Source organism: Trachurus japonicus, chromosome 6 (genome assembly GCF_045865225.1).
Source record: "Trachurus japonicus isolate A0001 chromosome 6, Traja_1.0".
Taxonomy (NCBI): domain Eukaryota; kingdom Metazoa; phylum Chordata; class Actinopteri; order Carangiformes; family Carangidae; genus Trachurus; species Trachurus japonicus.
Window position 1 is genome coordinate 5531373 of NC_140912.1, and position 126965 is coordinate 5658337.

General features: G+C 40.9%; 4 protein-coding genes across 8 annotated transcripts; 2 read left to right on the forward strand and 2 right to left on the reverse strand.

Annotated features, from left to right (window-relative positions):
* Positions 1 to 25638: 25638 nt before the first annotated feature.
* Positions 25639 to 28193, forward strand: admb (adrenomedullin b). The gene is given in 5 exon segments (XM_085780559.1): positions 25639 to 25797; positions 26172 to 26287; positions 26428 to 26562; positions 26822 to 27068; positions 27070 to 28193. Coding segments are annotated over 4 exon segments (525 nt in total). The 5' UTR covers positions 25639 to 25797; positions 26172 to 26183; the 3' UTR covers positions 27109 to 28193.
* Positions 28194 to 39502: 11309 nt separating this feature from the next.
* ampd3b (adenosine monophosphate deaminase 3b) lies at positions 39503 to 56258 on the forward strand. Of its 3 annotated transcripts, none has more exons than XM_085778434.1 (15): positions 39503 to 39637; positions 44670 to 44892; positions 45063 to 45240; positions 45735 to 45900; positions 46988 to 47207; positions 47393 to 47522; positions 48613 to 48807; positions 49072 to 49203; positions 50619 to 50782; positions 51476 to 51602; positions 51788 to 51951; positions 52988 to 53108; positions 53955 to 54128; positions 54276 to 54386; positions 55941 to 56258. In XM_085778434.1, the coding sequence occupies exons 1-15, from the start codon at positions 39580 to 39582 to the stop codon at positions 56115 to 56117; spliced, it is 2340 nt and encodes a 779-aa protein (XP_085634560.1). In that variant the 5' UTR covers positions 39503 to 39579; the 3' UTR covers positions 56118 to 56258. The 3 variants fall into 3 exon arrangements, with proteins under 3 accessions (XP_085634560.1, XP_085634561.1, XP_085634562.1); XM_085778435.1 differs by lacking the exon at positions 39503 to 39637 and adding an exon at positions 41013 to 41299; XM_085778436.1 differs by lacking the exon at positions 39503 to 39637 and adding an exon at positions 41013 to 41141.
* Positions 56259 to 61395: 5137 nt separating this feature from the next.
* rnf141 (ring finger protein 141) lies at positions 61396 to 69576 on the reverse strand. The gene is made up of 6 exons (XM_085778437.1): positions 69391 to 69576; positions 67580 to 67780; positions 65253 to 65361; positions 64521 to 64702; positions 61727 to 61834; positions 61396 to 61604 (listed from the first exon to the last, which is right to left on the reverse strand). The coding sequence occupies exons 2-6, from the start codon at positions 67714 to 67716 to the stop codon at positions 61454 to 61456; spliced, it is 687 nt and encodes a 228-aa protein (XP_085634563.1). The 5' UTR covers positions 67717 to 67780; positions 69391 to 69576; the 3' UTR covers positions 61396 to 61453.
* A 1992-nt stretch (positions 69577 to 71568) lies between these two features.
* On the reverse strand, positions 71569 to 114511 carry LOC146985455 (alpha-1,3-mannosyl-glycoprotein 4-beta-N-acetylglucosaminyltransferase C-like). Of its 3 annotated transcripts, XM_085778449.1 has the most exons (6): positions 114377 to 114511; positions 103707 to 103817; positions 74168 to 74310; positions 73910 to 74057; positions 72935 to 72976; positions 71569 to 72844 (listed from the first exon to the last, which is right to left on the reverse strand). In XM_085778449.1, the coding sequence occupies exons 3-6, from the start codon at positions 74294 to 74296 to the stop codon at positions 71811 to 71813; spliced, it is 1353 nt and encodes a 450-aa protein (XP_085634575.1). In that variant the 5' UTR covers positions 74297 to 74310; positions 103707 to 103817; positions 114377 to 114511; the 3' UTR covers positions 71569 to 71810. The 3 variants fall into 3 exon arrangements, with proteins under 3 accessions (XP_085634575.1, XP_085634573.1, XP_085634574.1); XM_085778447.1 differs by having other exon boundaries at positions 71569 to 72976; positions 114377 to 114506; XM_085778448.1 differs by lacking the exons at positions 103707 to 103817; positions 114377 to 114511 and having other exon boundaries at positions 71569 to 72976; positions 74168 to 74332.
* Positions 114512 to 126965: the final 12454 nt, after the last annotated feature.

Consider the following 126965-nt stretch of genomic DNA (forward strand, 5'->3'; position numbering starts at 1 on the left):
GATTAAACATACAGCTTGCTAACTTAGCTCACGTTGACTAATTTGTGTGATGGTGTTAGATATCTGACGCCTCATATTGTCAGGCAGTTAAGTAAAGTTGGAAAGATATTCACAGATTCGGACTTCCGGGATCAATAACTTTGAGACGAAACGTTGTTCAAACACAAATGATGCCTCTTTCACATCATAATCCTACAGACTACTACCTACAAGAATCAAAAACCGATTTTTTTTTACGAAAACGAGCCGTTCTCCGAGCTGGATGGAAAACATTGATCTCTATGCGCAGCCGGTAGCCGGGCGAGTGCGCAGGGACCGTCTGCAAATTGCAATACAAGAGCAAGACGCTCCGAACAAAAATCAATAGCTCCACTGTTATACAGTACAGCGACTCCAAAATCACCACACACACCAAGGGACTCCTCGTGGTCATACTACAACAGCTGTTTTGGAGAAATGTGCCTTTTAATAATTTTGGTGATTTTTTTATTGGAATTAATCATTAAAAACCTCCAGTATTACAGGGTTCCTACAAGTTTCTTAAAGTTAAATTTAAGACTATTTAATACCTTTTTAAGACCATTTATACATGAAATTAAGACTTTAGTCGGCCTGTTTTACAGCCATATCGGCAAAGAAGAAAAATGAAATTCTTGAATTTCACAGTGTGCGTTTATTTGAAAAACAGTTCACAGTAACCGTGCAAATGAACAGTCTTCATAAATGAAGTCAACGCCTGAGTTCTGCACTCTTTGCAGAGATCTCATTGTCAATGTTGGCCAGTTCTTAAAAATAGAGAGAAGTTACAAACAGCACAATTTTTAAGACCCAAATATAAAAATTCAAGACTTTTTCAAGACTTTTTAAGGTATTATTTTCAAATTTGAAATTCAATGCTTTTAAGACTTTTTAAGACCCCGCGGGAACCCTGTATTAATCAATAGCTCCACTGTTATACAGTAGGCTACAGCGACTCCAAAATCACCACACACACCAAGGGACTCCTCGTGGTCATACTACAACAGCTGTTTTGGAGAAATGTGCCTTGTAATAATTTTGGTGATTTTTTTTATTGGAATTAATCATTAAAAACCTCCAATATTAATCAATAGCTCCACTGTTATACAGTACAGAGACTCCAAAATCACCACACACACCAAGGGACTCCTCATGGTCATACTACAACAGCTATTTTGGAGAAATGTGCCTTTTAATAATTTTGGTGATTTTTTTTATTGGAATTGATCATTAATAGCCTATCTTTCAATATTAATCAATAGCTCCACTGTTATACAGTACAGAGACTCCAAAATCACCACACACACCAAGGGACTCCTCGTGGTCATACTACAACAGCTGTTTTGGAGAATTGTGCCTTTTAATAATTTTGGTTTTTTTTTTTATTGGAATTGATCATTAATATCTTTCAATATTAATCAATAGCTCCACTGTTATACAGTACAGAGACTCCAAAATCACCACACACACCAAGGGACTCCTCATGGTCATACTACAACAGCTGTTTTGGAGAATTGTGCCTTTTAATAATTTTGGTTTTTTTTTTTATTGGAATTGATCATTAATATCTTTCAATATTAATCAATAGCTCCACTGTTATACAGTACAGAGACTCCAAAATCACCACACACACCAAGGGACTCCTCGTGGTCATACTACAACAGCTGTTTTGGAGAATTGTGCCTTTTAATAATTTTGGTGATTTTTTTTAATTGGAATTAATCATTAAAAACCTCCAATATTTATCAATAGCTCCACTGTTATACAGTACAGAGACTCCAAAATCACCACACAAACCAAGGGACTCCTCGTGGTCATACTACAACAGCTGTTTTGGAGAAATGTGCCTTTTAATAATTTTGGTGATTTTTTTATTGGAATTAATCATTAAAAACCTCCAATATTTATCAATAGCTCCACTGTTATACAGTACAGAGACTCCAAAATCACCACACAAACCAAGGGACTCCTCGTGGTCATACTACAACAGCTGTTTTGGAGAAATGTGCCTTTTAATAATTTTGGTGATTTTTTTATTGGAATTAATCATTAAAAACCTCCAATATTAATCAATAGCTCCACTGTTATACAGTACAGAGACTCCAAAATCACCACACACACCAAGGGACTCCTCATGGTCATACTACAACAGCTGTTTTGGAAAAATGTGCCTTTTTGTAATTTTGGTGATTTTTTTATTGGAATTAATCATTAAAAACCTCCAATATTTATCAATAGCTCCACTGTTTTTGGCACATTTTTCCAAAACAGCTGTTGTAGTATGACCATGAGGAGTCCCTTGGTGTGTGTGGTGATTTTGGAGTCTCTGTACTGTATAACAGTGCAGCTATTGATTAATATTGCAAGATATTAATGATCAATTCCTATAAAAAAATCACCAAAATTATTAAAAGGCACATTTCTCCAAAACAGCTGTTGTAGTATGACCATGAGGAGTCCCTTGGTGTGTGTGGTGATTTTGGAGTCTCTGTACTGTATAACAATGGAGCTATTGATAAATATTGGAGGTTTTTAATGATTAATTCCAATTAAAAAAATCACCAAAATTATTAAAAGGCACATTTCTCCAAAATAGCTGTTGTAGTATGACCATGAGGAGTCCCTTGGTGTGTGTGGTGATTTTGGAGTCGCTGTAGCCTACTGTATAACAGTGGAGCTATTGATTAATACTGGAGGTTTTTAATGATTAATTCCAATAAAAAAATCACCAAAATTATTAAAAGGCACATTTCTCCAAAACAGCTGTTGTAGTATGACCACGAGGAGTCCCTTGGTGTGTGTGGTGATTTTGGAGTCGCTGTACTGTATAACAGTGGAGCTATTGATTTTTGTTCGGAGCGTCTTGCTCTTGTATTGCAATTTGCAGACGGTCCCTGCGCACTCGCCCGGCTACCGGCTGCGCATAGAGATCAATGTTTTCCATCCAGCTCGGAGAACGGCTCGTTTTCGTAAAAAAAAATCGGTTTTTGATTCTTGTAGGTAGTAGTCTGTAGGATTATGATGTGAAAGAGGCATCATTTGTGTTTGAACAACGTTTCGTCTCAAAGTTATTGATCCCGGAAGTCCGAATCTGTGAATATCTTTCCAACTTTACTTAACTGCCTGACAATATGAGGCGTCAGATATCTAACACCATCACACAAATTAGTCAACGTGAGCTAAGTTAGCAAGCTGTATGTTTAATCGAAATATCAAACAGAGTAGGCTAATAACGTGACACCAATCATTTTAATACGGTTTTATCTACTTACCAACAACTCCACCACTGCTTCCTGGCTCGCTGGCGAGTGGCGACCATGACTTGCTTGTCAGAAAGACGTCGTTGGTGTAGACACTTGTCACTCAAACATGTCTGACCAATGGGGAAGCACCCGCCCACTGCGGTACGTTTGTGTCAAAATGATTCAAAAAAAAAACGACTTCAAAACTTTTTTCACTTCATTCAAAAAAAAAGAAAGTTCAATCAAAAAAAAAACACTTCAAATGATTTTTTTTTTTTTGCATTTAAACAGTTTTTTCTTTGATTGAAAATATTTTTTTTTTGATTGAAAATGTTTTTTTTTTGATTGAAGCAACTTTTTTGGGATTGAATAATTAAGACACAAATGTCCTACCCATAACATGGTCCAAACACAAAAAAGATTACTTCAATCAAAGAAAACATTTTCAATCAAAAAAAAAGTGTTCAAGTGCAATTTTTTGAGTCTCAAATATTTTTTTGCATTCAAAAACATTTTTTCTATGATTGAAAAGGTTTATTTTTTGATTGAAGTGATTTTTTTATTGAAAATATTTTTTGTTTGTTTGAAGCAACTTCTTTTTTGATTGAATTATAAAGACACAAATGTCCTACCCATAATATGGCCCAAACACAAAACAACAATACTTCAATCAAAAAAGTTGCTTCAAACAAAAAAACCTTCACTTCTATCAAAAAAAACATTTTCAAGCAAAAAAAAATAGTGTTCAAATGCATTTTTTTGAGTCTCAAATATATTTTTGCATTCAAACACTTTTTTTCTTTGATTGAAACGGGTTTTTTTGATTGAAAATATATTTTTTGATTGAAGCAACCTTTTTTTTGATTGAATAATAAAGACACAAATCTACCTCCATAAATGACATGCAGGAAAGGTCTGCCCGACGCGGGACTCGAACCGGGGACGCCTGCGTTGAGGACTGTAGCCTCTACATGGTTTAACCACTGCGCCATGCACCGCCCCACAGAAACTCAGCGGAGCTGTGGGCTCGGCCTGTTAAAACTGTCACCACTGTGTAGTGTGAGGAAGGACGGAGGCACTGGTGTTGCATTCAGGTGCAGTCAGGCAGACGGCCGTCGGCAAACCGACCAGATGTAATTTTACTCCACGAGAGAAAGACGGTAAAACGTGGGTCAGGTAAACAATACGACATCACCATGACAACATATTGTCACTCCTGTATTGTTTTGCCTCGTGCTGGTGGACCACTTGTTTACATAGACGCTTGTTTATCCTGTTACATGCAGCGTCTGTTGTCTGTCTGACGTCTGCCCGATTTCACGTGAATGCAACATCAAGAATACATTCAGATATGCAACCGCAACTACATATTAATTTCCTACAGGAAATTTGACATAGTTTTAAAATAAGCTTTTAGAGGCAAAATGATTTATCATGAAAATAACTGGCTGTTTAAAGTCCATCACTTCTGCCGCTAAGGCTGTTAAAAGTGTGTTGTTTTTGTTTTCCCCAGGATTCTCAGGATTCCTTTTTCATCAGTTCATCTCCAGAACAAATCAATCAGGTGGTTGTAACCAGGAAAACACTGTATAAAGTGTGTTATTGATGCTGTATTGATGCAGAAACGAGCCGTCAGGGATGGGCTGAGAGCTGAAAAAACAGCTTGTTCTGATTGTTCAAGAGTTTTTATTTTTTTATTTTTTTTTAACCAGCAGTGGAATTATCCTCAGAGGCGTCCTCCTCTCCATAACCAACACACCAGAAGATTAAAGCTGTCAGAAGCAACAAATAAAGCTGTGATTAACTGTCACTGTTCAGTGGTCATGTGACGTTTACTTGGCTTATTTTCCCTTATAACGTAAAATGCAAATTAATTACCAAATTTCATTGTACAGTGTGTATAATGACAGTAAAAGTTCATTCAAGTTCACACTGGTCATTAATTGTGCTTTCAATGGAAAATGTGTGAGTTTTCAAATGCAATACTAGTGCAGAGGACAGACGCCACTGACATCACTTCAGAAATCACCAACACCACTTGTTGTTGATATCTTTTGAGGCTGTTTACATAAAATGTCCCAATATGTCTGCACAAAGATGCAAGAGCATTTACATAATGAACAAAGATGTCAAAACAGCAACACTGTAACACAGATAAAGACAGCAAATACCGTGAACTAATGGGCAAAGTATGAAAAGGTCAAATCAACAAGAGAGGTGAGGTACTATCAGAGTCAGCATGGAAAAAAACTAGATTCCTCAAGTTACACAATCCATCTCTCCACTTCATTAGAAAGTGAGGCAACACGCCTTTAACTATAAAGTCCTAATGAGGACAATCTGACAGTAATCCTTGACTCCAAAACTGGAGATAAAATCCACAACTCTAATGGAGTGTTGTACACTCAGAGGAGTGTCTGGGTCGAACACACTCAGTGTAGAAACAGGGGTGATTGATGGTCAGAGATACTTTCTAAATGTTTTGTTCCTCCATCAATGCAGCAATGGGAAAAGAACATGGTTTTTGTGACAACAGATGACTCATGGCAGCAGAATGTGATGGAACAGGAAACATCATTTGCAATTACACTGTTAACTTCACAGGGATAACTATATTAAACATGCTATTTTCGAAACACATTTATGGGCCACTTGTGGGACATCCATCTGCTGGAATTGGAGGAGACAATGTGAAATAAAGCTCCAAAACATCTTGGAAATGTGATCTATGTTAACCCTGCTTGTTGCCTTCGTACAAAAATAGAAAGGATAAACAACCGTAGACAGTGACCACCAAATCCTCGCAGTTACACTACTTGGGTATGTGTGTATGTGAAGACACTTGGTTGTAATGGAATGTATTCCTCTAAGAAGCACATAGTATTCCTTGAATTGACAGTAGGAAATACTGCAAATTATATTTTTCTGAATTGCTAAAATACAGTGGTCTGAACCCATTTATTGAAACAATTACTCCTTCTACATATGAACATTGTCACCAGTTCTCACTCACTGTGCAGTGAGATGCCTAATGAGAAACACAGGTTGTACAGACGCAACAGCTCAAAACTGTTCACACTTACTGCTAATGAAATGGTGAAACCAAGGTGAAGCAGGTCAGAGGTCACAGGTTGACGAAGGTTGGAGTGTGACAGTGATCTGGAGGAAGAGCAAGACCAAGAAGAGTCGTTTTTGAAGATATGAAAACAGCTGAATGTACTGGGCAATTAACAAGTGTGTGTAAGTGGAGGTGAAGCAGTGTGAGGCTGGACACGGCTAATGCTCTTGACTCTTCATCTTGAAGCAAAAGTCAGGCAAATCTGAAGCCAAAATTGTTACGTAAGCATCCTTTGCATGTCACAGTTTGTTAGCGTGACTCCCAGGGAGGTGTTTCTAACCACGTACACTCCACACTGAGAACAGATTGGAGTGGGTGGTTTCCATAAATATTTAAAGGACAAACAGTATGATAATTATTGGCCAACCGACAATATATTTGAGGGTGGTTAAGAGACTAATCTGCCAGGTGCAGATATATCTGGCTTTCAAAACTTTTTTCCATCCTGCACCACACCCACTGGAATTTCAAGACTCTCCAAATCGATCCCTGACGTATTTTCTTTCAACGCAACAATGAAAGGGTAGTGAGAAACCAATATGACCAGAAATGTTTGCTCTCACACAGGGATGTGTGTCAGCTGCAGGTCACAGAGTTAACATGACACCCTGATCCATCTGATTCTGACATCGTAACTTCTCTCTATCATGAAAATGTGATTTCATGTGTCACATTGTTTTGTGTCATTAATTAAACACTTTAGTTAAGGGTTAATGTTTAACTGAAAGGGACATCCTGACTAGTTCCACCTTTTCAAATGAAAATTCTGGTCAGTAATATTTTTAGGTTTTATATAGTCGGGGGAAAAAACAATACTCAGAAATCTGGCAGAAATCTAGAAAAGGCAATAAATAAAATATACAAATGATGCCTCTGGGTTTATTTTTTTAGCCCTCCCAGTGACAACTCTAAATCTGTCAGTCAGTCCATTACTTTGGTTAACAATGAAATATCTTACAAACTATTCAAACTATTGCATGGCCAGTCACAGTTCTATAAAAGTTAAAGGGACATTGTGTAACTTCTGTTATCTATTCATGAAAATCGATTATTTAATTAAGTATGTTCAGTGTCAGCGTGACGGTAGGAAACCATGGAAACTCAGCGGAGACACCGGAGCTGTCGTTACACTGATGCTGCATTCATGTGCAGTCTGGCAGACGGCCGTCGGTAACAAACCAGATGTCATTTTAGTCACAGAAGTCCAGAGAAAGACGGTAAAACGTGGGTCAGGTAAACAACACGACATCGCCATGACAACATATTGTCACGTGTATTGTTTTGCCTCGTGCTGACGGACCACTTGTTTACATAGAGGCTTGTTAGTGCCGTTACGTGCAGCGGCTGTCGTCCGTCTGCCGTCTGCCCAATTTCATGTGAATGCAGCATGAAAAATACGATTGAGTTGCTTGCGATATGCAACCACAACGCTAGATGGAAGTAATTCCTACACAATATATCTTTAAGGATATTGGGCTTTCACATGAAATTTCAGAATGCACCGAAAATACACGTTAACCTTTACAGGTGAACTTACTTTGACCTTCTCTAAACTTTTGAATGCACATGTCCAACTGTTCAATGTCTCAGTCCTTATAACACAACGTGCTGCTCTCTAACAGGCTGATTAACCACAATCACAACAAGTGTGTGTCTGATCCATGACTCCTCCACTAAATGTTCTGCTGCAATGACAGTTTGGATTGAATCAGTCCTCTTCATCCTGCTGTTCACATTCTGACATCATGAGCCCAAGACCACACCTGTATAACAGTCCATCAACAGCACCTGGACATGTGGAGGCAGTGTCTTCACACAGCAGGTTGAACAGAGACAGACTGGGAGACAAGCAGAGTGGACCTCCTGTAGCCACATGGCAATTTATTGAGACATTGACATGTGTTGTTAGTTTTGGTTTCATTACATTACCATCCCATACTTCTGCTTAAATGCCCTACTTTCATGATATCATATCACTGTAGCATTAATATTAATCAGCAATTTCACCCCAAAGTCGAATATCCCTAACTTATACTGACTACGCTTCGCGTCGGGCCAAACAATGCCCCTTAGCCGTGATATATTGCTTTCATAAAATGGTTAACAATAATGACAATATGAAAGAGGGAAACGCAATCAATTTCATGTAGTTTTATCCAATAAAATAGCCTCACTGTGAAAAAAATAGTCCCACCCCTCCCGCTCCAAGTTAGCTCTGCATCTCGTCTTTTTCTCCGCTTTTTTTCAGGTTAAAGTCACTGCTCAATCCCCTCTACCATTGTTAACCCTCCCCGGAGGTGAAAGTTAACCTTAAAGCAGAAGTAAGTGATATATTTGTGTTAATATAAGTCTTAAATAGTTATATCTTCCGACAGCAATCACTTACATAGAGTGTTTGGACTGAAACACGGGTCTGTCAGTCCCTCTGCTCTGCTCTGAGCCGAGGAGAAAACATTTATCGTATCCTACAGTTTTTATCCAATGAGGAGAGAGAACGGCATGCAGGGCTGTGTGTGCAGCCAAGGAACGCCGTGAATGTGGTGACGTAGCGACGAGGACTGTTATGGTGCGTTCAAGGAAACTCGTATTTTTCCGACCGTGAAGTGGTACCAGTTCGATCTGGTACGAGTTCACCGGTCGGAAGTTACGAGTGGCCGTTATAGTGACTTTCACCGGTAAAACAGGTCGGAAAAACACGAGTGGGTTGCCTGAAACGCTACAAAGGCGTAAGTTGTGACTTGAAGCTGTAATTTACGATTTCAAAAGCCTGCCTGGAACGCAGCATTAGCGAAAACGACCGGACCACTTACTTCTGCTTTAAACATGTGAATTCAACTACTTTAGCCCTTTTTTTTTTTTTAAACATCTTTTGCTACGGACTGCAACAGTCCGTTGTCATAGACAGACAGACAGACAGACAGACAGACAGACACTTTATTGTCCCCCTGGGGGGAAATTTGACTTGGGCACAATGCCGCCAGACCCATCAACCACATACAGAAATACACATAAAAACATAAAAAACGCCATAGAGAGCGCATAATAAGATTTACAAAGAACACAATGATCCTAAAAAATCCTTAAAAAATGTAGCTATTTTAAGCTCCTGTTCAGAACACCTACTGACAAAGGCACAAAGGAGTTCTTGTAATGGTTTAGTCTGGACCGCTGGGCTCGGTATCGCCTGCCTGATGGTAAGAGCTCGTACTGTGAGTGTAAGATATGGGATGTGTCCTCCAGGATTCTCTTCACCTGTTTCAGTACACACCTTTCAAATAGAGACCGCAGAGTGTAATGATCTTTGAGACCAATAATAACAATACATGACAACAACTTCCATTCATACCAGTCATAAGTGCCTGACGCGGAGTGACAGCCTACGCTGTGATAAGGCTTTAGAATACCACGGTTAACAACCAATCAGATCGCCGGATTTCACCTTTCCATTTTATAAATATACATATACGTGTATATAGTTACACACATTTGTTTGGATGAATTAAACTCAGGTTTCTGTCTTGATCTGTTCTGCTCATTCTTACTGCTCCTGCACTAAATGTCTGTCCTTCTCTTCTCTCTGAGCTCAGAATAAAATTGTTTTTCTCTCATGTATTCCGTGTGTGGATATGCTTCTGGATCAGACACTGTGAATGCACCCACTGGAACCAAGAGGAATGTGCATGTGTTGTGGCTCGAGATAAGAAATAAATAAACTACTAACTTGAAAATATTGGCGTAGTAGCAAAGTAGTGAAGTGTATATTCCCAGCTTGATGAATCATCTCCGTATGAATCTGTGAATTTAGTGAAGGCACTCTGAACATCTGGTGTATGATTAAGTCAAAAGACATGACATTGTGGGTAAAATATAAACTACTAAAATCACAGTGTTGAAAAGCTCCTTCATGTTTCATGAATCACACAAAAATGCTACTATTTTAGGAAATATTGACTTCATTTTACAGTAAAACATATCAAAGCCTGTCAGACATGGTCAGAGTATCAGATGACCACACATCTGCGTTGCTATTTCTGGCCTTCAGAAGTCACTTTCAGGTTGGTTTGGAACAATATTCTGACACGCTACCCTCATGTATCATCACACTCAGTATCAGAACAATATAAGTCATCTTCTCACATGACAAGCTGTAGGAAAATCTGACCACCGATACCAGGTGGACATGACACGCATACATGTATTTCTCTTCCATTACCCCTTGAAATGCGCAAAACCTAAATATCGAAATTAAAAACTGGTAATGGAAACACCTACATTTCGAAAAAACTCTCAAATATCGCAAAAAAGTTTTTGCGCTCTCATGAGGTGGTTTTTGAGACGTATCGATACAAACTTGTATCGCAAAAGTGTAATGGAAACACTTTTTTCGCTTTTCTACACGTCACCGGCGTCACCGGAGTTGTGTGTGTCCACGCTGTGTAGGTTTATGTAACTTGAGGGGACAAATGAACCACATGTTTATTGTCATGCATTGCTGACCTGGGCATCGTTTCTCATTAAATTAGAAAAACCTTTCCTATCATTCCCCTTTTCCGTGCATGGTTGAAGGGGACTGGCTCGCATCCACGTTCCCACTCCCTCCTGCGCCGACATGTCACCTTAAGTCACATAAACCAGTACGGGTGTGTGGACACACACACAACCATCAGCGCCTCATCACCGCTGGTGTTTAAAAAGCCGTTCTTTCTGCAGTAAAGCGCACATCCGCCGTGTTGGTAAACAAATAGTCCCTCTACATCAACGGAGGCGACCGTGCTTGAGCAGCTTGGGTTGGAGGTGGTGTGAGTGCGGGCCAGCGGGGGACAGGGGGGGGGGGCATTAGAGCTTCAGCACGGTACAACTGGCCCGTGTGAGTGCGTCCTTATTTGTGGCCGCTGCAGCGCCACACGGGCTTTGCCTTTCAGTAATCAAGCGCTGTTTTTGTCTTTGTTAAAAACAATAACAGCAACAGCTGTCGGCAGCTGAGATCGCTGTGCCGTCACCATAGAAACGCAAGACGCATCACGGCTCATTCGCAAAATACCTTTCAATGGAAACACCCGCAAATAGCAATTGCACTTTTTCGAAGTTTCAGAAATATCGCTTTTATTTTGCGAAAATCTGTAATGGAAACGCAGCTACTAACACACTACAGCTGTCCATGTGATCAGTTTGTATTCATGTCATAAATACTTATAGTCCAGTAATTTTAGGCCAAAAAAGGGGTCAACGTTAAACAAATTGCAACAGAAGCAAACTCAACTGATTTTGTATCCTCAGCATGTCCTGAGTGAGGGAAAAAAAGCCCAGAAGAATCCCATTAGGGGAAAGTTTCGAAAAACACCCAAACATATCCCATTTATACGCATAAAAAAATGTTTCCACGTGTATAGGGTAAAATTTTTAACCTTTAGATATCTCCATGAAAATTACTGAGTTGATTACTTACATTAAGACAAACAAAAAATGTATTACAAGTTTTTTGAAATTCTTTGTTAACATGAACAAATTTGCATCAACCCCTTTTAGCTCATTGTCTGCATTTGTTGCGTCACACAACCCTTTACCTCCAGAATGCAGTGCCACTGTCTGCATCCCTCCTTTCCCACACGCTCCACGCATCCCCACCCCGAGTCTAACCAGCCCACCTCCCTAAAACACAGACACTCAGCACTGATCCATCTGCCCAAGAAGACCAGGTTTTGTGAAAAGGCAAAGCTGTGATTCAGGGACAGTGAAAGCGCCGGTACTGATTATCTTTCTGGGTCAAATTAATCATTATGGGCTTGATTATTATAACTACTTTTCCTTCTCTCTATTTTTCATGCAGATTACCATCTGATTGCCATTTAGACATAATAGTCCAGTCATTTTATGAGAAAAGGTTAAACAAATTGCAACAGAAGCAAACTCATCTGATTTTGTATCCTCAACATGTCCTGAGTGAGGGAAAAAAAGCCCAGAGGAATCCCATTAGAGGAAAGTTTCGAAAAAGACCCTAAAATATCCCATTTATATGCATATAAAACCTTTAGATATCTCCCTGAAAATTACTGAGTTGATTACTTACATTAAGACAAACAAAAAATGTATTACAAGTTTTTTGAAATTCTTTGTTAACATGAGCAAATTTGCTTAAATTTGCATAAATTCCACCGTTTTGACGGCACATGTATATATATGAAGTTGCTGTGGTGGTACCAGCATGAAAATTGGAATGAGTTGACTCCATCGGTCAACCGACAAGTTGACCACTTTAAATTTCAAGATGACTGCAATTTTCCAAGACAGCCACATCCTTAGTAGAGCAGGTATGACATGAGCAAACAGTGCATAATCCAATTACGTATGGCTAATTTGCATACATACAACACCTGATCTAAACATTGAGTAGAGCAGGTGAAAATGTCTTGTTCAATCTTGTTAACATATAATATGTTAACAAGATTGAACAAGACATTTTTTAACTGTAATATGATATTACAGTTAAAAAACTTAAGGAATGGAACCAAAGGCTACCCATGAGCATTAATAGAGACGGAGCATGTCATACCTGCTCTACTAAGGATGTGGCTGTCTTGAAAAATTGCAGTCATCTTGAAATTTAAAGTGGTCAACTTGTCGGTTGACCGATGGAGTCAACTCATTCCAATTTTCATGCCGGTACCACCACAACAACTTCATATATGTGCCATCAAAACGGTGGAATTTATGCAAATTTAAGCAAATTTGCTCATGTTAACAAAGAATTTCAAAAAACTTGTAATACATATTTTGTTTGTCTTAATGTAAGTAATCAACTCAGTAATTTTCAGGGAGATATCTAAAGGTTTTATATGCGTATAAATGGCATATTTTAGGGTCTTTTTCGAAACTTTCCCCTAATGGGATTCTTCTGGGCTTTTTTTCCCTCACTCAGGACATGTTGAGGATACAAAATCAGATGAGTTTGCTTCTGTTGCAATTTGTTTAACCTTTTCTCATAAAATGACTGGACTATTATGTCTAAATGGCAATCAGATGGTAATCTGCATGAAAAATAGAGAGAAGGAAAAGTAGTTATAATAATCAAGCCCATAATGATTAATTTGACCCAGAAAGATAATCAGTACCGGCGCTTTCACTGTCCCTGAATCACAGCTTTGCTTTTTCACAAAACCTGGTCTTCTTGGGCAGATGGATCAGTGCTGAGTGTCTGTGTTTTAGGGAGGTGAGCTGGTTAGACTCGGGGTGGGGATGCGTGGAGCGTGTGGGAAAGGAGGGATGCAGACAGTGGCACTGCATTCTGGAGGTAAAGGGTTGTGTGATGCAACAAATGCAGACAATGAGCTAAAAGGGGTTGAGACCAAAAAAATAAAATGTACCAGGCTGTAAATAAGTTTTTTTAAGCTGTAAAGTCGGCTATTTTAACATGGGGCTCAATTGGAGTTGCTCCCTTCTGGAGCCAGGCCCCAGCGACAGCCGAGGGGATTGCAGTTTTTTGAACGCGGAAGTGAGCTTCACTTCTCAGACCGACAACTGCCCCCTTGATCGGAACGTATTCTTGATGTTGCATTCACGTGAAATGGGGCAGACGTCAGACAGACAACAGACGCTGCATGTAACAGGATAAACAAGCGTCTATGTAAACAAGTGGTCCGCCAGCACGAGGCAAAACAATACAGGCGTGACAATATGTTGTCATGGTGATGTGGTATTGTTTACCTGACCCACGTTTTACCGTCTTTCTCTCGTGGAGTAAAATGACATCCGGTTGGTTTGCCGACGGCCGTCTGCCAGACTGCACCTGAATGCAACACCAGTGCCTCCGTCCTTCCTCACACTACACAGTGGTGACAGTTTTAACAGGCGCTACCTGGGTTTCTATGGTTACCTACGGTCACGCTGCCACTCAAAAAATGGCGATGCAACATGGCCGCCTCGGTTCGGTGCGCCCCCCCTTATGTATTTGTAACGACTTGTAACAACTCATTCTAAGGTACCAGAAAGCTTTCATTTGTATGCGTGTGTGATTCGACTTCAGTGAAATACGTATTTATGAAAGCAATATTTGATTTTTGCTAATTAAAAGCCAAATAAGTTACATAGTGGGGCTTTAAACAAAATAAAATTCTATGAAACAAAAATGCTAATAAATAATCTAATAATATATAGTATGTAGCCACCAACTAAGGAACTCAACCCAGAACTAATCTGGCTAAATCACATGCAACATTCAGATTTCATCATGACAGTCCTCACTAGAGGTTGTGATTCACTTGAATATGTTTAGCTTTAGGTTTATTTGTTTAGCACACAAAAAATGCGTATAACGCTGTGCAAGGAGGGAACGGAGTCCTAGCGAACTTGTACAAGGTTCCACCCCTGTCAATAATACAGAACAAGAGACAAGCAGACAACATACATGAGCTAAACAAAAACAAAAGACAAAAGATCAATAGCAGGCAGCAGGAATTAAAGCATTAAATGTCTTTCCAGGATGTTTCAGAGTTTGACTATCTGAGGTGAGTGACTACATGCAGAAACACAAAGTTTATACTGTTTATACTGTACATGAGTTCAGTGGTGTGTCGTAAGGGTTCCAGTCATGAACCATAGCCATGGTGTAACTCTGGTTTGCCTGCATCAATTTTAGTCGCGTTTTTTGCTCCCCCCAACACTGGGTGACCATCAGGACAACGATTTAGAGGTAAAAAATGACCAGAATTCTCCTTTATGGTACTTGAAGCAACTAACAGCAAAAAGTATGGGACAAAAGCAGAACAACGACAAAGAAAATATAGTTAAAGAGCAAGTAGGGAAAGATAATTAGGTTCCTGTGGAAAGTAAAAATTCCTTCAGATTCTTTTTAAAAATGCAATGGGAGGAGATGGACCTCAATGATAAGTTTAATTCAGTCCAGAGCTTGGGGCCGAGTGATTACACTAATGTTAAGACCCATAGTGGGCTCAAATTCAATTTTCTTTTCTGAATGCCTTTAACAAACTAACCATTAATAAACCAATTAACCTACTGTGCACGTTTTTGGACTGTGGGAGGACGCTGGAGTATCTGGGGACTCGCAAACTCCATCCAGGAGGACCCTGGACCCAGGAATCAAACCCAGGACCTTTTTGCTGAGAGGGGAGACTGCTAACCACCACATCACCACGCTGCAGACAAGAAGGTGACCAGGCTACTGTACAACCAACGTCAGTTTTAGCTTATTTCATATCCAGCTAATTTTGTATTCATTTGGATAGGTCTGTTATCAAGGTGCTGCATGAAGGTAATTTAATTTTCATCAAATGATCTCAAATATACACCACATGCCAAGGTGGTCTACTATATAAGACTGTTAGATCTCACACCCTTATGGGTAACCCAAATGTTTTTTCCAGACCAGATGGTCTACTGTCTGGACGTGAAGGAACTAGGTTCTTCCTGATATTGTCACCACTCTTAGAAACTAAAGGACTCATCTTTAAGATCAAGGTCACTTGTAAATAGCAAAACAAAGAGCCACATGGAGATGGCCACAATGTTCACATCACTGACAACAGCACTCAGCCCTTTAAATATGAACATCCGTCTGACTCCAGAATAACCTGAGAGCTCATTCACTTTTGGAAAGTTTCAGAAAGTCCCAAATCCTTCACAGCAATGTTTCCATTTCCTTTCCTTAGGGCTTCATTTGTATTCAAGGCAACTACTTATAAACAACACACTGTGACCATACTGTACTGTGATCAGACACACAGGAGTGTTTTTATCACTTTGGTCAGCCTGCTGTGTGCCATCCCTGTATCCAGGCTTCTAGGTTAGAGTTGTAGGTATTTCCCATCATCTGCCACTTTACAAACAACAAAAATACACAAGATGGTGTATGGAATGATCAAGACCTTGATCTTCATGCCAAAGTGGAATTTTTCTCTGACCTCAGTCACGACATTACAGGCACAATGCTCGACTCTTCAGATATCAATCACTTGACACAAGATTTAGTTCATATTCTGACTCATGGCTCTGCCCTGTCTCATCCAACTCTGATGAACTAGCCTCTCGGGGCTGTTGAGACATTTCTTTGTGAGTTTATGTGCTGGAATTCCCATGGCAAACTTCTCAGGACTCCCAGGTCCCACATGGTGTAAATCTGAAACTTGCAGTCAAAAGCCAGGCTCACACTGGCTTTGAGCAGCACTATTTTGTTGAGATTTTCAGAAAATTTATGGATTAACTGTGAACTCTGAACCTGAAGTAGAGGAAAAGACCTCTTATTAAGTCAATATGTAACTATTCTTACCGCATGACGTGACAGTGAGCTGATTCAAACTGCTTGGGGGGGCGAAGAAAAAATAGATTGCATGCAAATCAAGAAAGCTATAATTAGATGCAAACCAACACAAAAACACATCTGCACGAAAGAGTGAATGAGTATGAGATGACAGACACCCACTCCAACAGACATGGTTGGTAGCTTCCTTAAAGCTTATGTTTGTACGACTGGTATTGGCTATTAAGGGTTGAACACACTCACAGTCCAGCAGTCAAATCTGAATGAGTGATGCAAAGCAAAAATGATCTCAATGGGTCAACAGTTAAAGCAGAAGTAAGCGATCCGGTGGTTTTGGCTAACTTCCTGTCAGCCGATGGAGTTAGCAGTCCCCGCCCTCGTCCCTACGTCACCACATTCACGTGCATCCCTTGGCTGCGCACACAGAGAGGACCGCCCCTTTATGCCGTTCTCTCTCCTCATTGGATAAAGGTTGTAGGATACAAGGAAAGTTTTCTCCTGGGCTTACAGCAGAGCAGAGTGACTGACAGACCCGTGTTTCGGACCAAACAATCTATAGAAGTGATTGCTGTCGGAAGATATAACTATTTAAGACTTAGATTAACACAAACGTTCCGCTTACTTCTGCTTTAACTAGTTTGAGTAAATAGTAACTAGTTTGAGCTAATCAAACACTTATATATTTGTGAGCATTAAATGCTAAGTAAGGAAATGGGAATATCATCAGTTTGAGTAAAATTAGTATTCATTGATTAACTCACTGAAATGACAGAACAACAGATAGCAAAGAGAGACAACAGTCAAATTATAAAATTTTAAGTGGTGATATTTTATGAGTGCTGTAAAAAAAAAAAATAGTATGCAGCAATAATAAGAGATTGGTTGAGTGCTGCAGTGGGCTCTGGAGCTGAAGTGGAATGTAACGTGCAATGGCGGTGCAAAATTATCTCTAACGAGAACTAAGAGAAACTAACTAAGAGAAATTTGAGATTTTGAAGAGTGGTAGCAGACGCACAGAATACAGTTTTTTCATTTTAAAGGGATAGTTCACCCAAAATTCAAATTTCGACTAAGGGCTGGGAGAGGTTTCAGAGTCCTCCGTGCCTTCCCTGAGTTACAGCGGGGCTCGGCACAGCACTGCATGTCCATATGATGGTTGCAAACGGGGCTCACTTTTCTTCGTCCAAAAAGACACACCAAAAAACATCCAAATACCTCCACACAGCTCGTCTGTAATGTCCATCTTGTATTGAAGCCCCAACATGAGAAATTGTTCCAAAAAAAATTAAATAAGTCTGTGATATTTTAAGCTTGTTTGTAGCAGAAGCTCCCAGCGTCTCAGTTCACTGCTCTGCCTGTGTCTGTGCGACACAGGCAGAGCTGTGAACTGGGTGTCAGTGCAAATCCCGCAAGATTTGCACAGACACAGGCAGAGCAGTGAATAGATAATAGTAGATAATGAGTGAAATTTGAATTTTGGGTGAACTATCCCTTTAATAAATGTGTTTAAAATGTGAGAATTTTGTGTTGTGTTGTTGAATTGTGTTTACACTTCACTATTGTGGGGTATTGGGTGTAGATTTCATGTCTGAATCTTTCTGGCTGGGCTGACAGCTGAGACCAAAATATGTAGAATTGTTTAAGACAGGCACACACTCAGTTACATTTTCTTATTTCTCTCAAACCATATCAGTCAGAACAGCTATTTCCACCTGTAGATAGTAAATATCCAATCATGTATTTTTCCACACAAAACAACACACACTGTAATTTTCCATTGTTTGGAAATGAACTAGAAGGAATGCTTGGGCCTCACATTTAGACAAGTGCATATTTCGCAGTGCATTTCCAGGGAATATTCTCTTTCAGACCCATGAGGAAAGCACCATGCTTTTAGATATCAGTGCAACAGAGTTAATAGGATCCACATAATTCCTCTCTTTTTATCCAAGTAGTAATAAAAACAGGGAACAAAATCTAGTCTATAAATAGACACTTAATGTCTAATAATATCACATGATGGGTTCCTGCCAACGCTGAGCTCACATTGTGCTCTACTGACCCCTGACTGTGGAAATCAATCACAGCTTTAGCCATACTCTAACCAAACACCATGCTGTCTTGATTTCTTTTATATGTGATGTAAAAACTGCTTCTGCAGCAAAAAGTCAAGAAACACATGCAGGGAAGCTCTTGTCTTAGTGATATGGAGACAGCAGCCATCCAAAGCCATAGGTGGTCAGATAGATGTAGATCATGACTACACTCTGTTTTCAAATGATGAAATTCTCTAGCTTGAGTCATGCAAAACAGATACAGGGCAAGAAACGGGGCAAGTAATTTAAGAACTGGAGGGATTGTGTTCAAACACAGATCATTGAATCATCTTCTGGATTGTGAAAGGTGCAGTGTTGTTGCCAAGAAAGCCAAGTGTTTATCTATTTGAGGCAACCAAATGCAAGATCATGTGCCTCTTTAGACCCATCAAACCTTCATATGTGACTGTGTTTTATAAAGTCATATCAAAACAGTCCTGTCTTTAGAATCACTTCCTTTATGGATAAGCTTAGGGTGAAAACTATTAATGGTAGTTGCATCTGTAACGCTGGCCGGGATGACATCATCTGCATGCAGGTCAACACAAGTTGAGAGCAAAATTTCAAAAAAGACCAGGCATTAATTATCCCAAGTCATGAAGGTTAGGCTTCTAATGCACTTTGCAGGGGCACGTTCTCACCTGTAGCTCAGTTCATTTGGAAAAGGGAGAATGATTAGACATCACTGCCCTTTATCTGGCACCAGTTACTGTTTTTACAATAACCACAGGCTGATCTCCTTTATTGACTCTGCTGCTTCATCAGTGCAAAATGGACCCATGTGGGTCAGTCAAATTCTGACTCACAGTAGGTCAAACAGCACAATGCTTCCTATGACTATATTTATACCCTAAAGCTCAAAAAATAATAAGCATTTTTTAAAATTAGTTTTACTGTATTGCACAGCAGATGCATGTTATAATGATATAGAATCAAGATGAAAGAGAGGTATACTACTGTATACCCCTGTGCTGTGTTGTCAGGAGTAAGTAAAGTAATTAGAAACTGCTGAAACAATTTACGTAGCAGATAGCTGGTTGATTTTTTGACTTTGTGCCTAACCTGTGGTAGGTCAGATTGTTGTTTGGGCTGAATCAGAGTCTGATTAAAAAGTAGAACAGCACTCATTCTACATGGTGTAAAGTGACTGATAAAAAAAATGTAGATCAGCTGTTGATGATGGTATAAAAAGTGGAAATGGCACTGAAACAGTCAGAACAACAGAACTGGTTGGATTCAGGGTTAGGCAGAATTACTGAGGTGGGAGTGTATGTATGTTATTCTTTCTTCTTCTATTTACATCAGCATAGGTTATAGACAGCGATATATAGACCTAGGTATTAGGGCTGGGCCAAAAAAAATCGATTTTTATATTTTATATTTATATTTCTCGGTGAGAGCTCTCCTCAGGAAGTTTAAACCCCATACACACCTGGAGACATGTGACTCCTAGTCACATGACCACCCCTCCAGTTTCGGGGGTGTGGTCATGTGACTCGAGTCTCGGGGGTGTGGTCATGTGACTTTGGTTTCACTAGAAACCAATCACAGGACCACCCACTCTGGGTTTAAATACCTGGGTTTCTGGCATTAGTGTATTGTTTTTTGTAAATATGACTTATGATGTATTATCAAGTGTTTGGTTCAACCTGCTCTTGTTTAAGGAAAGAAAATCACAATAATTGAAATATAAAATCGCAATACTTGGTAAAATCGAATCACAATACTTGGTAAAATTGAATCGCAATACTTGTTTAATCAGAATCGCAATTTAAATCGAATCGGGACCCAAAAAGTTAGAGAATCGAATCGGCACAAAAGCATATCGGCCCAGCCCTACTAGATATGTGGCCCTAATAATCCACCATTTAGAGATGTGGACATCAGGTAATCACAAAAACTGTCTATCCCCCAACAAGTCGTTCTATAGTGATTGTATGTGATTCCAAGTAAAGATAGTAATGCTTGATGCTAATAGAGTACATGTGTTAATACCTGCAGGGAGTGAGATCGAGCAGGTTGTGGATGACATCCTGACTTTTTTGGTCACACAGAGTAACTTTTTGAGCGTAGTTCATGTCACCTTGGGAAATCTTCCCCTTATTGTTTCTATTCACTCTGACACAACTGTGTCTGTGTGTATGTGTGTGTGCAGCGCTGACACACACACATACACATCCTGCAACTTTGAAGCTGTCTTTCCTCTGTCTCCTACTCTCACCTTTACTCCACCTGACCTGCTGCTACCCTCCACTCTGAACCCATCCACCTCTTTGCCAATTGAGAAAAATACATATGTGGGTGAAAAGCTTTTTTTGTAGCCCAGTGGTATCGAACAATATACACATTAACCGATCAATTGTATCACCACTTAATAAATTAATAAATAAATAACATGACAACAGAAAAGAATAATAAATAAATAACATGACAACCGAAAAGAAAATAGTGTAACCTTGTGGACTTCCCAGCATCTCCAAAACACGGGTCAGGACATGCCTTGTAAATTCATCCTCATCTTTGCCAGAAATAACATAAGGCTGTGCTGAGGGAGTGAACAGGATGACTCAGTGGCACTAACAGCTCTAGCAAAGCCTTTCCTTTTATAAAACCCTTACAACTTGCTCATTAAAACTGTTTGGTAAATTAAACTCCAAACCAACACCAACAACTTGTTGCCATGAAGCACAGAAATCATCTGGAGTAAGACGTTTTTTTTGGGTTCAGTCCAGCGGTTGCAAATCCAAACAACACAATGTAAAGATGGAAGTCTAATGTAAAATAGGGCATCATTGCCATATTGGAAAATAATTATTTTTACTTGCAGAATGACTGACACATTAAGCGTGTGTGGGGCTTTAAATCAGAACAGTTCACTTCAATGGGTTAAATAAGCTCCATTTGGGGATTAAAAAAATACAACACATACGGTACATAATTACAATTAAAGCTGCAACCAGCGATGAATGCTTCACCATGCTCTGCAGTGCAACAAGGAACACTACCACAGGTCCTCCATCCCATCATCCATCAGAACGTTTAGGAAAGTCTATCATAACACTGATCTGTGACAGTCACTTTCATCACTTGTGAGCCCCTTTTTTTTTTCTTTTTTTTTTAAAATCATCACGAAATAATTTATAATAATAATAATAAGTTATACCCATACTTATCTATGTTCTTACCTGATAGCGGCTGATACATAGACATTTCCTTACTGAGGGATGTTTTATCTCATCAGACCAGATGTGCATTTTCATAAGCATCCCAAAGAAATTTAAATCAAACGAAACCGGACTTGGTTATTTGTCTAGGAAGACGCTTCACCTCTCATCCAAGAGGCTTCATCAGTTCATGTTCGCATCTGACCAGGCTGGGACTGGTCCAACTATCTGGTGTGGAGATCCAGGTATTTAACCTCTTGTGGGGGCGTTCACAAGGCCGATGATGTCACTAACCCTTTGTGCTCCATGTGTCAACGACAGTCGTTGGAGTGACAGTCGTTGGTGGGAAGTTGGTTTCGACAACGAAGTCGAAACCAACTTCCCACCAACAACTGTTGTCACATGTCCTGACTGATGAGAGGTGAAACGTCTTCCTAGACAAATAACCAAGTCCAGTTGCGTTTGATTTACATTTCTTTGGGATAACGATGACCTGGACAAATGAGAATATTCACAGGTTGATTTTCATAAGCAATTTCAACTGTGTCCAGAGCCACAGACCAGACAGACATTGTCCAAAATGTCTAAGAAATTAAATGATCTTCTGTCAAGTGGCACTAAGAGTAGACTTCATGTGAATATGCAGATCAGCATGTTCATTAGTGTCAAACATGAGGCTGGGGGAAGATTTGACAATTTATGATGAAATCAAAGCCATTTTCTCTTTAATTTGAAAGCTGCACTGCAACCAGCGTGCAAGTGCAATGACTCTCAAAGATGGCAGATCAAAATAAATACATAATCATATACAGCTCTGGAAAAAAAATAAGAGAGCACTCCAAATGTTTCTTAATAAATCAGCTTCTATACATGTGGCAGCCATCCCATTCCGGTGTCTATTGAATTCTAACATTCCCAATTAATGAGGCACTAATTAGGTGATTCCCTGAACCAATTCATATTAAATTAAGAAGAGTATAAAAAGTGCTGCTGTGATAAAAAAATTTGGGTTATCCCACCTATGTTGATTTCTGAACTCTCCCTTAAAAAAATTAGAGTTGTGTTATTTAAAAATGAATATGAACTTCATTCTGCATCTTTTTTTGTTATTTTAACCAGTTGTCATTTTCTGTAAATAAATGCTCTAAATGACAATATGTTGGAAGAAATGTTGTTAGTAGTTTATAGGAAATGTGTCTGCGGAAGAAGAGAGGCAGCTGAACAAGGTGGTACGCACTGCATCTAGAATCACTGGTTGTGAGGCTCCATCCACATCTGAGATCTACAAGGCCAGACTGCAGAAGAAAGGTGTTAAGGTTTTAAAAGACCCCTCTCACCCAGCTAACTGCCTTTTTAACTGCCCTCACAAAAAAGACTGAGGAGCATAAAACCCAGGACAACCCGACTCCAGAACAGCACATACCCACAAGCTGGCAGACTCCTCAACACCTTAGAAATATTATTTTAATACCTTGGTTCATTAGGGGGGCCGGGGATTGTTTTAATGTGCCATATTTATTGATTATCCATTTAATACTGTGCACTTTACTCCGATTTTATCATATATGGTATTGGGTGTATGTTTATGTTTTTATGTCAGTGTGTGAAGCCCATCCCAATTAACAATGTTGTTGACATGGCAATAAAGTATTGAAACTTGAAACTAGAATAAAACAAAAGTGTTCATTTTACACACACACAGGTCCTACAGTATGAAGACTGAATGTTTGCATATGATACTGTATATCTTCCTTTTTTTTAAATCAAACACAGAAAGTATCCAGGCGTTTTGACAATGTGTGTTGCAGTAAGAGTGATCTGAATTTATATGGTGAATATGATAGTGCCACCACTGCCTTAGCCTCAGATGAAAAGCTTTTAGCAAATTTGAATCACAAAGATTTTATAGTGAGGCTGACCAAATATGAAGTTGATGGGATGAAATCCCTTAGAGAAAATATATGAGGAAAATGGAACCAAAAATGCACATTCAACTCAAACTGGCAACTTCCTGCTGCGTCTAATCTCTCTAACCCTAACCCCTAACTCTAGCCCTATTCTGTCATCCCACTAATTGTAATGCTGTCAGTGAAATACAGAGCAGGGGCTGAATGTTTGAAATGCGCTAGGTGGCGCTATTGACTATTAACTGTGTATTGTTATTGTTTTTGTTTTAACTGTGAAGCGCTTTGTGACCCTGGTCTGTGAAAGGCACTGTACAAATAAAGCTTACTTACTTACTTACTTCTGTGCAACAACCTGAAAACACTTGTCCAAAGCATCGTGAGTTTTCCAGCATAGTAAAGTCCTCAGCAATCATGATGTTAGCACACACAGGAGAGGGAATGTCCTGCCTTGTGTGAATATCTGACCATTTCTCCTTTTCAATGATCCATCATCAATTGTACTGTTTGTCAGACAAGCTGATGTTTAGAAATAATTAAGTGATAATAACTAACTACATGTCTTCCAGATAATAACAGAACTTGAGAGGTCCTGATCATATATTTTAATAGATTCACACACTGACATTTACCCAATCATTCAAGATGGCCGCCCACCATCAGGGTCTGTCGGAGGGTTTCTGCTTCCTAAAAGTATTTTTCCTCTCCACTGAAACATTACCACCAGTATTTAGATTAATTGGCTTATGAAAAGTATGGAGCACAAACCTTAGAGGGCTGCAGCTGTTGGCAATGTAACTGACAATTTTGATAATTGTCATTTAGTCAATTATACAAAACATTCTCTGGTTCCAGTGTATGACAGAGCATTTCTGTCTTTCTTTATACAGTCATGTGATATTGGAAATTCAATATCTTTGGGTTTCAGGCTGTTATATTTAATACTGTGGCAGCATTTGCCTCCATGTTCTGCATGTAGCCCTTTCTGCAGTCAAAGACATCTTGACTTTATAGGTGAACCTGCAGGTGTTGAGCCGAGTTAGATTCTGATGTGGCCAGAGGTCATTTTCTAATGTATTTTTTTGGATTCTACAAAAGTTTATTAGTTCCTTTGGGCACAATGTCCAGACAGTTTTTCAGTTGATACATTTACTTTCAGTAAAGTGAATGCCTTTCTGAAACATGGAACCATCTCCTATTTTCAGTGCTTCTTAGTTTATAAACTGTCATGGAAAAAATATGAGCTATTCTGGAGGACAATGGAAGACTGTGTGGTTAATCGTTACACATGCAGCCCTTGTTTAGAATGCCTAGGAGTGACTAGCAGTGAATGTAAGCGATTAAACACATCATCTGAAGGAAAGTTCAGCGTAAAGCACCTATTAGTGTCTCTAATTGTCAAAGCGCATGGTTGCCATAAGAACAGAGTGCTAATTAAAATGCACCCGTTTGTCTTTCTTTCTTTTTTTTTAACAATTTACCATCTCAGATAGATAACATGGACTAAAACAAACCATCCAAAAACAAACAATCTGTTAATAAAGGAATATTGAAAGAACAGTAAATAACTTGGTGCACAGCTTTAACAGAGAGACTAGTTGATATACAAAGCTCTAAATGTTAAAAAAAACTATTCTTTCGCTGTCTACTTGAAGACAAGCGTAAGAAATCACAAGTCACTATTTTTGGGATTGCTGACTCAATTATATTCTCTATGTGCATGTTTTTGGTTTTACTGTCTACATGTGGGGTGGAATGGGTTGACATGCACTGTCCCATAGGCCCTCCCACTGGGTCTGGCATTCAGGTACAGCTCCCTCCCTCCCTCTATAAAGCCTCTGATGTTAGCAGTGTAAACTTCAGACTTCAACTCATGGTAAACTCTTTGCAGCCTTGGAAAAACACCTATCTCTGATAAACAACACTCAGCACACTTGGATGTGTACCATTTATTTTCTGTATCACATTAGAAGCTAGAGCCTAAGGTAAGTGACCATCATTTTTAACCTGTTTAAGATGATTAAAAAACATATTATTATTGTTGAAGACCTCTTCAGGTATTCAGTAAGGTAAATTGATGCCCTGTGAAATTAGGAGATTAGAGAAACTTGTTGACTAGGAGTTCAGAACAGATATTTATGTTTATTTATTGATGTTGGCAACACTGATATATGGGTATCTCATTAATTACAGCCCATGTACACCCCATTACCATTAACAATCCAACACACTGTTTCTTAACCACTATTGATTAGATACTATGGCTGGCTAATTCCCCAAGTACAAGTTGCTTTCAACTAATCAAACACTACCTGTGACAAATCCTTAAAAATAATATCTTTCTCTCTGCTATTGACAGCTCACAGCCGAAATGAGATTATCTCTGCACACTGTCATCTGCTGCTGTGTTTTCATCATGGTCCTGCCACTGGGAAAAGGCTCCACAGGGGAGCTCAACTCCAGCTTGAAAAAAAGGTGAACAGCCTGATCAACGGGCACTGTGTGAACCAGCCGAACCAAGTTACTTTGATATCGTCACTTTACGACTGTACCCAACAATTAGTCTTTAAATTGGTATTCCTGCTGTCACAGCCTCTTCTGTCTCTGTGTTCCAGGTTTAAAGTATGGCTGCAGACTCGTATGAAGAGAGACCCGGGCAACAGCTTAATGACAGCTGATGAGAAACACTCTGATATCCATGTTGGACCACCTCAGGGCGACAGTGCAAAAATGGTCTCACCTCCATTAAGGTAACAAGAAAAGCTGCATTTCACCCACACTAGACAGTTAAATGTAATGGTAAACATGGTGAGATGTAAAACTTTAACATGACCTAATATCATAAATCACTTCATCACTCCATAACACCAAATTAAATGTAAGTCTTGTGAGAAATAATACTGTGGCTGACATATCCTATACTCTTGAATGTGAATGAATCCTATCAGTTTCCAAGTCTAATTTTCAAGGTCTGAAAACAGAGCGTAAATGTTACTTTTTCTTTTCCAGCATTGGGTTAAAAATCAGACCAAGGAGGTCAACAACCAAAGGATCTGGTTGCGCCCTAGGAACATGTGTATATCACGACTTGATCCACAAACTGCACAAAATTCAGACCCACGACCAAAAAGAGCCCATAGCCCCCCCAGAAAAGATTGGATGCAAAGGCTATGGGCGACGGCGGCGCTCACTCCGGCATGTCGCTCTGCTTTCCATTCAGACAGGAAGACAAAAACGGAGCACTGAAGCTGGTCAGAAAAATCCACACACACAAAAGCCAATGCAAAGCTGCCTAAGACAGGCACGGTAGGGCAAAGGAGAACCCTTGTTGGGGGGTTTTTGCTCAAAACAGATAAGTCCCCTCAGAGGTTTTATTCCACAGATTTACAACTAGATATGCAGAAAGAACAGCTGCTACATCTGTACAGCCCATCAGAGGAAACTCAGTTCACTCTGGATGGAAGTGAGATTCCAATAATAGATAGAGAGAAGTTTGTGTGCGCATGCTTACTTGCAGATTTCTGTGTCTGAGCAAGTGTATGATTTATGAATGTCAAGTCAGACCTGTGGGACCGTCTCTTCTTCAGCTTCCAAAGCGAGCTAAGCAGCTGAAATAGAAGATAATTCCTCCGAAAAGCTCCAATGAGTGCATTACCAAAGCTGCAACGGGGGAGAATTCCTTTCAACAAACTGACATTACTGGACCCCATACTACCACATTCAGGTTCCTCTCACTAGAGAACTATAATGTGGTTAATGGCAATTTATGCAATAGCTTATAAGCTTATATATATTTGAACAATGTAATTATCAGCTTGTAAGGATATATAAAGCTGCCTTATATTTCAGCATTCAATACTGTATATTTTTATACATCCAAAATATATGCTAAACTTGACTTTTTTTATTTTTAACTTCAATGAAGTATCTGCTGCATCTTACCCATGTAAATAATTATCTCGTCCTATATGTGACGTAAACATCTTACAGTTATATGTATGCCAACTATCTTAACATTATTTTGATGAATATACCGTACTGAATGTTAATTATGATGTTTTTCTTAATCACATGTTTTCTAGACATTTGCTTCAATGGCTGACAATCATACATGTTACTTCAAAAACAATGATGACGTTTAGTTTTTCAGCAGCCATTAGAGGCCATGACGGATGGCTGCTACGATGTAGAAGGAGTAATGATCTTACACAAGTGTTATGCTGCCATCTAGCTTTACAGTAGGCTAGATGTACCCAATACAGGGCCAATTGTTGCAGTTTCATCAGACAACTTACCATTGTGGTGTTAAATGTTTATCTGTAATAGTCTTAGTTTTGACATTCATCTGCTTATTTGAATGTAATAAATCATAATTTACTCACACCAGAGTTGAAATGACTTGAAATGATATCTGGTAACATTTCAGTAGGCTGCAATGGTCTTTTATGGAAATAAATCAATGACTGCAACAGTGGAAAAAGAGTTCTGATTTTGTTACCTATAATATTCAATATTCTTCTTGTACCTACATGCCTTACTGTTGGAGGACTCATAGGCAGCACAGGAAATGCACATACACTTGTCTATGGTATAACTGATGTAGTAGTTAATGTGTCTCCACAGTACTCCAAGAACAGAGAGAGTCACTGTTGATCCTGATCTTTACTTTTAGAAAATATCCAAAATTAGAGCTTTCTGAAAAAACTGGCCAATGCAATCTAACCCCAGGGCCCTGAGTTGGCACATTGCACATGAAGTGGTTTGCCTTTACGTGTCAGCCGTGTGACAGGCTGGTGAGGGTGTACCCCACCTGAATGGATTATGGATATAATATATAACTGATTTGCTCACTCAGTACAGCCCAGCAACCACCACACATCATCAACTCATCAAATAATTGTGTTGAGCTGCCATTGCGTATGAGCATGCTATACAAATAAGCTAACTGCAGAAAATATGATTAAATCCTGAGTGTTACACAGTCCAAAACATGTGAAACAGCAGTGCACATTCCATTCTAAAAGTAGCACGGTTTATCAGCTGCGATCTGTAACAGAAACACATGTACTAAAATCTAATTTGTCCTGGGTTGACATGTTCATAAATTGTGCAATCATGGCATTTCAACAAAATGAATTATAGTTTGATGAATGCAGTATTTTGCTGTATATCAGTAACCCTTAAATGAAGACTATAGGGAGGCATTACTAACCATGGAAGCTGACCTCCACTGATGCAGAGTATGCCACTCAGAGTGCCGTCACACTGTCCTGAAACAGTTAACGACTCTGTTTTGAGGGCTGCACTAATGTGCAAGGAAGTGATGTGAGAGGATGTCACTCTCTAAGATGGCAGATCAGATGACAATTATAAACAGGAGGTAGAAACGAGGCAGGAAACTGTAAACATGACACTAAATCTCTCCTGATTTCTAAAATACTTTCAGTAATTTAAAACACTGACACACGGATGTATTTGGTCCCTATGAAAAGTGCCACATTTTTAGTTTACACAGACAAAAACAGCACATCTTTAGCTCATACATTTACAAAAACATTCATGCACAATAAGTTACTTAAAGGGATAGTTCAACATTTTGGCAAATTCCCCTATTGCCATAATCCCTATAGTCTAGGCTACCGTCTATAGTCTAGGCTAGGCTATCCGAACAGAAAACTCAAAAGTGGCGTCGCGTCTACACTATTTATTCTGCATTTAGACGGGCGTTTTGGGGTGGAAATCTGCGTGCATACGGTGACGCAAAAGTCTGTGGAATTCATGCACGCCAGGCGCCTAGGTGGCAGCGTGCCGCACAACACACAACACCACCAAGTCCGCACGCCTGTGTGTTTTCCTCTTCTTCTTCTTCTCGGTTTCCGGCAGGCTGTACGCCGGCGATCGTAATGCTGCCCTCCGTGCCCTCCACAGGCCATAGCAGTCAGAGAAGACTTTTTGTGTTTTCACCCTTTACACGGGGACGCAACGGCGGAGCGTTTTTAAGATTTCCACTCTGGAGGGCGGTTTCACTTTTTTTGCGTTTTCAAGTCCCCAAAATACCGTCGCCGTCTAAACGAAAGGCACATCCGATTAAATATTTTGCCATTTTCATCTGCGAGTGTTGTCGTGTAAACAGGTCGGTGGGGCAGAGATGCCAGCTGCTCAGCTAATGCAACGGAGGCGAACGGTACTTTCACGTTTCCCTCATCAAACTAAATACACAATCCAACAACTCCTGGACAAGTTGTGACCTGCTCATTCACCACTGTCTGAAATAATAACATATTATTATGTAACATTACGACACACTGAGCAAATACACTACTTGTGTTGTATATTTTATTTTTGTAAAATTCATTTTTGATAAAGGACTTGATTGAACTAAAATACTCTGTTGCATGTGAATTTAAATAAATATTCACATAGGCTACCATCACCATAGTGCATTTGTAAGTTTTCAGTGGCATTAATATGGTGATGGTTTGTGTGTGTAGGCCATAGACTGTAAAAAATATGGACGCAGCATCCGGACAGTGACGTCACCCATTGGTTTTGGGGAGTCGTTTTTGTGACTCAAACATGGCGGCCTGAACACCGCCATGTTGGATTTACCGGCTGAGAACCCGCCCACTGGCCTCGAAGCAGCTGTCTCCGGACCGCTCCGGACCTGTCACTCAACGTTTCCGCGCCCTAATTGGCCAGAATTTTAACCTAATAACAGTAAAACGGTAGAGTTAAAAAAAAATTCACCCCCTCAGAGTGTGTGCGGGGGTAGAAACTATCGGTTGAGACCAAAAAACGTGATGACACCAGGCTTTGATCATGGATGTAAAGTCGGCGATTTTAACATGGGGGTTTATGGGGAATGCTCCCTTCTGACACCAGCCCCCAGAGGAAGCCGAGGGGATTGCAGTTTTTTGAACGCGGAAGTGAGCTTCACTTCTCAGACCGACAACTGCCCCCTTGGTGTAGGCGTGCGTGGGTGGGTGCACGCAGGGGGCGAGGGGGCTGGTTGGGGGCCTGTGCCCCTGTAAAACTGCAGGCCTAGCAACGGCCGGCCCCTCCAACACAGCTGCCACGGTCTCTCTGAAAACCTTTGGAGATTAGCCGCCGCTGCTCACCGGTCCCTTTTACTATTTTGATCAGATTCCTGTTCCTCTGAATTCTGCCCCACTACCAACTTTTACAGTGTTGCAGTCTGCCCTGACCACTTAACACTGTCAAAGGATCAGATTGTCCGGTGTGTGTGTTTGGACTTTCTTCAGCCTACCTGGTGTGTGAGGGCGCAGCTCCTCAGGCGGTTCCTCTTGTTCAACCCACCACCGGCCAGTATCTTATGGGGTGCCGTTGGTAAAGCTGCTTATGCTGAAAATAACAGCAATATTTTGTCACATTTAGCATCAAACCATGTTTAAAAAAGTGGTGTGAATTTCTGAAAGTCACTTTTTAGCACATTTAACACAATATTTGTTAAATTTTAAATGTATCAAATAGTTAAATCTAAATATTAAATGTTAAATCTAAATACTAAATATGAATCTAAATGTTAAATCTAAATCTGAATGTTAAAGCAACATTGCGGAGTTTATCGGCCTTAAAATAATGTTTCCAGACTCACTGCAAAAATGGTTATTAGGATGAATGGTGCTGCCTCTGCAGCCTGACACCCCGTCCTGACATGCAGCGATGCGACAGCGACGAATCTAAATGTTAAATGTTCGGCTAAATATTTAGGTAATATGCAAATCTCCTCCCGCCTGCAGCTTTGGACACGCCCCTGGAAGTACCCCCAGCTCATACGGCCCGCCCACACCACTGACCCAGGATCAGTGGACAACGACAACAACAGGAAAATGGCATGTGAGGCAACTGCACTTCGTGACCCGTTTAGGCAGGGCTCCAGCGTGCGACCTATTAGGTCGCATATGCGACTTAATTTCTTAAGGTGCGAGTTAAAATTTAATGTGGTCGCTCCGGTGCTACTACTTGCAGGAGGACGAGTGAAAAAAAAATGTTAGTTTTTATTTTATTTTATTTTAAATAGCTTCCGTTACAAGGTAAAAAAAGAAATAGATGAACTTGCACTGCGTCTGCATGGGTTGTCAGTCAAAAATACGCCGCCGCCGCCTCTCTCTCTCTCTCTCTCTCTCTCCCTCTCTCCCCCTCTCCCTTCACACACGCACAGCAGCAGGCAGGTACACCCCTCTCCCCCTCACCGCTACATGTGCACAGGGCTAGTCGCTGTAATGTTGTAGTCTTATTATTATTAACCATTATCCGCAGCTAGCTGACGTTAACTTTATCAGGCATGTCCATCTATTAGGCTACGTTTACGGTGACCAAACGTCCTGTTTGCCCAGACATGTCCACATTTCACGTCCTGTCCGAGGCGTCTGGGTTTGTTTGTTTTGTTTTGTTTTTTCTTCCTAAATGAAATCATCGGCGGTGTTCATTGTTTTTAACGGGACCGCGGACCGGCACGGCCCGACTTCATTCTCGGTACCGGCCCGTTGAGTTAAATGTAGGAGCCCATTGTTGATCCATGTCATTGGTCATCTAGGAGCTCAGAGGAACAGACAAGAAGCGCACTGCTTCAGAGCAGTTACAGTAAAGACGTGTGTGTGTGTGTGTGTGTGTGTGTGTGTGTGTGTGTGTGTGTGTGAGAGAGAGAGAGAGAGAGAGAGGGAGAGAGGGAGAGAGACTACAGTAAAATACCCCCCCCCCCCTGAGAGCAGACAGGAAAGACAGTAAAGAAGCAGGTGTGTGTGAGTGAGGGAGGGAGAGAGATTTTTATTATTATTATATTTTTTTTATCCATGTGGTATCGAAAATGGTATCGAGTATTGAATATTTTCCCGAATATCGATATTGAGTTGAAAATGTTCGTATCCTGACCATGATCGTGACAACCTTAGTGCCAGTAACTGTCCATCTGATTACCTGGACAACTGCAGTGTCAGAAGGTCAGAATAGAGAAGTTGGTGCCACGAGCTAAAAGATGATGGAGACCAGTGTATCGATGGAGAAGGGACGGATTTGGAACACAGAGACATGCACGCAGAATGTGAGGCCAATCCCTTGCCACTATACCCCCTCACCCAAAAGAAGTAACTAAGTAACTTTTGAGTACATTTTAAATGAGTTTACTTTTACTTGAGTAGATTTTTATACCAGTAGGCCTACTTTTACTTTTACTTGAGTACAATTTCATCAAGGTAACAGTACTTTTACTTGAGTAGATTTTTTTGGTACTCTTTCATCACTGTGGTCTATAGTTGATTATTTTAGCATTCTTACCTCATCAACAGCCCACTCTACCGCAGCCTCTTTAAACATGCCACTCTGTGTATTAGGTCACGTATTAATAACACGCTATACAAAGAAAAATATGGTGCTACCTAATTTGTTTTGGTGCTACTAAATGAAAAGCTAGGTGGCACCGGTGCTACCTGTGAAAAAGTTAGTCTGGAGCCCTGCGTTTAGGTGTTTCCAGGTGTTTTGTTCCTGTGTGGAGTTTAAAGGGATAGTTCAACATTTTGGCAAATTGGCCCATTGCCATAATCGCTATAATCATAACAGTAGGTTCAGCTCCGTCTCGTAACGTTCCATTATTATCTCATAGCGTGGTGATTGTGCAGCTCACAACTTGTCCACGACAGCCTTTTGGAGTTGTTGAGTTGTGTATTTGATGAGTTTGATGAGGGAAACCAAGAAATTCCCTTAGCCTCCATAGCATAGCCCTGAGCAGCCTGCCGCTCCGCTCCTCCGTTCTAAAAATAGCTTACACCAACAATTAAAGGTAACGAACCTACTGCTATGACTATAGCGATTATGGCAATGGGCCAATTTGCCAAAATTTTGAACTATCCCTTTAACATACCGCACCCCCGATACTCGACATAGGAACTAAACACCTGGCCTCAATCCCCCAGTATCTTGTTATAGCTAATGTTATGTAATGGTAACGGTATGGATATTTTAGGTAATATTAGCCTAACTTGCTTTCAATACATTATTTCATGTTTAGCTAGCTATCTAACTCAACTGACTAGCTAACTTACAATACATTATTTTTCACTAGCTAGTGTAGCATTGTGTTGCGCAGATAGAAACTCCATTTATATCCACCATTTGTAACTTTACTTCACCAGAGAAACTCCACACAGGAACGAAACACCTAACCTCAGTCCCTGTATCTCGTTATAGCTAAACGGTAAGGGTATACCTAACTTGCTTTCAATACATTATTTCATGTTTAGCTAGTAGCTATCTAACTCAACTGACTAGCTACAATACATTATTTCATACATTATTTTTCACAAGCTAGCGTAGCATTGTGTTGCAGAAACTCCATTTATATTCACCATTTGTAACGAAACACCTGGCGTCAGTCCCGGTATCTCGTGTTCTCACGTTAAACTCCACACAGGAACGACACACCTGCGCAGTTGCCTCACAGGCCATTTTCCTGTAACATTTAATATTTAGATTTAACTATTTGATATATTTCAAATTTAACAAATATTGTGTTAAATGTGCTAAAAAAAAAAAAAAAGAGAGAGAGAGAGAGAGAGAGAGAAAAAAGTGACTTTCAGAAATTCACACCACTTTTTTAAACATGGTTTGACGCTAAATGTGACAAAATATTGCTGTTATAGTATCTCTACCTGACATCACCTGTTGTAAATTCCTCCACATGGATCCACGGAGCTTTAACATCACCGACTCCAACAATCCTCCTGGTCTTCACCTCTCAGAGCTCCGGACGGAAAGTTGACCACCGTGTGTTAGCCAGCCTAGCTAGGTCGGCTAACGGACCACCACCACCACAACAACCGCCATGTTGTTTTCTTCCTCATCTCTCCCTGACCAGCAGGCTCCTCTCCTCTCCTCTCCTCCCTCCTCCTCCAGACCTCCTGACACACGGTGAGCTGCTTTTCTGTGTTGGACAGAAACGTGATAAAAACCTAATGACCGTTGACAGCTGAATGAATCCACTCCTGGGTTTGTTTACACCTCCAAATCTCTGGCAGAGGGGGAGTTCTCGCGATAATTCACCGCACCGCAGGTAAAATGTGATAAGATCACTGCGGTATATTTGGTTGAAGATGTTTCTGTAAATAGATGAATAAACTCTACATGTTTGTTTCACCTGCCATGAGGAAGCATAATGTCTTTGTTTGCTGCTTCATGGGCTCAAGTTGCTGGTTGTTATCTGTGCTGGCTCATTGGGAGTCATTTTAGGTTGGCACATGAGTCAGTATGAATATATTCTCAAGTTATCTCTCTGGGCAACAAATTGAATCGAAGGCAACTGGACTTGTATTTGTCTAGGAAGACGTTTCATCTTTTATCCAAGGGGTTTCATCAGTTCTACCAGTATGAAATGGATAAATTATTTAATATGTTGAACTTCCCTAGGGCTCTGGGTATTGTTTTGATAGCTTTGTTTGATTGTTTATGTGGTCCTGGTCCCATGGTCCTATTGAAGGCCCACATGGTTCACCACATGTTGTGTGTTTACAGAGGGCAGGGAATATTGTGACTTGCTGTTTTTCGAAAACTACAACCAGTACTCAACTAATAAAATTACTGAAATTTATATTTATTCATATTATAAAAACATTGTAGAAACACCATAGAAAATGATATGATATTGATCAAAGAAATGGCAAAGTTGAATATTAATGCTATAGAATCAGAATCCTACTCCAGCTATGTGGTGAAAGGGACTTCACTGATGAAAAGGGATTCTCCTTCTCTGTCCAGATGGTGGTGCTGCAAGACAAACCACACCACCGGGAAACCACCTCAGCTCCAGCTTGTACAGGATACTGTAGTACAGGTACAGTAGTACACAGAAATAGTTCTTTGATTGAGGTTAATCGGCATCCATCGATAAGACAGATTTACCACAACACATTGCTTAAAAGGCTATTTCCAATTCAATTCAGAGCCCCTTCCACATGCAACCCCTCAAGAGACAACCAGGACCTGACTTGGGTCATAACAGCACAAAAGGAAAGGTAAACATCCACAAATCTCTGTCCGAGGGCTTTTGACAACACACACAATTAATGGTACATCTTAAATTTGGATAAAAACAATACCATTTATCTGAGAATACAACCAGACATGTCTTTATAGACTTTTTTTTGCTCCATCACACACAAAAGTGACAGCAAGATTTTACAAGAACATTGTACTGCACATAAACATAGAGGGGCGTGGTGGACAAATGCCATAGTTTGTACAGTATGCTCTTGAAAATGTGAAGCTTCCTTCAGCACTTCCTCTACTAATCTGAGCGGCACTGATGCAAATCACTTCCTGAAACTCCCTGTGAGCTCTCGGACTTCATGCATTCAAAGTCTGTAGTGTTTGGACTTGTTCAGGCTGGCAGTGCAAGAGTAAAGTGTCTGCACTGACTCTACAAGTGTCTGCTCTGACACAACTCGTCTTCTGTCCCGTGACACCTTATAAGGGAAGCAACAGTCCCAAGAGTGTTACATTGTGCACCATCCTGCAAACAGTAAGTACACTCCTGTCACATAGCTTTGTGTGTTTTTTACTCCTATCTTCTTGCGCACCTCTATTTATAGTCAGGCTGGCATTATCCTTTCCACCACTCTTGCTGGTTTTTGTTCTTTTATTACTTGTTGACAGAAATGTTTCTCTTCAGATCGTCTACATATTTCACCCATTTCTACTTGTTCATGGCATAGAACTGCTGGATTAAGATCATGTAATACCTGTGGCAGTAAATAAAAATGGTACAAAATTAATTTGATTTAAAGTATCTATCCTACCATAATTTGGGAGAAAATGCTTATTCTTATCTGTTCTGTTAACATAAAAATAACCGTCTTTGAGCTATGAGAATATTTTTGTTGTAGGAAAATCTAGATGTGTTTTTGTTTGTCCCAGGGGTCGTTTTCTGACACAGAGTGTGACCCTCTTGGCTCCTTTCAAGTAAATACATGAGAACTTAATCTGTATTGGACCATATTACTTATGTGTATGCTGCATTCTTTGCATTCATGTGTTGTTGTAACCTTAGCTCTGCCACAGCTGATTGCACAACCTGTTGCACAGCCAAGTTCAGCGAAGGTTAGGGTGACATCTTCTTGCATTAATTGCCTTTCCAGAGGATCGTTTGTGCTTTTGTTTGCTTTAAACAGAACAGTACAGGCCTTTTGAAAACCTTTCCTCATCATCCTAGAAAGCCTGGGTCACACGTTTGTTTTGTCATATCCTGCAAAACCCCTTGAAGGCATTTCAGCCTTCGATAAAGTTGTTTGCATTGACACACCCTAATGGTGTTGGACATTATTTTTTTGGCTAGTACGGTGCACATAGAACAAAAGGCACTCGACTACACCCTCATGAAAAACCTGTTGACAGTGGAGCAGCAACTCCCATAGAGTACTTTAGAAGGTGCTGAAGTGTCTCCAGTCTCTCTCATATGGCCATGATCACACACAAGAGAAGACACATGCAGCCACCGTCACATTTCTAATGGAGTACATCAGTTACATTTATAAAATACCATCATTTCCTACCAGCTGTTTTTACTTTTAGACTATGGTTTCTGCTCATGGCTGTTTTATTGTAAAAGTTTTGTTTTGGAAAAACCAATTTGCCTTTTATTTTGCCTAAGGAGTCACTTAAAATACTTGCAAAAGAAGAAGAACAGCCTCTTTGGCTCTCATCAGACTGGAGGCATGTTCCATTTGTTTCTAAAATCAGATATCAGAGTGGATTTGGACTATTTGCATGGGTCAACGTGCATATATCTGCATGGGTTAGCCATAGGGCCATAGGCATAGCTACATCAGTGGCATGGCTTTCAAATAGATTCCTTCCAGCTCTGACAGTAGCATAAAGAGGCAGCAGACAAAAACTAGATTCTCTGATAGAAACATATTGTTGTGCAGACTTTACACCTATAAACCAGTTCAAATGTACTAAAACATAAGTACAGCTGCAGTAGAAATTAAAATTAAATGCATTATAATGCATGTTTACATGTTGAATACAAGATAACCTCTAATAACAAATGTAAATACTGACAACAAACACTCAACTCAGATTATAACACATTTTATATCGTATATGTCCCTGCCACACTACATTCCATTGCAGTGCAGTGTTTCACCAAAAATGCAACAAGCCTCAACATGCCTTTTAAAGAAAAGTTCACTTGTTCACATCAAAACTGACCAGAGACTGTGTTTTATATACTGTAAGCCATTAAAGGACTGCTCAAAGTATTCAAGACTACTTGTGTTGTCTGTGTTCTCATCAACTACATTCATGTTTACATTACATGTCTGTGGCTTGGTATGGCTACAACATCCTCATCTCATAAGGGACTTTTAGCCCAGTATTAAACCCTCACACAGTACCACACCTACAGCTGCCACTTGAAAAACTTTTACATCAGGAACATTTGAATATCTAAATATACACAACAATTCACATTGTGGCTGACAATGCACTGACACTCAACACTGTTAAGTGGAGCAAAGAGGTACTAGTCTGTGACTCACTGTTGCAATGTTTGCGTGTGATAATCTGTAACAGAAGAAAACAGGAAATTCCAAAACCAACATAGTGTCTACTGTGAAACTCTCTTTATCAGCTGCCAGCCTGTGCTATGTGACTCTCACAAGTGTTGTATACGTCCTCACACAAATGACATTTGTATCCACAACACAACAGCAAGGTTTGTATATCAAATGCATCAGGTGCATTCTCATTACTCACATTATAAATAGAGCAGGTCTAACAATCAATAACCATGGCCTTAAAGAATAAATGGCCAGTGCTCTGTGCTACTGTGTCTTCTTATAATCTTGTTCTTTCTAGTTTACCTCTCAGAATTATTGACCATGAAATGAACTTCTGTTTTCTATGGGTTCAGACAGTAGCCTACCTCTGTGCTCCTCTTGCTCTCCTCTGCAGTGCAGATGTTTATACCATAGATAGAGCATTGTGTGCTCCTAGACCAACTTTAAAACAAATTTGGCGTCTCTGGCCTGACCCCTAAATGACCCCTGCATTGGGATCACTTTGTAGTCGGTGGATGTAGTGGGTGAATGTCCATAGAACCTGTTGATCATTTGTTTGGTTTGAATGTGTCATTTTGGCCCTGTTGCAATTTAGACCTCACAGTTAGAGACCTCACAGTTAAACCAACACCTCTAGGGACTTATCCGATCGACTTCATATTACTGTAGGTCAGTCAAAAAAAAGTTTTCGTCTAGCATTTTCTATAAAAATTCTAGTATCAATCAGAATCAGAGAATATATGTGCTTGCATGTGTACATGTGCAAGTTTTGCATACTAGCATTGTGGTAACTTTACTCTGCAGCATAGCATCACAAAATAATCTCACTTACACTTCCTACCTGCATGAAATAAATCTGTTATTTGAAAATCACGTGGTTGTGTTCTGCCCCACTAGTTTGCATGTTCTCCCAATGTGTGTGTGGGTTCTCCCACAGTCCAAACACATGACCAGTGGGTTGATTGGAGACTCTAAATCACCCTTAGGTGTAGATGTGAGTGTGTGTGTGTGAGTGTGTGTGTGTTGTCAGCTCTATGCCCAGGCAAGGCCCAGGCAACCTGTCCATACTAGCAAAGATGCTGGCTATCAGGTATCACTCTGCACATGGTTGACATCTGTTGGTGCAATCCAACTCTAAATACTGTACTCCTCCATCACTGACTGAAGCTGTGTGTCTTCTAGGTGAACAAGGACAAAATGAGGAGAAGGGACACCCCCCTCTGTAAGCAGCAGTCTACACCATGCCTTGGGAAAGGTGAGTGACACCTGAGCTACTAACAATGATGTCAATAAAATAATACAAGCACAACTCCAACTTCCACTTATTCAAATTTAAATGTATGCCACAGCCCCTTTCATATCTGCTGACAGAATTGGTAAATCAAAGAGACACAATTCCAGCACTATGAATAGTACGGGGCAAGTATTAAACTATATAACATTCTTGTTACACTGGCTTGTAATGGTGCTAAATGCTGAGAGAGTCATCTACTGGTATCATATCACAAGGAGCTACAATGACTGCACAGTGCCATGTTCCAGTCCAGATCAAAGTGGTGTACTATAGTCTGCACTCTGCAGCCATTTGCATGTAAGAGTCACACAAGTTTTAGCTTCTAAATGAGTAGGCCTGTAATGAAACCAAAGGTATCTTTGTTTTGGGCTTTTATGCCTTTAATTGATAGGACAGAGAGACAGGAAATGGGAAGACAGAGAGAGGGGGAATGACACGCAGCAAAGGGCCACCGGTGGAATTGAACTGGGGCCGCTGCAGCGAGGTCTATAGCCTCTGTATATGGGGTGCCTGTTCTATCCACTGAGCTATACAACACTCCAAACCCAAGGTTTCTGCATTAATCCACTAGACGTACTCCAGACAGTAGTGCTCAAAAAAGGGCAGCGATTCAAAGCAGAAGCTGTGACAGAGCTGCGATAAAAGCCTGGACCAGTCTTCTTGACAATGATTTTGCACCATTCATACTGATTTAACCAAGCCAAACTCTGTAGCTAAAGGATCGGCACTACTGTGGGAGGGTAAGAGTTGTGGTTAGCACTTCCCTCAGAGCTTTACAAATACCATTCTGTGGAAGACGGTCTGGTTTCAGTTCCAGTCATGATGGAGGAACTTAATCATGGAGGATACAAGAAGAGTTCAGAATAATACACTCCCTATCCCTGCGTTATGCCATGCACATGTGAACATGAAATAACACCATTACAAAACAACTTTAAATGGATTTCATATTGTTGTGCAGGAAACACAGCAGCTGTAACTGAATAAACCTCTATTAGGAACTATGAAAATGTGTTTTCATCTGACAACTATTTAGCTTTTGGTAAATATTTTTAATTCTTGCAAACTAGACACCCAAATAACAGTCTTATAAAAAAAACTGTCAACATTTAGTAAATGTGTTTTTTTTTAGGTCAGTAGTTAAAGCCATTCCACGTGTACAGTACCTTGCCATAGCATTTCATGTTAGCGGCCAGTTGTGACATACCAGCTTGGATTAGCAGCCCCTGTTGCCATGACACTCTCAACACCCTAAAATAGAGATAGAGAGGGACACTCAAGACAGCAACAACTAGCAGCTGCATTATACATACAGGCAGCAGACCACATAAACAGCAGAGCGAGCTGGACTGTGGCAGTCAGAGTGAAAACACAGCAGAGGCGCATCGCATATACAAGACAGATAAAGACACCAGAGCAACGGACATTCCTGACCGCATCAAGAGCTTTCAGCAACACTTACCAAGTAAGACTCAACATCGAGTGGCAGACATATGAAAAAAAGTGGAGCCAAAGCTATAAACTAGAGAGTCTAGAAGAGACAGAAGCAAACACATGAAAGCTGAAACACTTGATTCAACAGGCAGAGACTGAGAGAGACAATCATGGCTCACATCACAGAAGGTAAGAGACAGATGGAGCTTGCTCCGTGATTATAAAACTGTGTAGTTACACTGGGATTCAGTGTAGAGACAATTAACATTCAAGCACTAAGGTGGAAGGATCCGATGGAAAATACACTTTCTGAATCAACGTTTAGTACACCGAAATGGCACAAGGAAAACATGTGTGGAATTATTATTAAAAGTGAGGATTGTGAATTCCTGAGGTAAATGTGTGAAATGTAAAGCTACAGAAGGTCTTTTTCTTTCATCAGCACATTAACTGGATTTATTAGATATGTTGAAATACTTTCCCAGCATTCCCAGACTGCTTAATGTAGGTCAGGTTTTCTATAGATGGGACATGTAGGTCAAGGTCATCCTCCAGGACGCTCAGCTGTTCCAGTTGAGGGTGTACATGTACTGACAGGCTTGTTTGGATTGACAGCTTCCGAAACGTAGCAGCCAAGGGACAGACAGCATGCTGTGCCCATGTGAGGTCAAGTGTTAATGGTGTCATCTGTGAAGGTGCCGCTATCACTTTTCACTTTTCAGATAGATAGAGTTGGATGTAAACCACTCTGCTATGTGATACTGGATGATACTGCACAATCTGTCTTCTGCCTGTTGACTCAAATAACCACCACAGGGACTGATGCTGGAACTGGCCTATACTGACTGCAACATTGATATTATTAGTAGCAGCGATGACATGCTGGTCAGAAGGGAAAGACTTCACCACTATTGATAGGATGTTGGATAGCAACAGTAGTTTTCACAGAAAGGAGATTCAGCAAGCGGGAAGAGCTATTTAAAAACCAACGCTAGTGTCCTTCATCTGGTCTGATCGACGTACGTATGAATTCACAGGGTTTAAAAATAGGTTTCCTCTCATTGGTATGTGAGGGAATCAGGTCAATACAAATAAATATGACGATGTTCCCACCAAACGGTCTTGAGAACTCATACCAGCCTTCTAACAACAAAGATAACAACTTTCCATTTAGAGTACAATATAAACAAATCGGATCCTGTGAACTATCAGGCTACATATCTGCAGGAATGTTATGTTATTGCCAATTTACTGTGTATACATTTGTACTTAAAGTGATAGTTCACCCAAAATTCAAATTTCACTCATTATCTACTCACCCTCATGTCAACTAAGAGCTGTGAGAATTTTCAGAGTCCTCCATTCCTTCTCTGAGTTACGGGGGGGTCCGCGCAGCAGTATTTGTCCATATAATGGTTGTCAATGGATACCAACTTTCTTCGTCCAAAAAGACAAACCAAAAAACATCCAAATACCTCCATACTGCTCGTCTGTAATATCCCTCTTGTATTGAAGCCCTGACATGAGAAATTGTTCCGAAAAAAATTAAATAAGTCTATGTTTAAGCTTGTTTGTAGCGGAAGCTCCCAGTGTCTCAGTTCACTGCTCTTCCTGTGTCAGTGCAAATCTCGCGTGATTTGCACTGACCGGCGGAACAATTTCTCATGTCGGGGCTTCAATACAAGAGGGACATTACAGACGAGCAGTGTGGAGGTATTTGGATGTTTTTTGGTGTGTCTTTTTGGACGAAGAAAGTTGGTATCCATTGACAACCATTATATGGACAAATACTGCTGCGCGGACCCCCCCGTAACTCAGAGAAGGCACGGAGGACTCACAGCTCTTAGTCGACATGAGGGTGAGTAGATAATGAGTGAAATTTGAATTTTGGGTGAACTATTCCTTCCACAAATTGTAGAGAGAAGTAGTTTTGAACAACTTAAAACATTATGGAAAAACACAGCAAGAGTGATACCCAACAATATCAACTGTCAACTTAGCCCCTAAAAATAAAGCCTCCCTATATGTCAGTCCTTAATGCAGATACATTGAATCATCTGTTACATACAGTAGGATTGGATTTCCATGATGTTATACTGCAACCAAACTATAACCTGACTATAATTAGCCATGTAGCAACAGCCAAATAACAGACTGTGGAAAAAGATCCCGTCATGTTTTTGGTTTTCTCTGTGTTGATACCGTTCCTAAAGCTGTGTGAGGGCAACCCGGTGTCCCCCTGGGGGGTGGAGAGGTCACACTGCCCAGGATTACTGGGAACTCAGTTGACTGTGTTTACTCTAACGTGCCCGACACACTGGCAGAAAACATGGCCAGCAGTGAAACACAAGTCAGCCACTCAAGACATGTTTACTGATGTGAGTTCAGATGACACGTTGGAAAAAGTGCCAAGTTCATCCCCCACACACACACACACCCACTCACCCCAAACCCAACACCTCATACACACACACACGACCGCAAACTCAAATTTGCAGGCCTCATATTCTCATATTTATCTTTCTGTTATTTATATTCGTGGCCACCCTAAGATAATATTATTTCTTCTTCGAGTGCTGCCATATATATCACGTTTATAAGATGAAATATAACGTGTTAGCAAGTTGCTCAGATTCCAAAACCACATAAAAACTGTTGTCACTGTAAACTGAAGTCCAGCCCACAATCACAACATCAAACCACATCAGTTCAGTCGGATAGCGACTGGTTATCTAGTTACCACAACTTCACAGTATCACAAAGCAACAACATGTATGTACATTTGCAGTCCCAAGGTGGCCTCCAACCAACTGCAATTAGCTTTTAAGCTTCCTCTTGTCAGCTTTCTGCTTCCATCTCTTGTGTTAGAGTCGGTTTTGACCGAGTCTTACACACTAGAAATGTATCATCCCGTTTGTTTCTTATCTCTTGGTTATGTTGTTAGTCTTCCTTGTCCATGAAAAGACTGGTTTTGCACATGATTTCAGTTTTAACTCTCATTATTGTTCTTATCGTTATGACCAGAGCATTTAAGAATTTTGTGATTTTTTAAATTTTGTTTAAATATAGGTAAAGTCAAAAAGCCTTGATGCAATAAACAAATTTATTTGGTACTTTTATGCATTAAAAACCTAAAAACGGGTCGCTGCTGACCATAACACAAGAGGAAGGTTAAAGTTCACTGACTATAATTAGGTGACTCCATCTTTTCTCACAGAACAGACCAATGAAGGAGATATCATGTTTATAAAAGAAAAAAATAAGAATAAAAGGCACAAACAAACAAATCACAAGCACCTGACGAATTAATATAATGCTGATGAGTGGGAACACTCGTTTGTGCACAAAACCTTGCACAAATAAATTAAAAGAAAGCCAAAGGCTGTAAGAGTTTTCTATTTTCCCCAAAGTTATGAATGGAAAGACCCTCAGTGGTTCTGAAAAATGAAACTTGAAATTTGTTTGGGTATTATTCTGTGTGTCTGTGCGTTCCATGGGCATAAGCAATCACGATAAAGTAACAACTCACAAAAAGTCAAATCTTTCCTAACTCTCACAGACATGCCGCGGCTTTTCCCAAGAATCTCTATGAGCGAAGTGGACGAGAGGGTACGGCTCATAGCAGAGAAGGTTTATGCCTCAGCACTGAGGGAGGAGGACACCAAGGACGCCATGGCACTGTTCACCGTGCCGGAGGACTGTCCCATCGGTCTGCACGAGGACAGGGAGAGAGCTCTGCAGAAGGAGCTGGCTGAACAGCACTCTCAGGAGACTGCTAAGAAGTAAGAAATAGAAATGTTTTTGTATTGTATTGTATTGTATTGTATTGTTTTCTTCTCCAAACAACAGATTCGACTCTGCACTGGATCTTGGATCTGGATCTATGCGCTATTTTGTTTGAGAGAAGAGAGAGTAAAGAGAATAACATTCAACCTGTCTTGTGTCTCATCAGGAAGAAGAGTTTCAAGCTGAAGCGTTCACAGTCAGTATCTTTACAGATACCCATGGGTGTTGACTGGGCCATGTGTGGGGTTTCCCCAGTGCTCTCCCCTACCACACCTGAGCCTCATCTCCCAGAGGGCTTCCCCGATTTTCAGAGAGTTACCATCAGCGGGGACTACTGTGCAGGGGTAAACACTGCAAAAACTATTATATTTGTCTTATTTCTTGTCAAAATGTCTAATTTCTAGTCAAAACAAATCTCTTTCCACTTAGACTAACTTGTTTTTAGATCATTTTCACTTGTTTCAAACTAATTTTTATTTGAAATAAGTAGAAAAAAATCTGCCAGTGAAAGCAAGTTTTTTGTGCTTGTAATAAGAAAGAAAAACTTGCTCCACTATCAGATTTTTCTACTTAATTCAAGTGAAAAATATGCTTGAAATAAGTTAAAAGTGTCTAAAAACAAGCTACTTTTTATGTGATGATTCTTATCTTAAGTATAATGACATTGTTTTGACTAGAAATAAGACAAATATTCTTGGTAAGATTTTGAGTTTTTGCCATGAACAGGCTAGAGGAGAGGCATCACGCTCTCTGACTATTCTAAAAAAGATGATTACTTGGAGAAGAAAACTACAAAGACTTGATTAAGAGAATGAAAATGTTTCTATGACATTTCCAGATCACAGTAGAAGATTATGAGCAGGCAGCCAAGAGTCTCTTCACAGCGCTGTTCATCAGAGAGAAGTATTCCAGGCTGGCTTACCACCGCTTCCCAAGGACCATAGCCCAATTCCTCCGCAGCGCTGAAAATGAAAAGTGGCGGGAGGAGGACGAGATCTTGCCAGGTAGGAGAAAATACTCATGTAAATAGTACACTGCAGATTCTCTTTATACTCTTTACTTATAGATGCCTAATCAGAGGGCATGTACTGGCATGCTGGTCTGTAGCCGTTTCTCCAGCTCCACATTCCACCTTTATTTAAGGAGCTAAAACCTGGAGGAGGTTTATTTGGCACATCCATGTTTAAACAAACTATTCAGACCGAGAGCAGACACAAGCATCTACAATAAAAGAGAGGTTAAATACCTATAACTCCCGTAGTTACAGGCGGTTCAAAAGTGTCCAGAGCAGGATGGCAGGAAGAAAACTACACTACAGCACTACAACAAACAACACTAGAACATTTCCTTGTGTTGATATATAATTTGCTGGGTAGCGAACCAAAGTTTGGCACGGTAGATCGATAAAAATAAGAGGAAATATGCAGGATAACAAGTACTGCAACATTTATTTGATCTGCATGACTTCTCCTTTAGTTTGTAGTTGGTAATGATGACGCTGAATGTCTATCAACTGTTCCCTATGACTATTTTTGATACCTCTCTTCATGTATCAGAGGCCAAGGTCAGTCACACTATTTCTGACTGCAGATAGAGACGAGCTTCCAGAGGCTTCTGTTGAGTACAAACCAGCAAACAGCCACAAAGAACAGAGAATGACTCTTAGAAGAGTGAATCCATATGCTAACATCTAACCAACATACTTACTGTGTTTAGATAATTTAGTTTAGTTAATAATTCTTGCAACAGTTAATAACAAAGAGATAATTTGTATTTGATTCATAAAGTTGTATGCTAAATTGTAAGTTCTAATTCTATTACGACAAATCGGTCAGTATAGAAAAAAATGACCATTTATCATTTCACAGTTAAATTAACACAGCCTACATATACACAACGTTTACCCACTAACACTTTCAGACAGCAGACAGACTGGCAGGAGAAGTGCAGTGTAAGAACTGTGTCGTCTTTCTCCAGGAGCAAATATGTCAACAAAAGATTAGGAGTCCTTTCAAGAACAACATCAGGTCTTGTGTGGCATGTTAAGCATTCTCTGTGATTATTCTGATTATTTACTCTCATTGCCTGTAGACATCTGGCCTTACCCCCATGAAGGGGAGGACCCCTACACCTTGGAGGGTATTCCTGAGAACCTGAACTACGAGCTGCAGATGATGGACGGCATAGTTCATGTCTATGACAGTGCAGAAGCCCTGAAAGAGAACAAACCCCACGGCCTCCCTTACCCCGACCTGGAGACCTTCGCCATAGACCTGAGTCATGTCCTTGCTATGATCGCCGACGGCCCAACGTGAGTGCACAAATGTCTTGAATGATTTATTTACAGCAGAGCAAATGTACATTTTACACAGTTTTTTTATTTTATATTTATAGTATGCATAGAGGATAGTGAAAGTCACCATTGTGGGCCCAGAAAGTAGTTCCTAAGTATGATGCATCTGCTATTTTTTGCCGATCTGTCGTGTTCCCTCACAGGAAGACCTACTGCCACAGACGGCTGAACTTCTTGGCCTCTAAGTTCTACCTGCATGAGATGATGAATGAAATGGCCGAGCTGAAAGAGCTGAAAGGTGTTCCACACAGAGACTTCTACAACGTCAGAAAGGTCCGTTTTTAGCATCTAGCTCCGTATATATATATCAACTAACTTACAGTGATCACTATACAGAGGGATTCTCCCTTCTCTTCTATTTTCATGCAAATAACTTTCATGTAATGAATATGTAAATGTCAATTAGATTAGAAACAGACAGTAATAAAAAAAAAATGCTCTATTGTCCTTTCCTGCTCCAAGCCTAGTCTGAATGGTTGGGGTCAAAACATTACACTCCACTCATGTAACACACATGCTTCTAGGAGAGAGTGAAGAGGGTTATTCTGCCCTACAAAGGCAATGTGCAGTATCAGCATTTAAAAAAAAATGTTTTTGGACCAATCAAAAGTGTGGCATATTCTCTTCAATCTGGTAGAATTTGATATTGGTACTGCTAAAATTTAGTTATTGGGCTTTTTATTTTGCTGTTCATCCAGAAAAGCACTGTGAAACCAAGGCAAAGTGCAGTATCTGCAAAGAGTAACTGTACTCCCTACATTCTATACTTTACTCTATAATTATAATTCCATTGGAGTAAAACCAAGGCAAAGTGCAGTATCTGCTATCAAAATTGGTCATAAAATATGCCATAAAACGGTCAAAATTGGTCAGAAAGACAAACTACAAAATACATTTAATTCAGTCCACCTTTATCTAATCAATTATAGACTTGGTAGTTATTCATAATTTGATGCTTAAACCTGACAATGAAAAACACAAAAAGCTTGTTTTTCTCATTTTGGCATTTTTACAGATACTGCACTTTGCCTTTTGTAGGGCAGAATTATTGTTCTGTAAATGTCTTAAAACATGATTTGGAGGGAAAATTCACTGAAAACACAGAGGTGAAGATACATACATAGCGTATGAGTGTACAGAGCAGGCACATAGCACCTTGCACTATAAGCAGATGATTGTAGCTAGAAAGTTTGTCTTAGTTAAGTCTTCTGTTCCAATCCTTCCTCAGTCTGAACACTTGGACCGAGTGGCTGTTTCACTACAGATGTTTTTCCTAATTTCTTGGCTTCACTCAAAATGAACTAAGTTTATGTACTTACTTTAACTCCTCCAATAAAACCTGTTTCTTTTCTGTCAAACACAGGTGGACACACATATACACGCTGCTGCCTGCATGAACCAGAAGCATCTGCTGAAATTTATAAAGACCTCGTACCAGACAGAGGCAGACCGGGTGGTTTTGGAGAAAGGCGGTCAGAAGATCACTCTCAAAGAAGTCTTCGACAACCTTCACATGGACCCCTACGATCTGACCGTCGACTCGCTGGATGTGCACGCTGTAAGAAACTTACTTATTATAAAGACAAGATCCTTCAGGCAAATACATCAGACATAATCACTATGACTTTTACAGCATGTTTCCCTTACAGGGATTCAAGTACGGATGCTCATGCATTTCATTTGGTGTTGCATAATCATTGTCTATGTTTCATGCCACATCTTGTAAACATGTAATATGAAAACAAGCAATTGACATTTCCTGGAATGAGAATGTGATCATCTGTGCGTAAGATTCACCCTCTCTCATGAATCTGTCTCCTAGGGAAGACAAACATTTCACCGGTTTGACAAGTTCAACTCCAAATACAACCCAGTGGGAGCCAGCGAGCTGCGAGAGATTTACTTGAAAACAGACAACTACATCAAAGGAGAATACTTTGCACGGCTCGTCAAGGTGTAGTATGGAACAATATCATATCTGCTTGTGCTGAAATTAGACAGAGCAAGATAAAGCAGTAAATCAGTGGTTCCCAACCTTTTTTGGCTCATGACCCCATTTTGACGTCACAAATTTCTAGCAACCGCGTCAATCAAGATGCGTCAGCTCAGATATTTTTATATGCTGCATTTTATTTGAACTCGAATACAGTTGTCTAAGATTGTGTGGTGTTTTTAATCATAATTTCAAAAAGAGTAATAATGAGTTTAAAAAATATTTATATATTTAATTATATTAATATTTAGACATTTCAGGTGACCCCATTTGAATTCCAAGTGACCCCTCGTAGGGTCCCGACCCCAAGGTTGAAAAACAGTGCAGTGCAACATTGACTGTCAATACAAAACCAAAGGTTTTGATTCAGTAAACAGAAAAGGGGGCACCAAGTCTCTGTCTCTCAATTTGATTTGTATAGCCCATTTTTATAAACAGTTTGTCTCAAAGCCTCTGCCCTTAGACCCTCACATCCACTAAGGAAAAATTCCCAGAAACTTTTTTAACAGGGAAAAATTGAGAAACCTCAGGGTGAGCAACAGAGGAGGGATCCCTCACCCAGGACAGGCAGACGTGTTGTTATAGACAAGAAAACAGTTTATAACACAGAATATGGAAAACATAGAAATGTTAACAAGAGCTGATGGAGGCAGCTTCTGGTGGGAGGAAAGGCAGATAGAGCAGGCCAGCTTCAAGGGAGTACCTGATGACAGACTGGATCATAGGAAGGGAGGGCAGGCCGGTTTAACAGCGTTAGGAAGGGAGGAAGGGGGCGATGCAGGTGGTGGTTGGTGCAGAGAGATGGAGCTCCGGTGGATCTGTGGAAACAGAGAGAGTGGGAGACACCAAGGCCAAAGTGCAACAGATAAAGATAATGACAGTTCAATAAAGATAATGACAGTTCTTACTAACTAAAAACAGGGGTTGATTTATGTGTGGGGCCAAGTAATAAAAAAGCGGAGAGCTTTACTGACATTATGTCTGGAGCGGCAAAGATCTGTGTCCGGTGCAAGCTGTGTAACAATCCACTATTGTCTTGCAAAGCTTAGTCATCCCATCCAACAACAACACTTGCAGTCTTTTGAGAGGGCCCTGCAGGTGTGTTGTGTACACTGTGTACACTGTTGTGTTGCAAAAGAAGCAGAACAGGCTTTTTTGCTTGTTGTCTTTCATGTATTCTATTTCAAATAGAATCTCTTCCTCCTCCCTTCGTGTCTATACTGTGATGTTTCTGTGCAGATGACAGTGCACTTGTTTGTTGGTATTTAAAGCGGTACAAACTTGACACATGTTATCTGTCCAGTGAGTGATTGCAAACATTTACTTCTGCTCTATCAGGAAACTCTCTAGACTTCCTGTGGTCTGTTGTTTTTCAGGAGGTCGCTAAGGAACTGGAGGACAGTAAATACCAGCACGCTGAGCCCCGACTGTCCATTTACGGCCGCTCGACCAGCGAGTGGGAGAATCTAGCAACCTGGTTCATCCAGCACAAGGTCCACTCACCCAACATGAGATGGATGATCCAAGTCCCCAGGATCTAGTAAGTGCAGTGCCTTCAGATGGCAACTATGAGACCACAAAGAGGCATTTCTAACAATCAGACAAACACGCTCCTAGTAACACAAAAGAGACTGGGTCTGTTTGTTCCATTTCTACAAACAGTTTGTCTCAAAGGTCTTTACACAGCATCATAACAACATCCTCTGACCTTAGACCCTCACATCCACTGAGGAAAAACTCCCAAGAGACAGAGGCCGGCAGACATGCAATAGATGTTGTATACAAACAAGAAAACAGTTTATAACACAGAATTATGCAAAAACATAGAAATGTTAACAAGAGTTGATGAAGGCAGCTTCTGGTGGAAGGAAAGGCAGGGAGAGAAGGCCAGCTTAATTGGGGTAGTGGATGGCAGACTGGTTCATGAGAAGCAGTGGCAAAAAGGCATTTGAAAAAGGAACATGGTCCCAACTGTACAACTATGATATGGCCATGAACATAAACAGTGTTATGTTGTTTCCTCTTTTAAACATGAAGTGATAAAAACCCAGTTGTTCCATTTTCCTGTCACTAAATCTTGAGTAGATTAACTCTAATGTCAGTGTTGCCAAAACTCTTGATCTGAGAAGAAAGAAAGGGTTTCATTCAACATGCACTCACATAACATTACTCACTAAACCAATACTAAACTATTGTGGGTAGATGAATTGATTTGATTCCTCTTTTCTTGCAGTGACATTTTCAGGTCAAAGAAATTAGTGCCACATTTTGCCAAGATGCTGGAGAACATTTTCCTCCCCCTCTTCGAGGCGACAGTCAACCCACAGAAGCACAAAGCTTTGCATGTTTTCTTAAAATATGTAAGTATCTATATGATAAGTTGAATTTGTAACAAAGGGGAAACATGGTAGAGTGCATTAACAGTAGAAGACAAACTGAAGCTGCATCTTGCAAACTGCATGGTGCAATGATGTTGAAACATATAGATAGTTGTGTAACATTTGTTTTGCAAATATGCTGATATTCTCTCTGTGTTGTTCTGAAGGTGACAGGGTTTGACAGTGTGGATGATGAATCCAAACACAGTGACCACATGTTCTCTTACAAAAGCCCAAAGCCTGAGGCGTGGATCACAGACGACAACCCCCCCTACACCTACTACCTCTTCTACATGTATGCCAACATCATGGTGCTAAACAACCTGCGCAAGTAAGTCCTACATGTCCGTGCATGAAACATCTGTGTGGGGGAATGCATGATGGGTTCACACCTGCACATCTATTGCACTTTTAATAAAACTTCAAATAAATAGCAGAAAAGTTTTTTGCTGAGGTGCAAAAAAAAAATCAATGATCAATGTATCAGTAAAAAGTGTGGGCCATAAAGGCCGATGGAGAGATATCTGTCAAACAATACATTTGGCAACAGTGTAATAAAATAGAATAGACTTTTATTGTCCCCATAAGGAACAATAGAAGTCTTGGAGTCAAGTGCCCTCACATATTTGAATAAATAAATAGCAGCCAGCCAAACGAGTTACAAGGTTTAAAAACAAGTTTAAAAGCACAGTCACTTTTGCTGACTCTTTGTAAACAGGAATAGCTTAAAGGGACATTGTGTAACTTCTCCTGTTGTCTATTCACAAAAATCGATTATTTTGTTCAAAAGTCTGTTTTTCATTAATCAGTAATCCCCCCATCAACAAACTGAAGTGTTCCTTTCAGCTCTGAATGAGCCGTTCATATCATTCATATCTACATGGAGCGGGTAAGGAAGGTAGGAAAGGTAGGAAACCACGGAAACTCAGCGGAGACACCGGAGCTGTCGGCTCAGGTGGAGGTGGCGTCTGTGAAAAGTCACCGCGGTAACGCAGTGAGGAGGAATGGAGCGTTACACTGATGCTGCATTCACCTGCAGTCGGGCAGACGGCCGTCGCTAACAAACCAGATGTCATTTTAGTCACAGAAGTCCAGAGAAAGCCGGTAAAACGTGGGTCAGGTAAACAATACGACATCGCCATGACAACATATTGTCACGTGTATTGTTTTGCCTCGTGCTGATGGACCACTTGTTTACATAGAGGCTTGTTTATGCTGTTACGTGCAGCGGCTGTCGTCCATCTGCCGTCTGCCCAATTTCACGTGAATGCAGCATGAAAAATACGATTGATGGGAGTAATTCCTACACAATGTACCTTTAAAAGAAATGAGTCTCATGAAATCCTACATTTCTGTCCGACCCGCAGGGAACGAGGACTGAACACTTTCCAGTTTCGTCCCCACTGTGGTGAGGCTGGCTCCATCACCCACCTGGTCACTGCCTTCCTCACAGCCGACAACATCTCCCACGGACTCAACCTCAAAAAGGTGCAGTTCACCTCATTACCAGGGTTTGATTATACACACTTAAATAGGTAGGTATTCATAAGATTGACATAACACTGTCATAACCATGACATAACAGCTGTCATAAACATCAATGAATACTTATGACAGCTGTCGTTAAGTGTCATTATGTCACTTTTAATGCAAAATTGACATTGTTTGAGATGTTTTTTTTCTGACAACTTGACATAAAGACAATTTAAACTGTCATAGCAGACCTAATTGCCAAACTTTAAAAATGATGTCAAGTTGTCATAACAAGGACATCTCAAACAATGTCAACTTTGCATCAAAAGTGACATAACTTACCGATGACACTTAACGACAGCTGTCATAAGTATTCACTGGTGTTTATGACAGCTGTTATGTCATGGTTATGACAGTTTTATGTCAATCTTATGAATACCTATTCAAGTAAAGTGTTACCGATTATACACAGGTCAACAGAAGCTGATAGCTTGAATAGCTTTGTTTTTACAATGCGCTCAAGCTGAGAAGCCAGCAGTGCTCTGTCATGTCACAACTAATGCAGTTTCTGGTTGAAGATACATATGACAAAAGGCACAAACAACTCTAAAGCCTACCTCCACACAGAACGAGAATTTCAGGTTCAAGCCTTCATCCTCACTCAGGCACTTCAGCCAAGACAAACTTAGGACATAGGACTCTGCTCTATGAGTTCCTGCAGCTGTGCCTTATTTCCATGATCTGATGTATCTACTGCACTGTTCTGCTGAATGTGTTCTGTTGCCTAAGGTAGGTAATATATACAATATACTATACAGCAATACTCATATTTCTGCCGTGTTATCCCCTCCACCTCCCCAGAGTCCAGTGCTACAGTACCTGTACTACCTGGCCCAGGTCCCCATCGCCATGTCCCCACTGAGCAACAACAGCCTGTTCCTGCAGTACTCCAAGAACCCGCTACGAGAGTTCCTACAGAAAGGCCTGTGTGTGTCGCTGTCGACTGACGACCCCATGCAGTTCCACTACACCAAGGTAACAGAAACTCACTCGTGGTGAAATAACTTTAGCTAAAAAACGTCTTTTCTCTCAGTGAAACTCATTTGATACCAGATTCCAAAATCACAGCCCATAATGTGTTGGTTCCATCTCATCATGAATGTTTCTCTGAACCCTTTCCAGGAGGCTCTGATGGAGGAGTACGCCATCGCAGGTCAGCTGTGGAAGCTGAGCACCTGTGATCTGTGTGAGATAGCCAGGAACAGTGTGCTGCAGAGTGGACTGTCCCACCAGGTACAGTGGAATACTTTGCTCCATCAGTTACATAACTGTAGATTTCAGGGGAGTGACGATAAACAATTCTGCCCACACATTTTACTCTTACACCTCTCTCCATGCCCTGTAGAGTTTGGTGAGACTAGCTTTTTAAAACTTGCACTAGAAAAATCCAATGTTTCAACTGAACTTGTTGGTTAAGCTACAGACTACTTACTGTATATGCTGTAAATCCATCACCTTAAAGGGACATTGTGTAACTTCTCCTGTTATCTATTCACGAAAATCGATTATTTGGTTCAAAAGTCTGTTTTTCATTAATCAGTAATCCCCCCCATCAACAAACTGAAGTGTTCCTTTCAGCTCTGAATGAGCCGTTCATATCATTCATATCTCCATGGAGACGGTAAGCTCGGTGCTGCTGCCATGTGGTGTCGCCATGTTTTTACGTTCAGTGGCAGCGTGACGGTAGGAAACCACGGAAACTCAGCGGAGACACTGGAGCTGTCGGCTCAGGTGGAGGTGCCGTCTGTGAAAAGTCACCGTGGTAACGCAGTGAGGAGGAATGGAGCGTTACACTGATGCTGCATTCACCTGCAGTCAGGCAGACGGCCGTCGGTAACAAACCAGATGTCATTTTAGTCACAGAAGTGGAGAGAAAGCCGGTAAAACGTGGGTCAGGTAAACAATACGACATCGCCATGACAACATATTGTCACGTGTATTGTTTTGCCTCGTGCTGACGGACCACTTGTTTACATAGAGGCTTGTTTATGCCGTTACATGCAGCGGCTGTCGTCCGTCTGCCGTCTGCCCAATTTCACATGAATGCAGCATGAAAAATACGATTGAGTTGCTTGCGATATACAACCGCAACGCTAGATGGGAGGAATTCCTACACAATGTTAGCCTGGCTCTCGCCAGACCCTTGTAGTTCCGCAAAGCTACGCCAGAGGCGCTACGCTCAGCTTCGCACAAGGGTCTGGACTCGAGGCCAATGCAAACTTCTTCCCCGGAGCAAAAAATAATGAACCAATCAGGATCGCCGGGCGGGACTTTCTGAGGTGTGACGTAGCGCTGAAGCGACTGTTTGAGTCAAACAACAATGGCGGCTCGCAGTGAGTGGCTGAAGTAGCACGTCATTCAAGATAACGGACAAGTGGTTTATCCAATCACATACAAGATTTTTTTACAAGGCCCCGCCTCCTGAAATGAATCGCCTATGGAGCAGTCCCAGACCCTTGTGCGGAGCTCAGCGTAGCTTTGCGGAACTACAAGGGTCTGGCGAGAGTCAGGCTAACACAATGTACCTTTAATGAGTAAATTGCTGGTCAGATGACAGAGAGGGCATTACACTGTGCCCATGGGTATTATAATGTAATATAGTGTTGCTGCATAATAGCTTGTACTGTCCTTATATAGAGAAAAAAATATTGAGTCATTCTGTAAGATGACCAAATATTTGGATAGCTTGTCCACTGAGAGAAAGGTAAACAATTCTACTACATTGTTGTGTACAAAGAAGGCTCCTGCTGCACTCTGTAATCCACATTTTATTACTTGATTACACAGGAGAAGAAACACTTCATTGGATCCAACTACCTACAGGATGGACCAGACGGCAACGACATTCGGCGAACAAACGTGGCACAAATCCGCATGGCCTACCGCCACGAGACTCTGTGCAATGAGCTCAGTTTTCTAGTGGACGCAGTGAAGACGGAGGTTGGCCCTACCTCACCTGAGTGACTGTCTACACCAGCACAAACTGCATGGAAATGTCCTCAGGGATGAATGGGGCATTGGTTATAAAGTTTATACATTTTCCCCCCACATCTTTTTTGTTTTTTTTTATTGAAAATGAGAGAAACAGTTAGAGAGAAATCTGGAGAGAGAGCAGGGGGACATGCAGCAAAGGGCCGATCACAAGTCAGACTCGAACCTGGGCCGCTGCGGTCGGAACTGAGACCACGTGGTCCATTCTTCCTACATTTACTGATAAATCTTCCTGACCCAGATTTGAAAAAAAAGTTCTTACTGTTTTATTTTGACCTTGACGCAGACATTTGGAGTGATCGGCTTAATGTAGCATGAAAAAAGAAACTTGATCTTAAGACACTGTGTGCCTTGTTTATTGAAAAAAGGTTTATTTTCTTGTGAATGTTGCCTATTTTGGGATTTTTACACATTTTGAAGCAGGATATCTAGGAATATGTTTCCCAAAATGATCATTAAGAAAAGATTTTGACATTCTGTATGTGAGTAGGAGGTCGGGCCACTATTCAGAGATAGTTGCAAGTGTAACCTGATGTCAAATCAGTATCACAAACCCCCATCAAAGACTTATTATTACTTACTATTTTCTTTTTGTCATTTCATAGTTTTTGATATGTAAAATAAAGATTGCAAAACAGTCCACAATGTTGTTATGTAACTCATTTGTTAATGACGATGAGGTTATATTTTGAACAAACTGGATTATTTGGGCCTGTCAGCCCTGGGTTAAGAGCATATTATTTGGGTCTACATAATTTGTTGAAACAAAATCATACTCTTAAAGACCTTAAACATTATAGTTTATATTTCTCATGGTAACTTTCTGTTAAGTTGTGGTCTATCAAACTGTATGATCTATAAGAAAATGCCATCATTTTTCACTGAGTCAACATTACAATTTTTTCGGGCGATTTGTCTGAGAGTCAAAAACACGAAGATGCTTCCTTACACATATATTACTAGCACATATTTACAGTGGACAATATAGTTTAATCAATTAATTTAAAAGAATAATCAGTAATTAAATTCTATATCAATTTTGTGTCAACCAACTAATCGAATATTTATTTTCCAGACTGAGTGGTAGTGGTGCTACGGCTAGCCTTGAAGTAAGAGGGTTCTGGCCCAGGCCTGGCAGAGTTTGCATGTTCTCCTCATGTCTGTTTCGCAATGCAAGGCAAGGCAATCTTATTTGTATTGCCCATTTTTGCAAACAGTTTGCCTCAAAGGGCTTTACATGGCATCATAACAACATCCTCTGTCCTTAGACCCTCACATCCACTGAGGAAAAACTCCTAGAAACCCTTTTAACAGGGAAAAATTGGAGAAACCTCAGGGTGAGAGACAGAGGAGGGATCCCTCACCCAGGACAGGCAGACGTGTAATAGATGTTGTATACAGACAATATAATAACACAGAATGTGGGAGACATGGAAATGTTAACAAGAGCTGATGAAGGCAGCTTCTGGTGGGAGGAAAGGCAGGGAGAGCAGACCAGCTTAATGGGAGTACCTGATGACAGACTGGTTCATGGGAGGGGAGGGCAGGAGCGTTGGGAAGGGGGGAAGGGGGTGATGCAGGCGGCGGTTGGTGCAGAGAGATGAAGCTCCGGTGGATCTGTGGAAACAGAGAGAGTGGGAGACACCAAGGCCAAACTACTAAGTGCAACAGATAATGATAATGACAGTTCAAAATGTGCTGTCCTGTCCTCTTGCAAGTGCTTTCCAATGCAGATTTTCTGCAAATGGCAAATAAACGACTCTCTCTGACTCTCTCTGAGGAGAGGAGAGGAGAGGAGAGGGCTCCATGTAACCAGATGTGTCTCCCTACGTTCCTCCCACGGTCTAAAAACATGCACAATAGGTTAGCTTTGGACTAGACTGTAAACTTAAATTGCATGTCATGTGTCAATATGTGTGGTTCACCTCTATATGGCTGGCTCCAAGCCCCCCATCAGGAAAAACCAGATCATGGTGAACTTTTCACACTGAGAAAGATGTTGGTCAGCACCAGAGCGATAGATATAAAATATTATATATAATATTTTATATCTATCGCTCTGGTCAGCACTAACAAGCAGGAGAAACTACAAATACCAGGGAAGCCTATCTGCAAGTTTTGAAAAGAGCATCTATTCCATGTAAGGATTTATTATTTATTGTCTTATTGTTCTGTAAAAATGACAGAGCACTTGGCTGAAATAATATATTAAAGGAAAAAATAATAAAAACAATAATGAAAAAACCCTACATAGAACATAGCATCAATGGTACATGACAGCGATAGGTTTTTATTGCATATGAAGAGATAAAAGTTTTAGATGGTCAATTATACAACGTGTCATTACTGTATATAAAGACAGTCCACCAGAACAAAGTTTAAAGTGCAAAAAGTGAGGGTCTTTTTTTATTAATAATACAGTATAATTGACTAATATATCAGTTGTAATGCACCTCAATTCAGTTTTGCAAATACTGCTAGAACTCATGGATAGGATAATCCTACCACCTTAAGGTCGGAACATGACATTACACAGCCATTTGCACATACAGTTTGTGTACGCAGGATCAGACGTTTTATGAAAGTGGCCTGAAATCACATTCAACATTTCACTTATCAAATGTTTTAATAACATCTCAATTGACCATGGAGTCATGTGGTGATCAAACAATGTCTAAACTGCTGCTGGATTACAGTGACAGATCATATTTTCCATCGGAGAGATAAAATCTTCAGTATTTGTGTACAAACATCAAGTAAGCTATGGTGATGTTTTAAAGTGCAATTTGTCAGCATGGTCAAGCCAAAATGACTTTTGGTGTGATAAAATGTAACTTTTATGGTCTATGGACAACAAAAATTAAAAAGGTAGGCTAGTATAGTACAGACTTACCATACGTCTTTGTGTTACTGTCTGATACTGGGAGAAACATTTTAAAATATCTAAATATGGTCAAACGCAATGTCACACGAAAAGCTAAACAAGCAATTTCACAACTTTAAGTAAAGATTTAGATTTTTAGTAAAATAGAAATTTATCACTCAGGAAATTAATTCATACATATTCACATTTCATGGATCCGGTTCAAATAGATCACAAAAACAGCCACTTAAGCTTCAAGTGCTGTCTGTGACTTATTTGATTGGAAACCAGGACAGAAAAGAATATTTAAAATAAAAAATGATTTCGTGGCTCTAAATTCTCCATAATTGTCGTCCTAGAGGAAGTCAGTGGAAACTCAAAAGCTGCCTATCTCTATAAATCAGTTATCTTGAATTAACAGCATGACAAATATAAGAGTAGCTACTTTAGGCATGTGAACTACAGTATTTCTATGGTAATCAGGTAAAAATAATCCTAATACAATCATGAAAAAAAATACAATTAAAAGATGACAAAAGTCAAATATTAGTGATTTCCCATAGTAAAAAGGACACTAGAGCAAACCAAGAAAATGAAATCATGTACAACAAATCCAACCTGTTTCACCCAGACTGTCTTGGTGCAGCAGATCAGAGCATTCATCTTTAACAGGTTCACATAAAGCTCATAAAACAGATCATATAAGAAATCAAGATGCACCAACAACAGAACAACTTTGTTGTTCTTTGTTGACATGTGGAAACAAAATTTGCCTTCAATTGGACCAGATGCTCTGGGATAAAGACGGTGTGTTTTACATCTTAGATTTGCACTTGAAGCAAAAGTTACAGGCTACAGTTTGGAAGATGTGCTTTTTTTGCTTTCTGCTCGATTCTGATGACAGAATCAATACCACTTTCACCGGCCTGCAGCTGTAAAGCTTAGCATTAAGGCTGAAAACAGAGGGAAGCTGCCGTCCAAGGCTACTGAAATTCACCTCCAATTACTTGTAATGCTCACTATTCAACACAACCATACTGTACACGTCTAAAAATGTCAGGTTGTTGTTTAGCGGGGCGGTTGTACAGTATGCCAGACTGTCTGTGTCAGATTATCTGCTACAGACAGACAGCAGAGTGGCATCAATCTTTCCATTTAACTCTTTGCCATCAAGTCAATGTTTTCAGAAATTCTGAATTAATCCTTTAAATAAAAATATGAATATGTAGGAGTCATATATGCATCAGCCCTCTCTGAATATGAGCTGACTTCTGTTTGCCACATCCGTCTCATCTTCTGTCACATTTACATTGGCATGGAAAGAAACTTTAACTTGGATCAAGCTCTATATCAGAAAGTTCCTAGTTTTCCTTTTTCCTTGTGTAGGATATGTCAACCCAGCAAGAGCTGTACTTTTGGTTATTCTGCGTGTTAAATTAATGGAGTATATTATTACAGCATACCAGAAATACTGAATTTTCACTTCTGACAACATATAATCACACAGTTCCCATTAAGCACCACGTCTACAATACATGGGTGACAGAGATTTTTCAGGATTTGAAGGAAAGGGTTTTGTGTCAACACTTGATTTTACGGAGGTCATGGTTTCCAACTGATTTCCTGGAGACCTTCACTTCTCATAATTTCATTAAAAAATGATGGGATGGGGTTGTAGCTGTAGCTGTCAATTACTTGGATATTTCTGAGAAAGCTTTCAAGGAAAGGCCTGCACCCCTTGGTAGTAACTAGGAGAGAGATTGATTTATTGTTAATAAGTTATTCAGCACCTGCTCTTTGCATTACTAAATAATCTTGTAGTCTTGAAAATTAATAGCGGGGGTTAGTGAATATATATTTAAAGGGATACTTCACCCAAAATCGATAATTCACCAATTTTCTACTCACCGTCATGCCAAGGAAGGGTTTGAAGAACTTTCAGAGTCATCAATTAGACAATCAGTCATTAGACAATTGGTGAATTACCGATTTTGGGTGAAGTATCCCTTTAAACAAATTTTAATATCCATCTGAGTTTCCTAGTTAGATGTAAAGTAAGTAAGAAGTAAAAAGTCACTCTTTCACTATGGCACATTTTCTAACTAATTAAGAATTCTTGTTAGTCTTGGATATTGGTGGACATTGACGTTAGCGTGTTTCACTTAACCTATTATACAATTTCACATTTGTTTCGATATGTTGATAGCTATAGTAATGATTATTATTTTTCAGTTCTCCTTTATATATACCGTAGTACCAAGTTGTGGAGACCTTTCTTGGAAATAGCCTGGTGAATTATGAGGAATGTATCCAGGAAATCAGCTTCATCAACATGCTGATTCTTCTGTGTTGTTTGCTTTTTAGAAGGAAAAAAAATCTCCTTGTCAGTGACAGTAGCATTTTGTGTTGCAAAGTCTACTTTGTATGAGTCAGTTTCAGATTTAAGTTAAGGCCTGTGTGGGTGGCCTGCCTCATCAGCCAAGTTTAGGATGTAGCCGGCTATGTCGTCCTCTGTGGGGAAATCAGACATGACCCATGAGTCATTGGCAGCGGTCACCTGCAGGCGGCATATTGGACAGTTTCTGCTCTGCCCACTCCTGTAGAAACAGAGGCAAATGTGTAATAACTGTAAGAAAACTTTTCTATGAGAAAACTACAATGATTTACAAGATAGAATAGCATGAGAAGTTTGCATTTTCTCAAACAATTAACCTATTACCATTTATCGATGCATTTCTGACAGAAGCTGTGTGCACAAGGCAGGATGAGGTCGGCCTTCCCATCCATGCAGATACAGCACTCCTCCTCATCAGTCAGCTGCTTCACTCTGCACACAAATGCAAACAGAAGGGGCTCAACTATAATTACTTGTTTATTAAAATTCAAATATATCTTAATTTGGGAATTCACTTAAAGCAGAAGTAAGTGGAATGTTTGTGTTAATATAAGTCTTAAATAGTTATATCTTCCGACAGCAATCACTTACATAGAGTGTTTGGACTGAAACACGGGTCTGTCAGTCACTCTGCTCTGCTCTGAGCCGAGGAGAAAACTTTCCTTGTATCCTACAACCCTTATCCAGTGAGGAGAGAGAACGGCATAAAGGGGCGGTCCTCTCGGTGTGTGCAGCCAAGGGATGCGCGTGAGTAGTGTTGCACCGATACCGATACTAGTATCGGTAGGGGGCCCGATACCGCACTAAAATGCTGGCATCGGTATCGACGAGTAAACAAATGACGCACCGATGCCATTTACTGATATGAACGCTGCGCCTTGTGTCTTCTCTCGCCCGACACTCACTGCTGTGTGATCACACGTGTTCAGTGCATGCCAAGCCAAGTAAGGATGTAAACAATTCAATTAATTGCAGTTAATCCTTTTCAAGGAGTTTTTTGTGAAATGTAAACAAGCAAAGCCGACATAAAGTAGCGGGATCTCTATTTAAATGTGTGCGCAGCGCACTGAGCACACACAGGGGAGAGAGGAGGTGAGAAGAGACAACAACACTGTTACCTGCTGTATACTGGCCTCAGCCTGTACCATCGCTAAAACACAGAGACCAGTGTGTAACGAGTCAGAAAGCCGCCGTCACTGAGCTGCCAAACCGACGCGGGTCCGGTGTGTTTATCAAAACTTGTTCGCCGTGCTGAGGCACCGGGTCGATTTGAGCTGCGTTCAGGCTGCAGTGACGGCGGCTTTTTCACTCGTTACACACTGGTCTGTGGCCAGTAGCCTAACACTGCATCTAACTCCATCGGCTGACAGGAACGACTGGATCGCTTACTTCTGCTTTAAGGTTGGATGATTCTTCATTAGTCAGGTGTTTAATTTGTACTTGGCACCTCCTCAACTGGCCCAAAGCCTCCCATGGATCACATATCATTTTCCTGGGATAACCAGGTATTCTATTGAAAAACGTTAACTTGTCAGTGTAGAAGCTTATAGGGCAACTCAGTCCTTCTTTTCCTGTTGTTCAGCTCTGTCATTGTTCTTGTTCATGATGAACAAGCTAAAATTAAAAACGTCTTTAAATCTGTCACCATGAACAGCCCATTTTACTTGACATATGGTCTTCTATAAGAATACAAGTCCAGCTTTACCTGACTTAGCTTTAACTGTGCGTTCACATCAAAAGCTTCCAAAGCATCAAAAACGCTAATTTAATTTAAGTAAATTTAAGTTAATTCATTTTCAATGAGAGCCTGGCAACCTGAGTGACCAAAGCGTCAACTGCTGTCAGCCGCGCCTCCAAAGTGTCACCAGATGAGAAGTTGAGCCTTGGTTAACTTTATGGTAATAAGCTCTGACGCGGTTCGGCGACAACCTGTCAGAATAGTACGAAGGAGTATTAGGGCCAGCCAAAAAAAAAAAAAATCCAGCGCAAGGGAAAAAAGTAAGCAAAATTTAAAAAAAAAAGTTGGGCAAAAAAAAAAAAAAAATAAAATCCAGCAGAAGAAAAAAAAAAAAAAGGCAGGCAAAAAAAAAAAAGAAACTGCAGAGGCTTGATCACGTAGCCTACCACAACAAAGCGAGAAGCGACTGTCGGCTCCATGACAGCAGCAGAGTGACAGACAGGCCAAACTCTGCAGCGCCATAAAAGTGAACAATAAAGCCGATTAACTTTGACTCAATGCCGGAGTATGACAATGAAAACACGAATCACTTCCGTGTCCAACCCCTGCTGCTGACGTACAGCAATCAGCAATGCATGTTCTTCATTGCTGTCCCCCATATCTATGGCTCCCCCCCCAAAAAAAACAAACAGACACACACAATCATTTATAAGTTACATAGAGACGTTATATGAGCTAACGTTGACTAAACGTGACTAAACGTGACTGGAGACACCTCCGTGACTAGACCACCGCGATCCAGGTCTCTGCCTCCTCCTGTAGTATTTACAAATACAAATACTATACACTATATACTATTTTTCTTGTGCTGGACTTTTTTTTTTTTCTTGTGCCGGATTTTTTTTTTTGCTTGCTTTTTTCCCTTGCGCCGGATTATTTATTTATTTTTTGCTGTTTTTTTTTTTTTTGGCTGGCCCTAATACTCCTTCGTAGAATAGAGATGTCCTTCGGCTCCCTTTTTTTTGTATTTCGGCTCCCCAATGACCAGCGTGATCGAACTTTGACGTCAGTCACGTGACGAGCGACCAAAGCGGCTAAAAATATTTGCCGCTTTGGCAGCTGTCTTGTCTGAAGCGCACCCTGGAGCGTTTTTGACACTTTGGAAGCTTTTGGTGTGAACGCACAGTAAGTTATGGCTCATGAGATTTTTCTTTACATGAGACCTACAGTAAATTGAATCCCAACACCAGGGTGGTTAAAACAAAAGCCAGTGTAAGCTACTGTATAAAAAGTCATTCTTTGATTCTTTCTTTGGGTTTCCACTAGTCTCCACAAAGTGGTCACAAACTTTGGTGTCTTTGGTGTGAAATACTGAATGGAAATCAAACAAAAACACACTGAGGGTAATACTTGTATAAGGATCATGTCACTGGAACCCACCTGCCCATCCACATGCTGGCCTGACAGGAGTCTGTGGAGGGGAGCTGGGCCGACGGGCCCTCAGTGCTGCTCTCTGCACACAGCACCTCGGTGGCCTGGCTGGTGATGTCACGGTACAGCTGGATGAACTGGTACAGGTTCATGATCCGTGTTGCTTCCAACATACCGTTCTCCTTGTTGATCTGGAAGTAGGTAAAGGCAAACACATGACCCATATGATACACAGGAATCATTTACTCTGAACCCTGCAGCGATTCTTGTGTCTTAAAACAGTAGTCTGGTGCAAGTACCAATTATCAAGGGGTTTACTTGCAGTAGTCACTTCTTACAACTTAAGTTGACATGATGGATGGGGGGTGGGGTGTAGAGCAGTCCTTACTGAAACTAAGGCCTCGTCCACACGGAAACGGAAACTCACCAGCCAGCATACAATGTATACTGACTAATACTATATGTAAATAAAGTACAATTCTTATTTCTGATTCAAAATACCCAAACAGTAACTTGTTTGGTAATACTGTCCTATCTCATTTCCCCCCAAAACAGGAGAACATTTACCTATTCACTATTTTCTAGCTGATGAAGTTGTCCAACCCTCTTGAATAGGCTCCAACATTAGAGAGATGAAAAGGTGTATGGTTTCACAGACATTTGTCTCTGTCACAAAATCAAAGGCATGACGGATGCTGGGGTTCGCAGGTGATGTATGTGCAAATGGGGGTGTGGTCTCACCTTGGTACAGACGATCCTCACAGCCACTTTCCACAGGGCTGTGGCATCCGATCCTGGCTGCACCTCGAACAGCAGGTGCTTCTGCTGTCCAGCAGCCAGCCTGGCCGTACTGAGAGAGACGGAGCAGAGAGGAGAGGGGATGTTCAACTTCACCACCGCTCTGTTTTGGTTTTCACTGCTGTTTGCTACAGTGATGAACAGGACATCACAATAGACACAGGGATATGAGGAATGCAGCCCATCATGTATCAGAAATTAAGGAGTGGAGGTTTTCTTGAGCTTCAAGGTAAATAATAAAACCCGCCAGATCCTGATGCTCCAGTGCTGAGAGCTGTTTAGTGTTTGCAATTTATTGTACGATAGATTTATTAATCTATCTATGCTGAATGGTTTGTGATGAAGTGAAAATGTTTTAGAAAGGCTTGCAAAAGTAAAATCTCTCCTTTAGAAAAATATTCAGATCCCCTGTTGCATTAAGATTACGTTGAGGTGCATTTTGTTTGCTCTTTCTTCCACTTCACTTCCACTTCAGTGGCCTGAATTCTAGTGAAATTCCTAGAGTTTGCCATCTGCCAGACTGAGTAACCAGGTGAGAACGGTATTGGTCAAGGAGCTACCCACCACCAAACAGTCACTCCAACAGTTTTGATGGTCCTCTGGAGATAAGTGAACAAACTCAGCAGCTAGACAGAAACCACAGCCAACTTGGAGTTTTACAAACAGCATAAAGGTCTCTAAGATCATGAGGACAAGATTCTCTGGTCTGACGAGACAAAAATAACTGCAAACACCTGGCCCTGCTTATCACACAGATTATACTATCCCCACAGTGAAGAACTGTGGTGGTGCAGAACTGGTTCAGCCAAAAAACAGAGAGCTGCTTGAGCAAAACCTGCTCCAGGGTGCACATGAGCTTTTAGCATGAAATGAACCACAGCAGCATAAAGCCAAGATGATGCTGGAGTGGCTTCAGAACAAGTCTCTGTCTGTCCTTGACTGGTCCAGCCAAAGCCCAGGGTGAAATCCCATAAAACAACTGTGGAGAGACCTGAAGATGGCGGTTTATCCAGTGGATCCAGGAATACCAGGAATACCAAGATAAACAGACCAAATCCAGGTGCAAAGCTGGAAGAGACCTCTGGAAGAAGACTAAAAGCTGTAGCTGCTGCCAGAGGGGCTCCAACAGAGGACAGCATCGAAGCCCTGAACACTTTTGTGAAAAAAAGTTGATTTAATATAGGACACTGTTAAAGGCATAACATGTTTAACAACATTTTTGGAATTGCTGGGACTACCTCACTGTAACCACATTATCCCACATCTCCTACTTTCTCTGAGAGTTAGTGAATTAAAATTAGATTTGCAGGGGCATGGCCTAATTGGCCTGGGGAACAAAATGGGCCAAATCCTGGATGATGGGAAAATGCTGCAGCTCTGCAAATGAGCTACACTGGAACAGACTAAACTAGACTGCCCAAAAAACACACTAAGTATCCAGGTAAAAGAATTCAGGTGTTCGTTGTGAAGTGAGGTTATATCCCCAAACGTTACTTTTCCCTCATAGTCATTTTATTAAAAAAATGTTTGTCCCAAACTAAAACAGCTCATTACACTGCATTTAAAGGTACATTGTGTAGGAATTCCTCCCATCTAGCGTTGTGGTTGTATATCGCAAGCAACTCAATCGTATTTTTCATGTTGCATTCACGTGAAATTGGGCAGACGGCAGACGGACGTAACGGCATAAACAAGCCTCTATATAAACAAGTGGTCCGTCAGCACGAGGCAAAACAATACACGTGACAATATGTTGTCATGGCGATGTCGTATTGTTTACCTGACCCACGTTTTACCGGCTTTCTCTCGACTTCTGTGACTAAAATGACATCTGGTTTGTTACCGACGGCCGTCTGCCCGACTGCAGGTGAATGCAGCATCAGTGTAACGCTCCATTCCTCCTCACTGCGTTACCGCGGTGACTTTTCACAGACGCCACCTCCACCTGAGCCGACAGCTCCGGTGTCTCCGCTGAGTTTCCGTGGTTTCCTACCGTCACGCTGCCACTGAACGTAAAAACATGGAGACACCACATGGCAGCCAGCACCGAGCTTACCGTCTCCATGGAGATATGAATGATATGAACGGCTCATTCAGAGCTGAAAGGAACACTTCAGTTTGTTGATGGGGGGATTACTGGTTAATGAAAAACATATTTTTGAAGGAAATAATCGATTTTCATGAATAGAAAACAGGAGAAGTTACACAATGTCCCTTTAAGGTTACGTGTGTGATCATTTCAAGCTGTGTGTATTTGTCCTGTGACTTACACATCATTCAGTTCAGCCACTCTTGCCAGGAACTCCTCATAGGTGAGGTAGCCACTGTCACGGACCAGCTGGGCGTGTTTCATTAGCTTCTCAGGCAGACGGGTCATCACCGCCTGACCTGAGATCTGCTGGCCCATCGTGGCAGCAGCACTTACAGAACAGCACCGGAAGACGATCACACCTCATTCAGTTTAGCAGAGCCTGAAGAGAAAGAAAAGGGTTTCAACAAGCAAGCAAACTAGAGAATACTGCATTCAAGGTATATGAGTACATAAGAAATGTCTAAAATGTCAGCATATAATTAGATGGTAATAAACAACTATTTTACACAGTAAAATATGTTCTGTTGGGTGAGCAGACCATGTCTGTCTCCACTGGTTTCATTAGTATATCTATTTATCTCCTCCCTTTGCTGTCAATCACCCCCAGTTAAGTACCGGACTCAACAAGATGTAAAAACTTTCCTCCAAGTCATCGCTGCAGACGAATAAACTGCACATTCAAGCCACCGATCTCCTGTTCTGTTATTTTCCAAACACTGTTATTTTTTTTATTTTTTTATCTAGATTCAGGTCTAGAGACTGGAGAGATCACTAAAGTTCACTCAACTCAATGTCATATCAATGAAACCAGTTTGGACTACAGTAGAAGATGGTGAGCTGTGGTTGCAGCAATACTCAGATGGTCACATGTAAACCATTTGTTGTCTCAGCACTAATTTAGATCAGGCCACATCCTTCCTGTGTATTCAGTGTGTGTGTGTGTGTGTGTGTGTGTGTGTGTGTGTGTGTGTCCTCGGCAGCCACTGCTACTACCGACTGGATAGTTTCTGTTTCTACATCCGTGTTCAAATCGCCTGTTGACTATTGTGTGTGCAAGCATCAGGTGGTAAGCAGCAGTAGGGGGATCATCCCTTTGTTCACTGAGTCCTATGTTCCCCACTTTGTATGGGACCGGGGAACATAGGACCCTTTTCCCCAAAAGGGTCCTATGTTCCCCTCTGTGTCCAGACCGGGGAACACAGAACCCTTTTTTAGAAAAAGGGTCCTATGTTCCCCACTCTTCCCCAAAAGGACCCAGGGAACATGCAATTTTTGTAGAGGAGTTGTGAGTGACTGTGCATATTTTTGCCTATTTTTGAGTGAGAAGTTGAGTTGTCCCATTGGTTGGGTTTAGGCAATGAAGAAAGGGGTTGGTTAAGTTTAGTAAAAAGACCAGGTAGAGGCTAGACAGACCAGATAGATAGAGTCCAGAATCAGATAAGTAGAGAGAGTCCATCGACCAGCAAGAGCGCCTTTTTCGGGAAAAGTGTCCAATGTTCCCCCAGTATGTATTGCGACCGGGGAACATAGGACCCTTTTTGGGAAAAACGGGAAACATAGGACCCTTTTTCAAAATGACGGTCCTATATTCCCCGATCGGCAACCATAGGACCCGGGGAACATAGCTACGGTACGCCCCCGTTTGAGGAAGTCCCGGGGTCCTGCAGATGAACTCTATCAGTTTGTTTATTAGCATGACATACCGTGTAGTGAACTGAAACTGCAGTGAATGCCTGTGTGGTGAAGTGCCACAGCCCCGACCGACCTGCCCAGCACCACAGACAGACAGAGAGCCATGTTGTCTGGGTTTCACACGTTTAACTCTCTCTGTCATAACACGGTTCAGACCCATAAACACCATAAACACCTCCTAAGTTACCTCTGCTACAGTCTGTGGGACAAACACGACTGGAGTTGACCGCAGTGTGCTAACTACGTTCACCACCAACAACAACAACAGTGTCACGTAGCTTAGCACGTAAAACTCACCACGCAGCGAGCCTCGGTGTGGAGGAGCCCACGGCCCGCGACACCAGTGGTGGGTGAAGGTGTGTGTGTCTCTCTCTGTGTGTGGTGTTAGGAGAGAAAACCAGCTCCAACATCAGAGGGAAGTCGTCCACCGTTAGCCCATGGATGTAGCCGTTAGCTTCTGTTTTGGTTGACGCGACGCCGCACAGTCGCTGTTTGATGACGTAGCAACACGCGTCACTTTGCTGTTGATAAAACCAGAGCAAAAAAAATAAAAAAATAAAACCAGAGCGACTGATCTATGGCTCTGGGATAAACCATAAAACACTTCATATTTAAAAGTGCTACAGTACAAATTAAAAATTAAAATGAGAAGGGGAAAGATGAAAATCAATTTCACTGATGAAAGATATAATGGGATATAAAATAGGAAATAAATATCAAGGCACATGAACTTAAGAACAATGTAATGTAGAAATGTAACATGATAAATAAATTATAATGGTGACTGATAACAACAATTTCAAACATAATTTAGAATAGGCCTACTTACTTATATATGAAATCTACATTAAAAAAAAAATCATCTATCCATATCCAAAATGCTGAATCAAAGTAGGTAATGAATTGATGATTTGTGGCGATGTTTTAATGTTAATTCTACTGTTGTCCATTGTCAGGAGCAGTAAGGAAATGGAGTGTGTCAGGACAGATGATTAGCATAGGCCAGTCACTCACTCAATCAATTTATATCTTGAAAACACAAACTGAACAATGATTTGTTTTCATTCATACCAAATTCATAAACACAATAGAATAGGGATGACCTATATAGTTTAATTATCTTTACTATTCAGACTCATAATTGACAGGGTGATTATCGGTTAAGTAAAAAAAAAAAGTCTGCTTTTCCATTAGATGATAGATGTGATTGATAATGTGGTATCAAATAGATTTCCTCGTCAGATCTTTTAAACTGCCAGGGAAAGATGATGGACGATTGGTTCAGGTTAGACATGGCCGGTGAAAAGTGGATGTGTGTGACCGGAGAAACTGCACTCCACTGGAAGGCAGGAGAGAAGAATGGCCAATGCATCAGAGGAGAGACATGGAGGATCATTTGAACTTCCCTGGTAAAAAGCGTGTGGTTAACCCCAAATCTCTTTGGTCACAGACGTGTCATGTTACTTGGCTGTGTGTGTAGCCAATCATTTTACTATGGGCTAAGGCTACTATACTACGACTTCATCATCACACCTTGATGCACCAAAAAAGCGACTGTGGTGGACGACTCCTCTCTCTTCACTGCAGGACGGAGAGATTACAGCCATCAGGCTTTTTAATTCTTCTACAAATGGTAGAAGAGCTACCAGACAAATGAATTCCCCCTTGAGGATTAATAAAGTATTATTCTTATTTGCTGGCACACACCAGGAAGACTTAAACAGAGAAGAGGTATAATACTGATAATATTAAAACTATTCCTGGCATTAACCTGTAAAATGTCATAATATATCGGTTACACTTGCTGTTATAAGGTCACGTAAATAATTTGGAACATTTCTGTTAATTTGTATGACTCTGTTTTACACATTTAATCCAGTGATCAGGACATATTTTCACACAAGTCATACATTTACACAAGTCCAATCAACCAGAGGCATGGCTCCCTGTCCAGCTGTAAATTCTCCACCAGATGGCAGCACACAATGTCAAAGAGACTACGTATTTACAGTATGAGACCCTGGGCTGCTGAGGATTTTGACAAGATTAAGTATAAGGATATCCATCTGTTTTGTTGTATCAGTTCCTCTCTTTATGTAATCAAGCATTTTAGTGGGAGGAAAAAACTTATGAATTTACCTAACTATTCAAGGAAATTAAAAGGGCTTAATTTGTTTTTAGCATTTTCAAAACTGTATTATCAGGTTGAGGGTGCTCTGATTACTTTAAGCTAAGCTACTTACATATATTATCCTCAGAAGTGTTCATACATTTACAATTGAAAACATTAATTTAGGCAATCGTTCATTCATTTTCAGACTTTGAGACACAGGATGAAAAAGAGCTATCCTTCAGTCTAGAAGCAGACCTGTTGGTGGTCATTCTAAGAGGTCCATAGTTTTACGTGTTGATTCTGGAGAATTCTTGAAGGTGCTCTCAAGTTAAAGAGGGAAATAACAAGATACCAGTCAGGTATGAACAATTTTATATACAGATTTTCTAAAAAGTAACACAGGTATAAAGACTCCATAATAAACAGATTGGTCATTTTAATACATCACCTTGAAAAGATACAGCAGGTCTCTGAACAACCCAAAAAAATATGGATCGTTTTGAAGTCACTTAAGTAATCCAGAAATTAGTTCAAAATGAACATGTAGCAACTTCATCCATAATTAGAACTGTACATAAAAATGATAACTTTAAACTGTCCTCAGTTACTTTAACGGACTCACTGACTGTGTGGTCCATAAACTGATAGTTCTTATGATGAGCCACTCTTTCTGACTGGCAGTAATGACTATCCGTACACACTCTATGTCAAAGCCGATCTTGTGATCCACATTGTTTACCTCAATGTTTCCACCTTTAAACTCCCCTAATGTGATGTAGGAGGCGCACTGCCTTCCCTGTTTAGTTTCCACCGACTTCTGTCCCACTTCAAGAGCTCCGTGATGAAGGATGTCATTCTCCCGATCCTCTGTGCCCGTAACTATTTTAATTCTACTGATTTTAATTGATTTGTTAAAGATTATGACATAGAAATCTCCAGTGCAGGGAGGTTTCCCCCAGAAATATTCGTCAGTGATGCTACTGTATGCCTTTGAGGCATCATAGTTTTCAAAGACATTGATGTTTGTGTAAATGCTGGCAGGAGGGTTGTCAGGAATGTCTATGGAGTCTTCCTCAAAGTCGTCATCCTTAAGTTTGTTTTCTGCTCCTTTGTAGGACGAGTAGTAGCCCATGTGCTGGAACAGCGAGGGCTTGAAGCGGATCACGTCCTTCTGGGCCAGCAAACCCCTGAAGTGGATAAGCAGCCAGTCACAGGGCATTTCCTGGTAGAACATGAGGAGGAAATGAGCCAGGCGTGGCAGGTCTTTGGAGTGGTAGAGCTTCCCGATGTATCCCAGCTTGGAAAACTCCAGCATCACCCAGTAGGAGCCTTCCCTGGAGGTGATCACCTTCTTCAGTGCAGTCAGGAAGTTCCTGGAGCAGCGTACGTCATCCTCCAACATCATGTAGAAGTCAGAGAGGTTCGTGCAGAAGTTGAGGAGAAACGCGTAGTCAATGTTCTGCTTGGATCGGAAACGGACCCGGTCCTCTGGGTCGTTGTAGTTCCTTTTCAACCCATCCAGAGACGGGTAATACTCCTCTGGAGTGTGGATCACCAGTAGGCGTCCAGCTATGATGTGGTGTGCAAACTTTCTAGTGATTTCCTGCACCAGGTTCTCACACCAGACCAGGTCAAAGTCTGCCAGATGGACCACCACCACAATCTCTTTCAGTTCCTCATAGCTGGACTGATCAAAGATGGATTTGATCGTCTCCAGGAGATAATTACCCTTTTTCCTCTTGACAGATGACAAACCAATGGTAAGATACTCTGTGAACAGAAATATTATGAGTCACTTATGAAATGAAAAGGTTGCTTGTGATTAAAGGGATACGCCAACATTTTTTTTGTGTGTGTCTTGCCTCACTCCCGAGTCCATGTCAAGCAGATAGACACCATTCTTTCGACTGTGCGTGCAGTAACAAAGGAGATACGGGCAGAGCTGGCGCACCGCTAATTAGCTTAGCTCAAAAACTGGAAGTGTATAGGTAGTGTTAGCCTGCCTCCACCTAAAGTCATCAGAGAAACTCTTCAGCAACCCTTAACAGAAACCGGCGGGCCGATCTTCGTCTCAGAGCTGACAAAACTCTCCAGTAAGGCATCTTGAGCGGTCAAATGAGGGTTCAAGCAAAGACGGTTTATTTTGGTTCAAGCTAGCTACATCGAGGGTAGGTTAGCTTCCTATTTCAAAGTAAAAGCACAAATTCTATCGTCATGGTTTTCTGTATGTAAAGGGCAACGGGTGTTTTATTTTGTTAAAGTAACCAGAAGTGCGTTGGTCACAACGGCTAGCTTGAGTAGCACCAAATTCGTCTGAATAAAATTGTAAACAGCTGGTATTTAGACAAATTAACGACACACTGCTGATCTAAACGGCTACTTTCTCGCCTAAAAATGTTTGAAATGTTAGTAAAGTAATATATTTACAGAGTTTAGAGCTAAAATGAAATCAGCTTCTGACTGCTGATTTCGGCTCGGGTAGGAGGCAGGCTAACACTACCTGTGCACTTCCAGCGTTTGAGCTAAGCTAATTACGGGCGATACGACTCTATCTCCCTTGTTACTGCACGCACAGTCGAAAGGATGGTGTCTATCTGCCGGTCATGGACTCGAGAGTGAGGCAACGAAAAAAAAAATTGTTGGCATATCCCTTTAAATATGCTCAGACCTCAGAAACGTTATCACTTTGTTAAAAATACCTACTTTTACGTGGTAAAGGAATTCCTGCCAGATAGCGATAGGTGACATTGATGGTCCCGGAGGAATTGGACAAGTCTCTGAACGTGTGGACGTATCTCTCAGAATTCTCAGGATGCATTAGCGTCTCTCCCAGCTGTCTTTTATCAGCCTCCTAGAATTATCCACACAGAGCAAAAAGCAAAATGCCAAGAGCAAACATCACACACAAGAATTCAGGCATTATTATTATGCTTTGATACATTTCAAAGGGGAAAAACCTACTAGTACATATCCATCATCCATGTAAAGGTTGAAAAAGAGGAGAAAGATGATGAGGAAGCTGAAGAATGGAAACATGGATCGTTTCCTGAAACACCTCATCTTGTCCATGGACTTCCACATCAGCCTCATGATCACACACCTCCCTGCAGGAAATCAGAGACAGGCAGAGAGATGTGGATTGAAATGAAATAAAAATGTATGGGTTTGCACACAGGGAAATTTGAAAAAGGTTAGGACAGTGTTTTTCAACCTTGGGGTCGGGACTCCAAGTGGAGTCGCCTGGAATTAAAATGGGGTCACCTAGCTGAAATGTCTAGTAATTTTCAAACAGATTAAAATATGTAACGGAGGTCCGCGGGTATAGTCACAGTCACGAGGTACCAGTAAGAAAGACGTGCTAATCCACTTGCCAAGCGGTCATTGACCTCTTGGCGAAACGATTAGCAAACCCACAGCCACATGTATTTATTAAGAAATTATTATTATTTTTTAAAATTATGATTAAAAACACAACACACAATCTTAAACAACTGTATTCTATACTTTCACTTTCTCGAATATAAATCGAGTTCAAATAAAATGCAGTATAAAAATATGAGCTGGCACATCTTGATTGACGGCCGCGATCACACGCAGTCACGTGGTCGCGAGGTCGCCAGAAATTTATGATGTCAAAATGGGGTCACAAGCCAAAAAAGGTTGGGAACCACTGGGTTAGACTGATGTGTGGAGGCTCAGGCTCAACAAGCTGACAACTATAAACAGGTCCACAGACAGTAAAGACATTCCTGTTTCCTCAGGCCTATGAACAGTAGTAGTGTGTGTCTGTCAAGGCACTCTTTTTTGTTTTCTTGATCATCTTCCAACTATAACACCTGCAGCCTGAGGGAAAGATAAAGGAGACAGGTTTGTGACTGCAGGGTTACACACTCGATAACTACACCTGCTAAGTCTGACTGTGGAAAATAAATGAGTTTGTGCACATGACCACCTACACTGTCATAAAAGTCTGACCCTACATAGATTTTGAGGTCATGACATTGTTTTTTTAAGATTATGTGCAGACCTCTGTCGATGGAATAACGAAAACCTCACCACCTGCTGTTCTCAGAAAATATGAACTATGTAGTTTAGAGATGATGAGAAAAAGGTCTCAGAGAGTATCACAGTACTGAAACAGTGAGTTAATTAGTTAATCGATTTAAACCCGAATGAGCAGTTTTGAAAGATGGTTAGATATTCATTTCAATTATCAAGCAAAATTCACTAGTTTGTGAAATGTGAGAATATGTGCTGCCTTTCTTTCTTTTATTCAACTGAATGTCTCTTTTCAGTGCTTTGATCAGAATATTTACAGTTAGTTAGTTTTACAGATCTATGACCTACAGCATAAAAATCAGTTTTATAAATTGCATAATCAAACTTACAAAAGAGCTTTATCCATCATTCTAGAAACACAGCAGGTCAGATCTGGCCTTTCTTTAAAAGATATGGAGAAACTGACTTGTGTCTTTGTGTTTTCATGTGTTTAATCCAATAGATTTGACGTGTTTTTACTATTTTAAAGCTGAAATTGTTCAGCTTGCCTGTCTTGATGCTCCTATTTACTTAGATCACCAAGGGCCGAAGATTTGGAACATACAAGATCTTACCTCTTTATTACTCTTTTATTGCTCTATGTGTTCTGTCTTAACTTTTCTTGTGAAAAAAACAACTACAACTAATATTATTATTATATGACATGAATAACTTAAATGCTTATAACGTATTACAACAAATATGTACAGCTGAACTCTAATGTCATCTTGCTATATGGAAAACAACTATTTCATCACATTATGAAGACTAAATGACTGAATCATCAAAACAGGAACCAGGCCATTAGATACAGCAGAATTGAATGTTTTAGCAATCAGTTTTCTATCCCTGTAAGAAAGACATGAAAATGTTTGACAAAACTGAGAGAATGATAAGAAAGTCAAATGATAACTGTCTGTGGGTTCATCTCTATCAGCAGTTTCTTTTACATTACTCACAGTCATTTGGTCCATTGTTGGTAGAAAGTGATTGATTGGGTAGTCAGACTCCAGATATAATTCAAAAGTCATAAGAGCCCTGAAGTGTCAGTGAGTCCCAAAACTGGGTGGACATTCCTCTGTTAGCTGATGAGGTACTGAGCATGGCAGATGTGGCCAACAGCACTGCACAGGTACTGAAGGCTGAGTTCAATATTTATCATTGGATTAAGCAAAGTGATTGCCAATAATGAGCCATTTTGATTTGATTTTGATTGTTAATTTCACTGTTCACAAAGGAAAACATCAGTCATCTGTACAGCCTGTGTGCAGCTGTCACAAGCCAGTAAACACCAGTGACATCGTGAGATAGAAAACAAATGGCCTCAGCCTGAGGTGTCGACAGTGTTTTCACTGAAGAGAAAATCCTGCTCAGTCTCTGTCCTACTTGGAACGTCTTCTAAAAAACTACTGATCCCACGACACCCTCCTTAACTCTGATGTTGCTCAACACCAAAACAAAGCCTTCGATGTTGGAAAGCGGGAGCTCCCCAGTGATGGGGACAATTCCAGCACAGACTCATGCCCTTGCCGCTGGGCGCAATAACTCAATAAACAACTTATTATTCATCACGCAAGCTCCATTTTGGGGCAATAACCGTCTTCCATTTGCCAGAGAAGTAAGTGGTTTGTGCTTCTTCCACGCTGGCACCTGGGAGATGAGTGGCTAAAGGCAACACAGTGACAGCTGTGAGTCAATGTTATTAAAGACCTCACAAAAGCCATACGCACGCCATCATTTGAGATGGCAGCCCGAAATCAGATGTTTAGAGGAAGAAGGAGGTGAAATAATGGCCACGTTTTCTCTGTGAGAGAAAATACTGGCAAGAAATGAGATTTTTATTTGTTTTCTTGGAGCAAATCTAAACAACAAACAATCCTCCAAGAGGTCACGTACGTTTCTCTGATAATGAAAGTACATCTATGAATAAATAAGCACGTATTGTTGGGCATGTTTGCTTTTCAGTTTAAAATGCTGAGTTTTTTGTTTTGTTTTTACCTCAGAAAATTATCTGTGTCTGCCTGGCGAGCTCATTTCTGACTGAAGTCAATTTAGATTAGACTTAGTGGAATAATAGGAGGTAGAAAGGAATACTAATGAGTTCCAGGATTAAATATTGTTACATGTCCTATAGGAGGTTTTTGGACATTAAATACAGTCTCTCCAGACCAGAAACCAGAGGAGATTTGTCGGTTTCACAAATCTTTTGTTTTGCAAAAATAAACTCCACAGAAAAGGGAATTACAACAGTTGGTAATATTAGTACAAATCTGCATCTCCTGGTATGGTCAAAACTGACACAGTACAGGCAAAGACAGGCTGACTCTTATAGCTACCAGCATGAATATATGAATTCATTTCTAAAACCAGTTGGTCAAAACTAAATCATAACTTTATTCATTATAATAGGCTACATCCCCTGTGTACCGCTTTCATTCTCATTCAAGCTTTTTCTCTCCTCTTTCTCCTTCATCTCATCAGTTAACTGTTAATAATCGGTTATGAGCATCAGTTATCGGTCAGAATTCAAAATGTGTATCCTTAATTGGGAGTCCACGGTCCAGTCCATTACATTTTCTTCATAAAAAAGTGCAACACCTGCAATTTGTAATAACTGATGCAAAATGTAACAACTTATAATGCGGCAAAGTTTATTACATATTGGTTTCATTATTTTTATTACAAAATGTGGCAGATTATTACAAAATGCGGAGTTATTACATAATGACGTGAAAATTTATTACATTATTACATAATGCGGCATTATTAAATAATGTGGTGTTACAAGAGTGTTTGTCATGATGTAACAAGGACAGAGAAAACAGCTTGAATTACAATATGGAGCCACAAGGACAGTCACTACTAAGATGCATTAAAAATGTCTCATTCATGTTTTTCCAGTCAGTCCTTACAGGTGAAGGATCTTAAAATGATGATTACCAGATCTGAGCAGTAATGCTGATGATGGGAGGCCTGCAGCCTGAGTGGAAGATAAAGGAGACAGGTTTGTGACTGCAGGGTTGCAGAGTCAAACCTAGACCTGCTAAGAAAGTCTGATTGTGGAAAATGAATGAGTGATGCTTCAAATTCAATGACATCTATCAAGGTGCCCTTCAGCAATGCACTTAATCCCCTTTTGTGGCAGCAGCTGCTATCTCTCTACCATGAACAGACCATAGTTGTACTACGAGGCTCCCAGGTGGTAATGTGTGTAACTGTCCGAACTGCTGAAACAGAATATGCCTGCGCAGCAAAACAGCTTTTCTTGAATAAAGACGGAAAGCGAAGGATAGGGGCACTTGTTGCCGCAGAGACAAAGCGCTACAACATGATTTGATAAAAAGAGCTTGACAGGATAAGAATCTGTATGGTTCATCACATTCATTTCTTTAACATTTATATTTGTGTAGGATTTATCACTGAAAGGATGAGGCTGTCGTTGCTCTTCCTTATTCTTCTAATGAATTAAAGTCCTGTGTGTGGCTAAACCTCTGACACCTGCAGTGAACTTGTTATGGGTTGTAGATTAATACACATGTGGTTCTGCTGGACAGTGAGAGTGACACTGATTTAAAGTACACTATTTTTTGTTCATGGCCATGGATGAATGTGAGTCACTTGGATCCCTTGGGACAAAAGCACAACATATAGACTAAAGAGCAAAAACAAGCTCTCCAAGATGACCAGAGCAGGGAAGGTAATTGGCAGGTCACACAACCAGTTTTGTGATATATGACAGTGCTGCCCACAGGAAAGCCAAACACATCATTTGCAGATATCTCGGATCTATTACAGTCAGAGTTTGAGCAGCTCCAGCCTGGTCACTGATTCACAGCACTGGGGTCAGAACTGTTTTCCCCTGTCAAACAGTCATTCAACCCAGACACTTGTTATTTCAGCAGATTTCCTCTATGGCTGCTACCTGCTCATCTGCACTGCTGCATGTTGTATTATGTTCCACTTAGCTGCGCAATAAAGTCAATCAATCAATTAATCAATCTGCTTCGATAGGACTTGGAAGGACCAATCCTTGGCTTTGGTTTGTTAATGGACTGTGCTGGCATCACAGGCTGTATATCTCCAGCCCATCTCACCAACTGTGTCTGTGGTTTAGTTTTTGTTTTCTGCACCTCTGAATTCTTCTTATTTATTTGTTACTGTTGTTGCCTTCTTAACAAGAGGTTAACATTGAGGGTTTTTTTCACCATAAAGCTAAATGGACTCTCATTCAAAGTCAACTTCCACCTGAACAGTAACAGTGACAGTGTATCTGCAGTCAGATGGTTTCAGCTCTGTTGAGAGATCACCACAGCGTCAAGGTGCTTGGGAATTTGTGCCACCGGCTGCTGATAGCTTTTTCTTTTTTAATCCCCTCTAGTTTATGAACTTCACACAGTCTTGTGAAACTCTATGAATATAATTGAATATACAATGTGCGGCTCAGACACTATATCCAGCTGTTTTTCCTCCAATCTGCCTCTGTGGGCCCCGGGCAGACAACTAATGTGGGTCAAAGCACTGACTGCTGAGGAGAGCCCATCCTCATTACAATTGCCACCACTGGGACTGAAAAAGCCTTTCATGTTCTTCTTTGGCCTGAAAGGTAAATACACTCCAGATGCAATTTACATGTACTGCAGGCCTACTGCACAAGCTTTAGAAGTAGAGCATTATGTCTGCTCTGGGCTAAAGCCTCCTTTCATCATGAAGACTGTGCACTGCACTTTGCAGTCCACCACTGATTACAGAGATCTGATTCAAACAATGTCAATGATAATGTGAAAGGCCTCCAAGACTCATCGTGCACGAGGATCTCAAAACTGCTATGAGTTTAGTTATGAGTTTGTCCAAGAAGGTTTAAAAAGAATAGTTTCTTCTCACAGGAACCAAAGAGCCAAGGCGTGACACATCAGCCAGACTGACTTACCAGACTACACTGTAAACCCAGATAAGTTCAGTTAACTCAAAATAATTGTTGAAACTGATTACATACATTTTTTAAAATTAATGTTAACTAAATTTTTGAGTTAAAAAAGCAATCTTTATTAAATATGCTTTACTTGTAACCCAGTGGGGGAGCAAAAAACGCAACTAAACTTGATGCAGGCAAACCGGAGTTACACCATGGCTACCCGGCGCTAGCGATAGCGACAACGCTAACCAATGGGGGCAATTCTTTCAACCACAACAAACACTATATGAGTTCAGTGGTGTGTCATAAGGATTCCAGTCATGTACCAGATATTTGATTGTTTGTTGTGGTTGAAAGAATTGCCCCCATAGGTTAGCGTTGTTGCTAGCGCTAGCGCTGTCTAGCCATGGTGTAACTCCGGTTTGCCTGCATCAATTTTAGTCGAGTTTTTTGCTCCCCCCAACACTGGGTGACCATCAGGACAATGATTTAGAGGTCACAAATGACCAGAATTCTCCTTTAATTTTAGCATCCAGTTTCCTCCTCGCTGCTCTCAGTGCAGGTGTGTCTCTCAGCCAAATGCAGAGACTCATGTCCTAAAAAGACACTGTACCTCTCCATTCAGCATGGGTTTCTGGTTGGCGTGGACAGTTATTTTCCTGGTGGCAGTTACATTGTTGACACACTTACACATGCACTTTCATGTCCACATCTTTCTCTAGAGTGCAATCTTGCAGCATCTAGACTCAGCTTCCTGTTCTGTTGGAACACACCTGTTTATTGCTGCATGGAAAAAGATGACCTCTTCCTAACATAGCCACAAAATCAAACCGAGAGCAAAGCCTGAACACAAATACAAAGAAAATCAATTACAAACAAAAGACATTAGAAGGTAAAAGAACAATTTTAACAGCCACAAGAGTGAGCTAAGAGTTGTGTGTAGTGTTTGCTTTTATAAGGGTTGCTGTGAGTTTGACTGGGGCCAGAATTAAAGTTGATGCATGGATCCAGACTCAGAGGAAAATGTTAATAGAGTTCAGAGGGAGTGAGCAGTGGAATCATCAGCGAGTAAACAGCATTTCTTCTGGAAGAAAGCAAATGTTCTTGCCTCCAGCTGGGAGTTTTACTGACTGCATCTCTGTCTGGTTCGATGTGTTTACTTATTCATCAAGGAGGAGGGGGGGCAGCGAGTTTCTCAGACTCCAGGTTCCTCCTGCTGCTGGACAAGAGGGGAGACCCAATTAAATATGCTTGGACCTGTGCCAAATATTCACAATCACACACACACGCTGGATGTTTGGTTGTCAGCATGTAGAGATGATGCGACTCTCTCAGTAGAGAAGGATTAAAGTCTGTTGCAGATGTTGGCCTTATTGTGAGTGTTCCAACAGAAAGAACATCTTTCAACCCTCCATCCAACTAACAAGAGCGTGGACAAACTTGTGATCCCTTATTCTACAGCATGTGTTTGACTTCACCAAGTAATGTCCAACACAGCATATCAGTTTGTACAATAAATGCCTGGTGAAATCAAGTGTTCACAGCTATTTTAATAGCTCTATAATATTTTTTTTTTAGTGCACAACTGGTGGCGCTAGATGAAAGGTCAAGAGAACATCAAAGTTAGAGGGTGTCAACCTTTGGGGATGATGAATGTCTGTCATCTCATGGTTAGACATTTTACTCCTGAGTAAAGTCGTCAACAAACGAACAGCTGATATTTCATTTGCATCGGTGCCAATAAAGCTACTGCCAACCAGTGAGCTCCTGGTTATTTAATGCAGTGTTTCAATAAACTAATGTGTAGCAGAAACCAGACACCAGACTGTTCCTACTCTAGGACCTTCCAAAAGTGTAAAAGGCCTCACACCTTTCTAATTTTATCAATAAACTTATCGTTCAAGACTTTCAGCAAGTGCTGCACATATTCATATTCATTCATGCGTCAGCACAATTTCAGCAAACCGTTTAAGTCAATCAATAAAGACATATATCCCATGAAAAAACAAAAACTGGACATTGATTTTTTTTTCCCTATTCTTGTAATTAAACTCAACCCAGAAAATTGCATTTCTCTGTTTGGGTTCTCTAAGTGATTTGAATTTTCTATCTTTATCTGTTCATGAGTTTTGCTCCTTCTCTGCAGTTATATTCATGGGGGTTATGTTGTCTGCTCTGGTTCAACTCACATAACTCATCTGATCCCTCTGTCTGTGCTCTCCGTGTCTAAGATCACATACGGCCAACGAAGTCAGGTGACTACATCATTCGCAAAGACTGTGGATGACAAACGATCATAAACAGACAGAATGCAGCCATGTGGCAGAAAACTTTAAAGCCCCAGTATGTAACTTATTTGGCTTTTTATTAGCAAAAATCTAATATTGCTTTCATAAATACGTATTTCACTGAAGTCGAATCACACCCGCATACAAATGAAAGCTTTCTGGTACCTTAGAATGAGTTGTTACAAGTCGTTACAAATACATAACCGAGGCGGCCATGTTGCATCGCCATTTTTTACGTTCAGTGGCAGCGTGACCGTAGGTAACCACGGAAACTCAGCGGAGCTGTCGGCACTGTGTAGTGTGAGGAAGGACGGAGGCACTGATGTTGCATTCAGGTGCAGTCAGGCAGACGGCCGTCGGCAAACCAACTGGATGTCATTTTACTCCACGAGATAAAGACGGTAAAACATGGGTCAGGTAAACAATACGACATCACCATGACAACATATTGTCACGGCTGTATTGTTTTGCCTTGTGCTGGCGGACCACTTGTTTACATAGACGCTTATTTATCCTGTTACATGCAGCGTCTGTTGTCTGTCTGACGTCTGCCCCATTTCACGTGAATGCAACATCAAGAATACGTTCCGATATGCAACCGCACCGCTAGATGGGGGGAATTCCTACATATTATACCTTTAATATGAGTCACTCACATGCGTGTGTCAGCGTGTGTGGGCTCATTGAAAAGCACGCTTATATTCATACGGGCTTGTCTGGAGGCATACATACACTTTCTCAACCAGCTTTTTCTTTTTCCAGCTTCATGTGACGTCACAACCGAGCTGAAAAGAGGACAATTTGGGTGAGAAGCAGGGGGGCAGGAAGGGATGGTGAGAGTCATTCTGAAAAATATGGTCATCTTCGTAAAATGAACTGCCTTTGATAACATTTTCTCTTCATGATTTATTCAGGAAAAGTTGGCAGGCATGCTGTTTCCACAACATCTGGCATCAGCTGTGGTGCTGCCAAGGACGACCAGCAACTCAGGTCAGGTGAGAGGCTTGTAATGTTTCATCTTGTCCGGTGTCATTCTACTGTTTCTGACTAAAGTTTCAGACCAGTTGGGTTTTCTGGTGGTCACAGACAGTAAGAGGTTGTTTATATACAGTATTACACACACACACAGTTAGGTGAGTGTTACCACATGTGGACAGAGTCCTGCAGTAGTAGAGATTCTCACATCCTTTACTTAGAAGATGGAACAGGATGTGTCTGTTCCATGTTTTAAATGGTAAAAGCTACTTCAGTTTCGTCAAAATGTGGAGAGTTACTGCTACATGAACAAAACTAAACATTGAATGAAAAATAGTAGAGGTTGATAAATGTTATATGCAGAGAATTATTAGATTAGGCCTTTAAGCTCCCTTTTAAAATATTTATTAAACAGTGTGTAACATTTCGAGCCGGGGTTTTTTCTTTAGATCCAGCACTCTATTATATTTAAAAACTACAATATTTCCTGAAAAACAATGAGGTAAATGTCTCACTGATTATACAAAATACTAACACTATGTGAGAGTCTCGGAGCAGTGGAGCTTGAACAGGAATTATCCATAGTGTCAGTTTTACCCTCTTGGCCGGTCAGGCACCGGGTCTGAGGGCATCGCTGCAGTAATCACTGGGGCTGAGGGTTTATCAGGCTGGCTACCGATAAAGGGTGTCAGTTCACTGTCCCACCGCCCCCACATCCTGCAGCAGTGAAGACTTTTAAAGATATAGTACTCTTTTTTAATGAACAATAAGCAAAAGTTTAATCATTAGTGTATGATGAGCAGTTCAGCTGCTGAGACGAGCAGAATACTTCAGTATTTTCATATCAGGCATATGATTTAATTTATTGTCATTTTAGATTTAATTCCGAAGAGATATTATTAAATGTATAATATGTAGGAATTCCCCCCATCTAGCGGTGCGGTTGCATATCTGAACGTATTCATGATGTTGCATTCACGTGAAATCAGTCAGACGTCAGACAGACAGCAGACGCTGCATGTAACAGGATAAATAAGCGTCTATGTAAACAAGTGGTCCGCCAGCACGAGGCAAAACAATACAGGCGTGACAATATGTTGTCATGGTGATGTCGTATTGTTAACCTGACCCACGTTTTACCGTCTTTCTCCCATAGAGTAAAATGACATCCGGTTGGTTTGTTGATGGCCGTCTGCCTGACTGCACCTGAATGCAACACCAGTGCCTCCGTCCTTCCTCACACTACACAGTGGTGACAGTTTGACAGACACAGCTCCGGTGAGTTTCTATGGTTACCTACGGTCACGCTGCCCCTGAACATAAAAAATGGCGATGCAACATGGCCGCCTCGGTTCAATGCGTCGCCCACTTATGTTTTTGTAACGACTTGTAACAACTCATTCTAAGGTACGAGAAAGCTTTCATTTGTATGCGGGTGTGATTCGACTTCAGTGAAATACGTATTTATGAAAGCAATATTTGATTTTTGCTAATAAAAAGTCAAATAAGTTACACACTGGGGCTTTAAGTTTATTAACAAACATGTGGAAATGCAGCCTTTTTGGCCAGAAAGTGACTGATACACCTGAAAAGACAAATATCCAAAATACAGAGGCTGGTCAGAGCAGAGGTGCTGTCACTGACTTGCTTGCATTCAGAGAGTTTTTTGCTGCAAAGAAAAGCAACTGCAGACACTCGTAGTTAATGTTTTATGAGCTATAACAGCAGAATGCTTCCCAGCACTCCCATTACCCTCACTGATACTGAGAGGAGAGAATAGAAACACTTGTCATTACAACACAGTTCAAGTCAAGAGGACAACAAACACTGTGTTCTGAAATGAAGAGCTGGGTTAACACCTCTCTCAAACTGAACACTAACATTCACAAAGGAGGATTTGCTGCAGCAGCACCACTGTATTACACAGAATAAGGTTTAGGCAATAAACTGGAAATTGATTGTAATTGTGGGACTTATGCCTTCTAGTTGGAGCAGGGATTTAAACCAGCAACCTTCTCCTCTCAGATGTCTGAACAGAAGCTCCTGCATTTCCCTTTTGGTTGCTGAGGCATCGGCTAACTACTGATCAACCTGGGTGGAAATGTATTTTTGTGGCCAGTTCTGGAAGCACTCTGACTCATTAATGATTAATTGGCAGAGCAGTGTCTGCCGAGAGCTGATTCTTGGCATTTAGATGGGAGGAAAACTACAGTAAACACATTTTCAAGTGCTGCTCTGTTCTCCACATATAATCAATTTTCTCCTGTTATTACATTTCACTTGCTGTGGGGCAATTGGGTGAATGGCTATGATATCACTCAGGACTTGCCAATAATACGTTTCTATCAGCGATATTGCACCATCAGGGCACTGGGATGCGTCTGAGCCACATTTCCATTAACAAACAGCCCTCCTGTGAGAAGTCAACAATGCCCCAAGGAGAGGCTCACGCTATTTGTCACTCTGAACATATGACACTGCGTGTTGCATCAATGCAAAATATGTACTATCATCCTGCAGGGGGATCTGAAATGAAACTGCCTGAGAGGGAGATGGAGAAATGATGAAGTATTCTCAAAGCTCATCAGTTGCTCTCAGCTCTGTGGGAACAGGGGAAATCTGTGTTAAAGCAGACAGCTGCAAAGACAGCAGTCTCATTGCCACTAGTTTGGGAGGTACACATATGAGAAATAGGGAGATTTTAGAGATGCAGCAGAATATGGGGGAGAAGATGTTGGTCTCCATGGCGACAAGTGTAGTGGAAACATCAGTGTGAGCTCAGCGGCAGAGTGACACCGAGACACCCTGAATGTTTGTGACTCTGAAGCGGTAGCGCTCGCTGTAAAGTCATCCCACAGTCTACAGAGGGAGACGGGAGGAGGAGGGAGAGGTGTCAGACCGCACAGAGCCGGGATCTGAAGCTCACCCCCTCCCACAAATTTCTCTGTTTCTTTTTTTGATTCCGAGATATGATAATCTGGGAAAGCTGTGCTCGATTCACACTTCAGATGAGCATTGAAATTCAGATTTCCTGTTGGTGTTAGAGAAGGAGGAAGGCTTTCAGAGAGCATGTGGACAGCATGAGATGTAGAATAGATGGATGTTGTCAACGTGTGACATATAGGGAAATGTTCAGGTAGGAGAATAGTCAAAGTACAAGAAATAAACTGAAAACAAAAGCTCAGGAGAATCAGAACTTTAAACCAGAACAGTTTGAGTTGTCATTAACATTCTTCAGTCTTTCAGTTGTCTCAACATAAAGGATGATTCCCATTTGACAGAACTTGTCTACCTTCAGAGCTGGACTGGTAATCCGGCATACAGGGCTTTTGGGCCAGTTTAAGGAGAAAAAGTTATTTGGGGCCAATCAGTGGCCCATAAAGCAGGGAGAGCAGCCCACTGGCTCATTTTCTATACCTGACTCTGGGCTGGCCCAATCACATGTAGGCCCCACTTCTCCCTCTGTCACTTCACCTGTTGGAGAGCTAAAAATCTATGGATGGAGTACGGATGGAGAGAGAGAGAGCTAAACCTAAATAAAAGCACAAGGGGACAGAGAGAGGTTGGTGGGGGGGCTAGTGAACAGGTCCACACTGGTTAGGGCTGTGTAATTAATTCAATATTAAAGCAGAAGTAAACGATCCGGGCAATTCCGCCCCTGGAGCCTGCACTGAAACAATAATGTGAACTATAAGCAACTCGTGTGATGACCAACTGGGTATTTATAAATCAGTGCAAGTGAAAGTGGCAGAGGCAATTTTATTTGTATTGTTTTGCAGTTTGTCTCAAAGGGCTTCACACAGCATCATAACAACATCCTCTGTCCTTAGACCCTCACATCCACTGAGGAAAAACTCCAAGAAAACCCCTTTAACAGGGAAAATTGGAGAAACCTCATAGTGAGAGACAGAGGCAGGACGGGCAGATGTGCAATAGATGTTGTGTACAGACAAGAAAACAGAAATGTTCACACTTAGAGGGAGAGCAGAGCTTCAAGAAGAAGTGCTCTAGTGTGGGAACATGACGAGCAATTTGTTGTTGAGTAGTCTGGTCCAAAAATGCCAGGGCTGATTTTCTGTCCCAGTCCAGCCCTGTCTACCTTCCATCACCTCTCTTGGGTAGAATGAGCTACATGACCACTGAAGTACTGTGGTCAGGGAGAGATGATGGTCATGGGTAAAAGAAACTAGTTTGACTGTTTTTGTGTTTTAACCCAGCTCGTCATCCCAAGAAATCAGGGGAAAAACACAAGTGATACCGTCACCTGACAGTTGTAAACAAGACGGCTACAGTCGCACAAAATTGAATTACGCAGGAAAACACCCACAACTACACTGTGTGGAGAACATGAACCAGAAATTGGTCTACTAATTGCAATTTGGGTCATAAATGGGCTTTATGCACAGCTCCACTACTTCCTGAAATAAGCCAGCTCCTTTATTTCCTGTCTTACATTATTGGACCAACTGATTAATCCAGGTGTGTCTGACCTCACAACAATGGTCAGGCATAAAGCCTATTGGGTCAGACTTATTTCTAATGATGTCTCCACAACAACAACACAGTGACACACTGCCTGGTGGGTTCGTCCTGCAGTGTGTTACACCAACAAACATCTGACCAGATGTGCTAATGAACAGCAGCAGTAACACACAGGTTTGTCACTTTTTATGGAGAGTGACTGAAATGATCAGAAACATCAGAGAGCTATGGGCGGAGGGTATCTGACCACCTGACAAGCTGCTGTACTGGAGTCCTGTCATGAAGTTGATTTAAAAGAATAATGAAAGAAAAGCTGGCTGCACAGACCCCATATACACTTCACTACACCTAATTGCAATAACACAACTACACAGGCAAAACTAATACAAACAGCAACACACTGCACTGGCCAAATGCACACACTAAACACATCCACTTCAGTATGTAAGTGTGCATTTCATGGTTCATGTTCATTACACTCTGTTAATCACTCATCTTTTATTTGACATGTGGTCATAATTTTGGTTATCAGCAGCTTGGGTGTAAATTTGGCAGCAGTCTAAGTGTGGAGGCTTTTCTTACCCTCTGAGCACTTCCTGACGTCGCTGTCAGCTCACATTGATATCAGATAGTTATTACATCCAAGCAGAGATGTTAACAGTGATCCAAAAAAATCTGATAAGAGGAGTAATTTGGAGACAAGCCCGAAAGTCCATGTTGTGAATGTAGCCTGGGAGTGCAGAGCAAAAAACAGATTATTTCTCATCTGCCTGCCAGTGTACAGGGGAAGCTGTGACTATAAGATGAACATAATAGGATGCTAAAATAAATCCTCTGGAGATCACTGGGTGTTCAAAATGATGTTTCCAAAATTGCTCATCATCAGTCATCCAAGCAGGAGGACGACTACCTCTTGGAAGACGTCCTGTTTCAGCACAGCTTCACTTCATCTAGTGTACAAACCACACTCATGTTTTTTTCTCCAATATCTCAGTTTGATGTAAATAACTGTCATTTGATGACTAATGCTACAATTTTTTTTTTACCACTTCACTGTTACTCAGACTGGTAGCACGTTTTGCCTCCAGCTTGTCCCTGTCTGTAACTTAAGGCTGCCCTGTTTTCAACAGCCATTTTAACTCATGGAATATTATATCATAAAAAAGAGTGTGCCTAGAAATTTGGGGGAATTTCAAGTCTGTGTATTTTACTGTATCAGCTGTAAGGCAAGAAAAGTGAAGTTGGCACTAGTGCTGAGCCATCTAAAAAAAAAAGTATAGGCCTACTGATACTGAAGAAAAATATTCATCGATATTGAAAATTATCAATAATTTTCCTTTAAAGGGACAATGAGGAGTTTTGGAAAAGCAAAGCGTTTTCACACTACATTTATGAGCCTCCGCGCACACCGTAGAATTCTTAGACCGGCGCAAGACAGACTCATGTTTTCATTCATCAAGAATTAAAGTCAGAGGTTCAAAGAGGTTCAGTTACCGTCGTAGTTCTGACCATTAACAGCGATTCGGCGGTGTTATTCTCATAACTCGCTGCGAAAGGAAACGCTGGTCGGCTCGCCCAGCATTTCCGCCACCACTAATAATAACAAAATAACGATAGAGACAAAACAATATATTTATCGAAAATGGAGCCATTAACAAGTGTGGGTAACGTAGATTCATCCACATTAACGTGAGACTTTTTTATAACCAAATAGAAACTCCTCGTTGTCCCTTTAAAGGTTGAATATGGAGAATTGGTTGCCAGACCATTGCTAAACGCCACTTTAGCTTCTCTCCACTGGCTTCCTGTAGGATTTAGAACAGACTTCAAAATCCTTCTGCTGACTTATAAGGCTCTTAATGATAAAGCTCCATCCTATCTGAAAGACTTCATCATTCCTTACTGTCCTACCAGAGCACTCCGCTCCCAGAATGCAGGTCTGGACTGCATTAGTGACTCCCAGTATCTCTAAAAACAGACTGGGAGGTAGAGCCTTCAGTTACCGGGCTCCTTTACTGTGGAACCAGCTCTCTCCATGGGTCAGAGAGGCAGACACTCTAACTACATTTAAGTCTAGACTTAAGACCTTCCTTTATGACAGAGCTTTTAGTTAGGGCTGGTCCAGGTAGCTCTGAACCATTTTATAGCTACGCTGCTATAGACTTAGACTGCTGGGGGACACATCTGGTGTTTAATGTGAATCCTTCTCATCACATTGATATGAAAAAGTTTCTATTAAAACAGGCAAGAAGCTGTTTTAAATAATATCTCCTACCTCCACATAAAAGCATAACCAAAAAACAGACCAGAGAGAAAATTCCAATTTTACCTAGGAGGCTTAAATGAAATGAACAATTAGATCCTCAAAAACAAAACATGAAATATACAGACAGTGGGTAAAGTGTTCACCAATCAGCTTCACTTAATCAATTGCAGGACAATGTAAAGCGAGAGCAATTAATTGATATGGTATCGGTGGTATTTAATTAACTGGAATATTGCCACTCATTACCATAGCCCCACTCTGTAACATTTTGTGGGGCTTGTTAAATTATCTGTCTGTTACATTATCAGCTGCCGTAAGCCTCTCTGCTCCAGAAAGCAGTTTTGATATTAAAGAATTCCATCTACATTAAAAAAATACCTTTTTCTGGATGGGATTTTGTTTTGTGCACTTACACACTTTATCTCTTAGCCTTTAAAATGGAGATAGGATGTTCTGGGAGGAAACATTTTTCATTTTGTTTGTTGAATTGTGTCTCTGCTGAGAGCAGCAGCTAAAGCAGCTGGCTCTGACTGTTGTTCTTTGCAGAGAAGCTGTTTTGATGAGAAGGGGATGTGACACTGGCGGAGAACCTCCACACCTCAGCTTCATCAATTACAATTTTTAAGCCATCTGAAGTCACTCTCGTTTCCAATCTGAGGACAGCCTGCCTGCCTGAAAGAATAATGAGAGGATGATGCTGCCAGTGCTTTACTCCAACTACCAGCACCGGCATAACAATCCAATGCAGGAAGTGTGAAACCACCCTGTCTGCGCTCCCCTGATCAATTCTAATTTTGTTCCTACAGTCAGTACTGTCTTCATATCCCTCTTTTGATTCATCCCCTGTATTCACCAGACCGTTGTGTGCATGTACTGTAGGGGTGGATTAAACCTTGTTTTCTGGCTGAGATCATAATGTATGACGTACATTGCTTCCTATAATTGATTTTTCACCTCCATTGTGGGATATGAGCTGCCATCTTTCCTGTTCAAAGTCACTAATGTCATGCACTGCCACTGATCATTCACTGATCCACTGTGATATTATATCTGATATCTTTTACTGGAACATTATGACACTAATTTGTAGGGGTGGGAGAAAAAATTGATTCACATAAATATTGCGATATCTTTTGTGACGATTTTTAAATCGATTTCTTTTTTTCAAAAATCGATTTTTTTTTATTTTATTTATTTATTTATTTTTTATTTTTTTTAAATATTGTGCAATGTGCATTTGTTAGCCTTTTTTACATACAGAGAGTACAGGTTTTGAAAAGGGTTTAAGTTCACTTTATAATGGAGTATGTTAATTTACAGGTTCCTACAGTATTTGTGTGCAGATAAATGTTAAAAATGCAGACTAAAAATCGAGAGAATCTGCAATTTCGTAGAATCGCAATTTAAATCGAATCGCCATCCAAAAAATCGTAGAAGAATCGAATCGAAAAAGCATATCGTCCCAGCCCTACTAATTTGTTTCTTTTCAGATGTTCCTACCGTACTTACACAAATTGTGCAGGCAAACACAGAGAGAACCTGATCTCACACTTTTATATGAAACACGATCTGCATCCATCCATCTGTCAAAATAAAACCTTTCTACGCTGAGGGGGAAAAGCCAAGCAGGTATTCAAGGACAACAGACAAGCTTGCAGACACAGAATGGGACCATGGGACTCAGCTTCACTGAGGCCACATCTCACACATGTATGGTTAATGATGTCCAAGAGATCCTCCAGACAACACCCACCTCCATGCAGATGTCCAAAAGACCAGTGGGAGACACAAGTACAGCAAATATGAAGCAATCCCTCTCTGTTCCCACCCACACATTACCAATGAGCTATCTAGATATTAGACTTCTGCAGTGGTAGTGAGTATTATTTCTTTCTTTCTTCTTCTTTTTTGTGTCATTGTCGTGTGAGCTACTACACTAATATGAATTTCCCTCCTCGGGATGAATAAAGTATTCTCTACTCTACTCTACTCTATTATGCTCTTATTTTCTTTTTTTCAATCACCATACTCTTTTACAACCCAAACTTTTAATTATAAACAAATGAATCCCACTTGGAGTGTAATGTGATATCATTAAATTATTATCAGTCAGCTGTGGTTGTTTTACATCTTTAAAAATGTAACAAGTCATAATGAGTTGCTACAAAACACCAAAATAACATGTAGCCTACCTGTCTACCATTCCTCCAAATTCTCATCTGGCTCTGGTATTCACATGTATGTCAACATTTTTTAAAGTCACTTTTGTTGACACATAAAAGAACAAAGAACAGTTCTGAGCATTACAGTATCTCCCCACAGTCTGTTGGCAGTTACTTTTCCTACACATCGAAGTTATTCCTCAACAGAAACTCTGTGCTGGTTTTTATTGCATATGTTTCCACATTCACAGTGATCAAAAGGTTCTATCAGTAAACTTTGAAACTAGGTCCTCCAAAGGACCTGCCACCTCAGAGGAGACAGGCAGATAGAGGAGCTGTATGTAGATTGGACCATTTAAAAAAACTTCAACCTTCACACCATTTCTACAAAAGATACATCAAAGAAAATGTTGAACAAAGAAAGACCACAGAATAGACTCACAATTACCATAACTATAGTGGCTTTCAGTTCATGTTAAACAGACTTTATATTATGCTGTATCTGACACAGTGCCAGTGTTTGCTTGTATGTTTCCCTGTCTACTTGAGTGTAGTTATGGTAGAAATGGAGTAGCAGGAGACAGATATGTAGTCCACATTGAAAGTCTGCTGTCGCCTTGTTTTTATATGTCTATGTGCTGATGTTTTTATGTTTCAATATGTACGGTATATGAGCTGGTGGATACAACAATTTCCTATCTATCTATCTATCTATCTATCTATCTATCTATCTATCTATCTATCTATCTATCTACAGGGTATATACGCAAATCTTTGAGTCAATTTACTACCATTTAATACCTTTTTTCACTACCTTCAGATTTTTTTTAATACCACCACGACATCGAGTTGCACCATTGTATCAATCAGAAAGATTTTATGACATGTACATAGATTTTATCATCCAACACTTACTTACATCATTACCATTACCCAGGAGACTCGGTTGCACAACAGGGCATCATCCATAAGTCATCAGGAACATTTGATCAAAACTAAAATATCTTATCATGCCTTTCTCAATCACCAGCCTCTCTCCCCTGATCCCACCCTCACCTGCCCCCCCCCCCCCCCTCACTCACTCACCTCACTCCACCTCCCTCCCTCCCTCACCCAGTTTGCCTCGCTCCGTCTTCCTTCCTCACCTCCCTCCCTCACCCAACTCACCTCACTAACTCTTTAAATAAATACCTGGTTCTGTCTCTACCGTCACAGAACACAGTGGTAGGCCATATATATGTTTTTTTTTTTTACATCAGTGTGAAAAGTTTCAACAATGTCCGCACATCTGCACCGTCGGTCTGTGTCTCACGTGCGTTCCATCTGACCTCAGCTCTCAGTAGAAGCTGCAGCTGCTGCAGGTGTCTGTATCTGTAGCGCTTCGGGGCTTCCTGCCCTTTCAAACGGAGCAGACCCGGACCCGGTCCGACTAAACACCGGGCTGGCGGTAGAAGGTTCATGGAGCTGTGAGCCGCGAGTGCATGAAAAAAGAGCACATCCGATGTGCGGCGCGTGACGTGCATCTACATTGACACACACATAGGCTACATCAAGGCGCCTGTCATCTCAATTTAAGTCTTCTGCAAACTTGCATTTTCCCATATTCGAAACGTTTTGCCACACGCTAAAATCCGAAGAGATTCACTAGCACTTCTATCCGCCTGACAACTATGCGCGCAAAGACGATTTTAGATTTCTAGCGGCCAATGAATACAATGAATTGATATGACGTAAATATCATTCCTTTTTTTTTTGAAGTAGCGGCGCAAGCAAGTAATGCTTTATTTATTTTATTACGCCTATTTCATCAAAATAAAACCAGTCATTGTCCAAAAGAAAAAAAAATAATACCTATTCTTTAAAATTAATACCTTTGGACCAAATTTATCACTTTTTAAGGCCATTAAATTTTGCTTTTTTGATTTATCACTTTTTAATACTTTTTAAAACCCCGCGGACACCCTGATCTATCTATCTATCTATCTATCTATCTATCTATCTATCCATCTATCCATCCATCCATCCATCCATCCATCCATCCATCCATCCATCCATCCATCCATCCATCCTAATGCTGCTCTTTATGCCTTTTACTGTAAATTGCCCCTTGGGGACAAATAAAGTGTTTGGTTGATTGATTGATCCATCCATATTACAGTAATGCTGGACGGGAAAAATGTGGAACAAAAACAAAAAAAATCAGCTATCTATTCGGTCTGAATGCCAGAGCAGATGTGGATTACAGTAGAAGTGATTGCCCAAGTAAAATGATGGTGGAAGGTAAAGTTACTGACACTAAAGTGTCTCCCCTTGAAATTGCAAAATGGAATCTACATCATCTCCAAAACGTGAACACTCAGTTGCCAGAATGCCTCACCTTTCATCACAGTGACTTGGAAGGTAAACATTAGAGATGTTGTGTGCAGCTTTAACTGTGCACCAGTTCACAGACCGGATCCTCAGAGGGACTCAGCCCCTGAGAGTCGTGCTCTTACAGTAATAGGAAGTGAACACCAAATGAAACAGCTTCAGAGATACATTCAGAGGCTCCACAGGCTTGTAACTTCAAACATTTTCAGATTTAACACCAGGAAGTATCTGAAGCAGGCCGATGCAGAGGTTGTAACTTGTTCACTGTAACACATGGTGGACTACTGTTAATTTGTGTACAAAGGTCAATAGTGTAGTATATAACTTCCCCTGAAGCACAACACTGTTGATTTAAGGTTCATATACAAATAATTAGGGGTGGGAGAAAAAAATCGATTCACATAAGTATCGCAATATTTTTTTTGACGATTTTTAAATCGATTTTTTTTTTTTTTTTTTAATATTGTGCAATGTGCATTTGTTCGCCTTTTTTTTTACATACAGAGAGTCCAGGTTTTGAAAAGGGTTTAAATTCACTTTATAATGAAGTATGTTAATTTATAGGCTCCTACAGTATTTGTGTGCAGATAAATGTTAAAATGTAGCAGTTTACCTCAGTCTATATCTCATTTTGTCAGAAAGGTGCTCAGAAGCCTGTTTTTTCTATACTCTTTTATTTTTGCCTCTTGCAGTCCAGGCTTTTGAAAAGAGAGTAAACATATATATTGCTGCTAAATAAATCTTAAAAACGGACTTACATGTGATGTGTATTTTTGGGGGAAATATGGTTCCTGGAATAGTCTGTAGACAATCATAATCATTCAACTGTTTCACTGGTGTTAAAAATGCAGACTAAAAATTGAGAAAATCGGCAATATCGTAGAATCGCAATTTAAATCGAATCGGCATCCAAAAAAATCGTAGAAGATTCGAATCGGGAGAAAAGCATATCGTCCCAGCCCTACAAATAATCTATATTTCTAATATTATTTGTGCTCCAACGTCTCCCACACACAGACGCTGACACTCCTCACCTGTCCAGCAAGGTCCTATTAGACCAGAAACAGAGCAGCCACACTGCATTCAGAGATGAAACACGAGCTGCAGCCAATCACTGAACGCAGTGTATGATACATCAACAAGGTTTTGGCCTCATCTATCTCACAGTGACGATCAAATTAGTGGTGTGACTGCTACCTTGATTGTACTGTGAGTGAAGTTGGTGAGGCGTTGAACCACCTCTGGAAACTCATGGCACTACTAGATCTGTGGCACTTCATGTGAATCACAAATGAAGAACAAGCATGAAAATCCCACCCATGTGATACTGCTCAGTATTTCATGGGGAAACTAAAGGGTGATGACATAGCAGTAGATGCAAAACTACACTGCTACAACTGTTCTGCAGGTTAGAATTGGAGAAGAAGAGAGCTCAGAAGCAGACAGGCGGCCTGTGATGAAATCCTCTCTGGGATTTACAAAAGGATGGGTAAAAGCGAGCTCTGAATGTTAAATGCTTATCTGATGCTTCAGTTTGTGTCAAAGAAGGAAAGCATATCCCTGCTAATTAGCAAAAATAATCCCTGATTTTAATCAGCATCGCCAGCACAGTACAGAGCATGTGTTGGGAATTTAACTGGTGTGCTCTTCATGGTTCAATAGGTTGCTGATATAAATGGAGGTTTGATAAGCTCCCATCTGATTGTCCTTCTGGCCCAAACGGTGCAAGTGACTACTGAACTGTTGGCTCATTTTAAAAAGTGTTAATGCTGGCATGTATTGAGTGAGTGGTTATTGTTTTCTGACTGAAGCAACATCTATCAGCCAGTGAACAGGGTTTTTGAGGATGTGCTCCTAGGATCCTGTGTTCCTGCTCTTCTCTCATGGTGGTTTCTGCCATCTTTTATGGAGTGGTCTGCTGTGACAGCAGCGTCTTCGTGCTCTGTCATGGTATGCCTTCTTGACCCAGTAGAGGCGGTGGGAGAGAAGAATGATGGCCAAGCTGGCGTCTCACGCTGACTGGTCTGGAAAGCTCCATCAGTGACAGGCTCCTTCACCCAGAGTGTGTAAGGGAACAGGATATCCCAACCTGGACAGTCTTAAAGGGACATTGTGTAGGAATTACTCCCATCTAGCATTGCGGTTGTATATCGCAAGCAACTCAGACGTATTTTTCATGCTGCATTCACGTGAAATTGGGCAGGCGGTCGACAGCCGCTGCACGTAACGGCATTAACAAGCCTCTATGTAAACAAGTGGTCCGTCAACACGAGGCAAAACAATACACGTGACAATATGTTGTCATGGCGATGTGGTATTGTTTACCTGACCCACGTTTTACCGTCTTTCTCTCCACTTCTGTGACTAAAATGACATCTGGTTTGTTAGCGACGGCAGTCTGCCCGACTGCAGGTGAATGCAGCATCAGTGTAACGCTCCATTCCTCCTCACTGCGTTACCGCGGTGACTTTTCACAGACGCCACCTCGACCTGAGCCGACAGCTCCGGTGTCTCCGCTGAGTTTCCGTGGTTTCCTACCGTCACGCTGCCACTGAACGTAAAAACATGGCGACACCACATGGCAGCAGCACCGAGCTTACCGTCTCCATGGAGATATGAATGATATGAACGGCTCATTCAGAGCTGAAAGGAACACTTCAGTTTGTTGATGGGGGGATTACTGATTAATGAAAAACAGACTTTTGAACCAAATAATCGATTTTCGTGAATAGATAACAGGAGAAGTTACACAATGTCCCTTTAAGACCCTTTTCCACTAAACAGTTACAGCTTGACTCTACTTAACTCGGTTTAGGCCCTTTTCCATTACAGATGAGTGCGTCATAGTTCCTCCTCAACGTGGGTGGGGTTGTCATAGCCCGGCTGCCACAGTGACTTCTTCTCTTTTTTTGGATCCTCTCAGCTGCAAACACACTCGTCTGCACCTCGATTACGGACCACAGGGTGATTTTCCACACAGCAGTCATTTAAGTTGCGTGAAAGAACAACAACAGTCTCAGCATACCATTTCACTTCAGAAATCTCAGGCCTATCACGTTTCATTCATTGTCTCTCAAATTAATTATCTTGTTATCTCGGGAAAACGGAGGAAATAAAATATGTATGACCCTTTAGGGCGTCTGTATTTGTATCTGACAGCGGATATACAAGCTAAAGATTGCACTGTGTCAATGCTCGCAGAGGCCGCCGTGAATGTCGGTCGTGCCGCCATGTTTAAGCCTATAGTTGTCTTCTCTCTTTTTTCTTTATGAATAAGTTTGATTATACAGAATTATACTTCTAATACTTATTCTTGGTCTGTACAGTGCTATCTACAGGTAGAGGAGGAGAATAGATAAATAATAAGAAAAAATCCTGAATACTGCCTTCACTATTGATTGCCAGTAAATGATTATTATCGATAAATTGACATTTTATGCCAATTGTCATAGGCAGGCCAAGGCAAGGCAATTTTATTTGTTGGCCCGTTTTTTCAAACTGTTTGTCTCAAAGGGCTTTACAGTAGCATCATGGCAACATCATCTGCCCTTAGACCCTCACATCCACTGAGGAAAACCCTATTAACAGTGAAAAAGTTGGAGAAAACTGAGGAGGGATCCCTCACCCAGGACGGGAAGACCTGCAATAGGTTACCTGTGTACATTCGCAACCGGTAGATGTATAGGCTACTTGTATATTTTTTATATGTTTTGTATCTATATTTTTTATTCTATTTTACTCTTACACTTAGTCCACTTACTGTGTGCACTGTATGCATGAACAAACTTGTATGTGTGTATTGCTGCTGTCAACAATGCAAATTTCCCCATTGTGGGATAAATAAAGGCATATCTCATCTTATCTTAACAGTTTCTTACAACCACGTATCAAATGGATGATTTGACATAGCCTAATGTATACTCTATTTATGGCTCCTGTTTGTGTGATTTGATAAAAGAATCAATAAAAATGTTACAGGTGCTCCTCCATCATAGTAAAACAGCTTTTCTCTGTCTAAATAACTCATTCATTGACACTATTAAATGATTACTCCCACTACTGTATATACTGTTACAACAGCATTTTGACCAAATGTAGCTGTGACTGTTTCCTGTTATCTGAGGCAATTCAAAAATAGACACTAATCCAAACATCACAAATATCAATTATGGTTATATAATAATATTTTTTATAATATCACAAAATCATAAGTAGTTTTTTTTTTCTTTTGAAGGGCCAGATTAGTGCTGTCAAGTAAGTGCGTCTCTGTGTTAAGCTGCTTAGCATTGTGACATCTTTGTTAGAGGATAAACTTCTTTATACTTTTAAAGCCAGAATCAGAATTTGTTTTTGTTTTTTTAAGTTTGCCAGCACACACGGAGTGTGTGCTAGCTAAAAAAGTGGAACAATTATGGAATATAACAGAAAATAATCTTATGTTTTAAATCTACTGATCTACTTGTACTGACTTCAGTACAAGTGACTGCATCTGTATAACAAAAGATGGTTCTGCAAAAAAACTGAACAAAAAGTAAAATGAGAAAAAAATCGGACAAATTGGGTTTGGGTTTTGAAGGCCCTCTGACCCCATGGACTGTTTTTATCTGGTCCAACAAGGTTTAATCCTCCGCTAAACAAAGACTAAAGTGGTGAAACTCTGCCCATCACATGAATATGCTTCTCTCTGCATTGCCTTTACCTATGTCTGCTTTTCCACCCTGGGAGCGCACTGACAGGCATTGTTTCAAACCCGTTCAATTATCTGACAACAGCAAAAGAAAAACAATGAGATGAAAACAGCTCCAATGCCATTTTGTCTTTTCCTTTTACACAAACTGTTAAAATGTCCTTGAGGTAAAATCCTAATAGCATCTCTGAGAACTATAGGGTCTTTTCTGCTGAGATGCAGGCTTCAGAAGAGATAGAGAGGATGAAAAAAGAATATTTGCCCTGAATGGGAGTCTCTGTGGACCGAAATATCCATTGAGAATTGGACTAATGTTGAAAGGAATATTAAGAACTGACTTAGTTCTTTTTTTTTTTTTAATATTGACTCATTTTTCCAAAGTCTTGTGTTACATTTTAAAAAGTATCACTGCTGTAAAAATTCAGCCATGCCTCGGACCTGCAGCTTGAGACAACAACTTGTGCTATTTCATGATCTACAGCTAAACATGACTCAGGCCTTCAGATGTGTAGAAGGAGTGTTTTCATTGGAGGCAGAGTCAGTGACATTTTGCTCTGCCCATTGAGCTTCACCGCTTCAGCGTTTTTTGGCATCAACAGGAGAAATCAAGAGGATTATGTGCTCCACCTGCCAACACAGTCTTTTGATCAGAGGCCAGGTAATAGCAGACAATCTATATTAATCATAGCATCTCTATCTCCCCTTGGTTCCTGTTCTCTTCCCGGCCTCTCTTCTTAGTAGGTTGTTATAAGTCTGAGGGATAATTAAGTCTTGTGGGACTGCTGGAGGCTTTCCTTTGCTAAGTTGTCAAAAGTTAGAACGAGATACATCAAACGCCTTTGAAACACAAGTGAAAATAAAAAGTTAATCTGCAGGAGACAACAGACACATTGCTTAAGATGCTTTGCCTTCCTTTAACCCTAACCCACTAGCAGATATATTAGATATTTTAAGCATCCTTTTAACTGGAAATAAAATATTTGGGGTTTTGTGATAACCATCACTTGGCTGTGGGAATCCGTGATGAGCAATCTTCATTATTTTCTTACAGATTATGGACTCAACAATTCAATGAGTTGCTGCTCTAAGTTCGGCTGTCAGCAGCTCTTAAATAAAGTTGCTCCTGTTAGACTTTGAGTTTACAGTATCGGACATAATGACAACAAGCTGGGATCAACAGATCCCTGCAGCTGATAAAGTATCAACAAGACAGTAAAATATGTGGGATTAAGAACATCTATGTCGCCTTTCTCTGTGATACATTCGAGACAAACTGCAACAGAAGAATGTGACAAGCAAGGTGGAGAAGTCATCTTGTAGAAATAATCAGTAGGCTATCTTCAGTATCAGGAAAAACGTTGAGCTATTTTCTCCTGGCCATTTTCAACCCTCATTTAAAAGGGATCGTTCAGTTTTTCTGAGGGGGTTGTACTGTGGGGTTGTACTATGAGGTACAAATGGCCCCTCACTATAATACCTGCAGTAGACAGCTCTCTGCACTCATACCAGCTCATAGTGCTGGAGAGAGATACAGGAGATAAACAGCTGTGAACTACTGTAACAGCGTATTTCTCTGCCTACTGTACAAGAAGTCCCATCTCAAAATAATATGCTATACACAATCTTTTTTACGGTGCATCAACTGGTCGGGAAACAAGCAGTTTATCTGGAACAAACCAGCTCACTCAGTATTCCTCTGCCCTGGCAGGCTGTGCCGCGTGCTGTATTATTCCAACAGTAGGGCTAGGGGTGTTTCCACTGCAGGAACTGCCCCTGAAGTACCGTCTCCCGGAACTATTACAGTGGCTGAACGAGTCCCTGGGGCTTGAGATTTACTCTACATGGCCAGGGCAAAAGAGAATAAGTTAGTAAAGACGTAACATTAGATGGTAGTACATGAAATGGGTAATTTAGGACCAAATCCCACTCCTCTGGCTCCTCCTACTGTACAGCCTGTTAATACTATTTGCCAAAATCCACTGTTCCTGGAGATTTTCAACCAGTCAGGTAGAGGGGGCAGGAATAGCTTATGCTGCTATCAGCTTGTCAAAATGGTGGAGCAGCCTAAAAATGTAAAACTGCTGGTGGACCACCGTGGACATTGAGCGTAAAAAGAATGGATGTAGCACCTGTGACGTCACCCATTGGTTTGGGGGAGTCAGTTTTGTGCTCCTACTACGGGCATTTGAACCGCGCTATCTTGGATTTTAGTGGGAGTCTACTTTCCATATTTGGAGAGGTGCGGCGGTTTGCCGGCCGAGAACCCGCCCACTGAACTCGAAGCAACCAATTAACGGCCGGTTACTGTCTGTGAACCTGTCACTCAACGTAACAGTGTTCACGGAGGTTGAAACTATCGGTAGAGACCAAAAACATAAAATGTACCAGGCTGTAAATATGTTTTTTTAAGCTGTAAAGTCGGCTATTTTAACATGGGGGTCAATGGAGAGTTGCTCACTTCTGGTCCCAGCCCCCAGTGGCCGCCGGAGAACTGCAGCTTTTTGAACCTGGAAGTGGTCTTCACTTGTAGAACCCACAACTGCCCCCTTGGCTTTTACACAGTCACCTTACCAACTGTAGCTTTAATACACAGCATTATTAGAAAGCATCTACACTTCCAGGAAAAACAACAACAACAACAGCAGTAAAACAAACTGTCGCACAACGATTCACGATGATCGAAACCCCCCCCCTTAACTCCCACAGGGGAAACACGGCTAATAACGGAGCTCTACGATACACAGACAGTCCTTTGAGGTGTTTGTCCTTTCCTTGAGATTCGTACATGTGAAGGCAAGTATGAATTATCCTAAATGGCCCCTCATACTGAGCCACCAGCAGTTGGTTAGATGAATCTTTAATGCTGGACAGATAAACACTATGGGGAACGTTCTAATTGTTACAGCTGCCTGTCATTTAAACAGAGTTCTTCTGATTAATTAATACATTTTATTAACTTATACAGAATAAATGATTTGATTTGTCTCAGTTACACCACAGCAACATTATGATTTCAGCACAACAGGTTGTGATCAGAAAGAACAAGTGTTGAGTTTGGCTATAATGGTGGAAGCCACTCTGAAGCCACAGCTGTTATGGTGGCAATAAGAACATCACTAATTTAAAGCTATAGTGCAGAGGATTTCTGCGTTATTACAACGATACGGCCGGCACCTCAACATGGCGTATGGCCCGGTGCAACCCGCCCCTCCCCTTCCCACCGCTACTGTTCGTCACTCTCTTTCTTCAGCCGAACGGGAAGGCCTTTTCTTTTTAGTAGAATCCACTTCTGAACCTCTTGGTCGCTTCTTCGGGTTCTCCGCCATGTTGCTTCTAGCAGCGCTCTCCTCCCCCCTCCCTTCTCGTTGTCAGGTAAAACCGCTGCTGCGTTCCAGGCAGGCTGTTGAACCCGTAAGTTACGACTTCAAGTCACGACTTACGACTTTGTAGCGTTCCAGGCAACCCGTAACTCGTGTTTTCCGACCTGTTACCCGTGAAAGTCACTATAACGGCCGTCAAACTCGTAACTTCCGACCCGTGAACTCGTACCAGATCGAACTGGTACGACTTCACAGGTCGGAAAAACACGAGTTACGGGTTGCCTTGAACGCACCATTGTTTCCTGTCCGCCAGCGCGGGAATGTCGCCCAAGACACCAAATACAAAAAGAACAAATACTGAAAAATACCACGAGGTGTTAGAGGAGCCGAACGGCTTAATCAGCGTTGTGTTATCGTTATTGCCAGTCTCTAATTCTCCCCTTCGCTGCTTTTGTTTAGATCTTATATGACTATCTACTTATAAATATTTGGTTTGTTTGTTTTAGTTGTTGTTTGATGGTTTTATTTAATTTATCTATGTATTTTAAATTAAATTTTATTGTTTATCTGTCTGTATTTCGTTTATTTACTGTTTTTTTTTCATCAATCCCTTTTTTACTATTATTGTTTATTTATTAATTATTTTTTTATTATCATCTTCTCTTTTTCTTTTCCTTTCTGATGTCTTGTTTACTTTTGGGGTAAGAACAGTCATTAGCTAAGTTTACATTTGGGTTTGGATGGTGGCTTGTTTTTCTTTCCGTATTGATATCTGTGATACAGAGAGCACTTTATGTTGTTGATGTTTTGTTTGATAAAAATCAATAAAATCTATTGAAAAAAAAGAAAAGAAAACGTTGTGTTATCTCCTCTTGTAGTGGCTTGGGTGAAATGGATATTTACAGACACGTAGAAGTTACGCACTATAGCTTTAATAACTAATTTAAACATTGAGATGCTTGATAAACTGAACACTAGAACATGTTTAAAAGGATCTTACCTGCCTGCTACTGCTGATGTGGCCGGGCTGTATGTTACTACTGAGAAGGTTTCTTCTGTCAGCTCTGTAGATTGACATGGATCCTTAATTGAGAGAATTAAAGAAGACAACCTGAAAGAGGAACAGAAAGAGACAGAGAAATAATTATTACATTATGCATTTTGTGTTAATATTCAAAAGGCTGCAATGTGATTTCACCCACACATGTTCTAATGCACTGTCTGGCCTTTTTAGACGGAGAACTGCTTGTTCACTCAGACTTAAGCAGACTCTCACAAACAGACCAACCTCTTTGTGTTCAGACTGCAAAAACAAGCTCATTATCGGCCAGCTCCTGAACAGTCTCCTCTTCAGTTCCATCTATCATCTAAAAATATGCACATGAACACAATATGTATTTACATTTAAAAGTGTAGAAAGTGGGATTTCTTTATTCACTGAAAAGCAGTATTTAGACGACTCCTCTCTGTCCTAATTCAATGAGATCACACTGCAATATGTGTCTATATTTCTGTGTTCTAATGAAAAACTAGAATTAGAAAAAATCTAAAAATAAAACCGGGACTAACAAGTCGCTGACGAGGTGCGACACCAGGCAACCTGCAGCAAAATTCAGGCTGATGTGTCAAATGCAGCATCTGTGCCAAGGAGCACTGAAGCCCGCTTGGATTCCAACTTGGATACTGTGGAATTGATTTGTTTGTGTGTGTCTGCTATTTCTGCTCCCTCTTAATACAAGATTGCAGGAGTGAGGCTGCAGCCTTGATTAAGATACAATTCTGGTGCAAGCAGATGGCCGTGTAGACTTTGCTCACTTGTTTAAAAGTAGGCAGTCCACCCACCTCCCATATTTTTTTTACATTTAGTTTTGTTGAGGAGAAAGCTGAAAAGAGGACGACTGATGGCCAAAAAGAAAAAAGAAAGAAAGATCCATCAGCTATTATTCCAACATTGACAAGCTAGCAGCTTCTTTTATCTTCAAACGTTGGTTTGAACACAATTACAGTATTTATGTAGTAGTTATATGGAGATCCATTAAAGGGATAGTTCACCCAAAATTCAAATTGCACTCATTATCTACTCACCCTCATGTCGACTAAGGGCTGGGAAAAGTTTCAGAGTTATCCGTGGCTTCTCTGAGTTACAGGGGGTCTCGGTGTAGCAGTGCATGTCCATATAACGGTTGCAAATGGATACCAACTGTCTTTGTAACAAAAAGACACACCAAAAAACATCCAAATACCACCATGCTGCTCGTATGTAATGTCCGTCTTGTATTGAAGCCCCGAAATGCGAAATTGTCCCGAAAAAAATTAGTAGCAGAAGCTTCTCGAAGCTCCTCTTCCCGGTTCGTCAAATTTGGACGAACTGGGAAGAGGACAGACCCTGGTTCGTCCAAATTTGACGAACCGGGAAGAGGAGCTTCCGCTACAAACAAGCTTGAAAAATAGACTTATTTAATTTTTTCATTTTTGCATTTCGGGGCTTCAATACAAGACGGACATTACATAGGAGCAGCATGGAGGTATTTGGATGTTTTTTGGTGTGTCTTTTTGTTACGAAGACAGTTGGTATCCATTTGTAACCATTATATGGACATGCACTGCTACGCCGAGACCCCCTGTAACTCAGAGAAGCCACGGAGGACTCTGAAACTTCTCCCAGCCCTTAGTCGACATGAGGGTGAGTAGATAATGAGTGAAATTTCAATTTTGGGTGAGCTATCCCTTTAACTTCTGAAAGTAGGACTCTAATCTGCAGTTCTCTCTCCAACATGCTTCTACTTTGTTTTTTTCTTAAGTACAGTTGGAAGGAACCATGGCTACTTGGATGACAGCGAGTGGACAAAGGGAAATTCAGGCCTTTCGCCCTGCTGCTGAAGTGAACTAAGCCATATTGTACACATCTGACATCACTATAATATATACAGGAGTTTGCTGAAGCTGCAATACAACACACTTGTGAGTGAGAACACAGAGGAATCAAACACATTAGTTCTGCTACTGCAACACACATGGAACTCACAGAGAAGGAAGAAAACTGCTGCTTAAGAGTTAGCCTACCAGTTTCTCCACAATCGTACCCAAATGCCTCAACATGTGTAACAATGTTAATCCTGAGGTACAATGAGCAGTGTCAGCCATATCTGTGGTCTCTGTAATGCAGTCTCTACCTTTATTTTCTGAAGAATACTAATAAACATGAACAACTAAATATGATGTCTGTGAATGTTTTACAGATATGTTCATCATGAACATTTTGTAACTTTGCAAACAAATATTGAACTTAAAGCAGAAGTGAGTGATCCGGTCGTTTTCGCTAATGCTGCGTTCCAGGCCGGCTTTTGAAATCGTAAATTACAGCTTCAAGTCACAACTTACGACTTTGTAGCGTTCCAGGCAACCCACTCGTGTTTTTCCGACCTGTTTTACCGGTGAAAGTCACTATAACGGCCACTCGTAACTTCTGACCCGTGAACTCCTACCAGATCAAACTGATACAACTTCACAGGACGGAAAAACACGAGTCTACGAGTTTCCTTGAACGCACCATAACAGTCCTCGTCCCTACGTCACCACATTCACGGCGTCCCTTGGCTGCACACACAGCCCTGCATGCCGTTCTCTCTCCTCATTGGATAAAAACTGTAGGATACGATAAATGTTTTCTCCTCGACTCAGAGCAGAGCAGAGTGACTGACAGACCCGTGTTTCGGTCCAAACACTCTATGTAAGTGATTGCTGTCGGAAGATACAACTATTTAAGACTTATATTAACACAAATATATCACTTACTTCTGCTTTAACTTTCTCTTACAACAAATCAACTTTTTTAGCTACATAATCCATATTTTCAAGTCTCACCTCAAAATACACCTCTTCAAAATTGCCTTCTCCCTATAACACTATCTTCCCCAACTGTTTTATGCTCCTTTTGTAGTCATATTATATTTTCTTTTGGTTTGTATTTTTACATGATTTTTTTTGCTATTGTATTTTTATATGTATTTTTTGCTTTTCGTCTTTTATCTGTAAGGTGGCTGTTCTGAAAGGCACCAACAAATAAAATGTATTATTATTATTATTAAAAGTATATTTAATGTGCAGTGGTTGCATAATGGCAGAAAACCATCTCATTTAAAAAGGTCACCATCAGTGAGAATATTGATCTGGCATATTAGAAACACAGGGACATATTTAAAGGCACAAAACTAATCTTCAGAGCATGTGAAGCCAGAAACCTGCTCTTGGACATGTGTACAGTTTTGCTGATAATTACTGAATCTGTGCAATTTTTTGCAGAAAACACCAAAACTCTAAAAGCCTTTTCCCCGCTCACAACTCCATTTGCAGTAGTTTTGACAAAATTGACAAAATGATGACTTAACAGTCTACCTGCCTCGACGGAAGGCGCAGCAGCTGCACTGCTTCCCCCTCACGTTGTTACTTGTTGTTTATTGATCCTTGTGAGCTGTTTCACCCAGCTGCAATACTGAAACTTTCAGCCTTGTGTTTAAAAGGAGGTGATTAGGAAGAGTGAGCAGCTCACAGAGAAAGAAAACATCATTTTTACAACCACATCCAGGAAGAACAGGGACGAGGTCAGTTCTGGTAAAAGCCTTTTTTCTTCATTGATTCCTGGTATTTAATCTATACCTACCACAACAGAGGGGACACAGGTAAAGCCACGCAGAGAAATCAATGATTTTAAACTCTATAGTGGAGAAAGGGACTGAGGATCAATACCTGGGAGATGACCCTAATATTTTGTACAGTTAAAGGGATACGCCAACATTTTTTTTCGTGTCTTGCCTCACTCCCAAGTCCATGACAAGCAGATAGACACCATCCTTTCGACTGTGCGTGCAGTAACAAGGGAGATAGAGCCCGTATCGCCCGTAATTAGCTTAGCTCAAACGATGGAAGTGTATGGGTAGTGTTAGCCTGCCTCCACCTAAAGTCATCAGAGAAACTCTTCAGCAACTCAGTCTCAGAGCTGACAAAACTCTCCGGTAAGGCATCTTGAGCGGTCAAATGCCGCTAACGGGACGAGATCGGTCAAAACGGAGGGTTCAAGCACAGATGGTTTATTTTGGTTCAAGCTAGCTACATCGAGGGTAGGTTAGCTTCCTATTTCAAAGTAAAAGCACAAATTCTATCGTCATGGTTTTCTGTATGTAAAGGGCAACGGGTGTTTTATTTTGTTAAAGTAACCGGAAGTGCGTTGGTCACAACGGCTAGCTTGAGTAGCGCCAAATTCGTCCTAACAAAATTGTAAACAGCTGGTATTTAGACAAATTAACGACACACTGCTGATCTAAACGGCTACTTTCTCGCCTACTGTAAAAATGTTTGAAATGTCAATAAAGTGATATATTTAAAGAGTTTAGAGCTAAAATGAAATCAGGTTCTGACTGCTGATTTCGGCTCGGGTAGGAGGCAGGCTAACACTACCTAGCCTACACGTCCAGTGTTTGAGCTAAGCTAATTACGGGTGATACAGGGTCTATCTCCCTTGTTACTGCACGCACAGTCGAGCGAAAAAAAAATGTTGGTGTATCCCTTTAATCAAGACAAAAACATCCTCAGGGGTTCTCCTTTATAGAGAGGTCTTTGCTGACAGTAAATCCAGCCTGCAATAATATCATTTGTAATTCTTGCCAGGCACTCCTTCCAGAAGTAGTTTTGGTGAGGGTCATGAGAGGAGCTACTGTAATATTAATAACAACTTCCATGTTAGCACGGCAACGGCAACAACGTCCTCTTGGAGATCGTATCATGCCATTAGGTGGCTGGCGTTATAGATATATAGACCCTACACAAACACACCCCGGCTGATGGGGAGTTAAAGTAAATCACTCTAATCCAGCTGAAAGATGAAGGCAGGTTATTCCCACTCCGCATCGCTGTGAGGACGGGGATTTGTGTCACAAGCTGAGCTGCAGTTTACCAGCTTGAGTCCTGATGAAAGCTGCGATAGAGCTCAGCTGTCACTCACGAGGGCTGAGCCGCCGACTCTGCTGCTCACCTGCCGTCTACACTTTGAAAGAGCACACGCGCCACACGCCTCAGTCAGTCAGCTTGAGTATGAAGTGACGACCAGGTAAGAATCCGGCTCCCTTGTTCATCTTGATTCCCTCAGCTGTATCGCTGCAGTGTAAAATCTGCTATAGAGCTTATCAGCACAGGATTTTCTTTTTTCTCTCGCACATATCGGGGATGATTATCACCGATGTTGTTACCGTCCTGGTCCCTCAAGCGAAGATTTACTTCCTCTCCCTCTCATCTTCCTCCAACGCACATTCTCTCTGAGCCGCATGTCATTTACAGAGCCACTGAACGCTGCTCAGGCTGACAGCACACCTTTCACTCTTTTATACAGCCCCTCCGCATGAGCACAAACTATCCTTCCACCGAGAGAAGAAGTGAGGAGATTAAAGTCCACTCGACAGACGTTGAGAGAGAAGAGAAGCAATCTGAACACAGCCCAAACTCTTTAGAAGTTGTTTGTTCCTCTTCGCAGCAGACGGAGAGAGAGAGAAGCAGGTGATACAGAGTAAATAAGACACTCAGAGATGCAGAGTGAGCTTACCTGCCCACGGTGTAAACACAAACGGATCTGTTGCTTTCAGCCGCTGCTCCACACCCCTCCACTCACCTCTACCACTTCCATGACTCACACAGAGGGAAGAGAAGCAGCTCTCAGGGAAAGTGGAGTAAACACTCGTTGCAGGGCGCTCGTTCTCGCTGCAGAGCCGCTATTTCTCATCCCTGTTACTCCTCCTCTGTCTCTTCCCTCGCTTTGATCTCTCTCTCTCTCTCTCTCTCTCTCTCTCTACCTCTCTATCCACTGGTGCCCCCTCTCTTTCCATCTCTGCCACCCCCTCACTCTCCACCACAAGGTGCCACAAACAGTGTGTCTGCACCCACTGCCTCTTAATTTGGATTGTCTGTCTTAAAGAGGCAATGCAGCACACCATAGCTGCACAATGCAGTCCACATTTGCCAAAAAAAAAAAAAATCTGACAAATATCTAGCAAGGAGTATATTTAAAATGTTTCAAATTATTAATTAAACCCGTCATTGTTAGACAACAGCAGAAGATCGAACATGTAAAATGCTAATGCACTGTATAACATGCTCAAATCTAAATTAAAACAGAAAACAACCCTGCCCTCACTAAGAGGATCTAAGGATTGTAAATTTTGAGTGGATGTAGCCTATAATGATCACTTCAAACTGGGTCTGTGCCGAAAGAGGGCCAGGAGTCAAGTTGACAATTTGCAATTATAATTAGGTTTCAAGCTCCTTAAAATGTAGATGAGATATATTCTCCATGCTGCCATGTCCTCCTGTGATATTCACTCTAATTTGGAACAAAAAACAGATTAATGTGAGATCTGGAGATGCACAGGCTAAAGGCTCTGGCTGCTCCAGGTGTGGTTGTGTGCAGGTTATGCCGCAGCTGTAAATATAAGAATCCTAAATAATTCAGATCACACCACGTAACACCATGTTCCAACAGAGACCCTGCTTGTTACCATACGTCTGGAAGCAGCTTTGAAATGAAGAGGAAATTAAAGAGGAATAGTTGAACATCTGCCCTGCTCATAGTGAAAACTGGCTGTGTCGTAATCAAGAGGCTTTTCACTGTCCTCCTTGTTTGTTTTTATTTGTTGGTTTTGTATGATTCTCTGTCTTCACACGATTAAACCTTATTGAAAATTGGTGGTCAGATTTCCCACAGCTAGGTCTGAGATGTGTACCATCAACGTGGTTCAACAGAACAGGTTTTTAACCAGTTCTTTTATTTTTTTCTGAAAATATACCTTTCTACTGCATCTACTTAAAGGACAATTCAGGGCAAATTCAACTCGGGGCTGTATTTTCCTAACATTTAGGTCTAAAAGAAGGAATGTGAAGATTTTCAGTTTAATTGCTCCTGTTTTGCGGTAGTTGTGTCTGTCCCTGCATCGCCACAGCAGCGATGAATGGGAGCAGATGGAAGTTCCGCTGCTTAGGCTGTTTACATCCCTCAAAGCCGTCATTTTTTTCCACAGACAGCGTCAGATGGCGACTCAAACATGCACCGAGAAGTTTATTTACTTCAAGCAAGTCAAGAGTTGATATTCTTGTGTTTATGACACAAACAGGAGCTTCCGACTGCACGTGAACACACCGAGCACGTCAACTTGGGTCTCGCACGAAACTCTGCGAGACTTTGAATTCGTTTGATTTTTTTTTTTTTTGAGGGACCCGTCTTGTATTAGAGACAGGTGTCTATATGGCTTTTATTTAATTTAGAGCAAATTCTGCTCAGAAAAGATGGAACATCGTAATATGCTCAAATGGTTCTGTTGTTAGGAGTAAGGCCTTGTCCACACCAGCCCGGGTGTTTTTGAAACAGAAGTTTTGTTAAAGGTTGAATATGGAGAGTGAACAGAAAAACAACACCTATTGAGGAACTGAATATGACAACCGAATACAGCTGACAGCATGCATGCAAGAACAACAACTTAGTCACGTCCATTTTAGCTAGCAAGCTAACGTTAACTCTAGCTAACGACCTCTACGGACGGGCACTATTTACATCAGCACGCGCTCAGCTCTGTCATAAACAATGGAAATAATCGCGGTTGTCATTTGCATACACAACCACTGAAACCTGAATCGGACGAAAATTTCACCCTGGACCCCGGTTTCAGTGTTCCAAAAGCACGGTTGCTTGTGGACAGAACAGTAAAACCAGGAACACATGTTCACGGTTGCAAAAACACCCGGGCTGGTGTGGACAAGGCCGATAACAGAAGGAAAGTGTGCTCTGTATTTTGGCTATTCAAACTTCCACAGTCCTTAGTTCTCTTCTTTGTTTGATATTTCAAGAGACTTTTGGTTAGGAAACCATGGATAGCTCCTAGGCAGGATCGTTCTGCTGTGTCGCTGTGTGTGAGACTCCTCACACCTTCTCTGCAGTTTCTTCCTGATGTTGCCCTCACTCACAGAAACGCTATCGCAGCATCAGGTGCAAGAGCACAAGGCTGCTGAACAGCTTTCTACCACAAGCTGTGAGACTTTGAAACAAAAACTGAACGTTTACTGATCAGACCAAGGTAAGAACAAAATTACAATTAAGTTTGATTTGATTGGATCTGATTTGATATATTAGCCTGATGTACTTTCGATGTGTGCTTGTGTGCTTTGGAGATAAGCTAAGCTTATTCATGAATAGATGAATAAATCAATTAAAAATTGATGGGGCGATGCAAAGTCCTGCCCAAAGACATCCACGGGTGACTGGTCTCTTGGCATTGCGCTGCATGACCTTCTTCTCTCTGAAATATGAATATGGATTTTCTGCCCAAGAAATCAGCCCTGAATGTGTCAGAACAAATCTTAATTAACTTTTTAAAGGTTCAAGTTGCTCTGGTCGACAGGTGACACCACTATCGAAATACTGAAAATACTTTAGTAGTAGGGTGAAAATGAATTCCTTCCAACAAGAAATGCAAATGACAATCTCTTCCATCTGGGATGCATTAGAATTAAAATCTTATTATATTTAGCTGCAAAACAAAGTTATAATTTGCAGTTCAAGCCTTTCAGCCAGATACAGATTAGTTACAGTCATGGTTAAAAACAAAGTCTATCTCGCATATGGGCGGTGCAAAAACAGTGCTCCCAAGTCCCAACCCCTCCTCATTGGTTTTATTATGTAGTAGTGGGATGAAAATCGGTAAACTCATAGAACATGTCAGACATTTGATAATTTCCAAAAATATTCAAATCGCTGCAACACACATTGTCCAAACGGCTTCAAACTTTCTGTGGTTGAAAAGTGAAGGTAGCCATATCTGCTTGTTTTATTCCACATCCGAGCCCAATTGCTGTGTTTACAAGCTGCCCAAACTTTGGGGTTAAATGCTCCCTGTTTCGGAACAACTGCTCCAAATGAACCGGTTGTGAATACACCCTAAGCTGACTTTGACTTTATGAAAGTAATTACAAAAATCTCTCTCTCTAAAAAAAAAGAAGAAATCCCTCTCTCATTATCTTGACATTTTACAAAGAAAAAAAGGTTGGTTCTAACTGACCATGTGGCACAGTGTTTCCCATCAATGTGCTGGAGAAGACAACTTCACCTTGAGAAATGATTACTGGTATGTGAGTTGGCATGACGTCCAAATAATGAGACAAGAACCTCAGAAAAGACCGTGGAGATGCTTCAGCTACATGCAGGCAATGCTATCTTACTGGAAGACCACAGAGCTAGCATCTCCACTCACAATCTTTGAAGCAATAGTACTGGACCAACATGGACAGCGAATTCATTTGTTAGAGTCTGGCACTCTTAACATGTGGGGCTCAGTAGCTCTTCTAATCCCACAGAATTCTGATGATGGGGTACGGTCACTTTCATGAGAGGCTACAAGTCAAAAGTTTTGGGGTCCAGTGGTTTACTGTTTTGCAAAAATGTACATGAAATCAGGCAGATACATAGGTTACCATAGAAATCTTTCTATGTGAACACTAAGTAAAATAAAAAAAAGTTAAGCATGTTTTAAAGAAATTGCTCTGAATTTATGCATCAAACTCCTAAAATGTTGTCAAATAAACTGCTGTTTGAATATTTAATTACAGATCACTGGAGCTACTGATGCCTGAAGAGCAGTTAAAAGATTGTTCTGCCTCTGATACTTTGCTTATTTTCTATAAAATATTTAATCCCCCAAAGTTGCATTAAAAATTAAAAAACTAAGCATAAACTCAGTCACCATGGATATTTGGCCTACTCCATTTTGATTAAAAGGTCAGCAGCTCATTATTGGCTAATAGCAAAAAGGCAATAAACAGGAAGTGGCTGAACAAGGAGTGTCTAACAATTTCAGACCGGACAGGAATAGTTGAAGAAATCTATAACATGGAAAGGTTAACATTTTCCCTGAGATACAATACTGAAAAAGGTGACCAATACTGGAAGAAATGGAGGGACTACATAGATGAGAGGTAATCGCATATTCTGTGTGGGAAAATCTGAATTTTTTTTATTATTAATATTGTATTTTTCCCCTGGGTCATGAGCCACTGTGGACCGAGAGAGACTGGAGAACTGTGGGTGTCTGAGTCCCTAGACATGACCCATCAGCCTGATTTCTGCCAGCCCGTTGTTTAGAACAATAACCTGCCATTGTATTGTGCTATGGATGACCCTGTCTAATGTACCTGTTTTGTGTGTATATTTATATGTTTGTTCTGTTTTTTTCATTGGAAAAAATCAATAAAATGAAAGTTTAAAAAAAAAAAAAAAAAAAGGTCAGCAGCTCCCAATCCTTTTATTTTTATCACAGGTAATGGATAACAGTTCATTCACTCATATGCCCCCCTCTCTCATTAAGCTGTCAATTACTGTATTACCTAACAGGCTACATGGATCATAATTGCATGCTTGAACAATGTGAAGGGTATCCATTAATGTAAGCCTTGTCAGTATAAAAGGTGAGTAGAATGCAACATGTGGCAACAGGAAACTCTGCCATCCAATCAGCAGTTGGCGCTCCTGCTGTGCTTCTGCTCCATTCTCACAGGGGGGAGGTCTGAATATTTCATAACCTATAATTTGAAGGGTTGCAAGAGCTCCCAGTGTGACTAAATATTCAGTGAAGTGCTACTCACATTTTAACCCAGTGGAACAGGATGAAAGGCAAGCAGCGAGGACAAGGCGTGAGATGCTCTTCTTCACCAGAAGGACTTGCCAGAAATCCCTCTCTGCTGATTCCCAGGTTCAGATTTCCTGAAATGAGATAAATTATTCAATTATGGATCCAAAACATGACAAAAATGGATCAGTTTTTGAGTTGATCTTGATCACAGCCCGACATGTTTCCAAAACACAAAATCCAGAAAAAGTGCTGAGGACATAGTACTGTGGTGAGATGCTCACTGCACCTTAAAACGATAGTTCAACATTTTGGCAAATTCTTCACCATCATCACCATAATCTCTTTAGTCTTAGTCTTATCGGTTTATTATCTTTAATTGTCGGTGCAAGCTGTTTTTAGATCGGTGGGGCAGAGATACGAGCCGCTCAGCTAACGCAACGGAGGCGCACAGTACTTTCACCTTTCCCCCATTAAACTCATCAAATACACAATCCAACAACTCTAAAACACTCTTTTGAACATGTTGTGACCTGCACATTCACCACACTAAGTATGAAATAATAATGGAACGTTACAAGATGGAGTTGTTTTCGAGATAAATGCATAGCTGGAACTAGATTCCTGACAGAGAGACAAGTATTTGCTTCATATGTTATTATTTCATAGTGTGGTGAATATGCAGGTCATAACTTCTTCACAAAAGCATTTTGGAGTTGTTGGATTGTGCATTTGATGAGTTTTGAGGGAAAGGCAAAAGAACCGTTTCGTGAGCAGCTCACATCTCTGCCCGCCGCCGATCTAAAAACAGTTTGCACCGACAATTAAAGGTAATGAACCCACTCCTAAAACTATAGGGATTATAGCAATAGGCAAATTTGCCAAAATGTTGAAATATCCCTTTAAGAGCAAGAAAACTATAATCGGTTTAGTCTCACTAGTATTGGAATAGCAGCATTATGGTTAGTACCCAGGTGTGAAGGAAGAAGTACACAAATCTTTTACTTCCATAAAAGAGGGACTTAATCAACTACACACACAGTCCTTTAAAGGGGAATTGACGTTTTTTTTTACAATCTGGGCCTTATTTCTAGCATAAAATATGATCATTTACTCACCCAGATAACTTTGGTGTCATTAAGTAGTTACGACGAAATTAGATCCAGCCGAGAGCCACATATATCCGTATCCACCTTTTTCTGAACGTCAAAAACGTAAGCCTGTTTTGCCGGTTTTGCTCTTCCGGTGGAATGTTATGTTTACGTTTCCATGGTTTCGGTAGTCGCGGTAAATGCATGGATTTCTTTCTTTTTTTTCCCAATGAAAATCTGCAAAACGCATGGATCATCACACCTGCTTTTAACAGTGGATATCACACAAATTGACATCCGTGTTAAAAGCCAGCGTTAATAGATCCATGCGTTTACCGCAACTATGACAACGACTGAAAACCATGGAAACGTAAACGTACAATTCCACCAAACCGGCAAAACCGGCTTCCGGTTTTGACCATAGATGACGTTCGGAAACATGTGGATAATGTGAGTCTATCGGGCAGCGGAATGCAGCCTCTAAATAACATATTATCTGCCACGAAACTCGTTAATTTCACCAATATTTTGTTATGATAGGCTAGTGCTATTCCCCTCTGAGTCTGTGATTAGCTGTTATCAACATCTGGGGTCTGTAGGTTGACCTACTGACCTCTGACCTGGATAATGGCTTCGGCATTCGGTTCCATTTTTAGCGCAACTAGCCAGAGCTAGTAAATCCAGGTTGATGTTGCATTCACGTGACGTCAGACAGACAGCAGACGCTGCATGTAACAGGATAAATAAGCGTCTATGTAAACAAGTGGTCCGCCAGCACGAGGCAAAACAATACAGGCGTGACAATATGTTGTCATGGTGATGTCGTATTGTTTACCTGACCCACGTTTTACCGTCTTTCTCTCGTGGAGTAAAATGACATCCGGTTGGTTTGCCGACGGCCGTCTGCCTGACTGCACCTGAATGCAACACCAGTGCCTCCGTCCTTCCTCACACTACACAGTGGTGACAGTTTTAACAGGCGCTACCTGGAAAACTTTCTCCCCGAGCCCACAGCTCCGCTGAGTTTCCGTGGTTACCTACGGTCACGCTGCCACTGAACGTAAAAAATGACGATGCAACATGGCCGCCTCGGTTCGGTGCGTCGCCCACTTACGTATTTGTAACGACTTGTAACAACTCATTCTAAGGTACGAGAAAGCTTTCATTTGTATGCGGGTGTGATTCGACTTCAGTGAACAGGGTTTCCCCCAGAAAACTTGTTAAGCCCGGTGGTAGGGTGGCACCGGCGGCCCATCGGCGGGCCACCGGTGCCCAAGCGTGTTTTTTTGTGACAGGGGCCTGACCCTGACCGATGGCAGGGCCCTGTAGGGAACAGATTAATTAATGAAGCAGTAGCATTTAGCAGGTGTGATTCCATAAGGCCTTAAGATCAATGTTAAAAGTTGACTAGAAATTTGAAAATATTATCATAAACATCTGTTATTATAAGACTTTATGTAACATATTTAAACACCAGCTATAGCAGAGTCTTACAGAAAGGCACTCTTGAAATGCTGTTCAATCAACCACAAAAAAAGTAGGCCTAATAATTATAATTATAAAAAGATATTTAAATAAATAACATCAACTGTTTGCATTAAAAACTAAAAAACAACTGCCTGGTGTCTCCATTGTTAAAGTCTAGCCTTATTTCCATGGCTGTATTATAGATCCATCATCCATGTTTTGTTTTGTTTTATTTATTTTGCTCCGAGATTTTTTACATCTGGAGTCACGTGCACATGACGTACCACGCTCTTTTTCCGGTCAGTCGTCATGGAAACGTGACACTCACGGATCAACTAGAACAAACGTGTGTGATCGCGAACTTTACGAGCTGAAAAATGAAACAATGGATCATTTTCACATCAGGTGAAAGCCCCGCGGCTCTCAGGAGTCCGGAGCTCTGACGCTGCAGGGGACGACGTGCTAACAGCTAACAGCTAACAGCTAACAGCTACCAGCAGCAGCAGCAGCTGACTGAGCCTCTGGAGCTGCGGCTCGGCTCACGTTAACGTGGACTCGGTGCGTTCCTCTCGGTCTGCTGGTGAAGCAGCGGTCTGATGCTGTCTATTGTCTGATGAGCCTGATGTCCGTGACGTGTCCCGTTATGCGCGACGAAGTTGTAACGCTGTCAGGTGATGAAAAAGACACCTGATCACGTGTTTATTGAGTATAAAAACTGATTAAAAAAATTAATAAACGATGCTTAGCCTGGCGGGGGGTCAAGTAAGGCCTGGCGGGCCGCCAGGCTTATAATACACTGGGGGAAACCCTGGTGAAATACGTATTTATGAAAGCAATATTTGATTTTTGCTAATAAAAAGCCAAATAAGTTACATACTGGGGCTTTAAATAAAACTTTACCCTATTTTTGTAATTTTGTTAAAAAAAAGATAATCTCTCTTTCCCTGTAACACTCTGATATTTCTCTAAATACAAGTCTACGGGTAGTTAATGATTATATAATTTAAATTTTTTTAAAAAGAAAGAATTTTCTTCAAGGTGGGAACAAAGTTTTAGTGAGAAATAACAGGCTGGGTAGATCAGTTAGGATTGTGAAATTAGTTGACGAGGATTTGACGATGATGAGCATCATCACTGGACCAGACAGAAAAATCTGGAATGGCACTTTCATTGTTTGGCACAGACTGAATCTTTGTAGCCCGCTTCAAACGGAGGTGGCAGAAATCATATGACTGTCGAGTGATGTTTGGCACAAACAACTGCAGAGTGCTACAGCAGAAAACCAGGTGATGCAGATAATGTTGTGCTGAATAGAGGGTGATAATTATTTTTTTGATGATTTGAGTGGGTGTCTGTGCTTAGAAAACAGACAGACACAGAGGTAATGTCACCATATGTTCAATGAGTTCTATTCTGATAATGAACCTCACAGTCTTTTCACCAACACACACCAACTCATCTGCCTGCAACTTGTCTCTGGAACAAAACATTTGGCTCAGCCTCTCGTCAGCTCATCAGTGTGAAGAGACCATTCAAAATAATTGATATAGGATGTAATGATGGGGTTTTTTTTCCTGAACTTCAGCACACAGCTAAGTGGAGCCTGCAGAGAAGGGCAGTGTTGTAGATGAGAAGTTTGCATTTGCATATGAATAACAGCAAATACTAAATGCCTCCCACTTGTATTTGTTCGAGGTAAAGCAGGACACGTGTTCCCTTTTAAATGAAGCTACACTGAACAGTGCGGCATTCACTTGGCCTTGTGTAACAACACTTTGTCTAAAACAATTACAAATAAATAATACCATCAAAGATATTGTTGTCTGAACTGTTCTACTTGCTACCACTGACTAATTTAAATTTTGTGTCTTTTATTTGTAATACCATTAAGATGGGGAAAAGAGAGGAAACATGCCATGCTGCAACCAGAAAACTATATGAAAGCCCCACTTTGTAGTTTTTTTACCTTAAAATAATGTTTCTACTCATTGAAGTGGTAGAAAAATGGTTGCTGCAGCCTGAGCGCGGTCGCGACGGCTGAAACTGAGCATGTAACTTTACTGTGCGCGATATCAACTGCACAACAGTTTTTCCGGTTTTATATCTGATTATCATCATTAGATGGAGCCTTGACATGTTTGTGCGTGTCCGATCCCTAAAACGTCTCTTTCTACAAATATTTCTAATCATTTGTCATGTTTACCGTAAATTGTTTCAAAGGCATCAGCGTATTTTTAACATAACAGAGAGTAATACGAATTAAAATTGTAATTTATAGCAGTTGCAAGCAATTCTGTGCATTCCTACATTTACACAAGCACTACACACAGTCAGGAGCAGGTGTAGATTTTGTGAGTAGCTACGAAAAGATCAGCACTACTAAAAGATTGATGAATGTGGAAATCCACGTACATTTCCGCTGCACACGGTTTACACACAAATCCGTGCTGCTCACGTTTTATGAATGAGACCCATGAGCAGGGCAGACCAGTGTGTGTGTGTGTGTGTGTGTGCGTGTGCAAACCTGCACCGCTGTCTTGATTTCATGAAGAATCCTTTGGATTAGAGATGAGAAGGAAAAGAGAGTCTGTCTCCATTGTTGCCTCAAAGGACTGCTGTAACAGACACATGTGACATCTGTAAGGGAGGACCTCTGACCTGCCTCGGTGATGACAGCCTTACAAAGGCAAAAGCAGTGTGTGTCTCTGATCAAAGCATCACAGACACCATATTAGCTACCACAATGTCTCTCACTGTGGAAACCAAGGAGCCAGCTGGAAACACCTCTGCAATTATGCATTTCTTCTAGAATCAATCCAAACCATACCTGCTGGACACTCAAAGTGATTCAGTCTTCAGATTAGGTTGGATTAGACTTTTTATTGTCATTGCACAGAGCATACAACTAAATTTGGTGTACTCAAGAACTTGCAGACTGAAGCTAACTACCATGGTTGGATGCACTGATTTACAGAAAAGAATAAAAAAAACTTGGGTCTCAAAGTGCAAGGTTTCAACAGCATTGACTGATCTGCCTCCTGCTTACACCAAAGATTACATACCGTGAGTAAAGGCACAGCAGTGGAAACATCTGCAGTATCCATCCATCCATTGTCATTACTGCTTATCCAGGGTTACAACAAGGATAACCACCCTGGACAGATCACCAGTCTACCACAAGGACACGTGTAGAGACGAACAACTCACACACTCACATTCACAAACTACAGACAATTTACAGTCTTCAGGCCAAGACCTAGGCCATGTGGTAGGTCGGTATTTGTTAGGCTAAATCAGCTTATCACACAAAAAAGTCACAACAAACAGGTTTTGCACAATGGTTTGCACAGATAAGTCTTAAAATGTGTGCAACACCTTCTCATCACAATCCATGATGCCATCCACACAGTTTTCAGCTGTTATTAAAACCCAACTCATCAATAACAGGATCGCGATATTGGACCACCGCTCACATTACACAACAAACCATTAATCCACACTCAAACCGAAGCTACAATACCGTTAACTGTACACAACAAGCTAATAGCCTATTACAAGGTTTACAGCAGATATGACAGGCTGTGCCAGTGTGTGTGTGTGTGTGTGTGTGTGTGTGTGTGTGTGTGTAAGAAAGAGAGGGAGAGAGAGAGAGAGAGAGAGAGAAAGTAGCTAGCTAAAATATGCTAACTGTTAGCTACCGTAGCTCAGGCGTCGGTCTCCCGTCAGGTAAAAGCTGCCATTTATTCCACAAATGAAGCTCATGAAGTCGTTCAGCCTCTCTGGTACAGTTATCCATCACTGCTGTTGAATTACCCGCTAAACTGCTGGAAGCTAAAACCGAGGGGGCCGTCTGTTTGTTTACAATTCACGAAAGCAACGTGCCGCTCACACTAAAGTTACGCCTCCCTTGGCGTACATGAGTGTATGGGGGGAACAAACTGCGCATGCGCCACATACACACCGTACTGTCGGGAGAGGCAGAGCAGCTCTGTGCCTCACCTCTGAAAGGGTGTTAACCCTAACCCTAACCCTAAGGAGAAGGCGAGTGGCTTCCTGCCTGGTCGGAGGTAAACTGAGTCGCGTTTATTAGACTATGAAAGTCTAGACTGTTGACTGTAGTAAAGTTATTTGGAATAAAAAAAATAAAAAAAATAAACCTTAGATTAAAGCAGAAGTAAGCGATCCGGTCGTTTTGGCTAATGCTGCGTTCCAGGCAGGCTTTTGAAACCGTAAATTACAGCTTCAAGTCACGACTTACGACTTTGTAGCGTTCCAGGCAACCCACTCGTGTTTTTCCGACCTGTTTTACCTGTGAAAGTCACTATAACGGCCACTCGTAACTTCCGACCCGTGAACTCGTACCAGATCGAACTGGTACGACTTCACAGGTCAGAAAAACACAAGTAACGAGTTGCCTTGAACGCACCATAACAGTCCTCGTCCCTACGTCACCACATTCACGGCGTCCCTTGGCTGTAAACATCTTTTTACAGTCTATGCTGCACACACAGCCCTGCATGCCGTTCTCTCTCCTCATTGGATAAAAACTGTAGGATACGAGAAACGTTTTCTCCTCGACTCAGAGCAGAGCAGAGGGACTGACAGACCCGTGTTTCGGTCTAAACACTCTATGTAAGTGATTGCCGTCGGAAGATATAACTATTTAAGACTTATATTAACACAAATATATCACTTACTTCTGCTTTAACTAAATAATTTAATTATTCCTGACAGCCTAGGCGAGGCACTGCCTCTGCCTCCCCTAGCTACTACTGCACGCCCCTGAAGTCTGGACAAAGTTTTCAGAACCTAATCTTTTTCAGTGACCTAACTAACACACCAACCAAGTTTTCATAGCTATTTTATTTTTACAGACAGTGTATGAAAACTCAAAAATTCAAGGCACCTGCTTGCGATAGACTTTTGCATTTTGAGGCCGACTAAAACTCTCAAGTTTTGAAAAGAACTAGGCCGACATAAAACAAATGTAGAACTTTAGTTGACTTAGGACAGTGGTCTCTTCCAGCACAACCACAATATTGCTGACAGTCTGACTCAAGGGAGGTGCAACATATGAGAACATCTGGACATGTTTAGTCTGCTTCTCATCTGGATCAGTGTCCTGTTGAAAAAAGAAATTCAATCACCAGTCACCATAATAATACTAAGTCTAGCCGAAATCTTCCTGGTGTAAATCTATTTTCATTTAATGGCATTAAATTGTGTGATGTTTAACTGCATTGCATTATAGGTGAAACTATTATTAACAATGACTTAAAAGGGACTCACAAGATATTTAAATAAATTCAGTAAAACACCTGCATAGATAGTTCAATAGCTCCACAAATTAATTACATTCTCTTCAATGGAATAATTAACACCCCACTCTCACACCTCTCAAGAACCATACTTTATATAACCATGACGGGGGAGTTTTATTCCACTGCATTTGTTTTTTACAGCATTACAAATGTCAGTTTGCCACTTTGCATGTCAGCCTACCTTCATATGACAGAGAACATGGGGGCTGCAAGTCCTGCCACTTGATTTTGCCCTCCTTTCACCAGCATAGCAGGGCCTCTGTGTCATAAGAGCACAACAACAAAACAGGGAGTGCAAAGTAAAACACCAGATTAACATGAAGTGCAGGACACACTAGTGTAAAAATGTGTCAATATATTTTGACATTGTTGGTATGGCTTCATATTCTTTTTTTAATTTTCTTTCTTGTGCTCTCTGTATTATTTTTTTTCTTGCTTTTAATTGTTAATGTTTCCTTTTTTTTCTTCTTTTTTTTTACTATTCTGGGTTTTATTTTGATTTTTAAAAATTGTATGTTTTTTGTAAACCCAAAATGTTAGTACAATATTAAAGCAAAGTTCTCACCTTTATGGTGTCCATGAGGGAGAGGTGCAGCACATGGTAGAAATCCCCTGTTGATATGCTTTGACCCTGTTCTTTGTGTGTAGGCAAGGCAAGGCTATTTTATCTGTATATCCCATTTTTACAAACAGTTTGTCTCAAAGGTCTTTACACAGCATCATAACAACATCCTCCGCCCTTAGACCCTCACATCCACTGAGGAAAAACTCCCAAGATAAAACAGCAGAAACCTCATATCAGGATGTGAGATAGAGGAGGGATCCCTCACCCAGGACGGGCAGGCGTGACATAGATGTTGTATACAGCTTACGTAAGTTTGCAGCATGGAATATGAAAAAAAACATGAAAATGGAATCAGTCAGTTAACAAGAGCTGATGAAGGCATCTTCTCATGGTGGCAGGCTGGAAAATTGCACATTGAAAAAGAAATTAGTTCAATGTGGTGAGGAAACAGGCTTAAAAGCACTGCTGTTTGTTTTAATGCACAAAAGCCAGGCTGAGAAGTAGAAATGGCCTCAGCTCATATGGGATCCTCTTTGCATAGCCAATGGAGACAGGGATGGGTCTGTTAAAAGACAGCAGCTCCCCAGTGCAAACATTAAATGTCCACGTGCTTTCTGATGTTCACAAACAGGCAAACCCTGCCAAAAGCCACAGAGTTGAGTAACTGGATTGTGGTGAAAGACTAAAAGGAGGTGGAATAGGAAAGCACCATTTCAATCACAACACACCAAAGCCAAAGGGGTAGTGCTGGACTAAGATCAATGCAGACATTATGACTCATGTTGTCTCACACCTCAGTGATTTAGTAACATGAAGAATGTGCTCATGGTTGTCCAAAGGAAGATGGAAAGTGACACTGATGATAGTGATGGCTTAATGGCAAGGCAAGGCACTTTTATTTGTATAGCCTGTTTTGTTTGAGTTTGTCTCAAAGGGCTTTACACAGCATCATAACAACATCCTCTGACCTTAGACCCTCACATCCACTGAGGAGAAACTCCATAGAAAACCCTTTTAACAGGGAAAAAATGGAGAAACCTCAGAGTGAGCAACAGAGGAGGGATCCCTCACCCAGGACGAGCAGACATGCAATAGATTTAGAGACAAGTTTGTAACACTTTGTAACACAGAATGTGGAAAACATAGAAATGTTAACAAGAGCTGATGAAGACAGCTGGAGGCAGGGAGAGCAGACCATCTTAAAGGATAATTACAGTTTTTATCAATCTAGACCTTTTTTTTTAGCATAAAATACGATCATTTACTCACCCAGATAACTTTGGTGTCATTACAAGTTGTTCCGACGAAATTAGATTCAGCCGAGAGCCGCGTATATCCGTATAGTGAAAGTCTACAGGACAGCAGAATGCAGCCTCTAAATAACACATTATCTACCACAAAACTTGTTCATTTCACCAATATTTTGTTATGATACGCTAGTGCTATTCCCCTCTGAGTCTGGGGTGACCTGTTATCAACATCGGGGGTCTCTAGGTTGACCTACTAACCTCTGACCTGGATGATGTCATCTCCGAGCGCTGCCCGGCTCATTCTGATAATTCCGCTTCGGCATTCAGGTCCATTTGGGGCTTTAGTGAGTCCAGGTTGCGGAGAGGAAGCCTGTGGAAGCTGAACTTCGTCTGGCTGGTCATTTTGTTCTGACAAGCCAGTAACAAGTGTATCAAATGTGCAGGAAAAAAATGAAATGTGTATTTGGATGCCTTATTTTGTCCAACCAACATTTCACAGCTCACTTTAGAGAATACTATATGTCTTCTCTGGAAAATTCCTGAATCCATGAACTGATTTCGATTGATTGATTGACTCTCACAGTTGTTGCAAATGACTTTCTGGTTGATGATGTAATGAACCGATTGTCTCAGCTCACTAATGGTTATTGTTCGTCAAATTTCATAAAAGAGCACATGGTCGTTTTTAAAATCTACTTAATACTTGACTGCTAAACAGTTCCTGATCATTTATTGCTGATCAATCATCATAAAATGGTTTCATCTATAGATCCAAGCAACATAAAGCCACACTGAAATATTTTTTTCACTAACATGAGACCCTTAGACAAGTTGAAACATGCTTTTTATGCCTTTGAATTATCAATCAATACAATGGATGTTTCTCATGTGTCAGTGAGGTTGTCAGGTGAAAAGTCAAAGTTCTACTCTTATCACAGGAAAACAAATCATGTTGGGTTATATTTGGCCCTAAAAGATGGAAGCCTGAACTTATTTTCATATTTCCAATTTAGAGCAAAACAGGAAGGAAACGGGTGCAAACCAGCCTCTGATTTATATTCAAATGAGAAGTATACAGGGGAAATTGGATTTCCTCTTTCATTTCAGAGAATGAATTTCCTGGTGGCACATCGTATTGTATCATCTGGTGCCGTTAATATCTAGCTCTGAGCGGCATGAGGTGTTCTTCATTACAAAGACTCTGAGGAACTTTTACATCCTCTCGCTGCAGAATGCAATGACAATTTCCATTTCTGTTCCAGTGTTCAAACAATAACCCCCAAGGCCATTTAGGACATTTCTCGACTGTTTTAATTTACACATGAAAGGCGATAACATATCAAAGGAGTTCTGCTTTAAATTCAAAGGAAACTTGTTTCTGCCTTCTGTCCCTTCTGTCAATGAACAGGCTAATTCTGTACCTCAAAGCAGGCCAGCCATTGGAGGATCCTTTTGTTGGTGTAATTGAGATCAGCATGTTTACACAGATGAAAAATTGAACAATGAACACATCCAGTTAAATCAGACTACAGTGGCCATGGGTACTGCTGTATCTGGGGAGAAGACACTCAGTATGGGCAGTAAACCTTTACTTGGCAAACCATTTTAAATGCCTAACTCTGATTTGGTCTTTAAGGTCACTACATACACGTTGAAACTTGAAGGGCTCAAGTTCAAACACAAGAAATAAGAATTCACTTGGCTTTGAGGGAGCTGAAAGTTTTGTTAATGTTCACCTTCTCCTCCATCTTCTTATTGTGAAATTCTAACAACTTACTAATGTTAAAAAAAGAAAGAATAAATACATAAATAGATAACTTCGGGAAAATTTATATTGACTGTGTTTTATGACATGTTTTCAGCATATCAAAACAGAAAAGTGAGAAATATTGAAATAACCCTTTTAAAAAACCTTGTTAATTCATTTATGCATTCATGTCACAGTTAAAGGGATAGTTCACCCAAAATTCACATTTCACTCATTATCTACTCACCCTCATGTCGACTAAGGGCTGAGAGAATTTTCAGAGTCCTCCGTGGCTTCTCTGAGTTACGGGGGGTCCACGCAGCAGTATGTGTCCATATAATGGTTGTGAATGGATACCACTTTTCTTCGTCCAAAAAGACACACCAAAAAACATCCAAATACCTCCATGCTGCTCGTCTGTAATGTCCCTCTTGTATTGAAGCCCTGACATAAGAAATTGTTCCGAAAAAAATTAAATAAGTCTATATTTTAAGCTTTTAAAGCAGAAGTAAGTGATATATTTGTGTTAATATAAGTCTTAAATAGTTATATCTTCCGACAGCAATCACTTACATAGAGTGTTTGGACTGAAACACGGGTCTGTCAGTCCCTCTGCTCTGCTCTGAGCCGAGGAGAAAACATTTATCGTATCCTACAGTTTTTATCCAATGAGGAGAGAGAACGGCATGCAGGGCTGTGTGTGCAGCCAAGGAACGCCGTGAATGTGGCGACGTAGCGACGAGGAATGTTATGGTGCGTTCAAGGAAACTCGTATTTTTCCGACCGTGAAGTTGTACCAGTTCGATCTGGTACGAGTTCACCGGTCGGAAGTTACGAGTGGCCGTTATAGTGACTTTCACCGGTAAAACAGGTCGTAAAAACACGAGTGGGTTGCCTGAAACGCTACAAAGTCGTAAGTTGTGACTTGAAGCTGTAATTTACGATTTCAAAAGCCTGCCTGGAACGCAGCATTAGCGAAAACGACCGGACCACTTACTTCTGCTTTAAGTTTGTAGCGGAAGCTCCCAGTGTCTCGGTTCACTGCTCTTCCTGTGTCAGTGCAAATCACGCACCGGCGGAACAATTTCTCATGTCGGGGCTTCAATACAAGAGGGACATTACAGACGAGCAGTATGGAGGTATTTGGATGTTTTTTGGTGTGTC

Coding starts and splice junctions, on each gene's coding strand:
- ampd3b (XM_085778434.1), top strand. CDS start 39,580: ATGAGGAGAAGGGACACCCCCCTCTGTAAGCAGCAGTCTACACCATGC. Junction 48,808..49,071: donor ACTCGCTGGATGTGCACGCT/GTAAGAAACTTA, acceptor TCTGTCTCCTAG/GGAAGACAAACATTTCACCG. Junction 51,952..52,987: donor GTGCTAAACAACCTGCGCAA/GTAAGTCCTACA, acceptor TCCGACCCGCAG/GGAACGAGGACTGAACACTT.
- rnf141 (XM_085778437.1), bottom strand. CDS start 67,716: ATGGGCCAGCAGATCTCAGGTCAGGCGGTGATGACCCGTCTGCCTGAG. Junction 64,703..65,252: donor TGAGGATCGTCTGTACCAAG/GTGAGACCACAC, acceptor ACCTACTTCCAG/ATCAACAAGGAGAACGGTAT. Junction 61,605..61,726: donor CAGAAATGCATCGATAAATG/GTAATAGGTTAA, acceptor CTGTTTCTACAG/GAGTGGGCAGAGCAGAAACT.
- LOC146985455 (XM_085778447.1), bottom strand. CDS start 74,296: ATGAGGCTGATGTGGAAGTCCATGGACAAGATGAGGTGTTTCAGGAAA. Junction 74,058..74,167: donor TGGATGATGGATATGTACTA/GTAGGTTTTTCC, acceptor GGATAATTCTAG/GAGGCTGATAAAAGACAGCT. Junction 72,977..73,909: donor AATTCCTTTACCACGTAAAA/GTAGGTATTTTT, acceptor TTCTGTTCACAG/AGTATCTTACCATTGGTTTG.